We start from the raw sequence: 121896 nt of genomic DNA, 5'->3' as shown, positions 1-121896 counted from the left end.
ATTTAAGCTAGAGGTGCCCAAGTCCAGTCCTCGAGAGCCCCATACAGCTTGTTTTTACATGTCTCCCTCCTCCAACGCACCTGGATCAAATAATCAGGTTCGATTCCAGGCTCCCGCAGAGCTTGCTGTTGAGCCGATCCATAGACTTCATAATTGTATTGACGGGTCACCTTCATCAGCCACTGCTCAACGCCTTCAAGTCGGGGCCTGTCCGACAGTCCGCTTCAGTTATTGGCAGTCGGTCGCAGTTAGTCAACACATGCAGGGATCCAACGCCGGATTTAGTTTGAAAAAGTACGAAAGCTGTACCGAAAAAGTACGAAAGCTGTACCGCATACAAACAGGAAGGATTGTCTCAGGAGTGATTTGTTCGAGGATTCAAAGTAATTATTATATTTTTCGTACCATGCATGTATTTTGAAACGTTGTGAAAAAAATTAATGGGAGAATTTAGCCACTACAGCACTGGCATTGTACTTTGCAATATTTACGTGAAATAACTGCTAACTGCACGGCTTTTTTGCTTTTAACCAAGAATCGAGAGTGTTTTACGTCCATATCGATGAAGAATTCAGGGATTTAAGCATTTATTCACAAGAATTTTCAACGGAAAAAGCTCTTTGTTTACATATGGCAGCCGCTAATTTCTTTACTGACTAGCCTCATAGTTCGCAATATTTTCGTAAAATAAATGCTACCCACACATTTTTTTTGCTTTCAACCAAGAATTGAGACTGTTTTATGTCCATATCTATAAAGAATTCAGGGATTTAAGCATTTATTCACAAGAATTTTCTACGGAAAAAGCACTTTGTCTGTGTTTCCACTCGGTCAACTTTGACGGAGATAGGCCCCCTATGAATCGACTCCGCGCCCGTGTCCAGTTCCCTGATTTATGCTTTTGAAAAAATAAATAATAAATGGATAGGGGAATATTCATTGGATTTGTTGCAAAAAAAAAGAAAGTTTTTTTTTTGTTTGTTTTGGTTTTAAATAAGAGAATATTTACAATTGACTCATTGCCAGCCACTGACGATGATAAACGTCCAATTCATTTAAACATTGGGGACTGGCTGTGAACGCTTATCTATCTGGAGCCTATCCCAGCTGACTTCGGGTGAAAGGCGGTCTACACCCTGAACTGGTCACCGGTCAGTGGCAGGGCACATTTGGTGAGGACGATCGTTCAGACTCACAGATATACTATTATTGAGCAGAAATCGATCCTGAATACATCATTACACCCTATTTCTATTAGCAATTTAATACACGTGATTTAATGGCCCACACTTTAATTTCTGTATACCAATCATTTTGTACTTTTATTTCCTTTGACATTTCATTTCAAGTTAAGAATTTACAAGACTAGCCATTAGTTCTCTGGAAGTATCAACAAGTCAATGCACCATACATCAGCCATAGAGGGACAGAGGGAATGGCAGAAGACTGAAGGACATCGGTAAGTTTTAAACAGAGGTGGGAGGGAAGTAGGGCAGAGGAGGAAACTATGGCGTCTGCTGCCAGCTCCCAAGCTCAGCCCGAATCAACACAGTGTTTTTACACTGTGATGCTGGTCGGTGTTGTTGCCGCCGTTCAGTCCTGTGCTGGTGTGCAGAAGGGAATGCTGGGAACTCGAAGGACTCAGTGCAGTGGACCTACCAGACAGGAGGAAGAAGGTGAGATGAAATGAGATGCGAGTTAATAAAGAGTCTTTCATTAGAAAGAAAGACACAGTAAAGAAAATGGTATACAAATACTACTACTACTACATCCCAGTCAAAATTGATTGGATGGCTAGTGCTGTCAGAGGCAGCTAAGTGAATCAATGCATCTCAGGTTTACTGGCAGTTTAAATGTACTCACATTGAGGTTTGGGGAGCAACTCCTGGCTCATGATGTCCCCTCCGTCACACTCTTCACACAGGCATCGAAGGCCTCTTTGAGGTCTTTGCATGCCTCTACTCCCTTTTCGGCCACACTGAAAGAAAAGGACAAAAAAACTAAGACATTTGCCCATATATTTCTGGACTATAAGTACAATATATTGAGCAATGGTTGTTAAGAATTCGTATTTGTTTACAGATGAACGATAGCTATAGCCAAGCTAGCCCTTCGTAATTGAAGTTTACAACAACAACGTGAAAATCTTTTTTAAAAATCGCGAGATCGTGATGATTCAAGTTTTTCATTCAATTCAATGAGGCTTCACTATTGTGTATGGTTGCGGCTTGCTTCAAACGAGAATCACACATACGACCTTGACCTTTGACGTCACATGGTAAAATGGCATCTGGGAGAAAGGTTAACAAAGAAAATAAACGGATTATTATGTATTTCTCAAGATCTTTGCACAATATTTTGTAAACCGAACGTCGTATTACTTTATGAATATTGTGTCTCTTTATATCACAATTTACCAATATATCGATAATATCGCCCAGCTCTAAATACAAGTACACACAATGAATAGCAGTGAGCAGGATTTAGATCTGTTGACAAAACAGACCTATTGTTTAAAGTAAACACAAAAACGGCCTACGATTACAAGAAGAAAAGGAACAAACGATGAAATGTGTGAATTGTTGATTTTCCACACATGCACTGGGAGCTCATACCATGGTTTTGGATAGGCAATAGAAATGAACTGTAAATACTCAAAGCTTAGAATTTATCTTTGGAACGTCCAGGAGCAGCACAGTGAGACACGCTGGTGCAAAAACCATTTAGAGCACTGAAGACAAACAGCAGAATCTTAAAAATAAACTCTTAAGTGTCCAGGAAGCCACTGCTGGGAGGCCAGAATAGGAGTTACTATATGTGCTCCCTCTTATAGTATTTGTTTCCAGTTAAGAGGTGAGCTAACAGAAGTTTGAGGGAGCACTGGCTGACTCCACAGCAAAATATATTATCGCCATACATGTCCATAATGATAGCGCTTCATTTAATGTATTTTGACTTTTTCATGAAGCTAGATGTGACAAAATAAGATATTGAGATTAAGACAGCGACAATATTTTCATTGAACTCTTTCTTTGCCATTGGCCATGATAGACATCCAATTGTGTGGCTGTTTCATCCTTCCACTGTGAAGTTAAATTAGCTTGTCAATAGTAGACGTCCTAAAACTGAATGCTGTCAGCCCTCTCAGTTCAAACGAACTGGACGTCTATCATCGTCAATGGCAATCAATGAGAAAATAGTGACAATAAATTTTTGATAGAGCCAGATCATGTAAAGGATTTCATTAGATTGTTGAAGTGCAATTCATTTTGTGGGTAATTTAGTGAGTGTTTTTCACAATATCCCTAAATGTATGCATGTATGAATGTATGTTATGTATGTATGTATGTATGTATGTATGTATGTATGTATGTATGTATGTATGTATGTATGTATGTATGCCTGCATGTATGTACTGTATGCAGGTATGTATGTACATACGTAAAATTTGTGCAGTATCGGGCTGCAGCAATCGATTATTTAAGTAATCGATTAACCTATCAAGTAATCGGATTAGGAACATTTAATGCGTTGCAGAATAAACTTTAGGAGATGTAAAACAAAGGCTTGCTAAGATTGCACTTTCAAAAGAGCATTAAATACGAATACAAAATAAAATTTCCGAGCGTTTTTCCAAACTATGCAGAATTGCACCTTCATTTCACAAACGGTATTAAAAGAAAAAAAAAAAAAAAAAAAAAAAAAAAAAAAGAGAGAATCGAAGAAAACAAAAGAAAAATTGGCTAACCTGAATAGCAAAAGGCCGATCTGTGTGGCAGAAACTATTATTTTAAGAAGCACAAAATTGTTAATACTGAAGAACTGATCTTCTTCTTTTTATAGCTTAAATGCTATAAAATCTAAACTTTTTTTCCCCTACGATTCTCTTAATAAATCGTTCAAACACATATTCCCACAAAAAACTGCTAGATATACCTCTAAACTAAATTACAAATGCATAAACAATCATACTAGCTCAAACAAAAATACTTGCATCCTTATGTTGGTCTTAACAGGGAGCAGCTGGATTCAGCCATGTTAGATGAGTTATAGCATATTAACTGTTACCACCTAGAGGGCAGTGTATCCATCCAAATCAATAAAACTAAATGCAAACAATTTCAAAACAAGCCATTTTTCTAATCGGGTTACTCGAGTTAATCGTTTTATCGTTGCAGCACTAGTGCTGTATGTACAATTGTATGTATGTAAATTTAGAGTGTGAAGAGGGAGAGAGACAGAGAGAGAGAAGGCAAGAGAGATTATTTCACGCATGCAGCAACAAACTGCATCCGACTGCCAAAGTGCATTAGGGTGATGGAGCAAGAGAAAGGGGGAGGGCAGTGGGAGGAGTTATGAATACAGAAGGCAGTGTGTATGGACCCATCTGTTTAGCAGGAAACCACGGAGGAGGGGCTGAGGGGAAGGTTGCGTGATGATGGGACGATGACAAGACACGCAGGTAGAAAGCTAAACTAGGAAGCGTGGTGGGTGGGAAGCATGATTTGAATTATAAGTAAACTCCTCCCATCCATTCATCACATTAGCACAATGGTCTAAGGTGGTCTTTTGCGCATGCACATTTGATGAGCAGTACCCATAAAAAACATCTAGTGTCTAACCTTTATCTTGAAATCCAAATAGAATTGGCAATTTTTTTTCTCCAAATTTCAGCAATTCCACTTAAAACATGCAACCATGTTTCTTTTTTTAAACACACACCTTAAAGTGAAAGCTTTTCATTTTGAATATTGTAATGGATGTATTTAGATGATAAGTAGAACAGAAATATCCACTGCACTACATACCAACTCATTCAATTATACCAACTCATTTAAACTAAATATAATCTAAAAAAGATGATACTGCATGTGTGGTTGGCTGCCTGTGCGTGATGCAACATGCAGCTGGTAGCTGCAGCTTATCACTCAGCAGTTTACTATGCCAGGAGGCTGCTGAAACCGCTGTGTGCTTTGTGGAGGAAGTGAAGGCTGCTGATATTACATCATATGAGGGATGTGTGTGCGCATGTGTGTCATCATCTCGACGAGTAAACCATTTATAGGGGACTCATTGGCTACCATTGATGCTCCTAAATTCCCAGTCCATTTTGACTGGGAGGGGCCAATAACCGAATGTTCATTTGCCTATCCCAGACAAAATGGATTGGACATTTAGTCACATCAATGTCACTGAAACATGAGCATTCACACGCAGCGAGTCCTCCCATGTTGAAGGGTATCGTTGTCAATGGCAGGCAATGAGTTGAGAGTAAATATTCTCTTCTTTATATGCAGTATATTTTAATAACACTAAACTAAGATTCTTTTTTTCAGGGTTAAGGATTGTTCCAAATTGATAATGTGAATGATGATTAAATGATGGATAAACACAGGTAATGTGCATTGGGATTATGTCAGTAAGATCTTCAGCAATGTACAATTAAAAAAACAACATAATAAATGCTAATGATCAGTCTTCTAATCCAGTCGCAACAAAGAAGGACCCTGAGTGAATTCAAATAGGGCATGTAGGAGTGTGTGTGTGCGTGTGTGTGTGGCAGGATTACAGGAAAGGAGGAGATGATGACATCACCACCAAGCGCCATCACACTACATCCCAAGAGAGCGTACTCACACTGTTAAGGAAGGTCATATTACCAGGTCAAGGCACAAACCTGAGTTGTCATGGAAATGCATCAGTTGATAACTCTGAGATTGAATATCGATGTTAGTATTTCATATTACAGCACAAACATAATTATTAGGATTTACTAGTACATCCGGTCATTACTGAGGCCATGTGATGGCGTCCTCCTGTCTGTCACAAAAGATGAATGAATAATCGTGTTGTAGTATGTCTTCCGGGACTGACATGTATTATAGATTACTTAGCAGGTGTAGCAGCAACAAATAATGTACGTAGAAAATTGGTCAAATGACGTTTGGACACACTTAAGGGACAGTTCATTAGGTTCAGAAACAATATATTGCAAGTTGTATGTAAAATGTCAATCTTATACATTGACATTTGCAGATAGAAATTTAATAATTAATCTGAGTGTAGTATGTAGTGGTTTAGAACTGCACGGTCTAGTACTGCGATGTACTGTATATGTTAAATAAACTAATATTTAAGAAAATTTCTTGTTTTTCAAGACTTCTGAACTTATGCATATTTTTGGCGCAGCTTTTTAATAATCAAAATCTAAACAAATATACACATTTTCAATGGCCCCATTCATTTCTAATGGCACATTCAACTACCACAACCATTCACTCCTATTGATAGCTAACTCGGAGCTGCAAAAAATGTATTGCTAGTCATGATTAAAAACAATACTTGTTCGAACACAAAATGCAATTAACCCAAAATGTACAGCAGTGACCTGTGAATAGTGCTGCAACGATTAATGGATTAAACCGAGTAATTCAAATAGAAAAAAATCAATTTTGCTGCTTCGATTAATCGGTTAGAGTGGCGTTGCACTGGTTTGTTGAAACTGTTGTATTTAGTTTAATTGATTTGGAAGGAAACACTGCCCTCAGGTGACAATTGTGAATATCACATAACTCTAACTGAAGAGCAGCTGCTCCCTGTTAAAGACAACATAAGGCTTAAGGAAGTTTTTGGTTGAGCTAATATGTTTGTTTCTGCATTCGTAGTTTAATTTAGAGGTACATTTAACAGTTTTTGAAGAAATATGTGTTTGAACAATTTGTTAAGAGGATTTAAAAAAAAAAAAAAAAACCTTTAGCAATTTATAGCCTTTAAGCTAGCAGACTTTTGCTATATAAATTAGGTTGAATTGATAAACTAAATTTACCTATCAATTCCACTAATTAGACATTTAAACTCCAAATATTTTGTGATAAATGTTTTATTGTCAAAATGTGTGTCTTTTGTGTTACACCTTTACAAAAAACTCAAAATGAGGAAAAAGTGAAGGAAGTCAAATAAAGAACGTCAAAGAACCACAAATTGTCTTGTTTGCTGAATAACGTACACTCTAGTGATGACGGAACAGGTGTTTATAAATGCCCGATAAGCATAACAAGTAGCAAATCAATAAATGGCTGTTTTTAATACATTGCTGTAGTTTTCATTAAAATATTTTTTATACTTAGATCCTCCTTTATTATTTTTGATACCGTTTTACCGCTTACACTTGGGTATTTTAATTATTTTCCAATCCATTTAAAGCTCTTGTGAAATAATAGTGAAATTCTACAGTTTGAAGAAACACTCAGGTATTTTGTATTTGCATTTAATGCTGTTTAGAAAGTGCAATCCTGGTGCCAATGGATGCGCAGGTCAAGATTAATGTTATTGCAAAAATGATTGTTATCCGATTGCTCGAAAAATCAAACTAATTAATCGATGGAGTAATTGATTACTTAAATAATCGATAGCTGCAGTCCTACCTGTGAATACCCCCAAAACATCAGAAAGTCATTCAAAATCAATAGATTGTGATCCCTAAATGCTCCAAAACTAATAGGAACAGATCTGGAAATCATCCCGAAAAATAACCAGGATGTGACAAATGAACAGGAAGTAACCCGGAAATGCCCCAAAATCAACAGAAATTACCCAAAATCCACAGGAAGTGATCTGTAAGTACCCAATTTTTACAAAGAAGTGAGCCACAATTAACTCATTTCCTGCTATGGACATCAATAAGGATGTAATTCATTTAATCTTGGAGGACTGACTGTTAAGGCTGAATTATGCTTCTGCGGCAGACCTACGTCGTCAAGGCAGACCCGATTTACGACCCTCCGCTGTAGCCTGACGTGCACCTCCACAGAATCCTGGCTGGGCGTCACGCCAACGTGTCGTGATGTGACGCAAATGGACTGTGATTGGTCCGCTCAGACTGTTGCTTCTAGTTCAGCGTGACATCACCGCTGAACTTTCAAACATTGTTGTGCTACACGCAAAAATGGACCAAGCCGACTAGAGTATCATCAAAGAGGTCCGCAAGTAGGACAACCTCTACAATGTCTCATCAAGAAATTATAAAGATTGCCAAATGGCAAGCAATTCGTGGAAGGAGATTGCTGAAAATATGGGGCAGAGGTCAGCGATTTCAAATAAAAATGGAAGAACCTCCGGGACAAGTATGTGTGTGTTCGGAAGCGAATGGTCACACGAAGCGGTGACACAGTCGGCCAAAAACTGCCAGCTTTTTATCACTTTATGTCGTATTTTTGGTTGGTTATCATTTATTGTGTACATATGTTTGCTGTGAGTCTGTGACTTATTTACATTTTACACTGCAAGTATATGAAGAATAAAGCACAGGTATGGTGTCAAAAGAGTTATTTTCATGTTTGATTTTCAACAACAGACAGTTCATACACTTGATACATCATCACTGATTGAGAATGCCTCAGTGCTTTTATGATAACGTGTTTACCATCAAGGCTTTCAACGCAGTTTGGGAAGTTCCATAGCCGCCAGAAATCTGCTATGGTATCCCACTGGCTGGTTGTAGGACACGGCAAACAAATCGGACAAGACGCTGGACAAGGCAGCTTGCTGGCTTCCACTGCCGGATGCTAGAATTCGTAATGTGACTGCCAGTCTCTGTACAGCATCAACAGTCAGACAGACCACCTCCGCAACCGTCTTCTGCGTCGCCTGTGCCTCAACATTTGTATGATCAACATTTGTTGTTCAATGTTGAAGAGCTGAAGATCCACATTTCAGCGTTCCACCTCCGTTGACATTGTTGTGTAACCGGAAGAAAACTAGAGGAAGTCGACAACAGTCCCCCAAAACCATACAAACACAACGCCACACCCCTCTAGTGGCTTGGTGGTGAATTACAGAGCAATGCGTTCCCTTGCCGCAGAATACTCATTGATGCCGTAGTCGATACTTGTCACCGCAACGCAGAAGCATAACTCAGGCTTTAATGTTCATCTTTCAGAATCACTAGAGTGAATGAACTTTTGTAATGCAGTACAACAGAAAAGAGATGTTTTAATTTGATAATATTTTACAGTGCACAGTAAAGCAGTTAATAATTTCTGTTTCAGGTAGGTAGTAGAGGCTTCATGACATGATAAAATTGTGCAAGAATGAGGCATGTCAGAACATGCAATTGCAGTCAATCAATGACAGACCCTGCGTGCATGTGCATGTGTGGCGGATAAAGGGTAAAGGTTAGAACAAGGGGAGGGTCTCTCTTCGTCCTATAGAAGAACCCAAAGTCTAAAAGTAACAACTTGCATGCTGTCAGTACACATTTGCAACACAGAGGTATGACTCACGGTAAATATTACAAAAGAGTTATGTCTAGTGTGCACATGGACATTACATGGAAATAAAATACTGAAAGTTTTTAAAATTTTAGCTAGCTCAGCTTCATATGTGACCTTTACAACGTCACATCTATATAAAGCACAGTTAAAAGTACTTTATCTTTATATTTCCTCTTTGTCACATTTGTTTAAAGAGATCCCTGATGCCCTGCTATTCATTCATAAATGTCACTCTGTCATCAACTTTTTAGGTATTCAGTGATCCTGAGTAAAAGGAGCAGGTGTCAGGTGGAGCAGTAAGTTGATATATAGCTGAGAACATGTCATGTTATCCTGCACACACGGTATCGCTCTGACACACCACAAGCCGTGACTTTTAAAAGCCACTGTCTATAAATACATGGTAGGCTCTAGTATTGATTACACAGACTGCCATGTTAACGGCGCAAGTTCAGCCACAAATGTCCGATGGTGTGTTCTAACAACTATTAAAAATCTGTCACTTTCACTTTCTTTCAGGGCCACTGACAATGATAGACGTCCAATCGAAATGCAAACTCTTAAAAGACACACGTTAAAAATCTCTGCGTGATATTCGATAACAGGCTTCAAACTTTAAACTTTTTCCTTTAAACTTTTTTAAACTTTTAACTTAAAAAAAACAGATTAGTTCTGTTGTAAGAGCAAGTTTTTTCCTGCTCCCTTTATTGGCCAAAGTGACACCTATTCTTAGTCACCACGAACTTGAAAAAGCAATTAATGTCTTTTTAAGCTCAAGACTGGACTACTGCAATGCACCTTATGTTGGTCTTCCCAAGTCCTCTATTTCTCGTCTGCAACTTGTTCAAAATGCTGCTGCTGGATTTTAAACCGGTACAACCAGACATGAACATATTACCCCCATGCTATAAACGCACCACTTGCTTCCAGTACGGTTTACAATTGATTCCAAACTTTTACTGTCTGTTTTTAAAGGGAACCTCGGACTTAAAGACTTGTTGGCTCTAATAAGCCACAATTGTTGTCTTTTACTAAAATATGTTACTAGAAACACATAAAATATTGCCATTGGTTTAAAAATCTATAATATTTAGAACATGTTTTGACCTACAGAGGGCGCCATGTTTTAGACACGCAATGGACGCTCGGGGTGATGACGTATATTGTCACTGTCACTCGATGAATATTACAGGCTTCCTGCAATTACGTGGCAAGACGTCCTACAAATGCGCTCATCGGTTAAAAGAGGTGAGTACTTACTTTTTGTGTATTTATTGAGTTTCCCTCTCATACTTTAAAGCATTGTATTTTCTTGTGGTAGCTTTAAAGCACATTGTTGATCTGTTGACCCCATTAGTCACTAAGCATATTTAAACCACTCTAATATTTGATATTACTACATTTAAGTATTTTCTTAAGGCATCTTTAGTATTGTCTGTCTGTATTTATTGAAACAAAACAAGCTAAAAGCGCACGGTAGTAATTTGGGTGTCAAATTCGTCTCTTGTAGAACGTTTCACCAGTGTAGCACATTTTCTCAGATCACCGTTTTTTTTCCCTACTCTCGTCTCGTCTCATCCCGTCTTTCCTGTTCATTTTGCGTTTGCTGCTCACTTTGTGAAATATCGACAGTACTGTCATGGTCATTAATGTTCCTCTCAGGTTCAAATTGAAAAGGGTTGAACATATGACATATTTATGTCGCTAGAGTCATAATCTAGCAGCATAACCATGTGATTTCACCGCCCTGCAACGTCAAGAACAATGGCGACCTACCAGTTAAACAAATTTTACAAATTCTATAAAAACGAAACATCTAGAGGGGTTTCAATATCAAATTATCTTAACTCATAATAATGTTTATCTTTTAAAGAACTACAAGTCTTTCTATCCGTGGATCCCTTTAATTCTATTAATGGCCAGGGTCCTTCTTATTTGTCAGAGATTTTAAACCCTGGCAGGGCTCTTCGTTCTAACGGCCAAATTCTTCTGCAATTTCCAAGGTCGAATCTTAAACAGTGGGGTGATCGATCTTTTGCAGTTCCTGCCCCCAGGTTGTGGAATAGCCTGCTCCCTGAAATCCACACCATTACGTATCCAGTCCTTTTTGAATCGCGGTTAAAAACCCACCTTTTCACCCTCACCTTTTCTGCAGACTAGGGTAGCCTGGCTATATTTGTAAAGGGTTTTAATGTTTTTGGATTTAATCTGTTTTATTGTTTTATTTGCTGTTTTGACTTTTAGCGCGATGCATTGTTTTTTTTTTTTAATCAATGTCGAATCATACTTTCCTTCCTTTTATTTATCATGAACTATATTTATCGTTGTTGTAAAGCACTTTGAGGACATTTTGGGTTTTTGTAAAGGACTATATAAATAACTTTGATTTGATTAGATAAATTAGTTTGTCTCTAGTCGACGTCCAATAAATTTGAACTGGGAGGGTTAGCAGCATATGAACAGCCCTCCCAGTTCAAATGGCAGCCAATGAGTTTATTGCTATTATGCATGGGGTAAAAGAGTATTTTTAAAAATAAATAAATAAATATTCAAGCAAAAGTACTGTTAATTCGTGAAATTTTACTAAAGTAAAAGTTAAACTGGTGTAAAAATATACAAAAATTAAAAGTAAAAAGTAACTCAAAGTACTCAAAGTAAAAATTATTTTTTGTGTATTTGCGAGTTGTGGGTGGATGAAACAACACTTAGAACTAGATAGAAACTAGTTATAATATGAGCAAAATAGTAACGTACCCATTTTTTTTTTTCATAAATTGAGTGCTGCTCTCAATGTGATGTAAATTAGTTAGCCTTGCTAATTACCGTAATTATATTATAAGGCGCACCTGAATATGAGCTGCAACCCACCAAATTTGACTCGAAAACGACATTTGTAGATAGATGGATGGATTGAAAAGCCGCACCGGACTATAAGCAGCAACTTTCCTCACTGTATTATGGGATGTTTACACCAAAAGATATTAACCGGTAACACTCTGTTTGACAGCGGCATCATTACACTGTCATAACACCAAATGAACCACTATGAATCTCTGAACCAATTGGCTGCAAAGCTTCATTGCTTCAAGAAGCTTCATTTGGCCATCACTGCTCCCTTGGGGGAGACAGTCAACCTCTGCTGCCACCTGCTGTCCATATTGTTGTTGCTCAACATGCCTCCTAGCATGCATTACGGCGCTACAGACAAAATTCATGTTCTGTGCTAATTATTTCTTCAGATACTGTTCCAGTTGTTTTATTAATTGCTAGTTATAGTATTTGGTAACACTTTGACAGTGGCACCATAAGACTGTCATAAGACAATCATATTTACGACATGACACTATTATGAGCATTAATGAATGCTTATAACAAATGTCATTTTGTGTCATCGGGAAATGATCTCACTTTTGAATGGATGTAAAAGATCCAAACTGGGCATAAATGCAGTTAGTGACATTATTTGCCGGATGACACTTACACTAATGATATCTGTCATAAGCATTCAGTAATGCCCATGATAGTGTCATGTCATAATCATAACGATCTTATAACAGTCTTATGACACTGCTGTCAAATAAAGTGTGACCTATTAACCTGAATAAATCAACACATAAACTGCACTGGATTATAAGCCGCAGAATTCAAAATTAGGGGAAAAAGTAACGACTTATAGTTCGAAAACTATGGTAGTAATATTATGTCTCTCGGTTGCAGCCAGAACATCGGTTACAACAATGCTAGACTCTTACTAGTAGATGGTTGCAATCACTATTCTAAGGCAATGTAATATAAATATTACAATGACCTTGACTTTTTTAATTTACGATGACTGTGAAGGTGAGGAAGCCTATTCAATATGGCGGCCATGTGGAACGGCGTTCTTGACATTTGATGATGACTACTATGTGTTGCACACAGATGCAATATTATCCTCTCTCTCTCGCTCTCTCTCTCTCGCTCTCTCTCTCTCTCTCTCTCTCTCTCTCGCTTATTTCCATTTTTGTTTTTTTTCCTAATTGGTAACAGAAGCATTCTAAAATGTAATTGGTTGTTACAGGTTACACCAGAAAAAAAATCTACTTAGAGTAACGGAAGTAAACATTATAACGTATTAGTAACGGTAATTTGCTACTTTCCCCTCCTGCTAATATGTTTGTGTAAAGACCAGCTAGTTTCTTCCTGTTTTGCAAATATTCTGTGTTTAACATTGTTTTGCATGTGGAGCCAATATTTGAACGCTTGCACACATGAATAGATCCTTAACTTTAGTGTAAAATGACACACCCCATAAAGAAAGGCTGTCGTGACAGCAAGAAAGCACCTTATCATTAACACCCAAAGAAATTCCAAAACTTTTACAAGATGCAATAAAGGACGTTACTTGTACAGGGATCACAATGAGGGGTCAACGTTGTCAGAGTAGGTGATAATGGATGATAAATCAAGATGGTGAGAAATAATGAGACTGTTTTGTGCTACACTAACGTTTTTTTTAAAAGTTAACCTCCCATTCAGCAGCAACTTCTGCCTTATCTAAGTCACACCCCACAAATACCTTATCATTGCTATACACAAGCAAGACAACCAACTTAAGACCTATATAACGTGTAGGATTAACCCTTTGTAGGGCATTCATTTAACTCATTGGCTGCCATTGACATTGCTAGATGTCCAATCCATTTTGACTGGGAGGGGTAAATGAACATTCTTATGTAGTTAACACAGATAAAATGAGTTGTGCTAACTTGAACTGTCAAGTTTTGGAGCAAAACCTACATTTCTGAGGAAGAAGAACCTGAAATGTTAAGTTGTGCTACTTCAAATGTGAGTTGTGCTCACTTGAAATGTTAAATTCTGTTAATGTAGCCCTAGCCTCACTCATGTTGCCGTTAAAAGAGTACTTAGCCAAACTGTTTAGCTCAGTTGAAAATGCATCACGTTGTCTTTCAGGAGACCCAGATTTGAACTTAAATCCAGTTTACTTTTTAGTTTAGTTCTGCTTACTTACCATAAGAGCTAGTAACATTTTAAATTCTGCTTTCTTAATATAAGGTTTGCTCATATAATGATAATGATAATAATAATATACTTAACCAGAATAGATACAGTGTATCACAAAAGTGAGTACACCCCTCACATTTCTGCAGATATTTAAGTATATCTTTTCATGGGACAACACTGACAAAATGACACTTTGACGCAATGAAAAGTAGTCTGTGTGCAACTTATATACCGTATTGGCCCGAATATAAGACGGTGTTTTTTGCATTGAAATAAGACTGAAAAAGAGGGGGTCGTCTTATATTCGCGTTCTAGACATTATACCCATTCACAACGCAAGATGGCGCCAAATATCATTGAAGCAATGTTCTGTCATGACAGATCTCAGCTACTTTCCCCATTCACGACGCTAGATGGCGGCAGATATCATTGAAACGATGTTTTGTCATGACAGATCTCAGCTACTCTCAAGTCTAACCAGTTTGCCTTATTTTATTGCAATGTTTTTCCTTATTCAGATTTGTTTCAAGACTACAGTTATAGTTAGACTTCACTTTGATGGTTAATGCAGTTATTGCAATTTTGTTGTTTTATCACAATAGATTATTTACATTTAAAAAACCAGAAGTCTTTCATTTACCAATGTGATTGAACTTTAGTTTACATATTTAAATGTTCAGATATTAAGATTTGAATGAGGCAAAATAATATGATTTTTCTCTCAAATACCTGTATATTGTTATAATCATTTGTGTTCAAAACGTCTTTTTTCAATCTTGAGTCTTGAAAAAGAGGGGGTCGTCTTACAATCAGGGCCGTCTTATATTCGGGCCAATACGGTCATAGAGTTAATTTATTTTCCCCTCAAAATAACCCAAAATACAGCCATTAATATCTAAACCCCTGGCAACAAAAGTGAGTACACCGCATGGGAACTACATACATGCCTAAATGTCCAAATTGAGTACTGCTTGTCATTTTCCCTCCAAAATGTCATGTGACTCGTTACAGGAGTGCTGTCAGCATTGCTGCAGAGAATGAAGAGGTTGGGGGGTCAGCCTGTTAGTGGTCAGACCATCCGCCGTACTCTACATCAAATTGGTGTGCATGGCTGTCGCCCCAGCCATGCACACTTCTGAAGATGGTACACAAGAAAGCCCGCAAACAGTTTGCTGAAGACATGTCAACAAAGCACTTGGATTACTGGAACCATGTCCTATAGTCTGATGAGACAAAGATTAATTTGTTTGGTTCCGATGGTCTCAAGCATGTGTGGCGGCGACCAGGTGAGGAGTACAAAGATAAGTGTGTTATGCCTACAGTCAAGAATGGTGGTGGGAATGACCCCCCCCCCCCCACCTCTTCAATCTCTGCAGCAATGCTGACAGCACTCCTGTAACGAGTCACATGACATTTTGGAGGGAAAATGACAAGCAGTACTCAATTTGGACATTTAGGGATGTACGTAGTTTCTAAGGGGTGTACTCACTTTTGTTGCCATGGGATTAGATATTAATGGCTATATTTTGAGTTATTTTGAGGGGAAAATAAATTAACTCTGTTATATAAACTGCACACAGACTACTTTTCATTGTGTCAAAGTGTTATTTTGTCAGTGTTGTCCCATGAAAAGATATGGCGGAAAATCCTCAGGTGTTCTGCTCTGAGGCTCTCAATTTGGCCAACTTTCAAAATTGTCAGAAATGCATGTGTGATCATCAATGGAAAGCTTAAAATCTCAGTTTTCTGGGGGAATAAAAATTTTGAACAGGATATATTTTTTTTAAACAGCAAAACCCTAACTGGAGGCGAGAACACGCAAGAGCAGAATTAAAGACACCACGATTTTAACGTGATATTATCGCGTACTTACCTTGTTTCGATCCAAAAACTCCATGTAGCATGTATCACTGAGAGTCAAGACACAGCTGTGAATGGCCACAGCCGGATTTTAAAAAATTTTATAGGTGAAACATGGTGATATAACATGGGTCACGATGCAGAAATCACAGACAACAAGGAGTGGTTTAGATTTTCTTTTTCATATAATTACCCTTTTAAATGTTATTTTTCCTTTTTTTTTTTGTTTGGATCAATTATTTATCATCTAACATATCGGGGAAAATGCGACTAACAAAAAAAAAAAAAAAAAATACAATTAAAGTCGTTCTTTTTTTTTAAACTAAAATTTAGACATCAATTAACGATTCAAAGCTAAAAATGACACACTTTGAATGATAAATATAATTACTTACATTCTTTTTGTGGCTAGATTTAAACAAAAGTGGTTGTGCGACGTCTGTAAACGGGGGTTTTCAGGGTAAAACGGAAAAATTAAAAATAGTTCGGGGGCTTCATGCGCCATGAATCTGTTTTGCAGCATATAGACATATTGTTCTATCAAACGCAACAGTTGTTTTGGCTTAGAATACAGCAGTTTCTTTTAGAGAGGGGTGCAAGAGCAGAAACTGCGTTTTGAGCCTTGTCTGTGTTTTCCGCCATATACTTAAATATCTGCAGAAATGCAAGGGGTGAACTTACTTTTGTGATACACTGTACTTGCCCTAAAAAGAGTTTAAATTTGAGATTTAATCATTAATCAGTGTTTCAGAATTTGTATTCTTATTTGCTATGTTCCTTGTCTAGGCCTGTGTTACTGGCAGCAAATGAACATTCGTTCACTCACCGCAGTCCTCTCAGTTCAAATTGACTGGACACCTATTGCCCTCAATGGCGGCCAAAAAGTTAACCAATAGTTACGCATGAAGTAATACATTGGGATGCACTGAGCATCAAAGTACATCACCATGTCCTCGGGCATTCTTGTTGCTTTGTCTGTAATATTATTGGTTGATTACGTGTGATTTGACAAAACAGAATAAATACAAAGACAAGTTGTCTTTTTAATTGTTGATACAGCAGGAATCAAAGAAGACTGGCGGACAAATGCAACGAGCTAACGCAAGGCATTCTGGGAAGAGGAGGATAGTGACATAAGCAGATTCCCAGCCTCCATCCATGCGTACGGATGGGTATCAAACCTCACCCCACTGTCACATACCATTCATCTCCAAATCATTGTCCTTAATTTTGGGTGCCCATGTTTTTATAACCTTTAACCTAAGACTCTGCTAGCATGTCATAGTTCGTTTAATGAGAGATCGGGCTTGTGGTGAATTTCAGCGCGATTCACATCGTCGACAAAAGGGAGTCCATTTTGATATCCTGGCTTTAAGGACAAACGAAATAACACCTCATATTGTTAAATCTGCGTGGAATTTTATTTTTTAAATTTAAAGCTTTGATGAACTATTTTTGTTTAGGCTCTAGAGTATTCATGCATATTAATATTTCATTTGATGCTTTGCATAACTGTGGATGCATGATGGCAAACGTGAGGTCACGGATTTTTTGTTGCATATTAAAAGTCCGCCCTTGACTGAAGGTTGTGCAAAAGTAGAACCCAGAGTGTTCAAAGTTGCACATCCATCTCCATATGCATTCATCACTTACCATTTATCCAGGTCAGCCTTGAGAACAGCACAAGCATCAGGAACCGGGGCCTCGGCGGCAGGGGCAGCAGCGCTCTCGGTGTCCGACATTTCTGTAGTGCTGATGGGTGAGGAGATGGTGCGTGTCCTGTTCCTGTCCTCCAAACGTCAGTCTGGGGATCCGAGCACCACCAATGCAGAGAGAAAGAGAACGAGCGACAGTTAGTGAAAGGGGAGGGCACATGAGAAGAGGTGGGAGGGGATACAACACGTGAGATGATTACACGGGTCAGGGTGGGAGGCGGAGCAGGGGCTCGGGGAGGGTTAGAGGTCAGTGACGCAACCTCACATTGTGAGGAAGTTGATTGGCAAACACTAATGGGAGGTAGCAGGTTGAAGGAGACAGGAAAGGTCGTTGGGGTCATTGACATTTAGCAAGACGGGTTCACAATACGACATTGATCGAGCATTGTGCAACAGTAATTATTGTCACTTAAGAACTTTTTTGTGTTTTCAGCAAATTTGCAAAAACGAGTAACCTGACAAAATGTTTGCAATTTGTGTGTGTGTTTAGGAATTTCCTGCCAGAACAAGATGCGCACATTGTGGTACGCCGCCAAGTGGTGATTTTAATCATTACAACATTTGGAAGCTTGTGACTAAACAAAGTTCAAGACGTAAATTCATGTCAGCAATGGAATTGAGACAAGACTAAAAAGTGGAGCGGGGATCGCTCGTGTAATAGGATAGGAAGGTCATTGATACCTAATCCTTCATAAGAAAGAATGGACATTTGAGTGACCTTATGTCCTTGTGTGTTTCCACACAATTCCAAAGACCTTTCAATGCCACAGACAAGAACACTAGGAAAAACCTATAGGTTATTGGTGGGCAAAAGGAGCATAATTAATTTTAATGTATATTCAACCAAGTTTGAGACTCATCAAAGCAAGACGTCCAATTCATTTGAATTAGAATGACTGACTGTGAAAGCTCATGTTTCAGGGCCTTTGACAGCACTAGACGTCCAATCCATTTTGACTGGGAGGGGCGAAAGAACATACATGGACGTCTCGCGCCATCAATGGTAGTCAATTAGTTCAATGGGTGCCCCAGGGAAAGCAAACAAAAGAACTTATAAGCTTCTCAACGCACTTTGCAACAGGTCTGAAAGTTTGACCAAATTACAGTTAAAAAGTTGGTTCGTCGTTTTACATTATTCTACTTCCACTCGTTTCTGATGAGTACTTTTCCTGCAGGACTTGTCTGCTGTTTTCCAAAATAATGGAAAAGCTCATTCATATGCCATTAGAGAGGGGTGTGCAGTGCCTAGATTACATTAGCATCAAATGACACCTAATTAACTTTTCTATAGGACTCTCTCACAAACACACTTCTAACATAACTATAAATTCCATTTGTTTTATATGCATACATTACACACTATTAAAGTACTGTATACTTTTCAAATATTCAGTCAGTAAAAATATAACTTTTCAAATAAAGAGTACCTACATGGCTTCTTGCATGAAGCACATTCCACACCTCTGCATGAGTCCATGTGGCAAGAAAGAACATCATGTTCTTTCGTCACCACACACAGCCTCTCTTTTCAGACCCAACATAGAGTGAATGAATGACAAATGCAATGAATTCCTACCAATATGCTGATGGGATACGATGAGTTAGACAGCCCAAAAGTGGAAAAAAGTACGACCAGGAATCACCTTGAAGGAGCCGGTAGCCTGCAACTCCTCGGTGTAGAATGTGGTCTTTTTGAAAGGGGGTGTGTTCCTCTTGCGTAGCTGTGCATGTGTGTTTGCATTTAAATCGGCAGTGGGGTGCTGACAGAAAAGAAGGGGGGAGGGGAAAAAAGTAGACAGACATACTTTACGGTATACCCATACAGCAGAAAAAGAGATTTTAGTGTAGTGTTATTTGTGTATCTGCTTAAGGTGGCACTAAAGTTTCAATTTAAAAAAAAATATTTTTGTAACCTAGCATGCTATTTCACCAGGTTTGTACGACAATTTGCATTAAAAACGCCCAGAAAGCTGATACTCTCAGGGCTTTCTGCAGAAGTGCGGTGGTTCATTAATATGCAGCTGACCAGATCTAATTTGAATACTCTTTACTCTGATTGGCTGTTGATGGAGTGGGTGTATCGATGGGAAGCTAAACAGTACTGTATATGTGGTGACTTTGACTTCAGTCTTCAATCGTTCTTCAATGACACGAAGCTTTGCTATTCAACAACCATACGAACATAAAATACACAGGGTGTCCCAAAAAGATTTATACACCCCTTTGCAGTGGATAACATAACATGTTCATAGTCTGATTTTAGAATGATCTTCCTTACTTTGAAGTCTGGTCTGGATTCCATTATTGATTGAATGGGTTTATTTGGCAAAAATAACAACAAAAAACAATATAATTTATTTATCAGCTGCTAAAGGGTTTACACATACAGTGGAGCAAATAAGTATTTAGTCAACCACAAATTGTGCAAGTTCTCCGACTTAAAAATGTTAGAGAGGCCTGTAATTGTCAGCATGGGTAAACTTCAACCATGAGAGACAGAATGTGGAAAAAAAAGAAAATCACATTGTTTGATTTTTAAAAAATTTATTTCCAAATCACGATGGAAAATCAGTATTTGGTCAATACCAAAAGTTCATCTCAATACTTTGTTATGTACCCTTTGTTGGGAATAACGGAGGCCAAACGTTTTCTGTAACTCATAGGCTTTTCACACACTGTTGCTGGTATTTTGGCCCATTCCGCCATGCAGATCTCCTCTAGAGCAGTGATGTTTTGGGGCTGTCGTTGGGCAACACGGACTTTCAAGTCCTTCCACAGATTTTCTATGGGGTTGAGATCTGGAGACTGGCTGGGCCACTCCAGGACCTTGAAATGCTTCTTACGAAACCACTCCTTTGTTGCCCTGGCTGTGTGTTTGGGATCATTGTCATGCTGAAATACCCAGCCATGTCTCATCTTCAATGCCCTTGCTGATGGAAGGAGATTTCCACTCAAAATCTCTTGATACATGGCCTCATTCATTCTTTCCTTTACACAGATCAGTCATCCTGGTCCCGTTGCAGAAAAACAGCCCCAAAGCATGATGTTTCCACCCCCATGCTTCACAGTGGGTATGGTGTTCTTCGGATGCAATTCAGTATTCTTTGTCCTCCAAACACGAGAACCTGTGTTTCTACAAAAACGTTCTATTTTGGTTTCATCTGACCATAACACATTCTCCCAGTCCTCTTCTGGATCATCCAAATGCCTCTAGCAAACCGCAGACGGGCCTGGACGTGTACTGGCTTCAGCAGCGGGACACGTCTGACAGTGCAGGATTTGAGTCCCTGACGGCGCATTGTGTTACTGATAGTAGCCTTTGTTACTGTGGTCCCAGCTCTCTGTAGGTCATTCACTAGGTCCCCCCGTGTGATTCTGGGATTTTTGCTCACCGTTCTTGTTATCATTTTGACGCCACGGGGTGAGATCTGGCATGGAGCCCCAGATCGAGGGAGATTATCAGTGGTCTTATAGGTCTTCCATTTTCTAATAATTGCTCCCACAGTTGATTTCTTTACACCAAGCATTTTACCGAATGCAGATTCAGTCTTCCCAGCCTGGTGCAGGTCTACAGTTTTGTCTCTGGTTTCCTTCGACAGCTCTTTGGTCTTGGCCATAGTGGAGTTTGGAGTGTGACTGACTGAGGTTGTGGACAGGTGTCTTTTATACCGATAATGAGTTAAAACAGGTGCCATTAATACAGGTAACGAGTGGAGCCTTGTTAGACCTCGTTAGAAGAAGTTAGACCTCTTTGACAAACTTGCTTGCTTGTAGGTGACCAAATACTTATTTTCCACTCCAATTTGGCAATAAATTCTTTAAAAATCAAACAATGTGATTTTCTGTTTTTTTTCCCCACATTCTGTCTCTCATGATTGAGGTTTACCCATGTTGACAACTAAAGGCCTCCCTAATCTTTTCAAGTAGGAGAACTTGCACAATTGGTGGTTGACTAAATACTTATTTGCCCCACTGTATTTTGGGATAACTTGTATATTATCTGGAAATGCTGTCTTTTATTCATGTATTTCTGCATTGTTAGATATCAGGAAAAAAAACAATTTTGTGCTTATTCAGTTTATTAAACAATATTCTTTCTGTTGGAATGGACATGATTAAGTTGTTGTCTTTTGTTCAAACTATACTGAAGGTTTGAAAACCTTCAACAGGAAGCATTGCAAATGGAAAAGAGCAGATTTTCTTATCAGCAACTGGAGCAGGTTTAGTTTACATAACATCAGAGGACAGTTGAAAGTCAATGTATAGGACACACATGTACTCTACGTGCTGGCACATGCAGGTTGAATGGCAGGTGAAAAGCAAAATGGTCACGGGTAATAAACAAAACACGTGACTCCATTGCTCCTGAAGTACAGCTTTTTGTCGAGTGAGCAGGCCAGGTGCATACGACACATTGTAGGCACGCTGAAGGCGACTATTCATAAAGACCTGGCGTCCATATATGTGGACATGACATTATGGGTCATGTAGCCAATAATACTCTTAACTAAATAACGTCCAATTATGTGGCTCTTTTAATCCTTCTGCTGTGAGTTTGTCACTTGTAGACATGTAATCCATACTAGTAGGAGAGATAGCAGTGAAGGAATAGTCCTTCATTCGCTGCCAGGCAATCACCTCAAATAGATTGAACCAGTGGCGGAACAAATGTGAACAGGGCCCGGTTGTGATGGGCATAAACGGGACCCCCAAGTGGACCGTCCAATGGGGGTGTGCTAGTGGACAATTATTTGCGGGCCTCACCACACTATTCGCATGCCCCTCAAGTTGACCATCCAGTGTGAGATATTTTAACATATAAACACTATAATACAGCTCTGCACATTATCCTAATGTTCTGTTTAGGGGTGCACAATATCCATTTTTTGAAACCGATACCGATATCGATAACTTCCTGCTCCTCAAAGCCGATACCGATATTGACAACCGATAATAAATATCTTAATTTTTAAATGTATAGCCTAATCACCTGAGTTTTGAACACCTGGAGGTTAAAAAAAAATAGTAGTGGATTCAACATACATTTGGCTTTCACCTAACCAGATTTTTCATGATGACATGAACATTATTATAATCAACCAAACAAAGACATGAACAGTCTCGACTTCAAATAAAGTGCCAATATTTATTTCTTCAAATTAATATAGTTTCAGTCAATCACAATCTATTAGTCAATGTAATTGAAGATGTTTTCCCTGAACAATGAGCACTGAACTAAAACATAAACACAACAGGTATTGCGCTTTGTTTTCAGATAAAAACATTTGGTGCTACAGGAGAAGAGACTGTTGTGGCCTTGGACCATGAAACAACTTTCTTAACCTGGCAATTATAGGACAGCAAGCCTATCAATATCAGTAACTTACTAACTTTTAACTAACACTGTAAAATGCAAACATTATATAGTAACGTTCATCACTCATTCCTCATTATCAAAAATATGGTTGAACAAAAAGGATAAATGGCTTGCCTTATAATAATCCATATAAACGGCAGTGAGTGAACCCATTTTCAATAAAGCATGAGGTTTCTTCTCTGCACAGTACGAAATCCTTGTCCAGCCACTGCGCCGTCATACCAAGCATTCTGACAGGACTCACATTACTTGTCCATATGTCCGTGATGAAACTTACGTGCCGTGCATGGTTGCCGATCGAAGCATGGCGTGTGGCAATCCCATCATACTTTGCCGGTAAACATTTGGCTTGGACTGATGAACCTGAGCTCCAAATGACGTAATAACCGCCTGAATCCTATGTCTTCGACAAGGGAAAATGGTTGGTTGTCTAGCGCCATCATTTCTGTAATCATGTTTGTGATTGCTATAGGCCTTGGTCATCTTTGTAAAACTTTTCAAAGGCCTCGTTAAATGGTACAACCCTGGGTTTCTTAGCTGGCGTTGGAATTGGATGGGCAGCTTCATTCGCAGCTCGCGTGTCCTCGTGCTCTTTTAATTCAATTCAATTCAATTTGTATAGCCCAATATCACAACAGGTTTGTCTCAAGGGGCTTTACAGAGTCATTTCAAATAAAGTAAATGAATAAAATGAGTCCATATCCTGGGCATCCCCCATCCTTAGACTCTCCATGGCGGCAAGGGAAAACTAAAAAAAAACCTTTTAAAACATCATCGAGGCGATTGTGATCTTTTAAGTGGCTTATTAAGATCCGTTGTAGCTTGACACTTTTTTTCCCTCCTCGTGGATCTTTGGCTTTGCATTTATTACAAATTGCGAGTGAAGCGTTTTCCCCTGACAACTTGAAAAAAATCCCACACTACCGACGTACTAGCCAGCCGTGCTTTTTAAAAAAAAAAATTTTTTTTTATATACTTTATTTACACAAAAACAACTACAAATTAGCCAGCCGTGCTACACACTGCCTTCACTTGAGTGTGCCCTTCATGATTATTGGCACCCCTGAAAAAGATTTTTTAGCTTCTAATAATTTTTGTTTTATTCAAATAATATGAGACCTTAATGGGGAAAAAAAACAGAAAAATCCAACCTTCAATATAAGTGCATTCTTTCAGTGGGGGAAAAATCCCACATAAAGAAAAAAATATTTGACATCAAATAATGTGTGTCACAATTATTAGCACCCCTGGTGTTAATACTTTGTACAACTCCCTTTTGCCAACAAAACAAGGTCTGGGGACTGAGATGGCCATGGGAGGAGCTTGATTTTGTGTCTGGTGAACCATTTATGTGTAGATTTGGCCATATGTTTAGGGTCATTGTCTTGCTGAAAGACCCAGTGACGACCCATCTTCAGCTTTCGGGCAGAGGGCAACAGATTTTGATTTAAAATGTCCTGGTATTTCAAAGCGTTCATGAAGCCATGCACCCTAATGAGGTTCCCAGGGCCTTTGGAAGCGAAACAGCCCCACAGCATCACTGACCCACTCCCATACTTCACAGTGGGTATGAGGTGCTTTTCAGCATGCGCATCTTTCGTGGCACGCTAGACCCACTTAGAGTGTTTGTTGCCAAAAAGCTCAATCTTGGTCTCATCTGACCAAACCACACGGTCCCAGTTGAAGCCTGGGACCGTGTGTATTTTTGTGTGACAATAAATTCAATTCAATTAATTAAACAAATACTTGAAGCAGCAAAACTTTTTTCTAATCGAATTACTCGAGTTAATCGATTAATCATTGCAGCACTAGTCCAGGCAGAAGGTGGAGTACACCCTGAACTGGTTGCCAGTCAGTCGCAGGGCACATATACTAGTCCTTCTCAAAAAATTAGCATATTGTGATAAAGTTCATTATTTTCCATAACGTAACGATAAAAATTAAACTTTCATATATTTTACTCATTACACACAACTGAAGTAGTTTAAGCATTTTATTGTTTTAATATCAAGCAGAAAAACAAGTTTGTGTGTTCAAAAAAAAAAAAAAAAGAAAAAATATCGCATGTCCTTGCGATGCCAGTATTGCGCATGGCGATGACGATGTTCAAACGATATATCGTTCAGGCCTACATCATGCTACTTAGAATGGAGACCAGTTTTACAATTAACACCTCTGTAAAGGTCAGAGGAGTTGATTCAAACAAAGTACAAATGAAAGCAAAGTACGTCACAATGTCATTGACAAACATTGTAGGAACATTCATGTTTTTATTCATCCACGCAATCATGATCAAGAAGTCTTTTCCACTTCCGCGCCACTGCCACACCGAAGCATGTAAACCTGCAGCTGTTGGATTCATTCACATCTCTTAGACGATGCTTGTATTATGAAGCAGGCCAGCAAGTGCCAAATAATTAGTACATCGTCTTGTTACTGCTGCATAATAAAATAGTTGACACAGAAGAACTATAAAATGTAAGGAACCTGGAGTCCAGACACAGAGAGGACAAAAGAGGAAAGGACAAACAGAGAGTTGCAAGGCAGTGAAGAAAAATGGCTCACAGAAGATGCATTGGTAGGAAACCTTTCATCACAGGTAAGAAATCATAATTTTTTTTGACATAATACAATGCTGGCTCTAATTTTCTTTTTAAATTTTATGAATAAATACAGAATAATTTATCTACCCCTTCTATTCCAGCAGTTTAAGGACCTAACATTTAATTAATTTAGACTCAAATTGCATTATCGGCAGTACTATTCATCATGGATTTTTTTAGTTTTCTCAGAATTGAACATTCTGTAATAAATTTATTTAAGTTGTCATTTAACTAAATCTTGCATTACTTTCATAAACTCTGCAGTAAAACGATATAGAGGGATAATAATCAACATGCTATATTAATTATTAGGGATGTCCTGATTCGATCATGTGATCGGAAATCAGGCCGATCGCTTGAAAAGGATCAGGTTTTTAAATGTAGAAATATACAGTAAATGTTTTTCCATAGTCTTCACTATCAGCTGACGGGAAACAGGGTGCGGGGCCGCTCCGTAGGGGGCCTATTTTAAAAAACTTAAAATTCAAATATTTTCAAAACCAAAGTCGCTAAGGACCTAAAACCAAAACATGCACCTCCCTAAGGCATATATGAGTCTCCATGAGCAGCGGCCTCAAAAAAATTCTAAGTTGTTCCCAAATAAAATCCCGATTTATTATTTATTATATAACAAAACTTAAAATATAAAATTCTCAGATTTACATTAGATGCCCAAAAATCACCAAATGCAGAGCTAATCGCCTATATTTTCAGGAAAAATACCAATATTTAACATATCATGTAAGATTTTGCCCAAAATAGTGACTTAATTTTTTTTTTCGTGCAATTTTCATCAGCTAATAAATCACTCAATTTTCACATCAGAAACGAATATTTGAGGAATGCACGCAGAATCATCTTAATTTTACTCAACAAAAGCAAATTTTGCATTTTTCTATATACAGTGTATCACAAAAGTGAGTACACCCCTCGCATTTCCGCAGATATTTGACTATATTTTTTCATGGGACAACACAGACAAAATGACACTTTGACACAATGAAAAGTAGTCTGTGTGCAGCTTATACAATAGAGTTAATTTATTTTTTCCCCCCAAAATAATTCAAAATATAGCCATTAATATCTAAACCCCTGGCAACAAAAGTGAGTACACCCCTTAGAAACTACGTACATCCCTAAATGTCCAAATTGAGTACTGCTTGTCATTTTCCCTCCAAAATGTCATGTGACTCGTCGCAGGAGTGCTGTTAGCATTGCTGCAGAGATTGAAGAGGTGGGGGGGTCAGCCTATTAGTGCTCAGACCATACGCCGCACTTTACATTAAATTGGTGTGCATGGCTGTCAGCCCAGGAGGAAGCCTCTTCTGAAGACGGTACAGAAGAAAGCCCGCCCGTCTCATCAGACCATAGGACATGGTTCCAGTTATCCATTTTGCTTTGTTGACATGTCTTCAGCAAACTGTTTGTGGGCTTTCTTGTGCACCGTCTTCAGAAGATACTTCATCCTGGGGTGTAAGCCATGCACACCAATTTAATGTAGAGTGCGATGTATGGTCTGAGCACTAACAGGCTAACCCACCCCACCTCTTCAATCTCTGCAGCAATGCTGACAGCACTCCTGCGACGAGTCACATGACATTTTGGAGGGAAAATGACAAGCAGTACTCAATTTGGACAGTTAGGGATGTACGTAGTTTCTAAGGGGTGTACTCACTTTTGTTGCCAGGGGTTTAGATATTAATGGCTATATTTTGAGTTATTTTGAGGGGAAAATAAACTAACTCTATTATATAAGATGCACACAGACTACTTTTCATTGTGTCAAAGTGTCATTTTGTCAGTGTTGTCCCATGAAAAGATATACTTCAATAGCTGCAGAAATGCGAGGGGTGTACTCACTTTTGTGATACACTGTACAATCACAACTTATTTAGGTTGAATTCCAATGTCACTATTGCCTCAGCAAGTCTTGCCGGCTATCCCACCCCCGTCGTTTTTAGATTGAAATGTCAGGTAAAATGAAAAACGTAAAAGCCGATTATTTTTTTTTGTAGACGCAGAAATGTCTAATATACTAGTTTTTTGCCAAAATACGGGCAGTTGGCCGAAAATTACCTTATTATTTGAATGTAAAATTACGCTGTTGTGAATGGACACAAAATCCAACATGGCGGCCATCACAAAACAAAGAGAAATTGTAGTAAATAAATGTGTAAATCCCGGAATTTCTATAGATATGAATGTAAAACAGTCGAGATTCTTGGTCAAAAGCAAAAATTTTGTATAAATATTTGAAGCTAAAGTTTCACTAGTTTTATTCTATTCATTTCATTTTTTTCACAACATTTCAAAGTGCATGCATGGTGCTATTTTATATATTAATTACCTTGAATCCTCAACCAAATAACTCTTGAGACACTCCGGCCCGCTCGTATGCACTAAAACTTAAATCCGGCGTTAGAACGCAGGATGTATTTGAGTTTATCGCAGTGAAAGCTTCCACGACGCTCTGCCTGGCCCGGGCCCCTACATAAAGCCGTGGCACAATGTCTGTACCAGCTGTCTCGTCAACTGACAGTGAAATCTACGGTTTTTCTGCTTCATGCTTGTACAGCGCCACAGCCTCTCATCCTCCCTCCTACTAAAGTAGTGCGTCCAAACTGTCCAGCTTTCGCTTGGTGCTGAAAGTTAACGATGGTTGACAGGTTTGTAACTTTGATCTTGCCAGAGAAGCTTGGTAACTCTACGATCAAAGGCACAAATCTGTAAATCATCGTTAAACTTGCTTAAGTGTGCTGTGACAACTCATTGTGTAAGTGAGAGGCTGTTCTATGAAGCGTGAGCGGACTTACTGATGGACTTACAAATTAAGCATTTAACAAAAACAAGCATTTTTCTGCATTAATCTTGGTTAAAAATAATTCACATTATGAAGGCGGCACGGTGGAAAAGTAACATGTTTGGAACTTTTGCTCAACAACAACAGCAACAACAACAAATGTTTTTTTCGGTATCGGATCGGGATGGATGGCAGATTCTCAAACTCTCGTGCTCTGGTGCAAAAATATGCGATTGGGACATCCCTAATAATTATAAAAAAAGGTGAGCTGTTTGTTGACTTATTAGTCCAGAAGTATTTGTGTAGTATATTAAGACACTCTTGAACTCATTGGTTGCCATGGAGTATGATAGATGTCAATGATTGGATGTCTACTAGTAACAAATTCATTTAAATTCACATCTTTTTCAAGTGTTGTATATGGTGGCAGTGTGCAGCGGCGTCCCCGTAAGTGACCTTCTGGACAGAGCCTCTCAGCACTCTGACAAACTACACTCTCTCAGCACAACACTCACCCATGAGCTGGTCAGTAACTGCTGTGTGTGTGTCTTTTTTGCTATCTGTGTGAGTCTGCAGCTAACCAAAGTGCTAAATTAGAATTTAACAATATCCTTCTGCGTCCTAACTTACAATTTTAAGTACGCACAACTCAAATTTTCAGGTTTTTGTCAGTAACTTGTTTTTTTAAGGATTCGTAACTCATCATATCAAGTTAACGCCGTAAGCTTGATAAAAAATAGTTGTGATAATTACTGTTGTTACAATACTAAAATTTTCAACTCGCTATCGATACTGGTGCTGTAACGATTAATCGACTGAGTAATTCGATTAGAAATAAAGATTCAAATTAAGTTTTGCTGCTTTGATGATTCGTTTGATTGGAACGGCATTTTAATGGTTTGTTTTGAAAGTGTTGCATTTACTTTTAATGATTTGGGAGGATTCACTGCCCTCTTGTGGCAACAGTGAATATGACATAACTCGTCTAATATGGCTGGATCCTATAGACAAGTTTTCTGAGCGAAATATGGGCGGCGCCATCTTGGAAAATGTCTGCTCCGAGCTTCCGGTTTCGAAAAAACATAATTAGCTACGGTTGAAGTATGCAGTGTGTTGACAAAAGTTAAAACTGCAAAGTCAAATCAGAATAACCCACGGAATCTCCAAAAATGAATTCAGCACGACGTAGATGACACTCCGAGACGTTCTGTGCTGTGCTTGAACTCCTGGAAGGGTGTATGTGGGGGAATGGCTCAGTGGTAGCGTAGCTGTCCCCCAACCCAGAGGATGTGGGTTCGATTCACTCCCCTGATGAACTCGCCTACCGGTAAGTATCCTTGAGCAAGATTCTCAACCCTACATTGCTCCTGGTGCTGCGTTACCAGTAGGTGGATGGCGATGTAGTGTAAAGCGCTTTGAGAGCCTTGAAAGACGGAAAAGTGCTATACAAATATAACACCATTTACCATTTATATATGTAGTTAGAAGTGGAATGTTTTGAAGAGCGTCCAGCTTCAAAGCGCCAGTGTGGATTTACCTCGCCATACGCCTTAAATCAAAACCAGCTGCAGACAAGAAGTTAAGGATGCGATTTAAACCTAAGATATACAGTACCTAAAAGATTGTATGATTGTTGTTAACACTTCGTTGATCATTCGTGGACAAAATTATAACAACCTTACAGCCTGTGTTAACGTGAGGTGTAGATTGATACACACACCGGCCACTTGAGTGACCAAAATAAGGTGAAATTACATTTGAGAATGCAGAAGGGCGGACACATATTTTGTGGTTACAAGGAAATACTACAAGGTATGTACATATAAACAAAAACAGTATGTTATTTTTTTATTGCAGATATTGATCGCAATAAAACATTTGGACAACATGATTCCATTTCTTATTTTATTTAAAACCACGTGCAAAACAGGTCAATAAATCACAATTTATAAAATTATTAGAAAAATATTAACGAAGTTGGAGCATAAGTCGAGCCTTCCCTCATCAAAGTAGAACACGCGTAGTCTTGATATATGTCCATCGACGTACAGTAAGTGTTGTGAGGCACATCAATTTGTCTTCCCTTGCCTAACAGCGTTTTTCACCTGTAAACAAATGAACAAAAAACTTATAATACTTGTATGTATGCGTTTAGATCAGGCTAGCAGCAAATAGCATGTGTTGAAGCCAGAGCAGTACAGTAGTTGTAGTAAATAATATTAAACATCATCATAATTACAATCATCATCGTAATAACAATATCAAAGACAACAAGTTGTTTCACGCACAAGATTTTACCTTTAGTATTTTTTGAGCATCGGACCGGACACATGAAAATGCAGGGATAGGAAGAACATACCATTCATAACTCAGCGGCAACATGGCTTTAAAAACACCCGGCCTTTGTGGTGGCATGAGCTTGGTTCCACATCTTCCTTCATGAACATGCTGTCCTCCCCTGTCGTGATGATAGCAGATAAATGCGGTATTTCCAAATTGTCTATTTTAATGGATTTTGATGAGTAATGTTACTCCAGCTCCACTGTTGTTTTGGATGGAGAAATTCTAAAACGGAAGTTGCTTGGAGACATGCGGAAGTAAAGCAGAGGTACATCGGAAACTTGTCTATGGAACCCCAAAAGGGTCAGTATGAATTAAATGAAAACAACATTTTGAAATAAATACCCATAGATAAATAACTGACAAATTGTGTAATATGGCCCTTAAATTGTAAAATGAGGTAATATTATTATGAAAAAGATTTTACAAGATAACAATTGTTTCTTTCATAATTTCATTTTGAAGCACAATGAGATTTTACAAGATAAAGCGTTTTTCACAAAGTTTTTCCACATTGTCTTTTTCCACAATGGCCTTTTTATTTCATAATGTCGTTTTCCAGCACAATGAAGAGTGTGCTGTCAATCAAATACATAAGGCGGAGTCAGTTAAATGATTGGCTGAATGGATTGAGCTCAGGTATAAAAATTATTTCTTTGTTTATATCTCCTAAAATTATTCTGCAACACATTAAATGTTTGTTACCCGATTACTCGATTAATTGAACTAATTGATTGATAGATTTGTTGATTATTTATATAATCGATAGCTGCAGCCCTAATCGACACTCAAAAAAATACCCGATACCATTTTGGATACTTTAGTTGCCAACAAAACTTACATTTAAGGCAAATAGGTTGCTTGAGATTTTAAGGTCTTCATCTTTTTTTTTTTTTTATCTTAACAGTGTAGTATAACATATTATAGCCTACAGTTTATCTGCTCCTGCCAGGACTCTCATTTCCCTGCAATGGGCAGGGTGATCATGCCCCGGCCGTCAGTATGCCACACATCCTCATTACAGACACCCAGTGACAAAGAGCAAGCGCTTCAAGTGTCTGTAAGTGATTTTTTCCAAACCTGCTTTGTGCTTTAAATGGACACTTCAACTAGGATTTATTTTCTCTGTCATTATGTGCATTATTACGAGGGAGCATTAGGGCCACACAGGTAGGCCTATAAGAATTAAGAATTATTATATTATGAGATAAAAATCTGAATATTCAATCAATCAATCAATCAAATTTATTTATATAGCCCTTTACAAAAACCTGACACCTGACCTGAACGTTACATAATTTTACGTAATATTCCGAGCACAAAGAATACTGTATCATGACTTTACACAATTTTACGTACGTTACAAAATATTACAAGATTAAAGTTGTAATATTTCTTCATTCCGCTTAATAATACTAGATTAAAATTGTAATATTATATTTAAACCATGCGGCCTGCATACATATAACGTAAAGATACACTATAGTACGTCTTTATTTTCGTAATATGTGACATTTCAAAATGTTACGATTTAAATCTCGTTATATTATGTAAAGTACGAAAAAGTATGTCAAGTCGTAACATTACATCTTTAGATGCCTATGCTTTATCGTTGTAATATTACGAATTTAATCTCGTAATATTACGATTTCAGTCTCAGAGACCCCCCCCCCCTTTGTGTGGCCCTAATACTCCAAAGTACATAACAAATGGTAAGAACTGATAAGAATATATGGCGGTAAACACAGACAAGACTGAAAAAGCAGTTTCTGCTCTTGCACTCCTCTTTAAAATAAGCTGTATTTTAAGCCAAAAGAACTGTTGTGTCTGATAGAACAATATGTCTGTATGCTGCCATAGCAGATTCATGATGCATTAAGCCCCCGAACTTTAATTTGTCCGTTTTACCCTGGAAACCCCCGGTTACAGACGTCGCTCAACCGCTTTTGTTTCAACCCAGCCATAAAACGAAAGTAATTAATTACATTTATTATTAAAAATGTCATTTTTAGCTTAGAATCAATAATTGATGTCTAATATTTCGTAAAAAAAAAAAAAAAACAACAACAAAAAAAAAGACTTTAAAATTTTTTCCACTCGCATATTTTAAACTTTTAAACAAATTATGTCACAATGAAAAAAATGGTGTCTGTAAAAATGTCACAGATATCTACCTCATAACTATCACTTAATAGTATTTTTATTTGTATTGTTGCATTTTTCTGATATGTTAGATAATAATCGATCCAAACAAAGAAAATTTGAAAAAAAAAAAAAAAAAAAGTTTAAAAGAGTAAATATATCAAAATGAACATCTGGACCACTCCTTGATGTCTGCGATTTCTGCATCGCGACCCTTGTTATATTACCATGTTTCACCCATAAAATCCGCCAAAAATCCGGCTGTGGCCATTCACAGCTGTGTCTTGACACTCGGTGATACATGCTACATGGAGTTTTTGGATCGAAACAAGGTAAGTACGCGATAATATCTCGTTAAAATCATGGCTTCTTTAATTCTGCTCTCGCGTGCTCTCACCTCCAGTTAGGGTTTTGCTGTTTAAAAAATGTTTTTTTTTATAAAATGCCCTCATGTATCACACATGCATATAGGGCAATTTTGAAATCTGGCCAAACTGGGGGTCTCAGAGCGGAACTTCAAGTCACCTGAGTGTTTTCCGCCATATAGATTAGTTAATTAAACTAGCCTTTATTGATGGTTTTCTCTACTATTACACATCATAAGAATCAAAATTTTGTGGTTTTTCATTTTATATAGCTGATAGCCTACCATTGACTGCGATAGACGTCCAATCTATTCGAAGTAGGAAGGCACTCCCATGTAAAATGGACAAATTAATTGAAATTCACAGAAGGATGATTGGGCGCCACATGACTGGACTACTATTATCGTCAGTGGCACTGATTACACATATTTGATTACTCGCCAGAAAAAGGTTGAAAGACAAAAGACATCCAAATTGGAAAATTATTCATCTTTTTTGATCCAGTCCAATCAATTATCCAACACTTCATTTTTCGTCCGAACTGTCAGCTAGTTTAGTGTCTTTCTGTCATTTGCAGGAATCAGAACTACTCTCACTGGCACGTTCCTTGCTCCAAGCCTGGGTGGACCCTCTGGTGGTCCTATCCTCCTCTGCCAACACCCTGTCTCACCCAGCTCAAAGCAAAATAATCAACAAAATCCTTGAGTTGCAGGAACATTCCAAGAACCTTGGAGATGGTCTCAAAATCCTGTCTGGCAAGGTATACACGTTTGACCCCAGAATGACTGATTAAAATGTTAGTTGTGTTGCTGTTCTGGTCCATAAAATTCCGTGGGTCACTTTCTGTTGTTTTTTAGTTTAATTCCTCATAATTTGGGGGCATTTACGTGTCACTTTCATTTTTGGTCCCTTCAATTTTTTTTTGCCCGGTCAGTTTTTTTGTGACATTTTTGTGGGTGATGTATGTGCCATTGGAAATGGAGACATTGGATATGTGTGAGGAATTTGTCAAATTTTTGGCAGAACCGTACGTTTTGATTTTTTAAAAATGTTATCATATGTGAATTGTACGAATGGAACAGAAACTGTAGAACAAGTAGCATTTTGAACATTTGAATTTTTGTTAGTGCCCCCCTCCCCCCAAAAAATAGCAAAAACAGAATATGTTTGCTCACTCAGATGGACCCAACAGCTCAGACCATCTCCTCGCTGCCATACAGAGGAGGCAATGACACTGGTCAGGACAGGATCTCCAAACTGATCAGATTCCACTTTCTCTTGTCCTGCTTTCGCCGAGATTCCCACAAGATCGACAGCTTTCTGAAAGTCCTCCGCTGCCGGGCAGCAAAAATACAACCTCACTTGTGCTAAAGTGTGAAGCAGCTTTTTCCTCATTTCATTTCAAAGCTTGTATACGACAGCAGAAATTTAAAAAAAAAAAAAAAAGTTTTAGATTGTTTATGTTATTTGATAGGCATGATACAGTATATCAGAAGGTGGTGCATTGATAAGCATCTGCTCATCTCTGTTTACTTTTCACATTATTCGGCAATTAAATAAGTAGATGTTTGTTTTTTTTTTGCAAGGCTGAAAAATATTTGATCAATTTATTCGAGTTCATTTCTTTACTGGCTGAAAAAAAAACTTAATAAAAAGCTGTTTTGCCACTTTCAATTGGGTTATTTTTTTGTCGTTGTTGAAGGGGTTATGCAAAGATTATGATCATGTTTCGGTGCCATTGACGTCAATAGACGTCTAGTCCATTTTGACTGGTTCATTCATCCCTTCCATTCAAAACAGATCTGTCGTTTAGCATGTCAGTGGCGGCCAATAAGTTGATTTATTAAATCGTTAAAGACGATTGAACAGTCGGAAGGTTGTTGATCTGTGTCTTCAGTGATACAAGTCTTAATTTAAGACAGACGTATTCCGTGCTTGATGGCAATACGTCGGTACATGGGAAGAATTATTGGAATTATTCGTTTTGTATCAAATTTTATTTCGGCAATTCATTATTGATTTATCTTTACCTTAATTTGTAGACAGATTTGTTGTTTAAATACGTTTAACCTACTTGGAGTTTAGTTGACATTAGTTTTACTTTCAGTCCCTCCCAATGCCATTCGATTGACAGACCATTCGGTAAAAGCAAAGTAGAAAAGGCGAGGGGAAAAAAAAAATGACAAAAATCTTTATTGTTGTTTGCTTTTGTAATTTTTAAAGACAAAAGTGAAAGTAAAAAACAAAATACACTTTTATATTTTCATTTATTTCTCTTTATTCATTTTTTAAAATTTTATTTATTTATTTATTTTTATACAGCAGCCAACTGTGAGCTTCATTATCACCACAGAATGGACATATTTTCCGTGCACCACTGCAATGCATTGTGGGATATAGGGAACTCTGAAGTGACTATCGTTGTTGACTCGATCACTAAGCCCTCAAAGGGTCGATCTCACCAAGTTCACTTAAGCTGTTTAGGGTAGACATGTCCAAAGTCCGGCCCGGGGGCCAAAGGCGGCCCGTGGTCAAATTTCATCCGGCCCCCAGCCTCAGTCATAAAATCAATAACGTCTGGCCCGCACACAGACTTGATAATTTGGTGAGCAGTACTGCTACCAGCATATGAAGTAGCTTACACACTAAATGCTGCTCCTCATTTACCCACTAAAAGCCAGCAGCACTCTGAGCAACATCAACCCGTGTGACCCTTTACTTCCAGTTTTCTAAAATCGCGACAATCACAAAAAAAAGTTGACTGCGATGGCTGACGCTACAAGGATAGGTGGAAATTGGACTATTTCTTCACTTAAATACTCAACTGTGTCTGCCTCATTTGCAAAAAAGGCAGTCGCTGTTTTTAAAGAGTTCAATGTGAGGCGATATTACCAAACAAGACGCGCTGGCATATACGACAAGATTACAGGGAAGATATGCATCGAGAAATTGAAGCAACTTGAAGTTAACTTCACAACAGCAGTATTTTGCAAGAGTCCGAGTGTCGAAAGAGAACGCCACAAAGGCTAGTTGTGAGATTGTTAGAATTATTAATTTAAAAAAATTAAGCAAATGCAACACCCAGAATGGCTTGCTAAAATTTGCTTAAATATATTGTGCCAAGGTCAAAGTCAGCCAAGGTCGGCCCCCCCACATTTTTACCACACCAAATCTGGCCCCCTTCGCAAAAAGTTTGGACACCCCTGGTTTAGGGAAATGAAACAGCTCTTAAGATGGCGGCAGGGATGCCCCCAAGGGTAAGCGCTGAGCTCTGGACGCACTGTGGCCCTTGAGGACTGGTTTGCCCACACCTGGATTAAAGCCTTTACATGGAAAACGCATCTCAACTTACAGAATTTAAGTTACGAAACTACTTCAAGAACCAATTCATGTAGTCCCCGGGTTACGACGTACCCGATTTCACGACGATGGAGTCGCCAGTCTGTTTTTTAATTATTGAGCATAATGCAGGTAGTACTTCCGCACGCGAGACTTGTGAGAGCGCACAAGGAATAGCCATTTGCTCCCACGAAGAAGCAGACTGTGAGAGGGGAAAGAGCCTGAGCACACATTTGTTGCTTGTAAAGCATCCAGAGGCAACATCTTTTGTACCTTTTTCTTTATTGTGCATTTACAATTGTGGTCGAATACTTGGGGCGATGTGATTGTTTTTGATGATGTAAGAAGGACGCAAACTGATATACGCTAATCATTTGTGTTCATTGTTCTGTACCAGCAGCTAGTTATAAACGCAAATTTGAATTACTGTTATTAAAGATAAAACTGATTTAATTTCAACAAGTGTTGGTGTCATGAGCAGCTGAATAAAGTGAGCAAACCACACGGACGTCTGACATTGTCATTTCGGAGCTTAGCTCCCTAGCTAGCTAAGACTTAGCTCCAACCACGTGGCGAGGACAGTACAATGATGTATAGTACGCATTTATGGATAGTTATTTCAAGATTTAGGCGGTATTTAGAGGGCTAATTCCGACTTACGCGGGTTCGTTACCCGGGTATGACCTGTAATTTCGTAAGTAGAGGTACCCCTGTAGTACAAAATGTTAGCATAAATGTGTGAAGCTGTAGGAAATGAATCAAGACATTAGCATTTAGAAAGCCTCTTTATTTGTAATACCAAATACAAACATCGTCACAATGCTGTTTCAACTTTGAGGTGCAGATAAACATTACAAAAGAGATGCACTATTTGAAACTTATTTTTGGATTGAATTTCATTTAAGTGTGAAAGAGTATTTTAATGCGCAGTGAAATTCCTCTCACTTCCCAGCAGTGTGAGCCAAAGCCACCCTTGAGCACAACGTGAGGGGTTTATGTCACCATAAAAAGTGTTCATGTTTAATTTCTACACTAAACCTTTCCTGCAATTTTGAGAGAAGTGTACACAGTGTTGTCCTAGGATACCAGTAAAATGACTTGCTGCACCGATGTGACAGCTAACTCACTCCTCCCTCATTAAGCTGTGTCCTGAGAATACAGTGTGTGCCCTTAGAAAAAATTACCCCATGACTCCATTTTAACTTTACCCTGAACAAGAATGACGACAACAGTAACGTCACAAAATATCAATAAATTTCAAAAAAAAAGGGGGGGGGGGGGGGGGGGTAGCAATGCCAACGACACTGCCCATCTTATTTCAGCTACATTTACGGTCTCTGTGCGTGTTGATGTACTTTAGTACTCAAGGATGCGCAGTTTATATTCAACATTTTGAAACTTCTTTGCTTGTGTCCTCCAAAAACACAAATGCAGTGGTTGCTAATAGCTAAGCTACATATTCCATTACCTCAGTGCAAAATTATAGAATTTTAGCACAGTCAAAATCTAATTCCTTCACTTCATGTTATGTCTCCATCAATAGTTTTCAATTGTGTCGCCTTCCTTCTTACTCGCATGAAATGTGCACAGAAAAATCAAATGATTAAACTCCAAAGATAGCCACATGTTGATATTTAAATTGGTGCAATACATTTGAGCATATAAACCATTGTAAGGCAAAAGCGCAAGCAAGGGCCATAAACGTAGTACTTAATCATAGTAAAAACTTCAGCGTAAAATACAAATCTATAGATTCCGATAGTACTTTGGTCCCCTTTCAGTAATCAGTCTTCATTAAAGTATACTTCTGTTTTCTTGTCCTTCAATTAGAAAAATAGATTATACATTTGGGCCTTTATAGATTGAATGTCTCCTTATAAAAATATGTTCTTTATGCACTTTTCCCAGAGAAAGAACTATTAGTCAAAAGGGGGAGGAAAAATAGCGATTGTCTGCGTTTACTGGTAACTATGTCTGGAATGCATAGATTATCATGGTTAATATGATCAATAAGTCACAGAAGTTAACTTGGTCTTGTTAACTGATCAGTTCATACACAGACAACATGTTTTTATACATTTGGGGGTTGTCTAACAATAGTTGATAACAAATTAAATGTCGCAGTAGCGGCTTATTCAGGTTTGGGCTCGGGGGTCTCGCTCTTGGAATCGACCTCATCGTCACTTTCAGCACCACTGCGGGTCACGATACGACGCATGGTGAAGGGGAGGTCGCCACGTCTATAATGGAGCGCAGAGGCAACAAGTAAGAACAGCTACTTATATACTGTGCTAGTAACCAAAAAATAGATATACCTCATTATGCAAATAAGGTCAACTTCAGAATAGTTTCTCTGCTTACCTCAACTTGCTCTTGAGGCTCGTCACCTCACGGTTCATCGACTCTGCAGACTCGGTGGCATCCTCCAGCTCCCTTTGCAGTTTTCTTCGGTTTGCGTTTGCCCTCTGAGCCTCTTCCTCTGCCTCTTCTAGCTGACGTTTCAGCTGTTTCATGCGTGAGTTCAATTTGTCCGCCTTGAAGATAAATGAGCACAAAAGGCCCGTTTTGATTTCCGTTGTCTGACAGAAGCAATCACTATGTTTACGTTGTTTGACAAAACAATTAGAGCGCATCCGACAGTCTAATTTGATTCAGGCTAATCTGAACTCATCTGAATTTCTACCGAGGTTACATTAGTTTTGGTCATGCTAGGTCAGCTATCTTGTCCAAACAGCTTAACATCAATGAATAAACTCCACAGACACCTTGCAGTAAAGCTATTCATATATTATATATATTTTTATCTTTTTTTTTTTTTTTAACTGCAAGATATGGAGAATGCACTCAACAGCGAATTTGTACACACTTGAGATCACAAAATCCACAGTGACCAATGCTAGCTACCGCACCCGATGATTAGCGTTAGTATTTAGCATTAGCGACTTTTAGTTAGCAGAGGTGGGTAGTAACTAGTTACATTTACTTGAGCAACTTTATGAGACAAATGTATTTCTAAGAGTAGTTTTACTATGCCACACTATTTACTTGATTTAGATTTGTGACGAAAAAAACACTATTCTTACTTTACTACATTGGGCTATACTAGTCATTACATTTTTCTTCTTATTCTACATATTAGATTTTACTTTTTTGCCAGAGATGGCAACAGTGGGTCTACCAGTTTTTCCCAAACAGATGTTGCAACAATAATCACATGACTATTTTACCAATCAGACTCAAGCTTGCCGTTCTACGATCACGCCTACCTATTCAATCACGTGGCGTCTTTAAAGCACCATTAAACAAAAAGTATTTGACATCGAGCGCTGCCGTCAATATGACTCTGAAGTGCAAATTTCTATCGCTCTCCCAGTTTTTATTTGGCACCGACTGACCATGAATAACAGGAGATATGATTCTTTTAATTTCATGATAGGGAATATGTTCTCTCGAGGGCACTCATGCTCATTGGATGAATGACGCTTCATTTCTGTCGATTTTTTCTCTCTCGCTGGAATTCAATGATTTCTTTGGGGGTTTCTTTAGCCTTATGTGGTTATGCAATAGGTTATAGTACAGTATAATCGGAGTTCATGAAGATAACTTTGTGCTGAGAGAAAAATACCATTGTTTAAAAAAGAAAAAAAAAAACATACCATAGCAGTTGCACTGTTACTCATTACTTGAGTATTCTTTTCATCAAAAACTTGTACTTGAGTACATATTTGGATGATTAATTTTACTTGAGTAATATTTTGAAGTAACGCTACTCTCACTTGAGTGAAGTTTTGGCTACTCTATCCACTTCTGGTAGTTAGCAAATAGCATATATTGAGTAGTTAGCAATCAGCTTCCATGCTTGCATAGCATTTGTATTTGTAATTCATCATTATTTAGTTATGAATTTTTGTTCTACAATTCAGTGTCAATTAGTTTTTAGAGTGGACTGGCCCGTTATCAGTTTATTTGTCTTGTAACTATTAGTTTGAGTATTACTGGTTTTAGTAATAGTTTTTCCCCAGACTTTTTGTCATGTGCTTCAATCGCTCAAACATACTGAAGGTTGTCATTTGTGATATGTAAATTATAAATATGCAAAAACAGTCTGTATTTTTAATATGTTTTAGTTTTGTGAACACAATACAGTTTGTTATCGTTTTTCAGTAACATTTTAATTATTTCAATAAATTTTTTATTCAATTCAAGTTGTCATTTCATTCGTTTTGTTAATGATAACCTTGATTTCACTTAGGCCAAAGAATATGAAAAAAAAAAAAAAAAAAAAAAAACACAAACCTGGTCTTTGTACTGCTCCGTGTTGCGTCTCTCATCCTCCACCTGGAGAACAACCTCTTTCAGTTTCTTCTCTGTGCGTCTAACAAGCTTGGAGGCACTTTGCCGCTCCCTGGGTGAATAAGCAAAAGAACTCTGTTCAGACTAGATGCGTCATGGCATGTACTTCATCTCTTCCGCTACTGATGCATTCACCTGGTCTCAAAGTCCAGCTGCTCCTCCAGCTGAGCGATCTTGGCCTCCAAAGTGGTCATATTGGCCTTGTATTTGGACTTTACCGCTCCCTCCAGCTCCTGCAGCTTAAGCCTCAGCTCCTTGTTCTGACGCTCCAACTGAGAACGGGCGCCTTCGACCCGCTGAGAGGCACTACGCTCAGCAGCAAGCTCCACAGTCATCTGCTCAGTCTAGGGAAAAAGAGGAAAGCAACTCTAAAGCTCTGTTTTAAGCATACATTTCTAATTGTTTTTGAACAGGAGGACTAAACAAGCAGACCTGCAGCATTGCTTTCTTCAGCCTGTCATTGATCAGCTCAGTATTGCACTGCTCCTCCTCCACCTCTTCCTCCAGCTGAGCAATACGAGCCTCCAGGCGTCGCCTTTCTTCTGCGACTTGAGCACTATGATAGGTAATACAAAACTTGAATGAACAGGAGGGAGGAAACAGTCCCAGGGAAAGAGGTTTGAGACGGGTCTTACTTTTTGGTGGCCTGGTTATTAATCTCATCCTGAAGCTCGTCTCTCTCCTGCTGAGCCTGTCTCTTCACACGCTCTGCAGCAGCTAGCTCCTGCACAAGGACACATATGTCAAGATTGTATTGCGCTTCTGTTACTCTTTAGCTCAAATTGGATGGAAGCAATGCACAAAATAAATGTTAAAAGTCAGAGAATGTACGAATAATGACCTCCTGCATCTGGAGCATTTCTGCTTCCATGCTCTTTAACTTCTTCTCTGTCTCTTTGCTCTGGGCAAGGATATCCTCTCTAGACAGGCGAGTGTCATCCAGTTCCCTGATAAGTTCCTTCATCTGGGCCTAAGGCGCATACATAACATTAAAAATCAGGTAAAAGGAAAAACAGTTTCAGGTTTATCAACAGTGACTTACTTGGATCTTCTTCAACTGTTTGAGGGCTTCTTCGCGGTTCTTGTTGGCCATGTCTATGCCTGCCTCCAGCTCCTTCAGGTCCAGCTCCAGTTTCTTGCGTGAGGCCACAGCACCCGAACGCTGCTTCCGCTCATCCTCCAGCTCCATTTCCATCTCACGGACCTGGCCAGCGGTAGGGAAAAATGCATTTGATACCACAGAAAAAAAGGATAAGCTGCACTTTTAAAAAAAATGCTTTTAGTTAAGACTGCAACGAATAATCGATTAAAAAAATTAGTTGCCAACTAATTTGACAATCGATTTTTGCCCCGTTTGGGTCCTTGTTTGTGTATAATGTGAGGCTGCGCGTGCCAGTGATTACAGCAAGAGAGACTTCACTGCCGCTGCTGGTATTTTGTTGTTGAGTCAATACTATTACCATGTGTCGAGAGTTCGTTTGTCGTCTGTGTTGTTAGATCCAGTGTGCCGTCGTCAGAGGTGAGTATATGTAGCCAATTGTATTGTTTGTATTCTTTGTTGATGAAACGTTACGAGTTAGCACGGAGCACTAAGCTCGTTAGCGATTATGCCAGTTATGCCCCTTTCCCACTGAAACTAGTGGGTCAACGCGCGTTTTTCCAAGCCGATGCAACCCACTAGCAATTGGCATTTGGCACCTTTCCCATTGACAAAAAAAAGCCATGTCTTTTTTTTTTTTTTTCCCCACCCGTCTAACCCCCCCACCCCTCCTCAGCAGTGCGTAAGGTTCGTGACGTCACTACGCTAAGATGCGCTTCGACAAGTGCAACCGAATTCATTCAGTTCAAGGAAGTAAACAATGCAAAGCAACATAGAAGCCTCCTTTACGTTTGTGTTCTCTGTTTTCATGCTTTTTACTGCCCTCAAAATGGTCAAAATGCAGCAAAGGATCAACACTGCTTGTGCTGAGGCAACGTAGGCGACGTGAATTTTGGCTTGAAATTGAAAGGAGTCGTGTACGTCACAGAAGGAGGAGAAGAGCCTTTTTTTCATCTGTTATGGCTATTGCTAACGCTGCTACACCGACTGTTCGCCGTATGTGGATCCGGGCTAGAGCACATGGTTTTTGTTTTTTGTTATGACGCATCACGTACTAGCCTACGTCACCACGTATATTAGCGTGCTGACTGTTGACCCCGGGTTTTGCTTTCACACTGCATGGCGGTCAGAGCCGAGGTGATTTTAACGCGGGTCGCTTGGCGGGTTGATTGACACGGGTCGAAGCGGGTCGCTGCACCTTTCCCACAGCCACCAAAAGCCGATTGTTAGCGGGTTGACACGGGTTTTTTGGCCAGTGGGAAAGGGGTATTAGTGTCTTAAGTGTCCCGTTTGTATTGGGTTTTGGAGAAACATATTAGCCACTTGAGTTATTGTTAGGGAAAGTTTCTTTTGATAAAGAAACCACACAAATTACCACTTTATATCGCAGCTTAAGTCTCCTTTCAACTCAAACTAAATTGTCATACAAGAGTGTGCTTTGAAATTGGATTTGGAACTGTTCAATAGAGAAACCTATTCATCACAGTCTGCCTCCTCCTTATTCAATTTTGTTGTTTAGTTTGTATAAAGAAAATAAATGTGTCATTGACATAATATATATCAGCGCTTTGCCCACCAGGAAAAAAAAAAGTCAATTAGCAGCACTTTTTTTATTTGAATGAGCCGGACTTGTGTGATTTGTGTACTGAGAAATTCTTTTAATGTTTTATACTCAAAACCTTTATTAAAAACTTTAATAAGTTTTATGTGCTTAAAACACTACAGTTAAGTCAGGAAGCTGTAATAATTTTTTAGGAAGTAGTCATCCATTTTATCTTTATTATTACTTACAACATGCCCAAAACAACTTCAATTGTGAAGGTAATTTAAAAAAAGTGACATTTATCCGTTTAATCGATTATAAAAAAAATAATAGTTGCAACCCTACAGTCTATTCATCCTTCTGCTGTGAACTTAAATGAGTTTGTCCCTAGTAGATGTCCAATCCATTTGAACTGGGAGGCGCCAGTTCAAATGGATCATTAGACACCCATTGATGTCAGTGGCAGCCAATGAAATAAGGCAATAGGAACAAAAACAAAGCTTAAAACAAGTTTCAAAAATTGTTTTATGCATAATAAAAATGATGTTAATAAAGTATAAAACGCTTATCTTCAATATAATCTTTCTCTCCCCCTATTTATGCTGTCAGCCCCCAAATAATTTGAAAGAAAAACATTTTCCTGGTAAAATCTATTGAGTAACTGGTTGCTAGATTTCCTTTTCAGCAAAAAAAAAAAACAAAAAAAAAAACAAAAAAAAAAAAAAACAAACTATCGATTTATCGCCTAGGCCTAATGACAGTACCTGTTTGACCAAAGACCTCTTCTTCTCTTCACCCATCTCATCCCGTCCTGCCAGGTCTCGCTCATATTGAGCCTTCATGGCCTGCATGTTGACCTCCAGGCGCAGCTTGGCGTCCTCAGTGGCCTGCAACTCATCCTCCAGCTCTTCGAGCTGAGTCTTCATCTCTTCTAGCTGCTGTTCCATTGCACGTTTGGATTTCTCCAACTCGTGAACCTGCAGGACATGGTAGTTAGTTTCAGTCTTTTCCAAAATCTCAAGGGAAAAAGGGCTATCTATGAAAGTTGATCATACATTCTTTCCAACGTCATCCTTGGATGACACCAAATCCTCCATTTCAGCCCGAAGCAATTTATTGTTGCGGTCCAGATCCTCCTTCAGATCAATGAGAGATTCCAGCTCGCGGGCCAAAGACAAAGCCCGAGTCTCTTTCTCGCGGGCCTCAGCTTCAGCTCGATCTCGCTCCTCCGCGTAACGTGCAGATATGTTCTTCTCCTCTGCTAACATCTGGATAGGAAGGTGGGTAGTTTGTTCGAGCTCAATCATCAGACTGATCATTTCAACTGTATGCTCACCTGGTCAAACTTCTTTTGCTTCTTCTCCAGGTTGGAGACTATTTGTCTGAGGTGGTCCTGATCTACGAGCAGGTCGTCTAACTCTTGCTGGAGACGGGTCTTGGTTTTGTCCATTTTGTCATAAGCAGAGCATTTCTCTTCCAGACGCTGGCATGTTGCCTCCAGGTCTTTCTGCAGCCTCTTCTTTCCTTCTTCAGCACTCTCCAAGTAAGTCGAATCCTGCTCAAGTTTCTTCTTGAATTCTGCCAGCTAATACCAAGAAAATATAAGTATAAAAGGTACAAACTGTTATTGCTCACCGTAGAAAGTGATTGCTAATGTAGATTTGACTTGATATTTTGTTTGGTTCATTGAAGCAAAATGAGAGAAGTTCAATCAGTCTTGTTTCATACCTGAGCGTGAGCCATTTGAAGCTGCTTTTCCACATTTCTTTTAGCTTCTTCTTCTTCCTCCAGCTGTTCCCTCAAGTTATTCTGCTCATCCTCCAGTTGGCGCAGACGTGTTCCCATTGACAGTTTCTGCCGTGTCTCTTCCTGAAGTACTTCCTGATGTAAACAAAAAAACATTTTATAGATAAGATGATTTTATGAACCTGGTGGGCCACCAAGCTTTCTAACTCATTGCCTGCCATTGACAATGATATACAGTACATCTAATATATCCCTGTGAATGCTCATGTTTCAGTGCGATTGGCGGTGCTTAACGTCCAATCCCTTTTTGACTGGGAAGAGCTCATTCACCCCTTAGTCAAAAAAAGATTGGATGTCTAGCACAGTCAATGGCAGCTAAGAGTTAAGCAAAAGTATCTGATGAGCATGTGCAAAAAACTAAAATTCATAGGGGGGGTTGAAATATTTCTAAGTCAATTTTAAAAAAAACAAAAAAACAAAATGGAAGTATACCTGAACATCCTGGAACTGAGACTCCAGTGTGGAGTGATCTTTGGTTGCTTTAATGGACTTTGACTCCACATCATTCAGGAGCGCGTTGACATTTTCCAGTTCTGCCTGTGGATAGCGACAAACAAGTATATTGTTTTAATTCCTAAAATAACTCAGGTTTATAAGCATATCCTGGAAGTATAGGGCATATAGCTAATCATTTACAATAAGAGCACAGAGTGGAATCACTCAAACATACCTGCATTTTTGCAGATTTCTCACTTAGCTCCAACCTCTGACGCTCACTCTCGGAAAATTTGAGCTGCAACTCTTGAACCTGGGCTTCAGCCTTTTTCCTGCGATGTTCTGAATCTCCTTTCCCCTGCATTAAGCTCTGAAGCTCAATGGTCAGCTCATTCCTTTCAGATTCCAGAGCCTGTTTGGCCTTCTCCATGGACACTTTATTCTGCAGGACAGGTAATGCAGAAATAAATTGTAATTCGATTGCCCCAAAAAAGATTTTTAAAAAGTTGAAATTTGAAGCTAAAAATGTTACAATACCCGCTTCGCCTGCTCCAGCTGCTCATTTAATTCATCAAAGGCTTGACCATGTTTCTGTCTCATGTCAACCATCTGCTGTTCGTGCGCTTTGGCCTCATCTTCCAGGGCCCTCTTGAGCTGCGCTACTTCTGTCTCGCGCTTGGTTCTGCGCAGGCAAAGCAAAGTTGAAACTTAAATTGTAAAACAAAGGATTTATTAATGTCACAGTAATAATGACAATGAAACAACAATATAAATTGGCTTTTACACAATAAAACGATTTATGAAAGTGTTACTTTTCAAAAAAGCAGGAAGATAAAGCAACAGTCCCGAGATGCCCAGTTACTAACACGGGTTGTTGTTGGTTATCACACCTTTAACAGTTCAAAGGATCTAAATGTTTTTTTTGGTCAGTGTACATGGGCATAATGAAATGGTTTTAAAACTGCTATCTGATGTGTACATTGTATGAACAGATTAAAATAACAAAACAAACAAACAAAAAAAACTAGAAAATAAAGCCAGTTAAGCACAACAGTGTGCAACTGTGCGGTGCTGTATTGCAGGCAGTGGGTACATAAACTCTGCAAATTTGGAAAGTGCATACGCTATGGCATTAACAAGATGTTAATGTTGCTTTCTGTACTCGATTTAACTTTGTGTTTAATACATCTAGTGTTCTTGAATGTAATGAGTTCTTGTTTTTACACAATAACCTGACAATAAAAATGGATGTATTCTATTGAGACTATCGTAAACCTGTTCTAATTTAATGGTAATGTCATAATTAGAGGTGGGAATCTTGGGGCACCTAACGATTAGATTACGATTCAGAGGCTACGATTCGATTATTGATGCACCCACCCGCCCCCGCTTTTAATGTTTTGTATATTATTTCCAAAAGTGTTCAAAAATCCTCTCGGGCTAAACCAAACTACTATTTCAGTATCAGGTTAACAGTAAAAAATAAATAAATAAATAAATAAAATACTCAAGTCCCAGTTCTGTATCAGCAGCTTTAAACCATATTCAATTAATTTAATGATGTGAATCAACCGTTAAAGTTGTTAAAATTGCTCCTGTTATTCCATAATTTCCCTTCTGTCAACTTTTGACATGTGAAAGTTTTAAACAGAGCCTTCCAGAAAAGTCTACTGCTTTAAGATGGCGGCTGTTTACTAACGCCGGCAAGTCTATCATTTCGCATCTAGTTTTATACACATACACACACACTATATATACACATATACACATATACACACATACACATACACATACACATATACACATACATATATACACATATACACATACACATACATATATACACATACACATACATATATACACATATACACATACATATATACACATATACATACACATACATATATACACATATACACATATATATACACATATATACATATACATATATACACACACACATATATACACATACATACACATATACACATATACACACACACATATATACACATACATACACATATACACATATACACACACACATATATACACATATATATATATACACATATATATATATATATATATATATATACACACACATACACACACACTATATATACACACACATACATATATATATATATATATATACACACACATACACACACACTATATATACACACACATACATATATATATATATACACACATACGTATGTGTGTGCGTGCGTGCGTGCGTGATATCTACCGTAGCATTATGTGGCCATACGTTTGTAGCAACTAGCACTGGGCGTTGTTTGTAGCGGCTATCGGCCGCAGTCAGGTATTACTGTTTTTTTTTTGTGTGTGTGTGTTTTTTTTTTTTTTTTTTTTTTTTTTAAATCTAGTGGCATAAGTCGGCCCCGAAGACTGCGCTGACTATGTTTTAGTTCCGCTTAACCTGGTATAATTAAATAATAAGAATTTGGATGTTTGTGACTCGTTCTCGTATGTTCCACAGCTGAATCGCAAATAATCTAAGAATCGGAAATTTTGCACGCCTGTAGTCATAATGTATTCTTGTTAATGTTTTCTTATTTATTAGGATAACTTAATATGAACAGGACTACCTAAGTTCTTGTTGTGCAGCAGTGGAGTCAAGTGTGTCCTCCAGCTCAGTCTTGAGAGCCTCAAGTTCTTCTCCAAGGTCCCGACGATGTTTCTCTGCTTTGGCCCGGGACTGTCGCTCCATCTCTAGATCATCTTGGAGTTCGGATATCTGAGCATCCATTTCTCTGATTTTTTTCTGAGCCATATTCTTTTGTGCTGCTTCCTCCTCAATCCTAAAATGACAAGTGCAATAATTTTGAAGATTGGCATACACAATTTCTCAAACATTTCTAAAAATGCTGAACCACATCATCAGTAAACACCTGGCTAGAGCAGCTTGAAGCTCTTCCTCCTTTTTGGCTAATTGGGCACGGAGCTCAGCAATCTGGGCCTGCAGTTCAGCAATTTGGTCGTGTACGTCGGTGAAGTCCCCCTCAAGCTTGCGTCTGTTCTTTTCCAGCTCCTGCCGTTGCTTCTCCTCCCTGCGGAGTCGGTCTGAAAAGATATTTACACATATGAATTTGTTAAGAGGGAATAAGTACTTTGAACCAAAACTGAAGTTAAAATATTTCAGTCTACCTTCGAGATCTGTGATCATGGCCTCATGTTTAGTTTTTAGTTTCTGTAAGCTCTTCGATTTCTCTTCCTCTTCTGCAAGGTTGGTAGTGAACTCCGATATTCTCTCCTCCATCAACTTTTTCTCCTAAATTCATATATTTTTTTTAAGTACATGATATATTCTATTCTGCTCTCATCAAAAATTCATTCAAACCTTGATAAGTTTGGCGTTCTGATCATCTAGGACCATTACATCATCTTCAAACTTCTTCATTTTGGCCTCTAGTGTAACCTTTTCCAGTTGCAGCTTCTGTCTAGCGCCCTCTTCTTCATCCAGCTGTTGCTCCAAGTCCTGTTTCCAGATAAAATTGAATTAGACACTAAAAAGCTACAAGCCATGAGGCCGTTTCGGGAGTGAGCATCTCACAACTTACAGAAATGTTTTGTTGCATCTTCTTTTTTTCAGTTGACAGCTGAGAAGCACGCTCTTCCTCCTCCTCCACACGAGCTTCCAGGTCGTGGAGGATCTCCTCAAGTTCTTGCTTCCTGGCAGCCAGGCGAGCTCTCATCTCTTCAGCCTCGGCACACAGTTCTGTTTCTGCCTGAAGCTGTTCTTGCAGGGCCATTTTCTCGGCATTCAGCTACACGAGCAGTGGGTACAGCATTTAAGCATTGTGGCCAAGGTGTATTTTCACTTGTCACACAATTTTCCAATTGCCAATCTTTTGATTGTACCTGCTGATGTTGGTCTTCCAGTTCCTGCAGCTGTTGTTGAGTATACATCTGCTTCTCCTTCACTTTGTTCAACTCATCATCTTTGGCCTGCATTTCCTCTTCTTGTCTGCTTACTTGAAGCAAGGGCTTCACCTGAGGACAAAATTATAATTGTAAAAAGCTCATGCAACATATTAAAGATTTTTTTAAAATGCATTTCCTGGAGTAATTATGTGGGGATGCTTTCCTCATTTTTAGTATCTTCATATAAATTTGGAAGCATTTGCATGTCACTAGTTAACTCATTGACTGACATTGATGGCGCTATACATCCAATTTGTACTGCTCAAAATAAGTAACCCTCAACATGCTACTTTCAGAGCTCACTGGGTGTGATTGACAGTAGAGGAGTTCCATAAAAATCGATTATTACATGCATCGTGATTCGACACGTGACGATTCGATTACGATTCATGAGGGTTCAAAAACGATTTTCCCTCATAACTTTATGGCATCCGCTCGTAGCAGAACAAATTCAAGACACGTCTGCCGCCCGGGCACACGCACGTTATGATGGATGCTGCCTGTTACTGAGAGAGAGAGATTTACTCCTTTTTAAAAGCCTTTACTGTTGTTGTTTTTGAGATGTTAATAGTTAGCGCCAAGCGCTAAGCTAATTAGCTAACGTGTTTTTCATATGCAGAACATGTAAAACCATGATTAAGTACAGCGTTAACACTACAAACATGCGAAATAGTACAGAAATGTGGAAAAAAAAAGTATATTGGTTAAAAGAAGTCTTATTTCTAAAGACACGTTGTTTCCAGAAAATGTGGAATTCATTCCGTGTAAATTTTATTGTATCGTTGAGAGAAATAAGCACTCCATTTAAAACGGTTAATGTTTAGCACTTTCTTAAATTAAAAATCATATGTAGTGAATGGAAAACTTATTGGGTATTAAAGCAACACTAGGTAACTTTGCAGTTTTGGTCAATTTTAGCGACGCCGGTGGACAAAAGCGGCAAAATGCCTTAAGGAAGACGTTCCCATGAGGACCAGTGCATACCCCCACAGTGTCGGAAAATCATGATCTCCCGGTCACCTGCAGATGGATTAAACAACATTTCTGTTTCCAGCGGCTGTGTGAAGAATGAACAGTAATATGGTAATGAATCCAGTTGTGGCTAAACAATAGCATATAACGCGGTTAGCAACAGTGTGGCTAACCCCCCAACCCTGACGAGTTCGTTTTTGGTTAATCCAGAGACAAAAACTCTTTTGTTGCTCTGCCATCTTTGCAGAATTCGCGTGGAAGCTTTCGCATCGACTACCGTCTCTATACTGAATGGGGAAAATGATGTATGCCGTAAAGCAGTCAGCACATTTGTAGTTTTTTTTGTGTGGCAGGGTTCATGCCACTCCTCAAAGGTAATTAGTGCCGGTGAAAGAGATACAGACCCTTCAAGATATATCAAGAAGTATCATTCAACTAGTTGTCAGTCAATGTATCATCACAAACACTATGAAAATATTTTATAAAGGTTGAACAGTTACCTAGTGTTGCTTTAAATGTGCCATTGTAAATGAATGGGGTTATTAAAAATGTATGGGGAGGTTTCTGTCAAATTTTGCAGAATTTGACAAATACTAGGGCAAGTAGCATTTTGAAAAATTGGAAAAAAAGTTTTGAGCCTAAACATTAATGTTAGGGACAAAATCTTCAGAGGCTGCATCGCGTGATTTTCAATGGAATGGAATGGTGTATCGGTCAAAGTGTGTGAGCTGTGCGGCGTGTTGAAAAAGTCGGATAGGAAAAACATTGCGATTTTTATAGGCTGTGAGCTTAACTTTGCAAAGCAACCTCACAAATTACAGCGAGGAATCAGAGGCCTGATTTTTACCTTGGTGAATAGCCTCCACCACTGCCAGTTTCGGAGTTTGAGATAGGCAGCACAATTCCTCTGGATCACCTTCATTGCAGTCAGTTGCTGTTGTCGCTTGGCAAAAGCTCTGCAAAAGAATTAAAGTCAATCTACAAAATAATATGCTTTACTTTCAGACATACTTCTTTTGCTAAATCGTACATGTGTAGGGAGTGTACTGAAGCACAATTATATTTACCTGCGCGCCAAATGGCCTCTGCACCAAGCCTGAAAACTAATAATGATGTCTGTGATTTTCATGTCCCTCTCTTCTTCCAGGTGAGCAAGAACACCAGCTCTGAAGAAAACTTTACTTTGTCCAATGCGGTAAAGATTAGGATCGAGCTCCAGACTTTTGATCTGACAGGAAAAGCACATTCATTTTTTTTGGGTGGCATGGCTTGACAGAAGATGAAACAGAAAATTAGAAACTCTTACCATAAGCACACAAGCCTGCTTTCCATCCATGAAGCCTTTGGGAATAGCATTCGGAGTAAGGATTTCATACCTGAGAAAAGAGCAGATAACATTTAGTATCTACTGGAACCCACACACTAGAACTGAAAATCAAGGGCTTAATATTTGACTACCTCTGTCTGAACTCCTGGAAGACGATTCGATTGGGAAAGCCTTGTCTGCAGATACGAATGCCCTCCAGAACACCATTACATCTTAACTGTTCCAGAACCAGATGAGGTTCTAGTTTTCCTGCCTACAGTAGGTGAAATGAAAGACAGGGTTGGTTGTCACGCACGCTATAACTCGACCAGTGGAAGGCAGTGTTAGGATATATCGGTATTGAAATGATCAGAATGGTTCCTGTTAAAAAACTAAATAAAACCACATTGTCTTTATTGCAGATTATCACATCAACTTAAAGAACAGGCAATTTAAGGTAAATTTCTATTCTTTTTATGAGCTTTTACAGAATAAGTTCCTAGCTAGGAAAGTGTTACCGTTAAGGCTACAGTCTTTCAGCCAGAAACACGAGTTTGGTTTGGTTGTTCCAGTTAGGATAGAGATGGTTGTCACACCATCAACTGTTCAAGGGATTCAAACCTTTTTTTATTGACACTGTACAGGGCACAGTGAAATTGTTTTACAGCAGCCTCACTTGTGCACATTGTATAAATTGGATTTAACAAAAAAAAAAAAAAAAAACTCAGTGTGAGCAGTGTAGTGTGTAGGCAGTGGGCACACCACCTCTGCATATTTTCAGAGCACAGATTCTACGTCAGTCATTCAGACAGAATAGTTAAGGGAAAAATGTTTAGTTCTGGTCTGGACCTATTTTCATTTGGTGTTGGATAACCCATATCAACTGCACAATGCAGATGGTTGTCACAAAGTGCCAAATTGTCAATGTCTTTGATAATTAGTCTTAAAAAGTAAAAGGAGTTGACAAATGAAAAGAGTATTTAATCCAATATATTAAGTTTTCTAGTAATAAATGACTAGAGCTGGGAAAAAACATCATCTGGTGATATATCGCGATCCTTTATGTCACGGTCTGAGTATCGATACTTTATATCGGTACTTTAGATAGTTCTAATGTGCTGCGGCAACACAGCGCCTCCCACAAGCCAATAAACTAGAGAGCCTGACTTAAATAATCAGGATCGTTATCAGGCTCCTGCAGAGCTTACTGATGAGCTGATCATTTGATTCAGGTGTTTTAAAAGGAGAGGGACATGGAAAACAAGCTGCATAGGGGCCCTCGAGGACCGGAGTTGGCTACCCCTGATCTCCAGGGATGAGAGGGCGTACATGCGCTCTACAACCTGGACAAGCATCCTGGAAGAGTGAATGGTCAGCAGAGGGCGTGACTCGCCTGTCAATCTGACAGGTGAGTCACGCCTTCATCCATCAGCTAATAAAGACGCCTCACACCAACACCAGTGACCCTCTGACAAAGGTGGAAGTGTTCGCTGAAACATTTCAGGTAAGTAAATCACCTACTATTGTCTGGGATAAAAGAAAACTTTGACTAATGTTTAAAACTTATTTTTTTTCGGTATCGGATCTTGCACAGGAACTGTTAATGCAACTTTTCTATGTAAAAAAAAAAAAAGAATAAATGTCAAACGGCTTCTAGTTTAAACGGAGATGTATGCCTATGTGTTTTTATGAATTTTAAAAGGTAATATGATGCCATAGTTGAAGTATCGAAATACGTATCGGATGGCCAAACAGGTATCAGGATATGGATCGGATAATGACAAAACTGCATCGTTCCAGCCTTATAAATGACTATTCTAATACGTGCTTATGCAAAGTTGCGTATTCATGAAAGCGTAAAAATTGTGACAATCAACCAATTCTTCCTTAACGATCTTACTTTGATAGTGGCTTACGTTCAAGTGTGTTTCTGTGATACCTTTTTCTCATGGTTGGGGATGATGCAGCGGACAAAGTTTGGATTCGTGTTCCTTAGAGTGGCCATGAGCTTGGAAAGTTGCTCTTTGTAGAGCTGGCCCACAGTGCGGAACATGCCCTTGCGGGTCTTAAAAGCACCTGGCATCTCTGACATGCCGGACACCTTATCCAGGCCTACGATGCGGTCAACTACAAAAGACGGCAGCAGAGAAACGCATCAATTTGTTACTTAAAACGGTTCAATTTAATCAGATGAATGGTGACGGGCAAAATTGCAAAAAATGCATGACAATGACAAAATGCACCATCCACTTCCACAGGGTAGAAAACCACCCAGAGAAAGTAGTGGATAGAGAACTAGAAACAATAACACCACACAATAGATGGGATGCAGACTGAAACTGAGGGGAAGTACAATCCAGTGAGGGGTGAAAAGATTATAATCACAAACCAATGGGGAGGGTAAAACAGTGCAGTGGGTGAATGTCAACTGTTCACGCAGTAGTTTGGTGTGAAAACGATGTGTGGCAGTTTAGTAGATGTATATGTGCATTGGAATAGTGACAAACTTGTTACAGTGGGCATATATTTTTTGTGAGGGCCCGACAAAGGGAAGAAAAACCAAACCCATGCAGCATATACCCATTTCTGCAGTACCCATGACCACCACCAGGAGTCCCATACCACACTATTACATTGGAGAGGGAAAGGAAGAGTTCAATGGAGCAAAAGGTGGTAGGTTTAAAAGTAGTCGAGCACAGTCAAAGCTTGAACATTTTTTACTGATGTCATTTAAACATGAGCTTTTAGACCAAAGCAGGTTTTACTCACTGAGGAAAAACCGATGAAGCAAACAAAGTAATTACGTGAAAAACAGTAGGAATGGCAGGAAAAGACCACCACATAAAGAAACTTTGTCACCTGAGTCAGAGTGTAGTATAGGAAAACGCTGATAAAAATAGGCTCTCTGAGAATTTTGAACCTCTGAGTGCCAGCAAAGACATTTGGGTCAAATGTAACATACATAATGGAGCCAAACAGAGGAAAGATAGGATTTAAAGAAAAGGTCAAAACAAAGGTACGCACAGACAGTAAAGAAAAAGAAACCACAGTGAAATGAAACAGACAATAAAATAGTGTATTAACTATCAGTGCCATTCACAATAAAAGACATCTATATTTGCCAGAGGCAGAGTATAGTTATATTTAATTCATGTTAGTAAAATGCTCATCTACTCTTTAGTTTGTTTTTATTGCAGATTCTTTCAAACTACCATTTAAAAAAATAAAAAATAATCTAGATCAAATGAAAGGGAAAAAAAATAAAAATACGTTTTTTGTTTTTTTTTTCCGGATTGCCCAGCTCTAAAGGTATATGGGGTATCTAAAATGTTTAAATGTCTGGTAGTTGTGTTATAAGGCAGGAGTACAAACAATGTTGACATTCAAAACAGAACTTTTTCCCTCCAGACTTACCGTCCTTCCAGAGTTCAGAAACAAATTTGTCTGTTGACTGGTTGAGCAGTGAGGCAACATTGTCATTCAAAGGGTCCATGTTCTTCATCAGCCACTCATCTGCTTTATAGTCAACCTAATGAATGACGAGAATGGCGTCAGCATTTACTGAGTATTGACATCAAGTAATAATGAAAACACCTAAAGAAGTATCTATTTGCCCACCTTGCCAGCATAATGGATAATACAGAAATCTGCTTCATCCTTCAGTTTCTTTGGTTTGAAGAATTTAGGATGGGTGCCTTGCTCCTGCAGAACTTTCTCGACAAAGCTTTTGTCTGTAGCTTTGGGAAACCAGCACTCCTCATCTAGCAGAGCAAGAATACCAGGAGGGCTGGCCTGCAAACAATGGTAAAATGTGGCAATTAGTGTATTAATTACCATAATTTTTGCAGTATAAGGGGCACCTGACTATAAGCCATCAGCCACCAAATTTGACGCGAAAACGGCATTTGGTCATAGATAAGCCGCACTGGACTATAAGCCACAGGTGACTTCACTGTATTATGGGATATTTACACCAAAGGATATCAACCGGTAACTCTTTATTTAATGGCGGCATCATAAGACCAAATGAACCACCATTAAGATTGGAACCAATTGGCTGCAAAGCTTTATCGCTTCAAGAAGCTTCATTTGGCCATCACTGTTCTCTTGGGGGAGACAACCTCTGCTGCCACCTGCTGTTAACACTGTTGTCATCCAACATGTCTCCTAGCATGCATTGCAGTGCTACAGATGGAAATAATAAAAATTCATGTCCTGTGCTAATTATTTCTTCAGTTACTGTTCTAGAAGTTGTTTCAGTAATTGCTAGGAATGGAATTTTGGTAACACTATTTGCAGTGGCGCCATCAGACTGCCACTGCCACTGCCATGAGCATTAATGAATACTTATGACAGATGTCATTTTGTGTCATCTGGCAAATTATCTCACTTTTGAATTTATGTTAAAGATCCGAGCTGGCCATAAATGGAGTTAGTGACATAATTTGCCGGATGAAACCTAATGACATCTGTCATAAGCATTAATTAATGTCCATGTCTTATGACGCCGCTGTCAAATAAAGTGTTACCTATAAACCCAAATCAACAAATAAGTCGCACTGGACTGAGCCATATGACTAGAAAATTACGGTACTAACTGCTGAAGGACACAAAATCCCACCAGCAACTCACAGGTTTCTCAATGAGTTCGATGCAAGGCTGCAGATCGAGTCCGAAGTCAATGAAGCTCCACTCTATGCCTTCCCTTTGGTACTCCTCTTGCTCCAGGATAAACATGGTGTGGTTGAAGAGCTGCTGCAGCTTCTCGTTGGTGTAGTTGATGCACAACTGCTCGAATGAGTTTAGCTGTAAGAAAACAAATAAGAACACTGAATTGCGTCCACTATGTTTGACAGGCGTATTATCTACATGACAGGTGTCAAACTCGCAGCCCAGGGCCCAGATCCGGCCCCCCATGTCATTTGATGTGGCCCACGAAATAAATCATGTGGTTTGATTTCTTTTTTTGCCAAATGAAAAAAATTAATTCACTTCCTGTTATAGTATTTACCATTTTTTCCCCATTGAAAAATATACTTTTTATTTCCAAAATATAAGTATTGTTTTTACCTTTTCAAAAATGAATATTTGCAATTAACTTTTTTTTTTTTTTTTTTTTTTTTTTTTAAAGAAAAATAGGCAATAAATGAAAACTAAAAAGGAAGCACTTATATGATTAACAGAAATTATATATTTGTTTAAACATTTAAATAAAAATAAATTTGGCATATATTTGCAATTAAGAGAACAAAAAAGGATTTGGACAATTTATAGGTCAGAATGGCCCTGAACGATTGGTCAAAAACTACGACGTGGCCCGCATCGAAGAGGAGTTTGACACTGCTGATCAACATTTTTGGCTTACCTCAAAGATCTCAAAGCCAGCAATATCCAAGATGCCGATGAAGGAGGCTCCTTGTCTCTTGGTTTTGTCTAGGGCTTTGTTGATCCTCATAACTAACCAGCGGAACATTCTTTCATATGTGGCTTTAGCCAAGGCCTCCACAGCAAATTCTGCTTGCTCCTGGGTCTGGGCCTTTTGGACATAGTCTCGACCCACCTTTATCCTGGGTGTTAGGATGGCCCTTGTCAAGTCTGTTACATTCATACCCATGAGGTGGCAGACCTTCTGAGCAGCTGGAAGATGGAGCAGGTGAAGAGACAATAGAATATGCGTGAAAAGAGGCTTTGGCGGAATACTGTAAAAATGCTAATCTTAAATGCATTTTGAAAGAAAACAGTGACAAATTGGAGGAAAGTAGTCATTAAGAGTTTAAAGATAGAGGAGTGTGATCACAATCTAAGTTTAAAAGTTAGTTAATATATTAGTTTTTTTAAGTCCTATTACCAGAGAGAGCAGGAACAACTCTACCTGTGTTGTCAGGCATAGAGGCCTGATCGGTATGACGCTCCTTTTTGAAGCTCATGTTGCCCAGCTGCATTACAGAAGCCACCACCTTCAACATGCCTTCACAAAAAGAACATAACACTAAGTTCCCAATAACTAAACACAAGGCTGGGTGATATGGTCTAAAATTAATATCTCTGATTTTCTCACAAAAACATTTACAATTAAAAAAAAAATATATATATATATATATATATATATATATCCCACCTGCTTTAACGAGACTAAAAAAAAAGACAACTAAAAATTTTTAAAAAGTTTAACCCTTTCTAGAGCACTTACTGAACTCATTGGTTGCAATTGACAGCGCTAGACGTCCAATTAATTTTGACTGGAAGGGTGAACAAACGAATCAATGGCACTGAAAAATTAGCATTCATAGCCAGTCCTCCCAGTTTAAATGAATCCTTGCTGATGTCCAGCAAGGAGTTAAATACTGTACTATGAAATTTTACACACACAAACACAAAAAAAAAAAAACTTAATATTTACTGAGTATATCCGTTTTTATTCATTTTAGTTTTTTTTCTTCTTTTATTAACATTTGTCAATGCGTAATTTTGTATTTCATAATGTTAAAAATATATTTACAGTATATCTTTACAAACTAAGATCTAGTGTTACGTATAGAGAACAAGACTTTATGGGTCACTTGTACACCAAATGTTTATATTATGGGCTGCATGATTTAAAATCATGTCTTGGACTGTGGGATGGTCTTTAGTGTTTTTTTTTTTTTTTAATCATTATTACCAAAATTAATCATTTCACTATATAAAGGGTTTAAAAAAAAAAAAAAAAAAAAAAAGAATATTAAGTGCAAAACATTTTTCATATTTTTTCTCTCCCCCTACAGGGTGACCCAAAAAAAAGTTTACACTGCCATAATACTACTTAAATGCCATGTTTATTCATCTTAGAATTAGAATTGAATCACAAATTATACATTATTGTAAAGAACATGTACAGTACACTCTATTTTTCAATGTGTCCTCCCTTAAGTGTCACAACAGCCTCCAGGTGCCTGCGGAACGCCTCTTTATGTAGGATGCTGTCATCTTTTCCCAAAATCTAACAATGAACCTCTCCAAGGCTGCCACAGAAGTTTGTGGCTTCTTACAGGCACTGTCCTCCACAGTTGCCCATATGCTATAATCCAGGGGATTGAGATCTGGACTCTGGGGTGGCCACATATCACCTTGTCAATCAACTTTTTGGTCCGCACAGATCTTCACTTCCAGACCCAGGTTTTCGTGAGGCTGTTCCAGTAGCTTTCAGCTTCTTTTTAACTTTGTAGACTGCACATCTGGATATTCTCAGATTTGCTGCAATCTCAGTAGGTGTCAGACCGGCACGCAGCAATTCAGGTACAGCTAAAGTTTTCTTCATTTTCAGCAGAAGCACAGGAATTGTAGAGATGAGAGATTACCAGCTGCATTGAGTGACCTTAATGTATCACTTAAGCATGACAACCTATTTAGATATGTTTCAATGGCTTTTAAACAAGCAGTCAACTGAGTGTAAACTTTTTTTTGGGTCACCCTGTATTTATGCCATCACCCCCCCCAAATACAAATAACTTCACAAATAAACTGTCTAATCGAATAATCTATTGAATAAGTGGTTGCTAGAGAATAGAATTAAAATATATATCTGAAACGCTTGAATTATGCGATTTATCGCCCAAGAGTAAATAATTTACTCGAAATGGATTGCTAACAAGCCTTACCGATCTGCTCGTCCTCTGGGATACCCATAATCCTCATGGCATCCATTGTCTCTGCAAACATGTCCTTGTCCTGTTGCCCAGGAATTGTCACATTTCCATTGGAAAGGAAACGGTAGTTGTTGTAATTTTCAAGGAGTAGCTCAGCTAAAGAATTGACAGTGAGATCATGTAAATATTGGCAAATGATTTGTCCGTGAAGTGATGAGAGCACGGAAATTACCACGTAATTTATCTCCAGCTCCTGTGAGCAGGTAGTAGAAGATATGGAATGTCCGTTCTTCCCTGGCTTGACGAATGGCACGGGACTTTTCGAGCAAATCTAGAAACCGATCTGTCAAGAATAATGTTTCAAATGTAGCCCCCCAAAAAAATTTTTTTTTTTAAATTCAAAGACGTGTTGTCCACGCTTTCATCCAACCATATGGGCAACTACAGGCAAAAATAATTTTGGAGGAATAAGGATACAAGTTTCAATATTTGCACCAACAATATAGCCATTGACATCAAAATTGATCCGGATGAATTTGCCCTGCAAATAAAAATTAAAAGAATTACTTAAAGTGGACATTTTAAAAATTAACAAGACCAAATAGTGGGATCTTACAAATCGTGATGAGTTGTCATTTTTGACTGTCTTGGCATTTCCAAATGCCTCCAGGATAGGGTTTGCCTGCAGAAGCTGCTTCTCCAGCTCCCCCTGATGAGAAACAAATGCTCAATGACAATCCCTTCATATATTTTACATATTTTACCGTCACAATTATTTACACCATGTACAAGGTCAATATGTTTTAATCACTGAAATCCTTTGGGGCAGCTTGAGAGAAAACTACAGTTAACTGACATTGCATTTCATAGTTGCAAATTAAAGTACACAGTACATGTCATAGACATACAAGACGAGAAAAGTCAATAGGAATGCCATACACATATACAGAAACAAACACCCAGACAACCTCAACCACCCATCACCAGAATGGAAAGATACTAAAATGAAATGGAAATATTTTTTCAATTTAAACAGTAATAACTTTTACTTGCATTACATTAGTAACCCTTAAAATATATAAAGGTAATTTAGAAAGAAGAAAATAATTTACTGTCCAACTAGGGCAGGGTGATTTTAAGATTAAGATCATAAATTGAAAAATTGGTGGATAACTAACATCGCTCAGAGTCCAATGTAGATTGTTTAAGAAGTTGATTACAAACTGTGAGGTAAACTATATAAAAAATAATAATAAATAAATAAATAATAAATGATACATTTTTGGAGCAGCCACTAGCTGAAGTCTTATATTGTATAAAATAAAACACCCTTTCACATGCTAATGAAAATTGCTCTATTTGCCTTGTTTAACTTTCAAAACAAAGAGATTAAAATGTTTCACTACTCTCTTGTTTGTTTTAATTCCAGATCCTTCAACACTACCATGATTAAAAAAACTGCTTAAAAAAATCGTGAAAAGAATCGAGATTGTACAATATGATACATGAATTGTCATTTTTTCGTTGGTAGGCCCAGCCCTATGTCCAAAAACAAAGTGAATCGTCAACTGATATTTACATTGCCATTATTTATAATCTGTAACATTAACGTAAAGAATAAAATGAATACAAGCAGACTAATTGAATTCAGTGACACCAAAAATTAACCTTAAAGACTGTACTTATTGCAATATAGCAAATCTGAATTGGTGATGCTATTCTTTTACATTTATTGTAATATCCGCGGGTTCTTACAGACAAAAACAGATTTCACATGACATCAGAAGCTGCTTAATGCTTAGTAATTAAAAACTGTAAAACAGATCCTAGACAAAGAAAGAGCAAAACATTTGGACAAGAGCACGCACCGAGTAGCCACAGAAATCCTGCAAAATTCAGCCAGACAAATTTAAATTTCGCTATCAGCTCTGCACGTAACAGAAACTGAAGTTACTTCCTTAATCAAGAGCCCTCCTCCCCTCTTATCCTACAATTGTCTGGCTGAATTTTTTTTTTTTTTTTTTTTTCACAGGAACACGAACCACTGCTGCTAATCTGACGACAAACTTCCTTCAGACTTCCAAACAGCTTGAGTAAGCAACCTCTCCCTCTTTCCGCAACACAACACAATACCCACAGCAACGTGCTCCAATGAGGGTAAGCCGCAGGATGGAGATGAGGAAATGGAGAGGGGAAGGCGATGACAGAAGCAGGTGGGGAGGAAGAATGAATAAAAGGGAGAGAGTCAACTCACATGTGACAGGACCAAGCTGCTCTGTTGATGGGAAGAGAGAAATATGACAACCTCAAAAATGGAACGATGGATGGACACTGATGTGGCTTTGCCTGAACCACACTAGGTCACATTCTGCAGTATGTGTCAAACGCCTGGCAGGCTACGTAGGTTTTCAAGTGTAGCCAGATGTACTTCTCATGTGAAAAACCAAACATCAACGATGATGTAAAGCATCTGGTCTTTATAAAATGTCAAGTCTGAGAAAGTTACTGTATTTCAGTCTCTAAATCAGCACAAGGTAACTAATCTTGAGCGTCAAGCCGTCAACACGGTTTTTCCCTCTTGGAGTAACTATTTTCAATGCCAATAGAGGAGTCATCAGCTAGATAATATATTGATGTGATGGTAGGACTGGGTGATAAATTTCATGAATTCTAGTTTTTTTAAAATTGCGAATGACTAAAAAGTATTTTTTTAATTTAGATTTTTTACAAAAATAGAAATGAGTAATGAGATTATTTCACAAAATCATTTACATATACATACATATATATTTATTTTAATCAATAAATAAAATTAATGTTACTAAAAACAGATTCAAAATGAATAAAAACGGAAATGCACTCGCGTTTCTATTTTTAGGCCCCATAACATAGCCCTACATGATGGATTAAAAAAATTACATAATCCGTTTAGTTACACGCCGCATATTAAAAGGTAAACAATGTGCCAAAGTGTACAGTGAGGAGTTCAGACAGACAGTATAGAGTGATTTGAGGGATGAAGTGAGTATGTCGAATAATATTGTAAAAGGAAGAAAGTTTTGGTTGATTTACCTGATCTTTCTTTGTCTTGTGAGAGGAGGCCACATGAGCCAGATACTGGATTACTTTCTTGGTGTTCTCAGTCTTACCAGCACCAGACTCTCCTCTAAGAACCAAAAGATGATAACAGATCATTCCAACTGAAATACTGAGCAAAATCAAAGCGTGAATATTCTATAACTCACGTGCAAAGAATGGACTGGTCCTCACGATCTACAAAAAGATTGAAAACCAATGATTAGATGGACTATATGTATGTACAATCTGTTATCGTCTGTGTGTCTGGTTTGTATAATGGGGAACACCCCAGCCACAAAACAGGAAATCAACATCCGGCTTCTTGTAATCGAAAAGATCTGCTGAAAGCCAATTACAAACTGTCTGGAGACACTCTTCTGGTTCAAAAACGTGTGATGTGGGTGGAAAAGACAATGCAAATGGAAGACATGCCATTTGCAAAGTGGTGAAAGCTCAGTACGGTAATGGTAAGCTAGAAAACTGCTGACAAAAATGAACTTCCATGGTTGAGATTCAAGGGTTAGGGCTTTTAATTAGAATGTTTTAAATATTAATAAAGCCTTCTGAACACTGATAATTACAATAAAGTGAAGGACTACAGATTGAACTTACCCTGCATCATGCTTCTGTAAGATATGTCAGTAATGGCATAGATATGGGGTGGCATTTCATGTTTCTTCTTTCCCTTGTACATATCAACAATCTCCTCAGAGTAGATTGGCAGATTCTTGTAGGGATTAATGACGACACAGAAGAGCCCTGAGTATGTCTGCAGAACAAAAAGGACACCGTTAAAAATGTCTTGACTAGATTCAAGTTGGCAGAGTCCTCAGGAACAGGCTATTGAAAACATATGTCTTTAATGAGCAATTCATCAGCGTTGAGTGAAGTATTGGCTTTTATTAAACATTTATTTCAAGTTCTGGACAAGTTGGAGCATTTGTCGTCTGCTTTCAGCACAGAGACGAGGCTCCCATGAACTCCGATTTGGTCCTCTCCTATATTATGTAATGTCAACTCCACCCAGAAACGAGTTCAAAATGAAGAGCAAGTATTGCATTATAAAACTAGCATTGCTACATGGCAGGTTACTCAAGTTATTTCCAAAATACCGTAGTTGGAGAATCATTTTGGCTTCAAAACCATCAAATACACCTTTTAAAACCGCAAAAGCTGCACGGCAACCTGGATTTTCTTTCTAGCTCTACCAGAACTGATGGTTTTTGTTGGTTTCCTGATTCTTGCCCTGCCATTCCAAGATATCTCAAACAGGCATTTCCCATGAGAGCCTACAGAGCCTTGAGGCACTCAGAGCATAGTCCTCAAGAGGGCGCAAAGGAGGGAACCAGGCCCAGTGACCGGGTCATAGAAATCATACCATTCATTTCACAGCCCAAGACATGGGGATAAACACAAATAATGAACATCAATTATGATGTCATTTGCATTCCATGTTTTCCTATCAAGGACTGCTTCCTGTTCACAGCCAACACCCATGAGGTAAGTCTTGGGATGGTAAATTATGAGAGGAACTGGGGATAGATGAAAAAGTCATTTAACATGCAATTTGTTCCTATTATAGGCAAGTCTAATATGTCAAGACGTTGGGCATAAAGTTTAAATGTGTACAATGGGTTTGAAATCAAGGCTCTCAAAATTTTCACCACTATGTCTTTTAAGGGTTTGGCTTTCAAGAGAAGAGTCTTCCCCAAACTATATCACAAAAACGTATAAAAATAGAATTGTCCAAAATGCATTATTTTTACGGTTCTAAAATTGCGAGTAACGTAACAGCAAAAGATCTTGGAGGAAAAAATCTGATCAGAAGTCAACAAATCAGCATCAGGACATCTCTACTGTAAACTAAAGGTGCACAAATCATAATTTTCTGACAAATCGCCAATTTTTTTTTTTTTTTTTTAAAGCCTGACTTGCCGACCATGATTTTTTTCTTAACAGCTTGCAACTTGAAAATTCCCACCAATTTGTTTTATTGTAAAAACATTACTTGTACCTTTGTTTTTAACTGCACTCAGTAGTTCTAAAATTTAAGTTTAAAACTTTTCTTTCCAAACTATTACGTTCTACACTCCTTTAACAAAAATTAAAATGCAGCAGTAATTTATTTTACAAAACAAAAATCGCAACATTTAAGGAAATTGAGAAATTTATTTTCAGGAGAAGAGAACTACCAAATTATATTAGTCTTTTTGGCATCTTAACACGCTTTAATGTTGGAAGAGTTTGAATGTGCGCTAAATGTGAGTTTTCACTAAACAGCTATTATCTGACTGGGACACTAAGGCTAGGTTCATACAACAGGTCTTAATGCACGAATCAGATTTTTTTTCGTGTTTTTCCAGACTCGAGTCCGGCATTAACTTGACGGTCTGAACGGGACAAGTCGCATAGAAGTGGACCATTTCAAAGCCGATCGGTCTGAGCTGTCAAGACTCCCGAATCGGAATTCATGCAGCAATTACGTCAGCAAAGAGCAAGAGGCACGAAGGACGGCAGCCATGTAGGCAGGCATTAACGCCTAGCTTTAAGTCTGCTTTTAAGCACGAAGCGGGCTTGACCACAGTCATAAAAAAATAAAATGAAGAAAAGAATAAGCCTTCCGATTTTCATTCTGTGCGCCGAATGAGCAATATTTCATTATTGCACACATGGCCGAGTCGGGGCAAACTGACGCACCTACGTCATTTCACGCACACACGTCAAGGCTCATGTGTGTGCGTGTATGTGTTCTATCAGTCCATATAAACTTTGAATATAAGACTAAACAGGGATTATTAATGTCTGTTATTTGTGTCCTTTTTTGGAAATCAAAATATGATCACTCTGGAATGAAATACAGCTAGCATGTGTAATTTGTTTTGATGCGTCTGCGCATGCGGGTCTCTTTGCTGAGCGCATCTCGGACTGCGAATTAGTGCGCATGCGTGATACTTTAACGGTCTCAATGGACAAAGGCAGTCTGAACGGGCATGCCAAAAAAACAGATATGGCAAAAAAATCAGATTTGTGCATTAAGACCTGTAGTATGAACCTAGCCTAAAACAGTAATGAAACCATCTAGTAGCCGCAAAACAATTACCACACAGTGACGATATGGGAAAACAAAAATTTCACGCCTTCCAACATTAACTTAAAGAGAGGTAGACATTACAATAGTAAAACAGTATGCTGGGGGTCACGAAAGTATGAAAATACTTTAAACGTGCACTATTTTGTTTATATTAATGACCAGGAATGTCTGAACAAATGCTGGTAGGATAATGTGGCTGACTAGACGTGATCTGCGGAAAGGATCAGTTATATCTTTAGTAATTGATGGATCACCCATCCATCAAATTTATTAAATCGGCTTCAGCGTAGTGGATCACATTTCCACAACATTTAAGAAGGAGTACACACAAGTTGAGTCCTTTGTTTTTGTCACACTTACGTATATGAGTCCGGAATAGTATCTCTCCTTCAGGTTGTGCAGCACAGAGGCTTCATTCAAGCAAGTGAGCTCAGCCATGTCTTCCACCTTGCTAAACTTAGGTGGGTTCATCTTCTGGATGTCATCCTTGTTCACCCTGACCTTCTTACCGGAGTCTGCCAGCTCAACCAGGCACTCATCTCCTCGCTCCTCTTTTAGGGAGCCAGCCTCAAAGCCCAGGCGGTCTGAAGGAACCCATACTAGCTTCTTGGAGGCCCAGTCAGCCTGTGCCAAAGGATTGTTGATCAGGTTCCGGTCCGCATATAGATACTTGTTTGGGTCTGCCATGGCAGCTGTTTCAAATTAAAAAAAAATAAAAAAAAGAGAGAAAGTTAGTTATAATTAATAAAACAGAATTATATTCATATGCTTATCACCAAACTAAGTAAAGTCTTGCGAGTTTACCGGACCATAATTTCGCTTGCGTTTCACTTTAACATGCAATCAATAATAAAAAATAAAGGTCATCACAGATGCAATACACAACAGGAAATGTCTGCTTCAGTTGTGTCAGGTCAACATGAAAAAATGTTTTTTTTCATGTTACAAAGACTTGTTATATGTACACCCAAATGAACCACAATATTTTTAAAGTTCCATAACCATATTCCTGTTCACTTCATCTCAATCCCTTGTTACAATTATTGTTTATACTGTGCAAAATTTGCAACACCCAGAGACTCGAAAATACAGTAGACTAGTTATATGTAGAGCCATCGTGATTTCAATGCACATTACTAACCCACATTTTATTCAGCCTAAACCCTTAAGAGCTCATAAACTGCAGCCTGTTGACAGGGAGTGCTGCGGTTAAACGCTAATAGAAAGTGACTCGACGAGTATTACCAGTACAGAGGGGAAAGAAGGCTGTGTGCTTAAAGCAAGCAATAAGCGAAGTATACAAAGAGTCTCTTGGCAATTGACTTCCCCATACATTGGTGAAGTACCCATTTCAGCTCAGCATAGTTTTCCCAGCACTACCAGAGTTGTTGTTGATCTCATGGCTTTCTGACCTGCATAACCAGCAGAGCTGCCTTCCAGCAAATTTGCATAATTAATATGCAAAACATGGAAAATAACACTTGAGGCCTCATACGACCAAGTATAGTCAAAATTATGTCAAATATTTTTGTCCATGACTGAAATTTCAAATTGCAAAATGCTCCAAAGGCACCAGCAAAAGTAAATTTGTCATCTGTACTCTGAAAAAATTATAGACTCAATGTTTCAAAATAGATCATTTTATTTAATAAGCTTGCAACCGTTCAAGCACATTATCCCTGACCTGTGAGAAAGAAAACCGAGGGAGCGCCATTCTTCTCATGACCCCTACATCCCTTGGTTGCAGCTCAACTCAATCATTGCTAAAACTGCCTCCAAGTCTAACTCTTGTTGAACGCCCACATCCTGTGAAACTGCAGAGGGGAAATTGGTGATGCTTTTGTTCCCACTTGGTTCTATACCCCTTTTCTAGGCCTTAGGACACACTCCTGTCTCTCCATAAGACTAACTACCCCCCACTCGTACAACAACCATCCTCTGCTGTTTATCCAATCTTTTCAGGGTCGCATTCCTGCCATACTCACCCTCTGTATCAGGGAGAGACAAAAATTCCACAAATGTCTCTGCTTTATCCACTATTCCTCCTCCCTGATTTTAACGTTTTTGTACCAATTTTCACATACATCAAATTATTACCTCAGAGCATAGTGTAGGCACACCCATCATGAGACTGCATGGGTTGAACAGATGGGAACATATTTTCGACTGTTGATAATTTCAACCCTTAAAAAGAGCACTTAATCACTGTGTGGTATAACTACATCAAATGCACAATAGCCTGTTTGTATGAAAGATGGCTGGTTTGCAGTTTGGTGAAAATGTATTGGGGTGCGTCTTAAATATGCTAAACATACAGTACCAGAATTAAACATCTGCTACATTTCAGTATCTTGCAGTCTCAAAGTCAAACAATAATGGTCGAAAAAGAAGCAACAAGGTCAGTACAAAAAAAAAAAAAACAATTATCAAGAGACTACGTATGTAAAATTATGCTTTAAGGATGTTACTTTTAACACATTTCCAGCAACTTGGTGGCCTTCCTTGCAGACACTAGGTACAAGTGAAAGAGCCATTCTGTTGATTTCTGCTGCACATGCTTGACACAGAAAATTTAGTGACACATTTTCAACTACCTCTCAAGAGAGTGCTTTAATACAAAAATAGCCAACAGCTAATTTGACCAGAACTGCTCTACATTGTAAAGGAATAGGTGCTCCTACCAAACAACTTTAGAATTGGACCTTACCTTCAGACTGACATTGAGTTTAGAACAGCAGCCAAAACATCCATGAAATCACTCTAAAACCCGAGTAGTTTTTGGTTAAGACACCCTTTCTAATTATACCCGACAGGATGAACAAGGAAATATATTTTGTAACAATTTCCAGATTCCTTTTCAGCCTGCAGGGTTAGTCCTATTCCCATTTCATGACAATTTGCACATATGGTTACTCATTAACTTAATACATAGAATTTGGAAAGACACACCGATTCAGAAAGCAACTACTAGTTAAAAAAATATAATGGGGGGGGGGGACCCTTCAGAAATTGAGAAACAAGGAGTGTAAAGGAAATGGTTCCTGAACATCATATATTTCCCCTATTGCCGTTCTAAAAAAAAAACAGGTCAACGTTAGTCTGTAAACGGAGCCCATACATCCTATCAGACTCATTCCTTTCCGCCTCACTGGCTTCCTGAGTTACTGTAATAACCAGGGGTCTTGACGCCTTCTACCACAGAATGACCATGTAGAGGCATACTTCTGCAACTCCCATCCTGCTCCAGCTGAAGGCTTACATGGCAGTGTAGAATTGACTGTCGCATTGACAAGCATATTAACAGCACAAGTGTCAATACTGTTGCGTTTCCAGAAACTTACATCATCAAATCAATGACCCAAACTATGCCTTTTTTTCTTGTTCTATGGATACTATTACACTTATCTGGTTGACATTTATGCATACAAAAAAAAACAAAAAAAAACACTGCAGTGCCTCCGGTGTTTAGTTCTTACACCTTCCCCATTTTGCCATGACCTATCAACTGCCAGATTAGAGTTTCATGCAGGAGTGAGCAACCAAAAGTGATAACAAAAGTATTCAGTAAGAATTTAAAAGTGAGAAAGTGGGACAAGAGAAAAACCAGAAGGAATTGGAAAATAACAGTTACTTTGTCAAAGTTTTTTTAAGGATAGGTGGCATTTGCTTTGGGCACACACTTAACTACTATGGGGCCGTTTACATGGTGACGCTCCGAGAATACAACACATTTCATATTTGCATTTACATGGTTCCGTTTCTATTCGAACGATGTAGTATTCATGCCAGGCACTAGGGGCAGTGCAGTTTTACAAAGTGACAGCCAATAAAGCACTTCCTTGACAACAACCTCCTCAGCCTGGAAGAGGCACAAAAAACGCGAACATAAAATATTTTTAAAATTATAAATATATAATAAAAACAGTCCTCTTCAGTCTCAATGCAGCCTTGCACACACGGTAAGATTCGTTTTCTTGGCCAGAGAGAATATGCAATGTTGCTTTAGCCTTTAAAAGTCTTTGCTAAGTGATCATCACACAATAAATGTTACTCATAGTGTTAGCATAGCATCTGGATTCGTGTTAGCATTAGGCTAATGCTGACGGCGAGCATCCTCTAAACTCTCTAAACTTTTTTTACATATAGTTCGTGGCATCCACGTAGTTATAACTAATTGAAAATCATGTACTGTTTTACTGCTGAGTGTGTATTATCACTAAGTTGGCATTGTCCTTGTAGACGCTACAATATGTGCTCATCTGTCAGCGTGCATTCTAAATAGTTGGAAACCTTTATTTATTTATTTTTAATTTTATTTTACAAACGAAAACAACTTCTAAAACCAGACGAAATTAGTCTTACGTTTTTGTCAACAAAAACAAAGAAACACATTTTGAGATTACTAAAATAGGACTACGACTAATAAGTATTATCGTCCAAAAGACTAATTAATACGAAGACTAAAATTAAAAATGCTGCAAAAACAACACTGATGTAAAGGCGAAGCTTTTCCGCAACACAATCGTTGAGTCTTGGAGTCACAGCCTCACCGTTTAAATGGCCTCTGAGAGAAGAAATGAAAACCTAGCTGGAAAATGGCTTTCCTGCCTTACAGTTCTACATCCCTTCCCACATTACTTTCCACATTCCACAAAACCAGGAACACTTAAACGGCAAGCTGGCAGATGCCATCAGCATAAGCTCAGTTTCCAACTTTCCATCAAGCGATATTTGATGATGCACTTTTGTCAAAATCAGTTCATATACAGAACTACTTTGTTGCACACTGTTGGGGTGCCACAATCTCAACATGTGAATGAATGTATTATGTCTAGCAGAATGCAGAAAATGTTATCCAGTTAAAAACAGACTTTAAAAAGTCAAAATACAAATGACTGCTCTTTGCTTGTCAGCACATTAGGAGGGCACACTAAGAGGGTGTTGGTCTAATAATCATTAGCAAGGCACGCTCTTTATATTGCTCAGATTACATTACTGAGCACACAAGTAGTTGGTTATTTAAGAGGAGTTACTGTAACTGTAGAAAGTGTACACCAACTGTATTGGCTATTATATAAATGAAGTGCCCCAACAGACCACGAAAGAATGCAGAGGGGGATTTAGAAGCACATTTTTTTGTGAGTGGAACGTAGCATGGGCACATTTTGGCCTGACTTTATCACCCGTCTGCTTCAACTACCCCCACCCTCCTCAATTATTCTTTTGGACTTTAGCCTTACCACCTGCAGCCTTTATCGGAGTTCCTCCCTATGAGTATTTGAATAAGGTTAACAGTTTTGTATCATCATTTGAGCAATCGTCTTATTTAAAGATGTGCACAGACTTCAGCTGACATATCACGTCGAATGGGGTCAGAAACAAGTCTCATGATGAAGCATGCTTTAAAAACTTCAGTATCAGCAGTGGAACTGTTGCATAATGTCCAAGAAGTATTAACCACTTTGAAAGAGAAATGCCGAATGTACAATACAGTTTGCAAGGTGGACTATCAAGGTGATAGTCCATTTCATTAATCTGTAGCTCTAAAATTCATAAAGCTTAGTGACTCATTTCAATTGGAAGCACCGAAAGGACCTTTCTATATGTCACATCTCAGATAATAAGATAACCGATCATGTTTTATTCCACAAAGTATACCAAGGCCGGACCAGAGTCCATCTTTGTTGCTAAGAATGCACAATAGTGTGCTTTCAGTTAGGGCAAATATTTCCTGGTATTGTTGGTCTCCTTTTTTTAAACCACACAGGTGTGTGGGGGAGGATGAAGGAAAGGATGGGCTGGGCTAGAGGCAAAAACAACTTAAAAAACAAACGACTATGAGAAGAAAGCCACGGGTGAAGGAAAGAGAAGACAAAGAACGAAGACAGACTAAGACAAGAAAATATGGAAACCTATGAATACCGAAACGATCTCTTCAGAATATAAACTGATATTACAAATTAAAGACCTAATGTTTTGCTTGCATGACAAAATTTTAGTTTAGTCTTAATAGAAACTAGACACACAAAATTAAAACAAAAAAAAAAGATAATACAATCAACTAAAGTACAGTCGAACCAATGTACTGTTAACTTACAGTATTTGCTTATAGGGCATGCCGATTCTAACAGTGTATATTGGTACACTACCTTGAATTTGGTTTAAAAATGTGATTACATCACCTTTGGCATTCTTAAATCATTTCATACTTTGAATTGAAGTAAAATGCGTGTTAAAATAATCATTACTCGCCTAGCCCAACAGCATGATTGACATGATGCCACCCATTAATTTCTCAACAGTTTTGGCGCAACTTACTCAAACGCTGAGATGACCGGTTTCACTGTTATGATAAAAACATCAAAACAACTGTCAGATGCAATCCATTTGAGCTTTTTATGTTTTCTCAAACGAATCGCACCTCTAAACAGCAAGCTTGAGATGACCATGAGCTACAATGTGGAGTTACTTTCTGAAATCAAGGAACCAATCAAGTCAAGAATATCACAAACCCATGAATGACGAAAGACAATAAAAACAAGTTCATTGTCTGCATTAGTATACCGTAAACGTCTCCAAGTCCTAGGTGGTCTTCATTATAGACATGGCTACCTTGCAAACAGGGAATGGGGAAAATCTTGGCAGGAGGCTCACAGTAGAACGGCAGTTAAAGTGGCAAAAATGCTTGCTCATAGAAAATCGATAGCACAATATATTAGCATCATGTACTTTGTGGGTCTAAGCAACTTATTCTAAAAGGCAATAATGCTACAATGTCAAAATGTTCGATCGGACATCATCAGACACTATTAGGACGCTCAACACACACATTTTTATAACTCAGCTACTTTTTTACGTGGAGCATTACTCGCCAAATTACAAGCATTAAAAAGACTTTAATGTGGCGAGTTCACACTGATTTCAAAAGGTGGAAGCAGACATTCGCTGAAAAGAAAAGGCCATTTCTGATTACACCGATGAAAGTAAAAAGGTGCTGCTCTCCACTTTTCCTGAGACCACAAACACATTGTACCATTAAAATAAATGAAAAAGCAGACATTTCACAGCTTGTTCAACTATAAAATGAGCCAAGTTTGGAAGCACAAGTGTGCGTTTGCAACCGCATTTGCAAACACAAAGATGTGCAATCTGACTGTGCAAATTGTTGCTGTAATCCTCACATTTAAAATCATTTTGTCTGCATGTGGGGAAAAAAATATTCAACATTAATTTGTAAAATGTTCTGAAGCAATTCAACATTTTAAACCCTAAACCTGTTAAAAATCTAAACAATATGAAGATTAGGCATAACTTCTTTGTTGAACAAATTGAAATGTAATAATTATACATGTTTTTACACAAATATCTTAAAAAATACATATACCAATACAAATTCTATCATGCCCTGAAAAATACCTTGGGTAACTCACATCTACTACAGCCGATTGCTTAATCACAAGACAAACTGGTTTTTACTTGGTATAATTTGAATGATAATTTTAAAGGTCACAGCTTTCATATCCACACATTCATCTACTTTAAACTTGCACACTCGAAAAGTGTCTTGCTATAGGATCATTTTGATGCTAATCGTTGGATTTGAAAATAAATTCCCATAAATTGCAGGATACACATATTGACAGCCAGGTCAAATTTGATCATTTCTACCATTTAGCCATGTGAGCAAAGGTCTGATCATAAAATGTGCCTAAAAAATTGAATGATTGATGATGAAAATGATTTTCCTATGATTTGTTTGCACTAAGACTGATGTATTTTCCCTGCTTGGAAAGTAGCTAAGTGCAACAACTAGAAATGCCCTAAAGTCATGAACCTAAATAAGAAGTAACAGTGGACGCTTCATTATAAAATATTAATATACAGTATACAGTAGAAATTGTGGTGCAAAGTCAATTCCCTCTTCCACTTTAATAGTTTGAAAACTACAGTTTTGCCTCTCACATGGCACATAATGTGCACACTGAGACTTTTATTAACCCTTTACATTGCACTCATTTAACTCATTGGCTGCCATTGACGGCACTAGATGTCCAATTCATTTTGACTGGGAGGAGTATGAGCATTCACAATCAGTCCCCCCTAGTTTAAATGAATGATAGACGGCCAAGTCTATCATCGTCAATGGCAGGCAATGAGTTAAATACAATTGAAATTTTAAAAATAAATAAATAAAATAAAATAAAGTAGTGTGATATGATCCAATATGGCAATGGAATATTCCAGTAAAACATTGCAATATTATTCGACAACGCTTGTCAAACAGTTTTTACGTTTTCAGATGAATGGAAAAACAGAACATGTTGGCTTAACTCATTCTAATAATTACAAGTTACTGCAATTTTTTTTCAGCAATTACAGCTAGCTAGCAAGCTAATGCCATATAGCTGGTCCCACATATTTGTAACAACAATTGGAAAATCAGTTTTTTTAAAAATGTGATATTATAATGACTGTAGTTGTAGATGTAGATGTCTAGTATCCATTGTCTATGGTTGTGGCTTGCATCAAACGAGAACCACGCATGCGCATGACCTTGACTTGTGATGTCACATGGTAAGATGGCGTCCGTGGGAAATATTGACATACTTGAGGTTAGACATGTGCCGATTAACGGTTTCAAGGTATACCGCGGTATGAAAATGTCAAGGTTTCAAAACCGCCAAAAATTTCTGTCATATCATCCCAAGGTATTAGCTACTTTTTATGTCCCATAAATTCATGGAGATATCCCTGGCTTGCAGCTGTAAGGCTCAAGCCTCCCCCACCAGTTGTTGCTCAGTGTCAGTGAGTCAGCTGTGCATCACGATGGCTGGAGGAGGTGAAACCCTTGAACTTTTATTATTTTCATTTGACATTACAGTCCCTGACAAAAGTCTTGTCGCTTATTCATTTTGTAGAAAAAATTGCTAATAACATGACTTAATTATTCAATTGGTTTTAGAAATGGCTCATATGAAAGCTAAGACCCTCTCAAATGATGTTGAATGTACAAAAATATATTTGTTTCACAGAAAAAAGATTTATCATTTTATGAAGACATAAAGGTCAAATTTTGGCAAGACAAAAGTTTTGTCGCCTACAGAAATTAGTGTGAAAATTGAACAAAAAATGTACTTCAAATACAAAAATATGTTGCATAACATAAGCGAATTAAGTAGTGGTGCTGTGAGATCCAAATTTAATATTTTGTATGACTTCCATGGGCTTGAAGGACTGCATCCATGCGGTTCGGCAAGGATTCCTACAATTTATTGATGAAGTCATCAGGAACATCAAAGAAAGCAGTCGGAATATTAATTTTGATTTAGTCAACATTTTAACTTATTATATATATATTAGCGCTGCAACGATTAATCGATTAACTCAAGTAATTCGATTAGAGAAAAAGCTTCGAATTAAATTTTGCTGCTTTGAATATTCGTTTAATTAAAGTGACGTAATTGTTTTGACAGTGTTTGAATTTAGTTTTATTGATTTGGGTGGATACACTGCCCTCTAGTGGCAACAGCGAATATGACATAACTAATTTTACATGGCTAAATCCAGCTGCTCCCTGTTAAAACCAACATAAGCTATGTTTTAGTTTTAGCCAATGTTTTTTAATACATTCGTAATTTAGTGTATAGGTATATTGAGACGTTTTTTGTGAGAATGTGTTTGAATGATTTGTTAAGACCACGGGGGGAAAAAAAGTTAGCATTTTGTAACATTTAAGCTAACATTTTGCGATGTAAGTTAGCCAATTGTTCTTTTGTTGTACTTAGATCCTCATTTATCTGAGGCTCAACTCAGGACTTTTAAATTTTTTTTGTTCATTATCAAATTACTCCATTGTTCGAACTAACTAGTTTATCGATCAATAGACTACTAAAATAATCGATAGCTGCAGCCCTATTATATATATATATATTTCCAAAAAGATTTACATACATTGTTTTTTTCTAAATAAATAAGAATGTAAATTTACAACGGCAAAAAAAGGTCATTTGCCCTATAAAGACTTACTAAATCTCATCCCCAGTGATCACAAGTTATGCATGGCAAAAAATAAATAGGCCACGCACAGAAATAAGCAATAACTGATAAAAGCTTCAATTCACTTAATGAGACGATACAACAATAAAATCGCCATTAAATGATGGGTTAGAGTACAGAATGTAATCACCAACCGCAAACGTATCTCTGCCCTGTTGCAAAAGGAAGGACACGAGGGGCACATGAGGATAATCAATCAGATTAATTAACCTCGAGCCAAATAATCACATTCTAAATTTATTCATTCTAGTTACTCCACAAAACCTTGGCATTTAACATGAATAGTGAAAGAAGCAAAATGGGAAGGGATTTTTTCCCCCTAAAGAAGTGCACCGTCCGACATTGAGGTGACACGCTTCGTTGAGGTTGGGCTGGTCGACCGGTGGACTAGTGACGTCACACCGGCAGACAAACAAGTTAATCGACCCAAGTTCAACCACTAAATAACAGTGCACTTAATACACCAAACGAAGCCGATTTGCACGTAATGGACAGACAATTTAGGTTTTATTTGGGCTGAAACTCGGAACCGGCCGGCCTCATTCAAGCGAATCACTTCCTGCCTCTGCCCTTGTGGCTTTTAGCTCGCGCCAGCTGCCACAACGCGGATGCTATAATTGACTTCTTGCATCTCGATGCAAGAAGTCAATTATAGCGTAACGATAAATACATGCCTGTACAAAAAAATAACTGATTCAAGTTTGTGCTGATGAGTTAGACTATTCATTTCAATCGATCTAGTAAAAAAAAAAAAAAAAAAAATCAGTTCCATGCGGTGCCACTCCAAACCAAGAGCGCAATGGACTAGCTTGCCCAGCTTCCTGGTTCTTACGCTTGAGTGACGGCCGGGTGAATTGAATGAATTATAGAAGAACGCCGTAGCGAGGGCATGAAACTAAAATAAGTAAAGTTGTAAATTTTTACCTTCTTATAAGGTGCGGGACGCCTGCGTAATGGTGGCTCAGCCGGCGTCGACGTGAGTCAAACTTTCTTTTTTTCCAGTCGACTGCTGCAGTTTCGCCGGGAGTTGAAGCTACACTACAAACAGCCGTTTCCTCTCTGTCGTTCTCTGCTTCTTTGTATCTTTTTTTCCCTTCTGACGCCTCTTCCTCCTGCCCACCCTCTTGCACTTGCAGCTAACTGGTTCACACAACTTTAGTTGAGTACGTTGCCCACTGGGGTGCGGTCCAAGGCGAGGCGGGCACCGGCCATGTTGAATCCGCCCCTTTTATCAAAGCTTGTCGTTTATTGGCTAGCGCTATGCTCTGGGCCAATCACAACAGAAGCTGGGCGGGATAAACATGCAAGCAGAAAAGCTGAACTTGAAAAAACTGAGAGGAGGAAGGGGTTGAGATAAACAGCATGTTTAATGAGAAAGGTATGTGCATAGTGAGAATTGCTATGACCATATAAGTACCATTCACCCTCAAGAGGGGACCGCATCATCCAGATCCCCCCTATGTGTCAACAGGGTCTTGTCTGACCTCAATGTTCAGTCAAAACAAGCAGTTGTCATGATTGCAGTGTGCAACTTCTGAAGGCTACCTGGGTTTTCCAATGTCTGACTATTGTGCCTCAAATCCATATAACATACATTAGAGATTTGAGTCATTTAATTGCCACCTGATTGGTGTGTTGGTTCTCTATGAGTTTTTTACAAAGGCCAGCTACAGTGCTGGCCAAAAGTATCGGGACCCCTGCAATTTTGTCGGCTAATGCTCAATTTCTCCCAGAAAATGATTGCAATTAGAAATGCTGGTAATATCTTCATCTATTTTGCTTGCAATGAAAAAACAAAAAAGAGAATGGAAATTTTATTTAAAATCATAATCATTTTACACAAAACTCCAAAACTGGGCTGGACAAAAGTATTGGCACCCTTTGAAAAATCATGTGATGCTTCTCTAATTTGTGTAATTAACAGCACCTGTTACTTACATGTGGCACATAACAGGTGGTGTCACTAACTAAATCACACTTGCAGCCAGTTAAAATGGATTGAAGTTGACTCAACCACTGGCCTGTTTCCTTGTGTGTACCACATTGAGCATGGATAAAAGAAAGAAGAACAAAGAACTGTATGAGGACTTGAGAAGCAGAATTGTGAAGAAGTATGGGCAATCTCAAGGCTACAAGTCCATCTCCAAAGACCTGAATGTTCCTGTGTCTACTGTGTGCAGTGTCATCAATAACGTGTAAAGCCCATGGCACTGTGGCTAACCTCCCTAGATGTGAACGGAAAAGAAAAATTGACAAGATATTTCAACGAAAGATTGTGCTGATTGTGGATGAAAAACCTCGACTAACATCCAAAAAGTTCAAGCTGTCCTGCAGTCTGAGGGTACAACAGTGTCAACCCGTACTTTCCGTTAGCATCTGAATGAAAAGGGACTCTATGGTAGGATACTAAGCCTGAACGATATATCGTTTAAACATCGCCATCGCGATGTGTGCGTACGCGATAGTCCCATCGCAAGGACGTGCGATAGTTGTTTTTTTTTAATCCACATACGCCCTGCTTTCTGCTCTGAGCAGAGCCTCACACCCTCCCTCTCTCAGCTCTTTGAACCTCACAGTCACTGCAGCACTTGCTTATTAAAGTCAACGATGCTGGTATCTTTGATCTTGCCAAAGAAGCGGACATCACAGTGCAGCAGCTGTCAATCACCGCTTAACTTGTTATACAGTTTCTGCAAGGAAGCCGCTTTGGAATGAATGTGTGTGTATGTGGAGACGTTTGAGACATATAAATTAAATGCCAGAAGTGATCATGAGGAGTGTGTAATTTCTACATGTCCACCAAGAGTCACAGCTAAAGTAGATAAACAGAAGTATTTAATAAAGCAAAGCATTTTTCTACTACAGTACTTTATTCTTGTTCAAAAATGATTTGGTTGGACAGTTATGTTTAAAACTGATAATAATTATTACATTTGAAGTGCTTAAAAGCATTTATTAATATATATATATATATATATATATATATATATATAATACAGTATATATATATATATTATATTATATATATATTATACAGTATATATATATATCTTATATTATATATATTATACAGTATATATATATATATATATATATATATATATATATATATATATATATATACATATATATATATATATATAAAATCTGAATAAATACATTGAGCACACACACAAAAAAAAATTTAAGTTTGGGGGCGGGGTGCGCAACTTCGCAGTTTTTAACTCATCGCGGCGGGTTCTGGTCCCCATTAACCGCGAAAAACGAGGGATCACTGTACACTGGTCATTGTGAGTCATCCAAAGTCTTTCCAAACAGCTATTCAAGTTATCTAGTGAAAATTTCTTTTTAAAAAAAAAAAAAAATATATATATATATATATATATATATATATATATATATATATATATATATATATATATATATATATATATATATATATATGTATGTATGTATGTATATATATATATATATATATATATATATATATGTTTTTTTTTTTTTTTTTTTTTTTTTTTAAATATTCCAATATAATATCGCAAACCCCCAAAAAATCGCAGCAATAGTTTTTTCCAATATCGTTCAGGCCTATAGGATACCCAGGAAGACCCCACCTCTGACCCAAAGACATAAAAAAGCCAGAACGGACTTTGCCAAAACTTACCTACGAAAGGCAAAAACGTTTTGTAAAAATGTTCTCTGGTCAGATGAGACCAATTTAGAGCTTTATGGGAAAAGGCATCAACATAGAGTTTACAGGAAAAAAAAAAAAAACGAGGCCTTCAAAAAGAAGAACACGGTCCCCACAGTCAAACATGGCGGAGGTTCCCTAATGTTTTGGGGTTGCTTTGCTGCCTCTGGCAATGGAGTGCTTGACCGTGTGGATGCCATTATGAAGTCTAAAGACTGCCAACAAATTTTGCAGCATAATGTAGGGCCCAGTGTGAGAAAGCTGGGTCTCCCTCTGAGGTCATGGGTCTTCCAGCAGAAATATGACCCAAAACACACTTCAAAAAGCACTAGAAAATGGTTTGAGAGAAAGCACTGGAGACTGCTAAAGTGGCAAGCAATGAGTCCAGACCTGAATCCCATAGAACACCAGTGGAAAGATCTGAAAATGACAGTTTGGAGAAGGCACCCTTCAAATCTCAGAGATCTGGAGCAGTTAGCCAAAGAAGAATAGTCTAAAATTCCAGCAGAGCATTGTAAGAAACTCATTGATGGATACCGGAGGTGGTTGCTCGCAGTTATTTTGTCTAAAGGTTGTGCTACCAAGTATTAGTTTGAGGGTGCCAATACTTTTGTCTGGCCCATTTTGGAGTTTTGTGTAAAATGATAATGATTTTTTAAAAATTCATTCTCTTTTGTGTTTTTTCATTACAAGCAAAATAAATGAAGATGTTACTACCAAAGTATTTGTAATTGCAATCATTTTCTGGGAGAAATTGAGCATTATCTGACAGAATTGCAGGGGTGCCAATACTTTTGGCCAGCAATTTATAAGCTCCAGCACCCCTGTTATGACATATGATGAAATATTCTGATTTAACTGTGGACGTTATGTCCACTGCTCAAATAATTCCATGGTTTTCAAGCACGGTAGGTGATTTGGGTGTCAGTTGTTACCTTCTCCCATAAGGTTTAGTCATTTTCCCAAGAGGTCCACACTCCTGAAGCATTGATTATCCGGGTTTCATAAAGGCAGGGTGTTTTGCACCTAAATGGTGCAATATTTACATTCTACACATTTGAATTCAGATTTACAACATGCGTATATTACTTGAGATTTCTCCAACAGACCATCGAGCAAAGAGTGAAGTTTTCTACCGAATGTCTATATCCATCTTCGCAACCTGTTAACTATTACAGCACTAATATTTAGACATACTGTATACCTGGAGACATACATATATGCTGTACATATATTCAAGGCAAGCACATCCATATTGTAACCTTCCTTTTATAATTTTATTTTAATTCGTAATTAATAACTAGTCAATTTTTACAAAAAATATTAAAATTGTTAGTAATTTTTTTTTTATTACCTGAAAAATCTGTGGAAAAATGACTTTGGCAATTATTTCAAGGTGACGTCAATATACTAATCTAACTCATTTGTGCATTTAATATACAGTAGGATTAATACTATTCAGTCTCCAGAGTGAAAACTATCCAAGCTGACTTATTGCAAAAAAATGGACTACACCCTGGATTGGTCAATTAGGGCACAGTAACAGTAAAAGTTCGCTGTCTTAATACACATAAGGAATACATTACTATAGCTGACCCATATTAGAAAAAAACTGACCTTGCGAATTTAGGGGGGGAGGGTTGCGATATATATTGCAATATTAAAACTAAAAGACATTTCACCAGACTTGAATGGCTCTGTTTGGGAACACTTTGTTGACTCACTACGACCACATTGTAGTCAGTAGAGATGTCCCGATCCGATCAAATGATTGGAAATCGGGCCCATCGTGCCATTTTTCAGAGAACCGGAATTGGGTGAAAAAGATCGGGTTTTTAATTAAAAAAAATACTGTTTATTTATGTGGGGTTTTTTTTTGCTTCATGCTTGAACAGCCTCTCACCCTCCCTACTGAAAAGTAGTGTGACCAAACTGTTTTTCTTGCTTACTTGAGCCGCTGGCCTTTTGTACATAAAGTTAACAATTATTTTCAGGTTTATAGCTTTGATCTAGCCAGAGAAACCTTGGTAGCTCGACGATCAACGGCAAAAATGAGTTATCGTTAAGCTTCGTACAGTCTGAAGTGTGATGTGGCAACTCATTCATTGTGTAAGTGAGAGGCTGTTCTTGGCAGCGTGAGCGTCAAAGCAAGAAAAAACAAAAAAAAAAAAAAACTTTTATACGGACTCGGTATCGGCAGATTCTTAAAATCAGGTGACTTGGACTCGGGTGTTTATGGGATCGGGACATCCCTTTCATATAACAATGTTTAATCCAGGTTTAGGGTGTTTTTGTGTTTTTTGTTTTAATCTGTGAATGATGAAGACACTGGTGTATATAAAAGGGTTTCAGGAAGCCACGTCTCTGCCCAATTGCTCCTTTTATGAAGAAAAACAAATGTTTACATTAAAAAAACAAAAAACAATCACATGTCCTGCGATGGAACTATTGCAGATCCGCACACTGCGATGGCGATGTTCAAACGATATACTGTATTGTGCAGGCCAAAACAGTGCTTGATTTAAGAGATTTCAGACTAGGAACTAGTAAAATTAATCGCACAGTGCATTTTGAGAAAGCAAGATTTCTTGAAATGAAACAAATTTGTTGGCTCTCATGAGCTGAAAGTTGGCCCAAAAACATGCTGGAAAGTATTAGGGCTTTACTGTCAGTCAGTGTTGTTAATAACGGCGTTACAATATAACGGCGTTACTAACGGCGTTATTTTTTTCAGTAGTGGGTAATCTAAATAATTACTTTTCTCATCTTGGCAACGCCATTACCGTTACTGAGGACGGAAAGGCATGCGTTACTATGCGTTACTATATTGGTCGAAAAGTCTGAGGGAGACGGACTCACCGAGACGACAGAGCAGAGCAGGAGTTGGTCCAATAGTAGAGCTCCAATAATACATGTTGTAGCCGATAGCCTACAAACTACGCCCGCATGTTATGGTAGATATGGTAGACATGGTAGATATCACATGTACTGTACATAGATATAACTAGATGCAAAATGACAGACATGGCACTAAATGAGTTAGTAGACAGCTGCCATCTTAAAGCAGTAGACTTTTTAGGACGGCTCTGTTGTAGAGAAACTTCCTAAGTAACTTTTTATCTAAAATACTTCTAAATCGGCAAAATCTTGACTTGAATCTATCTTTAAATGATGAAACAGTTTTAAAACTTTCATATGTCGAAAGTAGAGAGAAGGGAACTAATGCAATAATGGGAGCAATTTTAACAACTTTTAACAGTTGATTCAGGGTAAAGGGTAAATTAGGGTAAAGAATTGGGCTCGGGCCAATTGTACCAAAAACCTTCACAAAAACTTCACATAGTGTGGCCAAAGTTTTTTTTTTTTTTTTTTTTTTTTTTTTTTTTTGAGGGGAAAAAAAAAAAAAAAAGTAATTATCACCAATTACTTTGCCAAGTAACTAATTACTCTTACATTCAGGTAATTGAGTTACTAACGCAATTACTTTTTGGGAGAAGTAATTTGTAACTATAATTAATTACTTTTTTCAGTAAGATTAACAACACTGCTGTCAGTACAAAAGTCCATTATTATATATTTAGATTCTATTATTTGCCACAGCAATTCTATAATATTAGCTTTATAATCTTATAGGGGAAATTTGTACGGTACTCTTTTTACATAATGAAATTGCATTTCTTTAATGCATAACTTGCATCAGATCATTTTCATTTTAGGCTAAAGAAATTGACAATCTCCCAAAAAGACGGAGAGAGGTGGAGCTCCATCTGACATTGGCCGAAAAGGTACACTTTTGACCAGTTGACAGATAATCAGGTATCAAATCTGTTTTGAATGGGAGGGGCAAATGAACATTCATTCATATTCATACATTTTTTTTCTCCATTTAAAAAAAAAACAAAAAAGGAAAAAGCAGTTACAATGCCGTTTATTTTAAATTATTTTTCAAAAGTATTTTGTTAAAAAAAAAGGGGGGGGCAGTTAATGTTCTAAAATTTCTTGATTTCAGTGAAAAACATGATGTCAATATACATGATTTACTTCGAATTACCACACAAAATGATGAGGCGGGCCAGATCTAGCCCCCCGGTCGCAAATTTGACACCACTGCTTAATATCATATGCAAAAATACTGTACATAAAAACATATAAATAATATTTACCTAACTAGTGTCAGGTAAAACGATGTAAGAGACAAATGAGAGACAGTAAAACGTTTATTGTATTGTTTTTTGACAGAATGTAATGGGAAATGTAGTAGTTACAATGAATACGTCACCCTCCCAGTCAGTCAAGTAGGTGAGTCAATATGCATGCACAGTCATGTAGATACTACATGGGAACTGCTGCAGGTTATCCACTAATTTATGTTAGGGAGGGAAATTACAGTCAGACATTATAAGACTTGACTTGATGACTTGATTGTGGTTTCTTTGTTCTCTTCAAAACCACTTCAGTATTTAATTACTTGAGACAAAAATAAAAGCAATAACATTTGACAACTAGATGCAATTTCTGGAGAAATTGTGTGGGGTACTTAGGCTGGTAACTTTTTCCTAATTTCCTATATAGAATTATCGAATGTATCCGTCATTGGTATTGATGAGTAAATCGCTGTTTAGCATTGACGGACATAGCCTTCTTTGGCATTGAAAGTTACACTGAAGAAAACCAAGAAGATCCGTGAGAAACCTTCGCGTTTTTCAAGTGAAAAAAAATCATAAAATGGGAAACTGCATAAAAAAGGTGAAAAATCACTAATCACTAAAACAAGAAAAAAAAAGATGTGAATAAAACATAAATACTGAAAAACTGAAAATCTGCGACAACTGCAAAAAAGATGGAAAAAAAAACAAACCTGCAAAAAAAAAATCGGATAACAGATAAACAGAAAAACAAGAGCAGGAAAAACTGATAAACTGCGCAAACCGCCAGAAAACGTGACATCCTAAAGACCCCAAATACAGTGAAAAATCGAAAAGTATGGATTTTGTAAGCTAAAAATTGTAGGACATTTTGTAATTTTAACAGTTTTTGCGATTGGAAATAAATAAGGGCTCTTTTTGTCAAAAAACCCACAGTATTTCCACAACTGTTGACGTCGGGGTGGGGAAAGAATTTTTGGAGTACGACAAACTTGGGGTGGTGTGGCTCAGTGGTAGAGTAGTTGTCCCCCAACCCAGAGGTTGTGGGTTCAATTCTCCGCCCTGATGAACTTGTCTAAGTGTCCTTGAGCAAGACACTGAACCCCACGTTGCGTCACCAGTAGGTGGATGGTGAGATAGTGTAAAGCGCCTTGAAAGGTGGAAAAATATAAGTTTAACACCAAACTTGGAACGGTGCCTAGCAGTCAATTTGTTTTTGGCTGGACGGGGTGTCAAAAAAGTGGATGTGCAAAAAATAGTCAGATTACATGTGGGGATCTTTTAGAAAGTGGAAATATCTGAGAAATCTGGTAAAGTATCATAATTTAAACCTAATGCAAGTACGAATAAAGAAATATATCATGGGAAAACAATAAATGTCATTGACAGTGATAGACATCAAATCCATTTGGTCTATTATGGCTGGCATTGAGTGATTATATTTCACTGCCATTGGCGGCGCGAGACATTCAGTCCGATTTGACTCCCAGTCAAAAAGAATTTGACGTCTAATGCTGTCATTGGCAGTCAACGAGTTAAGATGAAAGTTCTTTATGCTTGTAAAGTGTGCAATAAATAGAACAGTCCAGTGTGAACTTGTTTACCTCAGATATTCTCCCGGGCACATACTGGGCCAAGTAGAACTGCTGGCCAAGTGCCAGTACAAATGCCACAACCAGCAGGGAGACATTAACGGTGGAAAAAAAGGGCTTGCTTGAACATTGTGAAACAGAGATGAATGAATCAACACTTCTGATCAGTTGGGGATAATTAAAGTTACGGTTTGGGACGTGAGAACTTTGATGAAAGAGGGAAAGCTGTACAAAGGTAATGGAGCTTGAATAAACACATTTTTATTTTCCTCTATCCCATATTAGAGTTGATTCCAAATGCAAACCAGATGATGATGTTGCAATATCCTGGGATGAACAAAAAAAAATGTCACTATTGCATCAGGAAGTGGTTCAACACAACACTCTATACTGCATTATTCAGTTAGTCATGTTAACGTACTGAACTTCAATGTCATTTTGTGTGGCTCAGGAGGGTAAATTTTGTGCATCTATCTCATGTTCTTTTCACAAAAATTGATTTTATATGGATGGATGGATGATTTAGAGAATATAGTTTTCCCCTTAAAAAAAGGTGATAGAAATTAGAACTAAATATTTACTGCTTCTCCCTTTTCCATTCAAATGTATAAATAATAAGCTGGAAAAAAAGAATATTGAAATGAACCCTACTCTCCTTTTTTAATTACAAACCCCCCCCAAAATAATACGTAAAGGAATATCTAAAGTTTTCACCCTTTTTTTTTTTTTTTTTTTTAAATTAAAATAAGTAAATAAATAAATAAATAAAAATACATTTAAGAGTATACTTGCAATTAAGAGACTCAAAAAAGAGGATTCGGACCAATTTAAGGTCAAAAGTGTCTCTTAAAAAAATCAGTCGATGTTTAAAATAGTTGCTAATTAATTTGTTAAGCTACGGCGGGGGTCCCCAAACTACGGCCCGCGGGCCGGATATGACCCATCTCCACATTTAGTCCAGCCCCCTGAACAATACCAGAGAGCATTTTGAATTTTTTTTTTTTTTCCCCTCTCAATAGTGTTATTTTTTTCCTGGCCTTTTTCTGTGAAGAACTCAGAGAGGGTTTTTTGGTTATTATCTATTTAATTAATAGTGTTATTATTATATGATATGATATGATATGATATTATTATTTTTATTTTATTTACTTTTGTTCCGTGAAGAATCCAGAAAGGGTTATTTGATTGTGGCTTTCTGAAAAACAATAATTTATTACATTTAGGCACTCCTGCAATTGTCACACTTTTTCTGTTACAAACTGACCCTGGCCCCTCATCAGCGAAGGGAAAAGTTATGTGGCCCTCACAGGAAAAAGTTTGGGGACCCCTGATCTACGGTATTATTTGTAGAATAATCCATTAATTGTGGCACCCCTAGTGGGCAGCACCTGGAAAACCACAACTACGATGAGTTTGACACTCTTGGATTAGAGCAGTACTTCTCAAATGGTGGGGCGCGCCCCCCCAGGGGGGCGCAGAGTGATGCCAGGGGGGGCGCGAGTGACCTCGGGGAACATGCTTTTTTTTTTTTTTTTTGCCGTACTAGAATAAAGTGTACTTGCACATCCACTCCGTGGGTGGCAGTGGCGCTCTCATTTTCAAAGTGCGTGCAGTATTTTTGAAGTAAGCAAGAGCACACGGAAGAGACTCATGCAGAGCTGGACTCACGCAGCGACCCGCTGTCTTCTTCGGTTCTCACGTGTCCGGCCGAGAAGTGCCGTTTTCGGCTTGGGATCGTCACGACCACCGCCCTCACCTACGGTTCTCCCTCGGCCGCCGAGAATGCGCTTTTTTCGGGCCGTTTGCCTTTGACTTTTAATATAGTGGGAAATGAGGAAAGACCACTGTTTACTGAGTCTAAAAATGATTATAGCGGAGAAGCCAAATCAGTTAAGATGCCACTTAAAGACATTAGACCTCAATCTCATTGATAAGCCGCTTGATTGTTTTTCAGCGAAAACGTGCCGAATATTGCCAATTGTCACAATCGTCCTGCTTTGTCAGTGTTATATCAGTAAACCAGTGAGCACTGTGGTGAATCAGCGAAAATAAAAACTTTCCTTCTGTCCAAAGACCTTTTTCCCCCCTTCTATTCAGTTTTGTTTTTTTTCGGTCAAATTTTTTGGCATGTTGTCCTGAAGAGTAAATGTTTCTAATCAATTTGAATTTGTTATTATTTACTGATTTTATTACATTTTATTTTTCAGTATCAAATGGTCAAAAATGTACCTTGAGTGTATTTTTACAGTTTGGATGTGACTTTTTTTTTTTTTTTTTTTTTTAACTTCAGGCAAATTGATGCGCGTTAAGTCTTTTCTGTTACAAGCAACACAATGTTAAAAAAGTTATACTTCATTATAAGTTGATCTATGTTACTTTTTTTCTTTAATAGAAAAAAAAGGACACAATGTTAGGCTGAGGCGTACTTATAATAGTAATATAGACGAATGATACTATTTACAGTGGCGGCAGAGAGTTGGGGGGGCGCGAAACATTTACGTCTTCCTTGGGGGGGCGTAACAGAAAATAATTGAGAAGCACTGGATTAGAGGAAGAGCCTCAAGTATGACAATAATTTCCTGACGAACGCAAAAAAAAAAAAAATCACATTTTCTGAATAATGTGTGATTTATGTTTGCAATGTGTCATTACAGAGAGGAATGCCGCAATGTTTTCCTTTATGTTTACTGACAGAGGATTGCATGTATGTGGAGTACAACGCTGAACATTCAGCCTGCCTAGCCTGTTTGGAAATATCAATAAATCTCACTCTGCTCTTCGCTGGGATGGCTGGGAAGTATTTGACATGTCAGCTGCTAGGTCAAAGGTTAGCTTGTTATACTGCTTGAGCTGGGCCAGACGGAGAAAAGGGACAGGAGAGGAGGAGGAGTAGGAAAACTGTTCTCAACCGAATAAGCAACTTTGACATAAATGCTGGTTTACCAAAAAAAAAAAAAAAAAAGTATACTAAAAGGGCACAACGACCTCCTCCAAGGCCAAGTAAAAGCTACATATTCTGAGAGTTTTAAACTATTTGAACTATTATACCTCACAGTCCTTTATTAATTAAAGTTAAATTAAATTAAAGCAACATTACATCTGAAAATATAATGAACTGCAACAAATCTGATTAGCACAACTCAATTTACGCCACATCCCTAAAACCGTTTGCGTAATTCTGCTGACAGTCACAAGCGTGAGTTTGTTGCACAATGGCAAAAAAACACAATAACAAATACTTCTCGGCACAGCAAGTAATGCGGGATGAATATGAAGGCATGGAATGACCAAATATGGAGACATAACTCTGACCTCACCATCTCTTTTCTCCTCCTCCTTTCCAGTGTGACCCAGTATCCTTTTTGCCTGCCCTTGGTTGTACTAGCAGTAGGGTGTGTCTGACATTCAGGGTGTGTCAAGCTATTATATCCTGCAGTCAGGGAGAAAGAGACCTATTCAGTGTAAACACGTTTGAGGGTTTGCATGTTAACTCACTGACCACGCTGTCTATAAAATCACTGAATGTGTGTGGCTATTCATGCATCGGTGTGGCGATGAGAATCTATTTCCTAGGCGTATCAAAGTAAAACCAATGCACTATGTAATCGTAGTTAACAATAAAAGCTGAATTTGACCCTTGTGTTTTATCAAGCTGTATTTCGTGGCGGTACGGTGTTAATAAAAGTAGGTTTCATAATGTGGTTGTGATACGTTTCCCAACACTATCACATCAAAATTAGAGATAACATCGATATTACTTTATACAAAAGGTGTATTATAACAGCACCCAAGCGTACCGAAATTTACGCAGCAGTTCAGAACTGATCAAAAAATATAACATACAGATTAAAAAACTTGCTCCTTAATTGTCCCATCATTCCAGACATACGAAAAGCACAACTAAAGACCATGTATGCCCTCTACTGGTTACTTCTGTACCTACAGGCAACAATAAGTTCACTATTAATAAATGTAATTAATCATCACTGAGACGGAAAATTTAAAAATCAGTGTGAATTGATGCGTATACATCACTGGAATATACTTTACCAAATTTCATCATTTGTGTTCTGACCAAATGGTTGACAAGTTTTGCTCCCCCAATCAGAGGACAGAAAAATGCTGACATCTTAAGGACCAACTCTGATTGGTCAAAGAAACAGTTATATTACTACCTCTGAAGGCCCTGGGCATATTTGATTGACATGGCAGCAAATGGTGCACTGGTGTCTAACTCAAGGCTCCCGGGTACGATCTGGCTCGACACATCAATTTGTGTGGCCCGCAAAAGGAAATAATGTGCATTACAATCATAATTGTTGGAGAAATACTAACCTCATATGAAACGCTAATTGGCTTGCAATAAAAATGAGTTTGACGCCCACTGAAATAGAGGATGACGATTGATTGGACCAGAAAAGACAAGTCAAACATCAGCATATACTGTATGTACAAGCAGAGCTATGGAAAACAGAGTTGCGACATTGCCATAGGGATCAATTATACGATTTTACTTCCAGGTACATCCGGGTTGTGGAGCCTGGGGTAGTTCCAAATATCGCTTGGACGAGGGCGGACCGCATTTATTTGAATGACTGTTTGTAAGCATATTCGGAGGTAAGTTGATGAAAAAAACAATTCCTTTTGAATTTTCAACATTCTGTATTCTTTTAGAGGCGCATTAGATGTATATGTTGAGCTATTTGTATGTGCGTGGCATAATTATAAATATATTTTATCTTGGTATCTTGGTTGACTTTTCAAGCTGACTCTGCTAACTGGGAAGGTATCACCAGGGATAAATTGATTAAGTCACTTCCTCTTTTAAATTGTCAACTCTTTCAGAGGCCCATTATGACGTACACACTCATCTGTATTTGTGAGTACAGTATTGTTAGACGACCGGCTTTCACGTGCTTATTAGCTCAATTTTGTAAGCTTTGAACTAAGGTATCACCCTCATGGAAGAGTACCAAGACAATGCATGACAACCTTTATTCTTTACGCCAAAATGTGACATTATTATATTTTAGAGATGGGTTACATTTTCATGATCCATATCATGCTGCTGCTTCTGCTGGGGACAGCTGCTGCTGCCTGCTGATGGTGACTGCTGGCTGTGGGCACTAAGCCCTTTTTAAATAGCAAAAAAACAAACAAAAAAAGCCTTTTATGTCATGTTGACGGCTGACCATTGCCATTCATTTTTTGCTGCTCTAAGTAATTTTATTTTTGTTGCTTGGGTCCAAACTAAATGAAAAATGCCTTTAAAAAGGTACAGGTTTGGTTTTGCTAAAATTAGAGGCTATATTCAAAATTTAGTAAAGTCATGCAGGAAATATTTGATAAATGTCATTTTGTGTTTCAGGTCAAACTAAGTCTATAAAATAAGGAAAATGTACACACACATATATATATGCATTAGAAAGTACAACAGTAAAGTAAAGTGGAAAATATAATTTAAAAGTCATGACCACAAAACCAAACTTTTTGGGAAACAAAAGTTTTTATATGTCAGTGCGACGAAAAAAACTAGGAACTACCACTTAGAACTTGGGAACAAAATATGTTATACATTTAATATATTACCACAGGTAGGTGAATAAACTAAATTTAGACTTTCTCTGTAAGAACATTATTCTAGTTGTGAAAAAGAAAAACCTAAATCATGCATTTCAATGTAAAAGTCAATTTCCCGTGCTAATGCTAACACAAACGTAAAACTCACTCCACAACATGGGAAAGTTCCTTTCTGCGCAAGTTTACATAGTTTTCAGTTGTCGCCTTACCACTCCAAATGTAAAACTAGCATTTACATAAATGTTATAATGCAATGACAAAATCAAACAAGTACTTAGCTACGCGATTTTAAACATTTTCCTAAAAATGTCGCAATCATCGCTGTCAGTTCCATTGAAAACAATTACAGCGCTGCCTGTACCTGGAACTACTCACACCGTGCATGAACCACGTGACCACCGGCGGCAAGATCAGAGAGTGCCGCAACTCTATTTCCATGGCTCTGCGTACAAGGAAGCAATGGAAAAAAGAAAAACCACAAAATCATGAAAATAGAAATTGGGGATAAAATTAATATAATTTAATTGAACAAATATTAGAAATAACGTTGTAATGGTCGGCCAGAGAGTTTGGCAGCCTTGTCTACTCAAATCCACAATAATAAATTAGCACCATGTCAAACCAACTTTTACAGAGACATACTACGGTATATGTCGCAGGTCTCACAAGGTTGTGTAAAGTGGCAAACAGTGTCAAATGTCGCCACACCCATCAACTTTAGCACTCCTGTCTGACCCAGATCTTAAGGCAGTGCCCTCACACCTGACCTACAATGAAAGAAAATTCAAGAATGGGAGCTTCTTTTACTAAAAATACCATTCATTCCTTTGACTGAGCCTCCAAAACTACATTCAGTGCCCAACAAATAATCAAGAGGTAACAGCGATCACTTTATAGTGCTTCAACGTCTTCCTGTTTTTTGGTAATCAGTACACAGGAAGGAGTGATAAGACACATGTTGACTCACATAACTCCGTCAGGAATGTTAAGTGAAGGAAATATAGACAACTTTCCCCTTTTGTTGGAATGTCTCCTTCCAAAAACGAGCACTTTTGTAACATGTAATAAAAATGTGGTAGGCCTGGAAATAAATCAATTTTATGAATTTAATTTTATTGCAGAAGATTAAAAGAAAAATCAATTTGAGGCATTTTTATTGTTGTTTTGCCAAAAAAGAAAATCTAACAACTATTTTTTCAATAGAGTCCAATGAAAAAGGGTTTGCTTCTTTAGAGTTATTCCTCTTTTGGGGGGCTGACAGAGAAAAAGATGTTTGAGACTGATGTTTTGCACTTTAATAACGTTATTTTTTGTTCAACATTTAACATTTTATTAACACTTTATATGGCAAGTGATTGTATTTTTGTAATAAAAAAAAAAAACCTAACCCTGTGACAACTAATGTCCACATACATGGACATACAGATACATAAAGATATAATTTATCAATATATGGCGGAAACACAGACAAGGCCGAAAAAGCAGTTTCTGCTCTGGTACCTCTCTTTAAAAATAAACTGCTGTATTTTAAGCCAAAAGAACTGTTGTGTTTGATGGAACACTATGTATATATGCTGCCATAGCAGGTACGTGGCACATTAAGACCCCAAACTATTCTTAATTTGTCCGTTTTACCCTGGAGACCCCCGTTTACAGACACCGCACAACCGCTTTTGTTTCAACCCAGCAATAAAAAGAAGTAATTATGTCTAATATTCGAAATGTCTATCATTTTTATCTTAGAATAATTGATGTCTAATATTTATTTTTAAAAAAAATTACTTAAAAAAAATTATTCACTCGCATACTTCAAACTTTTAAACAAATTACGACACAATGAAAAAATAGTGTCTGCAAATAGGTCATGAATATCTACCTCATAACTATCGCTTAATTGCATTTTTTGGGGCTATTGTCGCATTTCCCCCTGATATTTTATATAATAATCGGTCCAAACAAAGAACAGTTAAAAAAAAAAAAACGTTTACAAGGGTAAATATTTGAAAAAGAACATTTCAACCACTCCTTGATGTCTGCGATATCTGCATCACGACCCTTGTTATATTACCGTGTTTCAGCCATAAAACCCCCCAAAAGTCCGGCCGTGGCCATGCACAGCAGTGTCTTGACACTTGGTGATACATGATACACGGAGTTTTTGAATCAAAATAAGGCAAGTACGCGATAATATATCGTTAAAATCATGGTCTGTTTAATTATGCTCTGTCATGCTCTCACCTCAAGTTAGGCTGTAGGGGTTTAATATATATATACAGTATACAGTACTCACCGGCCACTTTATTAGGTACTCCTGTCGAGCTGCTCGTTAACACTTAATTTCTAATCAGTCAATCACATGGCGGCAACTCAGTGCATTTAGGCATGTAGACATGGTTTAAGACAATCTCCTGCAGTTCAAACCGAGCATCAGTATGGGGAAGAAAGGTGATTTGAGTGACTTTGAACGTGGCATGGTTGTTGGTGCCAGAAGGGCTGGTCTGAGTATTTCAGAAACTGCTGATCTACTGGTATTTTCACGCACAACCATCTCTAGGGTTTACAGAGAATGGTCCGAAAAAGAAAAAATATCCAGTGAGCAGCAGTTGTGTGGCCGGAAATGCCTTGTTGATGCCAGAGGTCAGAGGAGAATGGCCAGACTGGTTCGAGCTGATAGAAAGGCAATAGTGACTCAAATAACCACCCGTTACAACCAAGGTAGGCAGAAGAGCATCTCTGAACGCACAGTACGTCGAACTTTGAGGCAGATGGGCTACAGCAGCAGAAGACCATGCCGGGTGCCACTCCTTTCCGCTAAGAACAGGAAACTGAGGCTACAATTTGCACAAGTTCATCGAAATTGGACAATAGAAGATTGGAAAAACGTTGCCTGGTCTGATGAGTCTCGATTTCTGCTGCGACATTCGGATGGTAGGATCAGAATTTGGCGTCAACAACATGAAAGCATGGATCCATCCTGCCTTGTATCAACGGTTCAGGCTGGTGGTGGTGGTGTAATGGTGTGGCGAATATTTTCTTGGCACTCTTTGGGCCCCTTGGTACCAATTGAGCATCGTTGGAACGCCACAGCCTACCTGAGTATTGTTGCTGACCATGTCCATCCCTTTATGACCACAATGTACCCAAATTCTAATGGCTACTTTCAGCAGGATAATGCGCCATGTCATAAAGCTGGAGTCATCTCAGACTGGTTTCTTGAATATGAGTCATGTGTGTATATATACAGTGGGGAGAACAAGTATTTGATACACTGCCAGTGGGAAAAGTATCAAATACTTGTTCTCCCCACTGTATATATATTTTTTTCTAAATGCCCTCTTTCTCAAAATGTTTCTTCCACCAAAAAAATTGAGATTTTAAGCTTTCCAATGATGTATTACAAATGCATATAGGACAACTTTGAAATTTGGCTAAATTGGGGTCTCAGAGCGGAGCTTCAAGCCACCTGAGTGTTTTCTGTCATATATATATTTTTTTATTCATCATTATTTGTATATATATTTTACAAATAAATGAAATTATGAATAAATAAAACCTTTTTTAAAAAATAAAAACAAATATTTTCTGGTAATGGCCCCGAATAAGACTTTCAACTTCATTTTCCTTAACTTCATAGTATTTAACACATTCACGGACACTAACAGTAACGTTAAATCCATTTTAAATGGGATGTCTTGTCCTGAATTATCATGTTTAAGTGCCATTGACTGGGAGGGGCAAATGAATGAACATTCATCAACCCCTCCCACTCAAATGGATTGGAAATCTAGTGCCGTCAATGGCAGCCAATGAGTTCAATGCGTGCCCTGAAAGGGCTTAACTTGTTTTGAGCTTTCTTTCTGTCTTTTGTTCTTGTCTCTTAAAAAAGAAAATTTGGTAAAAGAACAAAAATACAGAATTGAGTCATGACCCAGCATTTGGAGTTCAGCGTTGTGTATAAAATATAAATACGGCAATGAATTTACTGTAAACACTACAGGCCAGGGCCTAGCCAAGGTTTTGTGATGTCCAGGGTATTTCTCTATCCCACCGCACCACACAAAATTTAGCCACCGATCACTCCTACAGCATAAGGAAAATGGGCAGCTGACCAGAATATAGAAGCCGTATATTAACATCAAACAGAGTTTCAGTTCTTGAGAAAACTAACTAAATCAGACCAGTCATAGAAGAATTTTGCAGCTCTGCCTGTCTGCAGTTCGACCAGCAGTCCTTGCACGACTTTTTTTGCCTTATATGGTCACAAGAGAGAGGAACACACATTCACACAGACAGGGTAGCAAGGATGGAGGTGTGGTCTATTGTGTTAGCCGGAAGAGGTGTAGAGTTACATGCTGTTCTCGAACCTTTGGAGCCTGTCGTCATTTCTCCGTTCTTGTCTAACAGCAGACATTAAGAGGATGAGGTGTCGTGTAGGATCGAAGGTAGTTTAAAGAGAGGCGGGCAGTGTTTGCTTATAGTACATCATTAACAACGATGCTGTCATTCAGTCATACACATTCTGAAACAATGTTAAGAATTTCTTTTTATCCTACATCCAGGATTTCATTCAGCCTACTTGCTTTCATCATTCGCACAAATGTAATGCCAGTGGAATTCCCCTGATGAAATCCTCCTGCGGCTGCTACTGAATGTCTCTGCATGCACACGACCTTGCAGTGATCTCATCAAAGGAGGAAAGAATAAGAGTTAAAGTTGGGCCATAAAAAAACAAGAAAAAAAAAGAAAAGAAAAAAAAAAGATGGATTTTTTTTTAAGAACAAAAGTTTAACCTTTAATAGGGCAGTCATTGAACTCATTAGCTGCCAATTACGGTACTGGATGTCTAACCCAGTTTGACTGGGAAGGGCCAGTCAAATAGATTTGACACATACCAATATCTGATCTTGTTTTTCTTTTTCTCTGGAAAAGAAAGTGATTTAATTGCAGGTAAACAATAAAAAATAACATTGTTTTTACTTATAAACCAAATATATCAACAAAAGTGCATATTCTAACTGAGGAAAAAGTTAGGACACCCTACCACCTAATAGCAACACTTTGGCTGAAATAGTGAGACGCTTTTTGTAGCCATCTACAGTGGGGCAAATAAGTATTTAGTCAACCACCAATTTTGTAAGTTCTCCTACTTGAAAAGTTTAGAGAGGCCGGTAATTGTCAACATGGGTAAACGTCAAACATGAGAGACAGAATGTGGAAAAAAAACAGAAAATCACATTGTTTAATTTTTAAATAATTTATTTCCAAATTACAGTTGAAAATAAGTATTTGGTCACCTACAAACAAGATTTCTGGCTGTCAACAAGGTCTAACTTCTTCTAACGAGGTCTAACGAGGCTCCACTCGTTACCTGTATTAATGGCACCTGTTTTAACTCATTATCAGTATAAAAGACACCTGTCCACAAACTCAGTCAGTCACACTCCAAACTCCAATATGGCCAAGACCAAAGAGCTGTTGAAGGACACCAGAGACAAAATTGTAGACTTGGACCAGGCTGGGACGACTGAATCTGCAATAGGTAAAACGCTGGGTGTAAAGAAATCAACTGTGGGAGCAATTATTAGAAAATGGAAGACATACAAGACCACTGAAAATCTCCCTCGATCTGGGGCTCCATGCAAGATCTCACCCCGTGGCGTCAAAATAATAACAAGAACGGTGAGCGAAAATCCCAGAACCACACGGGGGGACCTAGTGAATGACCTACAGAGAGCTGGGACCACAGTAACAAAGGCTAGTATCAGTAACACAATGCGCCGCCAGGGACTCAAATCCTGCACTGCCAGACGTGTCCCCCTGCTGAAGAAAGTACACGCCCAGGCCCGTCTGCGGTTAGCTAGAGAGCATTTGGATGATCCAGGAGAGGACTGGAAGACTGTGTTATGGTCAGATGAAAACAAAATATAACTTTTTGGTAGAAACACAGGTTCTCGTGTTTGGAGGAGAAATACTGAATTGCATCCGAAGAACACCATACCCACTGTGAAGCATGGGGGTGGAAACATCATGCTTTGGGGCTGTTTTTCTGCAAAGGGACCGGGACGACTGATCTGTGTAAAAGAAAGAATGAATGGGGCCATGTATCGAGAGATTTTGAGTGAAAATCTCCTTCCATCAGCAAGGGCATTGAAGATGAGACATGGCTGGGTCATTCAGCATGACAATGATCCCAAACACACAGCCAGGGCAACAAAGGAGTGGCTTCGTAAAAAGCATTTCAAGGTCCTGGAGTGGCCTAGCCAGTCTCCAGATCTCAACCCCATAGAAAATCTGTGGAGGGAGTTGAAAGTCCGTGTGCCCAACGACAGCCCCAAAACATCACTGCTCAAGATATCTGCATGGAGGAATGGGCCAAAATACCAGCAAAAGTGTGTGAAAAGCTTGTGAAGAGTTACAGAAAACGTTTGGCCTCCGTTATTGCCAACAAAGGGTACATAACAAAGTATTGAGATGAACTTTTGGTATTGACCAAATACTTATTTTCCACCATGATTTGCAAATGAATTCTTTAAAAATCAAACAATGGGATTTTCTGTTTTTTCCCCACATTCTGTCTCTCATGGTTGAGGTTTACCAATGTTGACAATTACAGGCCTCTCTAATATTTTCAAGTGGGAGAACTTGCGCAATTAGTGGTTGACTAAATACTTATTTGCCCCACTGTACCAGTCTTTGACATCGGTCTGAAGACAATTTGCCCCACTCCTCAACGCAGAATACTTTCAGCTGTGAGATGTTTGAGGGGTTTCCTGCATGTACAGCCAGTTTTAAGTCACCCCACAGTGTCTCAATGGGATTAAGATCTGGACTGACTCGTCCATTCTAGGACTCTCCATTTCTTTTCAGCAAGTCCTTGGTGGATTTACTGGTATGTTTGGGTCCAGTTTCGCTTCACCTTTAATTTTTTCCCACAGATGATCTCACATGTTCCTCATGCACCCTCTGATACACGATGGAATTCATGGTGGATTCTATGATGGTGAGCTGCCCAGGTCCTGCTGTAGCAAAGCATCCCCAAACCATGACATTTACAACTCTATGCTTTACAGTTGGTATGAGGTTATTTTCCTGGAATGCTGTATTGGGTTTACGCCAAACATGTCCTCTTTTCTGGTGTCCAAATAATTCAATTTTAGATTCATTTGTCCAAAGAACAGTATTCCAGAAGTCCTGGTTTTTGTCGACATTCACTCTGGCAAACTTCAGTCTGGCTTTCATGTTCTTCTGGAGAGCAAATTCCCCCTTGAACACCTCCCATGAAGGTTAAACTTGTGAAGTCTCTTTCTGATTGTAGAGGCATGCACTTTCACATCAACAGTAGCAAGAACCTGCTGTAGGACCCATGATGACATTTCAGCGTTTTTAGAGACTTCTTTTAGCATCTTGCGGTCTGCTCTCGGGGGTAACTTGGTTGAACGGCCAGACCTGGGCATGTTCGCAGTTGTTTTGAATGTCCTCCACTTGTAGACTATTTTTGGGACAGTGGATTGGCTGATTTCATATTCTTTTGAGATCTTCTGAAATCCCTTACAAGGCTCATAAGCCTCTACAAGGGGAAAAAATCTTCAGTTTTGTTTAGTTCTATTACTTCAATCTCTCAAGATTGTTAAAATTGATGTTAAATATCCATATGACCAAATATGTTTGAAAACACACAGGCTTCCATAGGGTGTCCTAATTTTTTCACGACTGTAGGTGGACACCGGGTTTTTATAAGACCGTTTTATTTTTAATGACCAAAATTAAGTCACTTGCTCTATAAAGGGTTAAACAATAATTAAATGTTTAACTAAAATAAAGTGCAAAATGTCAGTCTCAATCTTAAATGTTTTTCCTCTAATGTTTTCCCTATTTGTCAGACCCCAAATACAAAGTGATAACTTCACAAAGAAACAAATTCTTTCTCATTGAATAATCGATTGAAAAACTGGTTGCTAGATTTCTTTTTTGGCAAAAAACAACAAAAACAATTGATTTTCAAAAATCCACCACCGTGGAAAAAAAAACTAATGCAGTGTGTTATTTGATAAGCATAATGTTGACTGCTGGTAGGCCGATTGTGTGGCGACGAGGGCAGTAACAAGACAAAGAGTCAACAGTCAACCCAACTCAGTTTGCAATGTAATGACCTCTTTTTTTCCCTGTGTCAATGACTCATGAACAGCTCAAACTACTACACACAATGGACGCGAGACCCTGCATGGGCCATGTGTGTTGTTTTTTTTTAAGGCATGTGCCACTCATTCGGCCTCCAGGTTACACCATCCATTGTTAATTGTTGGCTTAAAAATGCCATTGAACGACCCCAAAGAATCCCAGTGGATTGTACTCACACATTTCAAATGCAAGAGTATGAAAGTCCAACCAGAAACGTTTTGCATTGTCTGTTCATCAAACTGTATTGTAAAGGCAGCATGGGAAGTCATAACTTGTAGTCATTTATACCTTTTTTTCCCTCCACCCTCCCTTTTCATGTAATGTGAAGTCTTGATTCAGGAAGATGACACACGAGCGTTAAAACAACACCAAATATACATTAAAAAAAATACCCAAGCACTAATCAGAGTCCCTTGTCAGTAGCAGTACCACTGCTGTCAAGTGTAAGCCGAGGAGGATTAAGCAGAACAGGAACGTCAAACTCTTCTATGGGCCACTTCATTGACTATCAAATGAATTGACAAGTATCTTGATAGTTGATCAGTCATTTAGAGACATTGTTGATTAATTCTCCAAATCATCTTTTTAAGCCTCTAAATTGATTGCCTACCAATGACAGCAAAATACGTCCAATCCATTTGACCTGAAAAGGTATGCCCGTGAATGAACAAATGTTCATTGTACATACTTTATTTTTGTTGTTTTTCCCTTTTTCAAGAGAGAAAAAAAAAAAGGGGGGGGGGATATATATATATATATATATCTCTAAACATTCCCTATCTTTTATATTGAGTTCAGAATTGTATTATTTTCATTGAAGCAACACTTAATAAGTTTGTTTCTGGTTATTTTGGCGATGCCAGTGGACAAAAGCGGTAGTGTTTTGCTTAACAGAAGACTGCATTTCCCATAAAGACCTGTTGCCTGGTACACCAGACTCACCGCTGTTCCAGCTATTGAGTCTGGCCACCATTCACGCGGATACAATTTCCAGGGCGGAGCAAGGCCACAGCAAACAGACAGCGGAGTGGATCAATCAGCGACGGGCAGACGTGACGTTAGTAAAATGACGAGGGAAGGACGAGGGACTTGCGCGCGGGAGTAAACATACGAAGAGAGCGGAGTTTATTCAACATGGCTAGCACGAGACAGACTGTTGTCAATGACTCGTGTCGATGTGTTTTTGGTCATTTAAAACGGATTTTACCGCGGATTGGAACACCAAGGTTTTCAATGTTCTTGTAGCGATGGCAGGATATTCCAGAATGACTTTAATCCAGAACCTTGGTAGAGTTGTTGTCTCAAATGTACGTTTAATAAGGTCGCCGTCAGTTGCGATCTCTACAAGTTGATCTTACTGTTACACAGACATGCTCCAATCACTCGGTTTATTCACAAACGGGTCACGAATCCACTCCTTCACAGTTCGTGGGTCTTCGAGGTTTTAGGCTCGTCAGGTGCCCTTTTCACCGTAAAAATATCTCCAAAGACGTCTGTTTTCCAGTCATCTTCGCTCGTGTGGGGGCTAATTATTTCCGGGAACAAATGTGCTGCGCCCTCGGCCTAGCAATACGTTATTATCGAGGACAAGCACACATAGATATATTATATACACGAACAAGATGTACTGCTAGCAGTCCAATCAATGGATTTCTATGACGACATTGTAATCTATCCCGTAGTATTATATCTAGAGTAGACAGGGATATTAGTGTGTTAAACAGGGGCACAGGGTTAATTCTGCCAGAATGCGGTCGTTATTAAATTATTATTTCTGTGCGGCCCGGTAGCAAATGCGCCACGGACCGGTACCAGTCCACGGCCCGGCAGATGGGGACCCCTGGCTTAGGGTGCTTTCACACTGGCACTATTTGGTCAGTTTTAAACGGAATAGAGTTCTTTTTCTCAGATGGTCTGCTTTGTTTTGTAAATGTGAACGCGCATCCGAACTCCAGTTCGGACCAAACAAATTTCAAAATCTTGTCGTTCAAAAATCGTGGGTCTCTGTCCGCTTTAAGTGCACCCTGCTTCGCTTGTGAATGCAACCGGAGCAGGTTACTGCTACTTTGTGTGCAGCATTACAGCGTGGAGCTGTGATGCTATAGGCCAGGGGTCCCCATCTGCCGGGCCGCGGACCGGTACCAGTCCGTGGAGCATTTGCAACCGGGCCGCATAGAAATAATAATTTATTAACGACCGCATTCTGGCCGAATCAACCCTGTGCCCCTGCTTAACACACCAATATCCCTGTCTACTCTAGATATAATAGTTCAGGGTAAATTAGAATGTCGTCATAGAAATCCATTGACTGGACTGCTAGCAGTACATCTTGTTTTGTGTATATAATATATCTATGTGCGCTTTTCCTCGATAATAACGTATTACTAGGCCGCGGGCGCAGCACATTTCTTCCCGGAAATAATTAGCCCCAACACGAGCGAAGATGACTGGAAAACAGACGTCTTTGGAGATATTTTTTACGGCGAAAAGGACACCTGACGAGCCAGAACAACCTCGAAGATCCACGAACTGCGAAGGAGTGGTTTCGTGACCCGTTTGTGAATAAACCAAGTGATTCGAGCATTATCTGTGCAACAGGAGGATCAGCTTGTAGAGATCGCAAATGACGGCGACCTTAAACGTACAGTTGAGACAACAACTCTACCGAGGTTCTGGATTAAAGTAATTCCGGAATATCCTGACATCGCTACGAGAGCATTGAAAACCTTGCTACAATTTCCAACATCGTATCTTTGTGAAGCGGGCTTCTTAATTAACGCTTAACAACAAGGCGAAGTCGTTAATGGTGAAAATAGCGGTGTGCAGTTGTTGTGTGCAGCTAACATGGCAGGATGTATCTGAGAACTTTTCTACATGTCCTTCCATGATCAAACGTGTTAATATTCCTTTCTTTAAAGAAAGTTTGTAGTGTTTACTTTGGAATCGCTGCATTTGCGCATTTTGCAGCCATGTTTGACGTTACGCGCATGCGCAGAACCGCGTAGTTGCAATTTTTGATGGGTTGCAAAATTTTTCAGAACACCGGTCTGTGAAAAAAAAGACCCAAATGATACCGGTCCGTGGTGCAAAGAAGGTTGGGGACCCCTGCTATAGGCTGTTACACTACATGCAGTGCATCCTTGGAAGCGGAAGTACAGCGCACGCAATATCCAAAATCAACAATGGCAAGAGGACAGACGATTAAACATGGCCAAATGTTGTTGTGCTGTACTAAGCAGTTGCTTTTGTTACACAGAATCAGAAGAGGTTTTAACGTGGCGGTTGTGTTTTGCATGCTGTTCTTGAGTCCTTGTGTGAAAGTGGCCGAGACGAGCGGAAGTTTCATGAGTCTCGCTCGCCTAGAAGTGGCGATAATCTGACACTCCAAAAAGTCACAAAGGTGAGAGTGTGACTTGGTAGCCTGGTACACCAGACTCATCGCTGTCCCAGCGATTGAGTCTGGCCACCATTCAGCGGATAAAATTTCCAGGGAAAATTTCCAGCAAACAGACAGCGGAGTGGACCAGTCAGCGACAAGAGGACATGACGTTAGTAAAGTGACGAAGGACTTGCGTGCAGAAGTCAACATACGAGGGGAGCGGCGTTTATTCAACATGGCTAGCGCGAGACAGACTTATCACAGACTTGTGTCGATGTGTTTTTGGTCATTTAAAACTGAATTTACCGCGGCTTGGAACATACAGTGGGGAGAACAAGTATTTGATACACTGTTTGGCAGTGTATCAAATACTTGTTCTCCCCACTATATTCTCGGCTCTCCCGTTCGCCATCTGTGTTGTTGTGGAGACGACTTCCGGCGCGCAAGAGTGTCGTTGCTCTTTAAGAACACGTCACACAAACCAATCTGATTGGACAGATGATTTTGTTCTTGCTCGAGAGGCCGTTAATGGGCTGGGTCCCAGACTATTCTCACAGTGTTTGAAAAATACAGGGGGAACAGTCTGGCCGTGCCAGGCAAGTGACTTAGCGTTACACGCGGTTCCCTATCGCCGTTCAATTTTTTCCTATACATTTTTTATATACTCCAGTTCACTCGGCATCAAGTCGGGAGCGACAACCTAATTTATGCTACTATACGTGCTGTGATCCTCCACACCCCCTCCCAAGAGGGATGTATTTCCTCTTCTAATTTTTTCCAATCAATAAGTGCGCCTTTGGGCCATGTTATGCTACTCGGAAAGTTCGGTCGGCGCAGTGTCAATGCTGAACCTTTTTAACAAGTCATTGGCTTGTGCTGTTGCGATGTTGCTCTCCAAACGGACCCTGGTCCTCTTGGTCTAATGTGAAAGCGCCAGTGAAAGTGATACAGACCCCCTAGGGCCGTGACAGAGATCTCATTAAACTACTTGTAAGTCAATCTTTAATCAAAAAAGTTAATAGCTTTTCAACCCTCGTTAAACATTCTTGAACGTTGCTTAACAAAAAGGAAAAACGGTAATTCTCATTTAATTTAAATATTAAATATTGTCTTTTTTTTCCAATTATTTAGAGGACAAAACAGTAAATAATCTGATTTTTTTAGTCTTCCATTATTAACTGAGTAGACATTTTATTTTAGTCAGAAACAAGTCAACGCACATATTTTCCTTGAGGGGCCACACAAAATTTGGTGGGCCAGATCTGGCCCCCAGACCTCAAGTTTCACACCTGTGCAGAATTTTCATCATGGGAAAATACTCACCATTAAAAATGTCCAAAAGTTCAATTACAGTATATTAAATATTGATTTACACTCTTATAACAGCAAAAGAATCCCCAAGAATTTTACAACTGAAAATTGTGTTAAAGAGGAAATACTTGTTCTAGGTACAGTATACGGATGTGAAAGGCCCCATGACTGGCTTTGCCTTCAGCCATGAAAAAACATGAATTCCTTCAGTCAGACACACACATTACTTCCAGATACATTTTTACCACTCTAAAATTGAAATGAGTATTCTACAAGCCAAGCCAAATCCACAACATATTTTGATTTCTTTATTACTTCTGTTCATATTTGAAATACAGCATTCATTTAAGTAATAAATGAAATCAAATTATTTACCATTCCTGTTTGTTGTACTTGTGTTCTTCACAGTCAGGGCTCAAAGGTGCACATGCACAAACGCACACAATTTTTATCACATTGCTAGGCATATTGGTGCAAAACGATTATTTGTGTGGTTTTGGTTCATGTTAGAGAAACGCTACCCTCACGTGGACGAAAGCAGAAACTACAGTTAACCTGGTAACAAACCTCATTCAATTCTCATGTTTTAAATTAAATTCTCTTTACTACTTTAAATGCTCATCCCTCATTACACACAATACTGTATGAGAGCAGTACTGTGTTGTATTTTCTCCTTCTCTAGACACATTTCAAACACAATACATCACCTATAAAGCTCTGAATAAAGCCGTTGAAGCTGTCAATAATGACAGTAAGTGCTCGAGAGAGGCACACAGCATTTACTTCCAAAGTCAATGGAGGCCCATATCCGTAACTAAAACAAGACACAGAGAGACAGACGAGACAGGACGGGGCAAAAGCAACGAGTCTAGAGAAGGGTGTGAGCACAGACGCAGTATTGCTGCTCAACACTCAAACTGTCACACCAGGATCATGGAAAACGGCACCGTGATGGTGGTGAAGTGACAGGCCTGGAAAACTGGTTTATTTCCCAATGATCTTGCTGATAAAGGAATCCAGTTCATCGTCATCTTTGATCCCCACAAAATGGTCGATAACATCGCCTCCACTCATAGCGATAACTGTTGGAACGGCAGACACCTGTGAGTGAAAACACAATCACTGTGGCAAGGTTTTACAAATTCAGAAACAATGCCATAGGCTCATTCCATGTCAAGACCCACCTCTTCAATTTGCCTGATTTTTATACTACAGGTAGTCCCTGGGTTACAGCGTACTCGACCTACGTGATCTCGACTTTACGACGCCGGAGGCTCGTCCGCCATTTTGTCTCCAGTCGTGTTTTTTTTTTTTGTCGTGTGACGGTGTAGTGTCTGTTTGAGCGCCGTATTTTTCTTCAGTGTAACAGCTGTACAGGTTCCTTGCAAGTTTTTGTTTCCCAAATAAGAAGAGCTGTTGTCTGACTGAGGTTAATTGAAAATACACATGATGCAACTTCATTTTTTTTTGCGTGCATTGTTTTTGCTTTCCTGTTGTCATTGTACAATTCTTGGGACTATAATGTTAACAATAATTTGTTTACAAGTTAAATTAAAATGGGGAAATCTAGAAGTTTAATTACAGTGAGCGCACACCCAATCAAGTCGCTTTCTGTATTATACTACGGAAATAGGGTCCGATGCAGCAAGCAACGGTGTAGCATAAAGCATAAACCTTGTCCAAGTTGCTGAAATCAAGCCCTAAATAAGCTTCTTAAGTCACATCAAGTTGTCCGTTTGTTCACTAGCAGGCAAAAGTGTTCTATGGTGTGTGTGTCTGGTTTCAAAGTAAAACTACAGTAAACATCGGTGAAACAAGAACTCTTGTGTCTCCAATTGCGAACAAGCCGGCATACTCAGTGTACCTTTTTCACGTTCAAGTACAGTATCTTATTTTTTATTTTATTTTATTACCATGACGTATAATACATGTTTTTTGATAGTTATTTTGAGATTTTGGATGGCATTTAGGGTTCCTTAAAGGGTTAATTCCAATTTACGCGGAAATTCGGGTTACGTCGCCAGTGGTAACCCGGGGACTACCTGTATTAGTGTCTTTTAGGCCAGGGAATTAAATAGATTTTTTTCTCTTTTTGTACACATCTTTTTAGTTGAGTCTTTGAATACATGGACATGATTTAATAATTCTCAGCCACATCAGAAATAACAAATCGATTGGTCTTTTTTATGGCACATTTGGTATAAATGGGAAAAAGAAAAAAAAAATTTAAAAATAAATGATAAGGATAGGTTGATAACACTTAGTCTTTGAAATAATTCAAAGGGAAAAAAACAGTTATGTTTGGCTGTATCATGAGCTCATCTATTTTACACGAACTACACACACGCACACACACCCACACAAACAAAAACAAGATACTAATAGTAATGAAAGTTTAAGTATAAATAAATAAATAAAATTCAAAGAAAACGAAAACAATTCAAGCCCGTAGCACAATAGATAGGCATGAATGCTATGATGAACAAAACTCAAAATGAAATTAAAAGGGGAAGGGCTGGGGCAGGGCATGTTATTGCTATTCTGTGGAGATTATTAATCCATCCAGGTAGTCTCTGAAGGGCTGCCAGGTTTTGTGAAAGATATTTTCCCTACCAGAAAGTAAGAATCTTATCTTTTCTAACTTTACGTGATTCAAAACCTCTTTGAGACAACTATTGTATGATGGAGGAAGTGCATGTTTCCTAACCCTAACCCTTAAGCAAAATAAGACGTCTCGCTAATAGGGTCGTGAAAGCCATTAAATGGCGTGTTGGCGCGGATAGAGCAGGTGATAGGGGAGGGCAGGCAAAAGTGCTGCGCATGGATCGATCGCCAAGTTTGTGCCAGACACGTTTTCCAGAGTATCAAAAATCTGGTGCCAAAAACCAGCGAGATTAGGACATTATCAAGCCATAAAAATGCAGAAATTATTTTATCTAGGTAAGGAAAAAAGGATTTTGTTAGAAAGATCGGGATGTGCTGAAACAGGTAAAGAAATATTAGGAACTATGACCATTTTGACCAAATTAACTCTGCCAGTCAACGAGAGTAGGAGCACTGACATGCGTATCATATCAAGCTTACATTTATCAATTAACGGATGAAAATTGTACTTGAAAAGGTCCTCAAAGGAAGCAGGGATAAAAATGCCCAAGTATCGAAACCCCTCAGTTGTGACTTCAAATGGAAACAAAGACACAGGTATCATTCTTCATAAGGTCTTAATAGGCAAAAGTTGACTTTTTCCAAAATTTTATTTAGATCCTGAATATTTGCCAAACTGGGTTAAAATGTCAATGGCAATCGGGATAGATGAAACTGGATTTGACTAATACAGCAGCAAATCGTCCACGTTTTTTTTTTTTAATTGCCAAGAATTTTGTTTTAAAAAATGAGTATAGTTTTTTTTTTTGGTAGTTGTTATTTACCAAAAAGGAAATTCCAATTCAATAGATTAATCCATGAGTGTTTGTGTACAGTAGGAATTGCTTTGTATTTTGTGCCTGACAGCACAAATACGGGGAGAAGACAATATTTAAAACAGACGTTTTGCATTCTATTTACATTACTTTTGTTTTTTAAACTTGTTTCGAGCTTTCTCCGTCTTTTGTTTTTATTGTCTCAAGTAATTTGCTGCTGTTGATGGTAACAGACGTCCAATCTGTTTGACCTGAAAAGGCTGGCAACAAATGAACGAATGTTCAGTCACTGCCAGCCATTCTACTTTCAATGAATTGTACGCCTAGTCAATTTAAATTCACAGAAAGATGAAACGAGCAATGTGATTGGACGCCTATCATCATCAGTGGCACTGATAAAGTTTAAAGAAGAAAAAAAAAAAGTAGGGGGCGCTTATGTGAACTATTTTTAGCGATTTTAATGCTTTAAATTATGATTTTTTTTTTTTAAAAATGGTGAAATACATTTGGACATTTTTCAGGTATTACAATCAATAAATAAAAAATAAGAAAAAAAGTCATCCCAAAATGACTACATTTCATTGGCAAAATTGACACGCCTCCAATCTAGTGGTGTGACATCAGTCGTCACAACAATTTTTACATTGGAAAAGGAGCAACTTACATTGCTTATAATAGCCACGTTTACATGCTGACTTTTATTCATACCGATTCAAATCATTCCGAATGGAAATTTCAGATCAGCTGTTTACATGTCACTTCATCTATTCCGATCCAGCGTTTACATGTGACTGCCTTTATTCCGAAAGGACGTTTGACAACTGCCAACTGACATGCGCAGATTAATCAAAACAAAGCGTCACGTTGCAAAACATGGAGATCGATCGTTGGAGTGCTGCTGTTTTAACTTTAACCCACTTGTTGTGTTTGTGGGGTCGTATCCGCTTCTGCTGTTTTGCTCTTTTGCCTTGTAGTAGCCGGTTTTCCACCGGTTTCTAATCTGGTCAACGCTCCGGTCTATTCCGGCTTCGTGTAACCTCTCGTGAACTTTTTTAAACAGTTCACTGTTCCTCGTTTTACGCCCGTCTAAGCGAGCAATTATATTCAATTCTTTTAAAGTTTGAATTAAATACAATCTTTCCGCCGGACTACAATTAGGTGCGCTGTGCTTGGAAGCCATGTTGCAAGTGACGTTACTTACGTCACAAAGTGACGTCACCACGTCAGTACGGAGCATGTGCAGAAAGAACGCAACCAGACACCATTCCGCCTCCCTGTTTACATGATATAATTTTACTTCTAATCGGTTTGGGAAAAGGAATATTCCACCCCTGTGAATCGGAATGAAATTCCATTCGGTATGGGCCTGTTCATTCCGAATGAGGTGTTTATATGGAACACATTTATACGGTTTGAACAAATATTCCCATTGTAATTGGAATATTTGGCTCCATGTAAACGTGGCAAATGTCCGAAAACTGAGATCGATCGTCACCAAAACTTGTGTGTACTGTACATGACTACCTTTGACCTCAAAAATGATCTATAAGATGCAGCAAGCCCCTTCATGCATTTACTTTATGAGAATGAAGAGTAATGCCAGAGATAATATACCATCTGATTTTATAATTGCGTTCATCTTAATCATTTTCATGGCTGTTCCAAGTAATTCAAATACAATTCTCACCCCATATTCAATAGCCAGGTCTGTGTGATCGTCAATGTCTACCTTCGCCATGGCAACACGGCCTTTTTGTTTTGCAACAGCCTTCTCTAACCTTGGTCCAAGGATTTTACAGGGACCGCACCATCTGATAACACACACAAAAAAATTGCATTATCGTTCTGTAGTGTTCACCAAAGTTATATTGTGACAGTAATAGATGTCCAATCCATTTCAAGTGGGAGCATTAGCAGCGAATGGAGGTGAATGAATGTGCCACTTTAAATGGATTGACGTCTACTAGTGACAAACTCGTTGAAATTAACAGCAGAAGGACGAAAAGAACCACGATTGGACGTCTAACATCGTCAATAGCACTGAAAGATTTAATAATAATTTTTAAAAAATCAGCACTGCGCATACTCACTGTGCATGGAAGTCAATCAGCACTGGCAGTTGACTATTAATGACTCTTTCTGTGAAATCCTCGTTGTCCTGCACATTAAAGGAGACTTGACGACGGGTGGTGTGAGGAAGCACGCGAGGCAGATTGTGTGTTGGGGAGAGGAAGGATGCCCGTGCGGTGGAAGGCTGCAGGGAAGTGGAAAAGAAAGTGGAGGAAAAGGCGGCGGAGGATGCTGGGAGGCAGCGGATTTCTTTCGCAGAGAGCGTCCAAATTCTGCGTACTAGAAGCCTATGAGCCATCTAAACCGAAGACATAAAACAGAATAACAGAACGTGAATGTTCTTAATCCAAAATCCTTATGAAGCAAAACTAAGTTTGGTTGACTCATGAACTTAATAACAGTGTCAGAGGCAGGAAACAAATCAGCCAAGAATCAAGCACTATAGTCTTTTAAATGATTCTCTGTATAGAAGATTGGGGTATATAGCTTACTAACCACATTATCATCAAAATTCCAATTCTTCTTTACTCAACCCTTTAAGACCGAACGTGTCAGTTGCGACACGTTTACGCCCATCATCTTTGAAGCCTGGTCATGCTGTAATTACTTCACCCACGTTCCACTGGTTGCTCTCATTTGAAAGTACTGAATGTGATGTCCACACCAGTTTTTATTTGAAGTCAATCGACCAAGTAAAACGGGAGATAATGTCATTTGAGTTTTATAGTTTTATTGCACTCATAAATGTGCATTAAAACGCTGCATGGACCATGTGTTCATCTTTATATTTTCATCATTTCTTGTCATTTTTCAAAACCATAAGCAGCACAAAAGACTACATATCCCAAGGGCCGTTGTGATGTCAAGAAGGACGAACCAAATGTGAAAATTTTTAATGAATTGCCGAGCGAGGCGCCGACTAAGGAAAGGGAGGCATGCGAAGCGAGCAACGGCCGGTTGGATTGAGCGAGCGACTTTGAAACGTGCAGAATGAATCGAAAACTAAATTTAGCACAAGCTAATGCATTATTTTGTTGACTCAAGGAAGAGGATGAGCCATATTTGTCGTTTTCCTCGGATGAGTCGGCGTCTCGGCGAGTAGAAGTGACAGCAGCGCGCAAACGGCGGAAGAGTCAGCTGTAGAGCTGGGAATCTTTGGGAACCTAACGATTCGATTACGATTACGATTCAGAGGCTCCGATTCGATTATAAAACGATTATTGATGCACCCCCCTCCTTTTTTTTTTTTTCTTTTTTTTTTTTGTATTTAAATGTTTTGTACATTAGTTCCAAAATTGTTAAAAAATCCTCTCAGGCTAAACAAAACTACTATTTCAGTATCAAGTTAACATATAACAGTAAACAAATATACAAAAATAACAGTAAACAAAAAAACTCCAGTCCCCATTCTGTATCAGCAGCTTTAAACTACATTCAATTAATTTAATGTTGTGAATCAACTGTTACAGTTGTTAAAACTGCTCCCGTTATTCCACAGTTTCCCTTCTGTCTTCTTTTGTCAAAGTTTTAAAACTATTTCATCATTTAAAGATGGATTCAAGACAAGATTCTGCCAATTTAGGAGTATGTTAGATAAAAAGTTAATCAGGTTCGCTACAACAAAGCCTTCTACAGAGGTCCACTGCTTTAAGATGGCGGCTGTTTACTTACGCCGGAAAGTCTGTCATTTCGCATCTCTGTTCAATAATACATGTTCTAACACCGACATCGTCTGTCATTTTGCATCTAGTTCTACATATCTATGATATCTACTGTAGCCGTATGTTTGTAGCAACTAGCAACTGGGCGTTGTTTGTAGCGGCTGTCAGCCGCAGTCAGGTATGATTGTTTATCTAGCGGCATGAGTTGAACATGATATTTACTCTCGGTCCGTTCCTTATTGCGTCCCAAAGACCGCGCTGACTGTGTTTTACTTCCGCTTTACCTGGTATAATTCAATAATCGGAATTTGGATATTTGTGAATCGTTCTCGAATCTTCCACGGCCGAATCGCGAATAATCTAAGAATCTGAAATTTCGCACGCCTCTAGTCAGCTGTGTGACGTTTTGTGTGACGTAGCTCCGTGACGTGTTCAAGAAGAAACTTTATTGAGTGCGCAAAAAAAAAAAAAAAAAAAAAAATTATTGGGTCGCATGCCTGAAAAAATTGAACTGAACTACTTGTCAATATTTTTGAAATTTTTTTTTTTTCAATGATATATACGTTTTGTTCTTCACTATGAACCTTTTCGATTTTTATATAGGTGTGTGTTCGAGAAGCTTGATTGCATATAAGTAGGGCTGTCCCAAACGACTAATTTTCTCCCGATTAGTCAGCCGACTATTTTTACGATTGGTCGACTAATGTTATAATTTAAAAAAAAATTTTTTTTTTTTACTAATTTAGCAATGAAATTTTTGTTGACGCTCATCAATTCACAAAAACATTTAGGAACACTTAAATTCTTTATTGAAGTACAAATAAACAGATAAATAACAAAAAAAAAAAAAAAAATCACAAATAAACAATGACTTCAAATGCTGATAGAATTAACTTGTGCTAAAGAATGGAATGTGAACAGATTCAGAACACTGACTTCACCTTTCCAACATGATTTAAAACAATTCTTAAAAAAAAAACAAAAAAACCTAGCATTAATATTATAGTATACTGTAGTACTATATATAATAGTATTATAATAATTATTCATTGCCAATCACTTTTCATAAAGGGTGTCATTTTAAAGGTATTCTTAGTGTAGAATCTGAAGTATGTGGGATCAACTCCAGAAATCGTTATTTGTATGACGAACATGACATGCTTTTATTTTGAAATGTTCCCCGGAAGTACGTTCGCTAAACCGCTAATTTAAGGTTTACACTCCGCAAAAAAGCACTTTTTGTGATTGCATGTGGTGTCAGTAATATTTTTTTTTCTTTTGCAAATGCTGTTAACCAGCGATTTTTCATGTTTGAAGTGTCACCTTTTGTGTTTGAATGTGTTTATTCAGATTTCAAAGAGTAATAGAGACATCCATATAAGACACCCCCCCCTCCCAACAGAAAACAAACCAAAAATAAATTAAAAAAAAATAATAATAATGTCATAGACATGTACATCAAGCATAAATATTTTAAGATCGTTAGTATACAACAGAATTTTCATTCCTCTATCTTTGTTGAAGGATGACCCACGTATTTCAGAAAGACCCCCCAAACTTTATGGAATTTTTGTTCTGAGCCGCTCATCACATATCTGATTTTTTCGAGTTTCAGATGGAATAATACATCTTTGATCCATTGTGATGTTGTCGGTGGGGCTGCATCCTTCCATTTTAAAAGGATCAGGCGGTGAGCAAGCAAAGTTGAAAACGCAATGATTTTACGCCCCCCGATAGGTAATACTAATCTCTCCTGCATGACCCCAAAGAGTAATATAAGTGGATTAAGTGGGAGTTTGACCTTCATCATATTAGAAAGTACATTACAGATGCCTTCCCAGTATTGTTGTATCTTGGGACAAGACCAGAACATATGTGCTAAAGTGGCCTCTTCTGATTTACATCGGTCACATGACGGATCAATTTGAGGGTAGACTTTTGCCAACCGAGATTTAGAAAGGTGAGACCTGTGTACAATCTTGAACTGGATTAAGCAGTGCTTTGCGCAAAATGAAGATGAATGAATTCTCCTCAGGTCCTCTGCCCACTCAGTTGTGCTTATAGCAGTGTCAAGGTCCTTCTCCCATGCTATTTTGATTTTGGACGTAGAGGTGGGGTTTAAATGGGAGAATGATGTCAGCATTATCGAGATTGCCTTTTTCTTGGTAGGGTTAAAACACATCAAACTATCAATTGCGTTATTATGAGGTTTATCTGGGAACCCTGGGATGGAGCTTGAGATAAAATGTCTTGTCTGTAAATATCTAAAAAAATTAGAAACCGAAAGATGATATTTCTGGGACAATTGTTGGAAGGAGGCAAACTTGTTTTCGATATAAAGATCTCCGAAATTCATCAGACCCTGTCGTTGCTACACCTGGAAGGTGGAATCCTGCATTGCGGGAGGAAAAAAGTTGTTTGATGCTATTGGACTTAATAAACTCATGTTATGGAGACCAAAGTGTTTTCTAAACTGCATGTAGATTCTAACAGAGTGATAAACTATGGGGTTGTGGCGTGGCATATTCTGTGATTGAGAAATGGAAGTACCGACCACAGATGGCAAGGACAAGGAACTATATGAAAGTTTCTCCATCTCCATCCATTTTGGTCCTCCATTGTCAAAAGAGTAATATACCCAGAAGGACAAGCAATAAAGGTTTGCAGCCCAGTAATAATAGCGAAAATTGGGGAGAGCAAAACCACCATTGCGTTTTGTTTTTTGGAGGTGTTCTTTCCGGAGACGGGGTTTCTTGCCATTCCAGATAAAAGATGATATTATAGAATCAGGTTTCTTGAAGTAAGTGCTGGGGATGAGCACGGGAAGAGTCTGAAAAAGATATAAATACTTGGGTAGCACCGACATTTTTATAATGTTCACTCGTCCAACCAGTGAGAGTGGAAGAAATGACCATTTAGATAAGTCTTGCTGAGTTTTGAGTTGTAGTTCATAAAAGTTTTTCTTAAACAGTTCTTGATAATTCTAGGTCACCCGGACACCTAAATATGTAAAGCCTTGCTCAGATATCTTGAATGGTGCAGAGAGCTTTTGCAGTGACGCCTTGGTAATATTTAATGGAAGGAGCTCAGTTTTATGTAAATTTAATTTGTAACCAGAGATCCCACCAAATTTGGAAAAAAGCTCTAGAGCATGGTTAATTGACGTTTCGGCTTTGGAGATATAGAGCAGTAGATCATCGGCGTACAGGGACACCTTATGTTCCATGTTGTATCTTAAGATGCCTTTAATACACTGGTCGGTCCTTATGGACGCGGCCAATGGTTCAATGGCTAGTACAAAAAGAAGAGGGCTAAGGGGGCAACCTTGACGTGTGCCGCGATGTAATCTGACCCGTCCAGAACGTTGATTATTAGTTAATATCATCGCTGAGGGGCATGAATAGAGCAGTTTAACCCATGACACGAATCTATCGACATAACCAAATCTGGCCAGAGTTTCAAATAAATAATCTGCTTTCTCCGCGTCCATAGAGAGGACGCATTCAGAGTCTGCTTGACAAGGAGTGTACAGGACATTTAAAAGACTGCGAACTCCGAAGAAAGCGCGCCTGTCCTTCACAAAACCAGTCTGGTCTGGTGATATTAGATCAGGCAAAACCTCCTCTAAACGACGTGCTAATACTTTGGCAAGGATTTTGTAGTCAGTATTCAAAAGTGAGATTGGTCTATAGGATGAGCACTCCAAAGGATTCTTGTCTTTCTTTTAAAGTAAAGTTATGCTAGTCTGGTTCACGGTGTTGGGGAGAGAGCCCCTATCAAAAGACTCTGCGTATACTGCTGTAAGGATAGGTGCTAGTTGATGAGAAAAGCTGGTGTAGAACTCAGTCGGCCAACCATCGGGGCCGCGGATTTTTGGGTCTGCAATGACTTCATTGTCACAATATCTTGTTGCTGTATTGGTGCATCTAAAGCGCTAATCTGGTCCTGCGATAGAGTTGGAAGGGGCAAATCTCTAAAGAATTCTGCTATTAAATGGGGGTCACTAGGCCCATTGGAGCTATAGAGCTCCTGGTAGTATTGATAGAATGTTTCATTTATTCTGAGCTGATCCGTGACCACTTCACCGTTGCACGTTGTTACAGCATTAATTTCTTGTCGAGCTTTAGCGCCTTTCAGCTGATTCGCTAGCAACTTCCCTGCTCGGTCCCCGTGTTCATAGACTGTTCCCCGGTTTTTAAGTAGCAAGTATTCTATCGTGTGTGATGTAAGAGTGTTATATTCAGCGCTCAACTTTAATCGCTGTTTGTATAGATCAGGAGAAGGAGATTGTGCATTTTTATTATCTACATCTGTAATATGTACTTCCAGTTCTTTCAATTTGGCCACTGACTCTTTTTTCTTATGCGCCACGAACGATATCACCTGCCCCCTTAGATATGCTTTAAGTGCCTCCCACACTGTTGACGTCGAGACCTCTGAAGTAGTGTTAATTGTTAGAAATAAAGAAATTTGGTCTGACATAAATTTCATAAATGTTTCATCTGACAAAAAGAGTGAATTAAATCTCCACAAACGCCTGGAAGCCATAGCATTGGGTATTTTAAGTTTAACTAGGGGCGTGGTCAGATATTACAATGGGGTGGTATTCACATGATTGAATATTGGATGTAAATTTATTGTCAGTGAAAAAATAGTCGTTCCTAGAGTAAGTTTGATGGCTATGTGAAAAGAATGAATACTTCTTTTCCTGTGGATGAAAAAAACGCCAGATATCTAAAATGCCATAGGTAGAGAGAAATGACTGTAAATAATTAGCAGATTTGGATAATGCATATGCAGGCTTTGCAGATGACCTGTCCATCCCAGGGTTCAGGCATAAATTGAAGTCCCCCCCCATAACAAGTAAACTGGAATTTAAGCAAGGCAGCAAATTGAAGAGCCGCACGAAGAATTGAGGGTCATCACAGTTCGGAGCATAGATGTTTGCCAGTATTACATTGATGTTGTAAAGTTTTCCAGTGACAATAATATATCGGCCATTTGAGTCAGCTGTTGTTGTAAGGGGTGTAAAGGACACTTTTTTATTTACTAAAATGGCAACACCCCTAGCCTTGCCCTGAAAGGTTGAATGAAATATTTGACCCACCCACCCACACTTCAATCGGACGTTGTCCAGAATCTTAGTGTCACCTTTTAACTACAAGTTTTGGAGAAGGCTGCCTGTTTTATAGCCGGCTAAAGTAGGTCGTCTTTTTTCCCCATTCACCTCAATGTAGCAATGCTAACGTAAATAGTGTTTAATATAGATGTGTTTTCTTATTTTGTATGTCTGAACTTTAATTCTACAGCGTGTTGATGAGAGAAAAGAACTAGAGTCTCATATGCCATCAGCACGCACGCACAAATGGATGAACGCAGGCGCGCGCAGCGATAAAACACAGCCTTGAAAATGACCGCCCTCATTTTTATTTACCATGCGATAAATGGACTCATTGCATATCGCGACAGGCTTAGCAACTTTAATAAAACATGTCATTAGTTAGTTAAATGGACTTACAATCTCCTGTCGTTGTCATTCACGGCCGACGTGCAGCCAAGCTTGGCATTGAAGAGACAGAACACAATAGTGTACCCTCCTTTGTTTCTTTAAAAATAAGTCAATGTTTTGGACTCTCTGGTGCGCTTTTTTGGCTTTGTGCCGCTTTCCACGCTTGCATACCAAGCGTCCGACATTCTGAACTTTCCACGCATATATTTTTTTTAACCCTAAATTAACCGTCGACGGGATGTTGTGCTCGTCGACGGATTTACGTCATCGATGACGTCGACTAGTCAGGACAGCTCTACATATAAGCATATGCTTTTGATAAGGTGATGGGTAAAATACTTAACTTCACAAAGAGATATCCTACAAACCCTTTTTGTGTTGGATGATAATATATAATTTTCTTTCTCACTCTTTTGCACTGTATATAACCCGTTTTGACCATAGTATGTGTAAAGACCAAAAAGCCTATGATCATACCTGCTGTTTGTGTTGAATTGTCAAACATAAAACTACGCAATCTTATTTTTTTCTATTGAATATTTATCCTAACAAGTTGAATAAATATTATCAAGCCTCAAAACGGTTGGTCGAGCATGTTTGGTTGTCAATGGGACATCAACATTATAAATTTTGAAAAAAGATTTGGGGATTTTTTTTTGGTCTTTTTGGGTCCAAATTGTGGATTAAAATTGGTCAGTGAAGAAAACAACAGTTTGGACATGAAGTTCAAGGTGTCCTGAAAATAGGGACCCAACCTGGCCATTGTGAACAATTTTTTCTTTGAAATATAAAGGCAACATCAAAGGCATGCAAATTCGGACAAAATAGGCTTAGGTGTTATAGGGTTAAAGCGCAAGACAATATACAAATTTACATATAAACAACAGTTGCTCAAATTATTTAAGGATGCAAGTTGCAAATTTTTAGACCTCTAACTCAAAACATGAAAAAGCTTACCTGTGCAGCCACTTTGTGATGTCAATTGTACCCATGCACATATACACTAATAAACTCGAGCAAAGGTGCATGTGATAACGGGTGTTAATGACACATTGAGGGCAGGAAACGCAGGATACTTGTATCTGATTGGCTAAGAGTACTAACATTAAATGAGATGTCTGCCCACATGTAGGGTTGGGCATCATTTGAAATCGAACGATTCTGGTTCCGATTCCACATTTGATTTCCAGTTCTGAACTATTCTTGATTCCGATTCTTTTAAGACTCAGGGTTTAAAAAAAAAAAAAAAAAAAAAAAGGTACGGTAAAAAAAATGCATAGTTTATATGAATTTCCCGACTTCTTGATGATTTTATAAATTATACGAACTTCACCCAGGGCTATTTTTAACTTGTATATAAATATCAGTCTTTGAACTTGTATGTGATGAAGTTTCTTTCCACAGAAGGGCACTTTCACAAAGATGTTTGTGAAAGTGCGACAAAGCTTCGGTATAAATTCCTCTACTGATTATAATTTGATGATCTTTTAATACTGTTGACTTTAACGGAGGCGGCAACACGCTACGTAAAGTACGTAGCTGCTTATATATAGACTGAGAAGTCTACTGCTTTAAGATGGCGGCTGTTTGCTGACGCCAGCAATTCTGTCATTTTGTATCTAGTTCTCTATACATGTGCTAACGCTACCGAGTCTGACATTGCGCATCTAGTTCTATATACATGTGATATTTACCGTAGCCGGACGTAATAATACAACTTATCATACTATTCAATCCATCCATTCATTCATCATCTACTGCTTAATCCCGGGTCGGGTGGTGGGGACAGCAGAAGACAGACGTAATTTATTGTTTTACATACCTGGTTCTGACTGGTTAGAGGACTGGTCTTCTGACAAATTTTGCACCCTCTTCAGAATTTGCAACCGAAGCTGTTGTAGTGGTGAATAAGCCCTCTTTTACATTCAGTTGGATTCTCAATATTATCCAAAAGGTGCAAAATAAACAAGTTACACCATAAACATACATGTGCAACACGAATATGGCGTTAATTTATGCTTAAAGACACGGCGAAGACGTTAACAGTGAGAGAGCGACGTGCAGCTAACATGGGAGGATGTGTCTGAGGAGAACTTTTCTACATGTTCATCCATGTAAGTAACGTAAGTAAATATTGCTTTAAAAGAAAGTTTGTGGTGTTTACTTTGGAACCGCTGCATTCGTGGGGTGCAAAATTTGTCAGAACACCGGCGCAGCGTGTCAAATACACGGTACTCAGCTATGCACTTGGCACTCGGCACATGTAATCCATGAAGCTGGAGGTGTTCAATGATATTAGTCGTGTAGCCAACTTTGCAAGATATAGTTGTGTTGCAAATGTTTCACCGAGCTGGTCATTTTTCGTGTGTAAAGTTGTGCCAAAATTTTGAGTGCCGCCGCACCGTGTCGATGGCTGTTATCAAGTTGCAATGCACAAGCACACGTGTGTTTGACATTGAATAAACGTTGATTTTCCATCAAAATCATCAGTATAGTTGACATATAGTTGTTATCAAGTTGCAATGCACAAACACACGTGTATTTGACAGTGAATAAACGGTAATTTTCCATCAAAATCATCAGTATGGTTAGGTAAAATCTTAAGTAAAAATTTTCGACGTCAAGTGACGTTGAAACAACGTTCTATGGTATGTCAGGCGATGTTGGGTTAATGTTTTATAGTTGATGAACTAATGTTGACAAATAGTTGATTTATGATTGACATGGAAGACTGATTAAAAAGTCATTGAATTATGGATGAGCGGGTATTTTGGTCGAAAACATAACATTGATTCAGCGTTGTTCAATATTATTAATAATCAAAATCACATTTAGGTTTTGTATGGATTTCAATGTTGAAACAACATTAATTGAGGGTCCAAAAGTTCTTCAAAAGCTTCTTGTGGCTTCTTCTTCATGGTTTTCGCCAGCAATTTTTTCCGCTCAGTGGTCAGGGCATCGAAACGTGTTCATGTGTACCAAGTCAGGGTTGTCAAATGGCGTGCGAGTTTATGGAGCCATGTTTCAAAAACCCATATGCGGAGGACACACGATATTGAAAACTTTAAGAAATGAAATGTCCATATAAACTTCGTGATTCTAACCAGGTTTCTCTTAAGACATTTCTGGGCCATTATGTGTGCTCCGTATCAACAAGCAGAGCTCTTCCTTCTTCCATTAAGATGCATTACGTATGACTTTGCCCTCTTCGCCCTCCTCCTTGCCCAAATAACTAGAAACCCGCATTTCTCTCTTGAAAAAAACACACCCCATATAAAAAAAATAAAATAAAATAAAACCGGAGAAGAGAAATGCTACAAATTTTACATACACGTTAAATAGTTATAATAAAAGTAAATATATTAGTTTTACCTTCCAGCTTGACTATCGGTGGTTGGTCTCAAGGACCAAAGTAGTGCTTCCGGTGTTTGGCAGCGTTTTAAAACCTTTCATTCACGCAGCGTCGTGATTACTGCCACTTGCTGGTCAACCATGAAATTGCATGGTGTACATATGACCACAAGGGCTGAGTGGTTGAAATCCTCATCGAGACAGCGTAAACAACGATTTCGGTTTTAAAGTTCAGCATTTAGTGGTTTATTTTATTTGCTTAACTGTTATTTGTTTTCATTCCTGTATGATTATTTATTATATTTTATCATCTCCTGTTGCTTTTAAAGTTTTAGGTCTGTTATTTGTGTTTTTGATCGTTTTTTAGTCTATGGTTACGTTTTCATTCATTCACTCATTTTCCGAGCTGCATATCCTCACGAGGGTCATGGGGGTGCTGGAGCCAATCCCAGCTAACTATGGGCAGTAAGCGGGGTACACCCTGAATCGGTTGCCAGCCAATCGCAGAGTTATTTTTTCAATTATTTTATTTTATATTGATTGTTTCATCTATTTCAGGGGGATTACACCAAACTCAATTAAGGGGTGTAAAAAAGCAGTTTCCACTTACTTTGACAGTTATATAGACAAGTTTCCGAGGTGCTTCCGTTTTTCTGCTCGTGACTTCCGTTTTCCAAGTTCTCTACCAAAAACAATGGAGCTGGAGTGGCATCATTCATCAAAATCCCTCAAAAAAGACAATTTGGAAATACCGCATCCATCTGCCATCATCACGACATGGGACAACATGAAGAAATGGCTAAGAGTCACCACAACCAAAATATTTGTGTATTTTATTGATATAAAGGCAGTGGATGGAAATGGAATCGCAAGTTCCGAGGCATCCAGTACCTATCTGCACAGCAAAAAAGTTGAATGTGTCCTAATACATGAACGCGGGAATTTTGTGTTCATGAAGGCAGATGTGGAACCAAGACAGTGCCACTACATAGCAATAACAGGTACAATTATGTTCAAGCTGACTACACTGAAAAAAAAATAACTGGTGGATTTACTTGATAAAATCATTGTAACAATTAGCACTTTTAAGTAAATTTTACTGCTTGCAATATTAAGTTCAGTTCACAATTAGTAAAATTTACTTAATCGAAGTAAGTGCAAATTTTTACGATCATTTCATGAAGTGAATCCACCAGCAATTTGTTTCAGTGTACAGTTCTGTGTGTTGTGTCACAGCTGGGACATTATTAGCTTTGCATAAGCTTCAACAATTAAAAAATGGAAAACACTCATATACTACAAATCATATATGGGCTTTTTACCCTAAACGCAAGTGTTACACTTTTTTTGTTAGTTTGTTTACAGGTGGAAATCGCTGTTAGGCAAAAGAAGACAACTTGATGTGCCTCACAACAACACTTACTGTATGTTGGTGGACATATAACAAGAGTACGTGCATTCTACCTTGATAATGGAAGGCTCAGTTTATGCTCCACCTTCGTTAATATTTTTCTAATAATTTTATAAATTGTGACTTATTGATTTATTCTGCACATACACTAATTGTTTGAAATAAAACAGGAAATGGAAGCATGTTGTCAGAAAGTTTGATTGCGATCAATATCTGCAATAAAAAACAATGGGATACTATTTGTGTTCATATGTACAGTGGGGCAAATAAGTATTTAGTCAACCACTAATTGTGCAAGTTCTCCCACTTGAAAATATTAGAGAGGCCTGTAAGTGTCAACATGGGTAAACCTCAACCATGAGAGAAAGAATGTGGGAAAAAAAACAGAAAATCACATTGTTCGATTTTTAAAGAATTTATTTACAAATCAATACCAAAAGTTAATCTCAATACTCTGTTATGTA

The 121896-nt window shown here is 38.4% G+C and overlaps 3 protein-coding genes and 1 long non-coding RNA gene across 6 annotated transcripts; 1 reads left to right on the top strand and 3 right to left on the bottom strand.

Annotated features, from left to right (window-relative positions):
- Positions 1-1281: 1281 nt before the first annotated feature.
- Positions 1282-19591, bottom strand: LOC130931688 (uncharacterized). 2 transcript variants are annotated; one of them, XR_009067289.1, is made up of 4 exons: positions 19428-19591; positions 17790-17940; positions 1864-1978; positions 1282-1655 (listed from the first exon to the last, which is right to left on the bottom strand). It is a non-coding gene; the product is annotated as an uncharacterized LOC130931688 (long non-coding RNA). The 2 variants fall into 2 exon arrangements; XR_009067290.1 differs by having other exon boundaries at positions 19495-19589.
- A 6159-nt stretch (positions 19592-25750) lies between these two features.
- Positions 25751-35086, top strand: prl (prolactin). The gene is made up of 5 exons (XM_057860730.1): positions 25751-25827; positions 29044-29156; positions 31924-32031; positions 34056-34238; positions 34658-35086. The coding sequence occupies exons 1-5, from the start codon at positions 25785-25787 to the stop codon at positions 34847-34849; spliced, it is 639 nt and encodes a 212-aa protein (XP_057716713.1). The 5' UTR covers positions 25751-25784; the 3' UTR covers positions 34850-35086.
- A 2497-nt stretch (positions 35087-37583) lies between these two features.
- Positions 37584-77313, bottom strand: myh9b (myosin, heavy chain 9b, non-muscle). 2 transcript variants are annotated; one of them, XM_057860727.1, is made up of 41 exons: positions 77060-77313; positions 66440-66771; positions 63601-63757; positions 63156-63183; positions 62983-63076; positions 62165-62185; positions 60527-60619; positions 60388-60451; positions 60143-60241; positions 59923-60066; positions 58158-58253; positions 57651-57922; positions 56918-57091; positions 55904-56077; positions 55700-55814; positions 54225-54412; positions 52438-52559; positions 52286-52355; positions 52047-52207; positions 51827-51935; positions 49945-50076; positions 49644-49850; positions 49424-49561; positions 49231-49354; positions 48975-49146; positions 48672-48884; positions 46591-46735; positions 46289-46495; positions 46051-46155; positions 45541-45693; positions 45149-45397; positions 44868-45080; positions 44577-44789; positions 42213-42374; positions 42012-42140; positions 41806-41894; positions 41603-41726; positions 41306-41514; positions 41114-41222; positions 39179-39351; positions 37584-39057 (listed from the first exon to the last, which is right to left on the bottom strand). In XM_057860727.1, exons 2-41 carry the CDS (start codon positions 66764-66766, stop codon positions 38949-38951), a joined length of 5883 nt encoding a protein of 1960 aa, XP_057716710.1. In that variant the 5' UTR covers positions 66767-66771; positions 77060-77313; the 3' UTR covers positions 37584-38948. The 2 variants fall into 2 exon arrangements, with proteins under 2 accessions (XP_057716710.1, XP_057716711.1); XM_057860728.1 differs by lacking the exon at positions 62165-62185.
- A 26570-nt stretch (positions 77314-103883) lies between these two features.
- Positions 103884-120146, bottom strand: txn2 (thioredoxin 2). The gene is made up of 4 exons (XM_057860536.1): positions 120043-120146; positions 109521-109798; positions 109160-109241; positions 103884-105112 (listed from the first exon to the last, which is right to left on the bottom strand). The coding sequence occupies exons 2-4, from the start codon at positions 109796-109798 to the stop codon at positions 104996-104998; spliced, it is 477 nt and encodes a 158-aa protein (XP_057716519.1). The 5' UTR covers positions 120043-120146; the 3' UTR covers positions 103884-104995.
- Positions 120147-121896: the final 1750 nt, after the last annotated feature.

The sequence above is a fragment of the Corythoichthys intestinalis genome, chromosome 16, assembly GCF_030265065.1.
Source record: "Corythoichthys intestinalis isolate RoL2023-P3 chromosome 16, ASM3026506v1, whole genome shotgun sequence".
Taxonomy (NCBI): Eukaryota; Metazoa; Chordata; class Actinopteri; order Syngnathiformes; family Syngnathidae; genus Corythoichthys; species Corythoichthys intestinalis.
Note: the sequence above shows the minus strand (reverse complement) of the source record. Positions and strands in the feature narration are given on the sequence as shown.

Excerpts from the sequence above, each read along its gene's own strand:
- txn2 (XM_057860536.1), bottom strand. The coding sequence starts at position 109,798 with ATGGCTCATAGGCTTCTAGTACGCAGAATTTGGACGCTCTCTGCGAAA. Across the intron at positions 109,242-109,520 it reads CTGATTGACTTCCATGCACA|ATGGTGCGGTCCCTGTAAAA; the intron begins GTGAGTATGCGC and ends GTGTGTTATCAG. Across the intron at positions 105,113-109,159 it reads GCCGTGTTGCCATGGCGAAG|GTGTCTGCCGTTCCAACAGT; the intron begins GTAGACATTGAC and ends TTTCACTCACAG.
- myh9b (XM_057860727.1), bottom strand. The coding sequence starts at position 66,766 with ATGGCAGACCCAAACAAGTATCTATATGCGGACCGGAACCTGATCAAC. Across the intron at positions 49,562-49,643 it reads AGATGCAACAAAACATTTCT|GACTTGGAGCAACAGCTGGA; the intron begins GTAAGTTGTGAG and ends ATCTGGAAACAG. Across the intron at positions 41,223-41,305 it reads CAGCTGGACTTTGAGACCAG|GGAGCGGCAAAGTGCCTCCA; the intron begins GTGAATGCATCA and ends TTATTCACCCAG.
- prl (XM_057860730.1), top strand. The coding sequence starts at position 25,785 with ATGGCTCACAGAAGATGCATTGGTAGGAAACCTTTCATCACAG. Across the intron at positions 25,828-29,043 it reads TAGGAAACCTTTCATCACAG|TGTTGTATATGGTGGCAGTG; the intron begins GTAAGAAATCAT and ends ATCTTTTTCAAG. Across the intron at positions 32,032-34,055 it reads AGCAAGCGCTTCAAGTGTCT|GAATCAGAACTACTCTCACT; the intron begins GTAAGTGATTTT and ends TGTCATTTGCAG.